The sequence below is a fragment of the Nyctibius grandis genome, chromosome 3 (assembly GCF_013368605.1).
Source record: "Nyctibius grandis isolate bNycGra1 chromosome 3, bNycGra1.pri, whole genome shotgun sequence".
Classification (NCBI taxonomy): domain Eukaryota; kingdom Metazoa; phylum Chordata; class Aves; order Nyctibiiformes; family Nyctibiidae; genus Nyctibius; species Nyctibius grandis.
Window position 1 is genome coordinate 48,293,685 of NC_090660.1, and position 144,179 is coordinate 48,437,863.

Here is a 144,179-nt window from a genome sequence, read left to right on the forward strand (position 1 = left end):
CTCAATCTCACTGCTTCTTTTGAAGCCCAAAAATTCAATTCCAATTCACCTTGTCCTTCCGCCTCTCTACCAGAAATGCTGATGATCTAGCCAAGGACTTCCTTCTACTTCTAAAACACATGGGGGAAAGGGGTATCATCTGTGGTGGGCTGACCTCTGCCCACAGCTCAGCTCCACACAGCTGCTCACTCACTCCCACTCAGTAGAGTGGGGGAGAGAATCAGAACGGCAAAAGCAAGAAAACTCATGGGTTGAGATAAAGACAGTTTAATAGGTAAAGCAAATCTGTGCATGCAAGCAAAGCAAAATAGGGCATTCATTCACTGATTCCCATCAGCAGGCAGATGTTTAGTCCTTTCCAGGAAAGCAGGGCTCCATCACGTAGAATGGCTATTTGGGAAGACAAATGCCATAACCCCAAATACCCTCCTTCCTCCCTCTTTCTGACAGCTTTTATTGCTGAGCATAATGTTACATGGCATGAGATATATGTATATAAAAATATATTCATATATAAACTTGTTAAACATATGAAGGCTTTTAAATTTCAACTCCAATTCCTGCATGCTGCTTAGATCTCAGGAAAACTTTGTTTCTAACAGAATGTATGTGTAGCTCCTTACAAGAATCTGGTACTACAGAATATCCAGATAACTTTCAACTCTTTGAAATAAAGTCTTAAGCTTTTCTTAAGAAGTCCTTTCTTTCAAAGCCACACTAAGGCAACACAGATATGAGGAAACAAATTCAGAGTAGCTGCAGCTGAGGTTTTCAAGCTCAGAGCATTGACCATTTTCTTCAGAGACAAACTGGGGAAATTAAAAATGTGTAATTTAAAAATTGACTGAACAGCTGACATTCCCCAAAATAATATTGTGATCAGACACTGCTGGGTTGTCCAAGCTCTCCTTTCATCCATTGTAGACACAGAAGTGCATTAGTAAATCAATATTTTCGTGACATCTTTACTTGCAGTAACTAGCGTAAGTAAATTTGCATCATGATGTAGCAAGATATAGTTTAATCTGTTCTAATCAGCTGTGGGAGAGTAGTATTTTCTTGTTTTTCTTTCTATAAACATTTAGGAAGCTCCAGATGGTAAATTCCTTGCTGTTCAGTCACCTAAGGAAGCTGTTCACGCCTCTGATTTCTACTGCCCTCTCTTTTTGTCTTGCTATATATTATCTGGATTGGTTTTTATTTGTCTGTTTGTTTTAATATTAAGGAGTGTTGGGGTGAGTTTGAATTGTGACATACTTGTACAGAAGATATTGTAAGCTGCATTGGAAGGAGGTTGAAATAGATGATCTTTGGAGGTCCCTTTCAACCCTAACCATTCTGTGATTCTGTGAAGCTTCTTGACTTTCATTAACTGTCAGTAAAATTAAGTTTGCGGATTCCTCAATCACTTTTCCAGGTGTTCTCTTCTTGCTGCTTATACCTACTGATGTGCCCTACTGCATAGTGCAGCACTGGAGAAAGACACACAGTCTCTAAAGGAATATCTCCGTTTTGTAACCATCTAGGCCTAAACAGAAGACCCTTCACACTTAGCAAGCTGATCCAACTGTACAATACTCCACACAAATGACATCTAACAATAAATGCAATCTAAGGATGTACAGATAATTTTTGGTAACTGTTGCAAGAAACACAGTAGAAAAAATATGACTGCATAGATTTATAACTTTTTGTTTCCCTCCTTGCTGTACACCTATGAGGTCCTGTATTAAGCACACATGCAGTGATATATATATAAAAATAGTGTTTTCCTGGACATCTGTCCTACTGATACAAGATAACTGGGTGACAGAGATATAGGATAAATACATGTGCATTACAGTTAGTTGTCAGTTGCTTAGGAAATTAAATAATTTTTTCTGGAATTTTGCTGTTACTCTGAACTTTGCCAGTCATATTGGTTAATGCTCACGTCTGATGTACTTAAAGCAAAGAGAAGCTTGACCTGGAGAAAAAAGAGTTTCCCTTTAAAAAAGTCAAACTGTGTGAGTTCTGTTACAGATGGAAAATTTCTTACACAGTTCTAATGACAGACTGCTACACTAACTCAAAGGAACACTGAAAAAACATTATTTTTTGCATTACAGCAAAAACAAAACATGGTGCATTTAAAAAATATATGGTAGTTCAATTTCGTTTATGTAGAACGACAGACACAATCAGGGATAAATATTTTATTTTTTTTTCTTGTTATCATTTTCTTTCCATTAGCTTCTCTTTTTCCTGCTGTGATTTAGCTTTCTAACAATAAGTCTTTAGATATAGACATGTGTGTTGGGAAATTGGTCTTTAACCATATGAATCTTTACCTACATGTTAGATTTAAATACAAAGAAACATCTGTGAGCTCCTACAAGTTAATACAAGCATAGGAAATGCTATGGTTCTTAGAAGAAAAGGCATTTATAGTTATCTTGAACAAAGAATAAAGCTATATTGTTACCACTCTCCCCATCTACTTTGCAGATTCATGTCTAAATTAAGGAATAATTAAAAATAATGAAAAATATAATCTCCTAAGTACAGCTAGGGTGACATTGGGCCAAATCACTTAAGCTATATATAGAATCTCTGGAAAAAAAAAATACATCGCTCAAGTCCTTTCCCTCTTGTTGGTATTCTACAGGGACAGACAGGTTAAGCTGTGTACTGTAACATCATCTGAAGTTAGAAATTTTAACGGATTTGGTAAAATGCACAGTTGTCTCATCTCATTGCTTTGTCTATTTATATCCAATAGCTTAGAGTGAAAATAGTCATTTAAATAACCACTTTAAATACTTAGTTGCCCTAATACTGCTTTTTGAAATACCTCATTGAAGTATTTGGGGAGGGGAAAAAGGGAAGAGCGATCATTAAAGCTTCGTTATGTTAAGTAGGTCTGTACAAACTAGCTAGAGAAGGTGAATAATTTTTCAGAATTTTTCAGTATTTTTCAGATAAATTGCTCAGAAAAACTTTGCAATAACCAAGTATTTTAGAATCATTTTACACTAACCTGTGTTGGCAGCTCTGAGTGTCTTTTTTTGATTTATTTTTAAAAGAAATTTATTTCCTGCTGCAAATAGATAAGAACCCATTCCAGAGAGAACTTCCTTTAACCTGGAAAATAGAAATGAGATGAGATATTGTTTCAATCACCATTTAAACTTGTTGTGGGGGTAGACACAGTGTGGTTATTGTCAGCTTGACCTGGAAATGTTGCTCAAGAAGATTGAAAACAAGTGCACTACTTAAAGCCATATGTTATACCAGGCAGCAGCAGCAACAAGGCTTACAGAGGTTCCCTTCAAACAGCCCTATATGGTGACAACAGCCCTGCTCCTTTCTTATCCAGCAGTGCTCATCTGAACCATCTCAGCTGGAGTCGTGGAAGTTATAATAGGATGATTTCAGAGAGGTAAAGCGTAGTGTGTGTAACAAGGGAGTCAATTTTTGTAGCTACCATTTTTCTTCTTATTAACAGAGCTTTACATTTTAATACTGTAAAGCTGTGATCCCACATAGACTGCTGCTCACCTCTCTATATGGCTGCCAAGTATATCTTCTCAGAGGAAATATATATCAAGCTTTCTTATTCTTCTTACTGTTCCCTTCTTAGTATGAAGGCAGAATTGAGCAATGAACACCAAGGTTTATACCTCAAGTTTGTAGTATTTAGTGTTTTCCTGAAGCCACGGTCACTGACGCTAGGTATAGCATAAAGAATCAACTGTGAAAAAATTTGTTGAGGAGTGTGTTTGCTGAGAGTGAGAGGTGGAGAGAAGGGCTCCCAGACCTTTACATGGAAAAAGTTTCCTCATGACACCGCATGAGGAGAGCCAATACACCCGGGAAAAACTACTAAAATCTATTTATTCACATTAATAAAATTTTTTGCAGTACTTGTTGTAGTTTTATTTTTGTATGAAAATTAATATACCTCAAATAAAGATGAGGTAGAAATCCAAAATGCTCTGGCCAGTGGGCTGAAGCCCACTGATAAAGTAAGACAGGGAGGAGTTTGCTCACTGAGGATGAGGAGGAAAGAGTGGCAGTGCGAAGGGTGAAGAAAGAAAGAGAAAAATCAATGTCCAAGTATTTGAAAAACTGAACTGAAGTCCTCCAAATTGGACAAGTGAGGTAGAGGGCACCCCAACCATGTAAGACCAGGGCTATCTGTAGCTTTCCTTGCTGAGGTTGCTCACAGATTTAGAGCCCACACTCTTCAATGTCCCCAGGCCTCATGACGTTCTCAAGGGTCTAGACAAACAAATCCTGCTAACTAAAATCAAAACAAAGCCTCGGCAAGGCAAAAAGAGCAAGTAGCCTGCAGAAGACATGAAAAAGCCAAAAACACATCAGTTATGTGAGAACCTGAAGGCACCCATGTGTTTTCTCAGACTCAGCCACTGCGTTCACAGTCAGCTGATTCAAGCAGTAACAAATCATGACTGTGGCACAACTGTCTTATTACAAAGGAAAGCTGTTAGTCATACATACTAAGCTCCAACTCTTGCTTGAAGTTTTTGTTGTTGCTGTTCTCTTACTTTCATATCCAGGCTCTACATATAAGTAAATGTACATAGATGTGCAGAGCAGAGAAAGAAAAATAGCTGAAGAAAAGGAGAAAGTGTCAGCTCTACCAAGATGTAATTATTTTTTCATATTCCAGTCAGTAAGACATGCCTACAATAGAAATTATATTTCAAATAAATTAAACTTTATAGATAATAACACCTGTAGATAAAAGATGACTTAAGAAAATTCTATTACAATTAAGATCACAATAAAATACTATTCAAGAGTTCTTTTTTCGCCCTTCAGTAGATCCATGTTTTATGACATTCTAGTAACAATGATATATCCCAGCCAAAAAAGTAAAATTTCATCAACCTTTCTGTTTAAGAACTGAAATTTTAGTAAGTTTACCTATTCAATTTTGTTCACTCATTAAAGGGCAAAAATAGGATATTTAAAAATAGCTTTCTTTTGTCAAGAACTCTGTAACGGTAATTTCTTACACAAGCACCACAGAAAGGCTCGGTCTGTTGCATTGTGTGATGGCTGTTTTCACTAACAGGTTTATCATCTGTACAACTTCTTTAATGAGTGAAGGATGTAGCCAGCTACATTTATGAAATGAGATTTTGGCCAGACTTCAGTGTTGTATGGAAAATACTAATATCAACAAAAGGACGATCCTAATACTGATTGGGAATTAACAAACAATTACAAAAAAAAAATCGTTCTGCCGGGAATTTTTGTGGTTGTGACTTTTTTACTTCATGGTCTTGTACTTCTTGGAGAGAATATGGTCATAGAATCACAGTGCAGTGGAAGTTACCCAGGAACTTTGAGTTACTCAGCTGGTTCAATGTGCTTGTCAAGAAAACCAAAATACTGTTAAAGGGTCTCCTTCATACCTATCTGATAAGGTTTCCAAGTAGTTTATTACTCTACTTAGAAGGAAAAAGCAAATGTTTAGGGTTTACACAAGAAAGGAATTTTGTTTATTTTTTCCAACTATATCAGTTGTCTAATTAAATATCTTACCTCTGTCTATAAGTTTTTTCTCTCATATCCTTAAAAGTAAAGTGGCTAAATCACAGGAAACAAAAATACTGCTTTTAGTCTTGTCCTGGTTTGGACTAGGACAGACTTTTCAGTTAAGCTTCTTTTAAGTGAATTTACTTTCTAAATATGACTACTTGCACTTGTTGCCATGGAAACCAGGGTCCCTGTTGGGTCTCCTTGTGCCACAAATGAAAGGACCGTAAAAGTGTCACACCTGTAGGGAGGGATGGACAGGTGACCCATAAATGACCAACAGGGTATTCCATCCCACCCATGTGATACTCAGTTTAAAGCTGAGGGACCGTGAGGGTCGTGCTCCCTTCCCCTATGGCTGGCATCCAGGCAGGACTCTGACCATGCTCCTGCCTTCACTCCTGAATCCAGTTACCACCTGCTGCCATGTCTGGTTCAGATTTCCCCAGCACCTTCCCTGCAGCGTCAGCAGTGACACGATTGTTATCAGGGGGGAGATCAGCAGTGGTTTTGTATATAGCTCGTTATTTATTATACTCTTTTTCACTGTTATTGTTTATTAAAACTGTTTTAACTTTCCAACCCATAAGTCTCTCTCCCTTTTCTCTTTTCCTTTTCCTCTTTGGGGAAGGAAAGGGTTAATAGAGAGCATCTGTCATCCGCTTAACACAAAATTATTTATCTCTGATGGCTATAAGTTTGATATACTTCAAGAAACAGAGTTTGCAGGTGTAATTTGCAACTATCCTAGGAAGTTATCAAGAAGGTATCTTAATTAGTCAAATAAATGTATCTTTTTCTAAAACAGCGTAGCATATTTCACAAAGCAAAACATAGTCACAATAACCTGAAAGTTTTGCTTTTTCCTGTAATAGAGCAGCACAGTTCTCTGGACCTACAAAATCCTTCAGATGTCCCTGCCCTGACCTCCTACAGCTACTCAGGTGGATGGATACTTCACCCTACTTGTATAGATATTGAGAGAGCAGCTGTTTCATTCTCCAGCTTGCTATTGAGTCAGTCTCCAGCAACACTAAGGGACTTTAACCTCTCTGAGAGTACAGCAGATGAGCACGCAGCAAGCAAGTATGGGCTACAAGGCTGAATGAACCACAGCAAAGCAGCTGCTGACAGCAATGTAGATGTTGATATCCTCAGAAAGGGAGTTGTGATTTCTTGTCCTGCAAGATGATTTCCAAGTTCTGAGACCTGAAATGGCCAGCACTGATGATGATAACCTGTATGAACTGCTTATCAAGGTATTCGAGGCCATGGATTAATGCAGTACTCTTGTTAATTTTAATAAATGCCAGCTCTTTAGGGGGACACTGAACGAGGATATGTGACCCAAAGGTGTCTCTGGTAAAACTGAGCATACTATGTATCCACATTTAGGAGGGGGGAAAAAAAAAGACATTGCAGATAGCGATGGGAGAAAGACCAGACGCTGCGTAGGCTTGCAGGCCTCAGTTACTCACAGTGAAAACCGTAGTGGATGTTCTGACCTACTTTGCAGCATATCTGTAACCTAGACAGCTTCAAAAGGATAGTGACCCACTGGACAGGAAGTGGAGTACAGAAACAGGCGACTGTCACCTTAGCACCAGTGCCAATGCAAGAGCATGAAGGCAGAAAAGGAGTATCTTTCAATTAGAAGACCGTTATTGATTACTCTGCTACAAACCTACAGCTACAGAGAGTAATTATCTCATTAGCAGTAGGCTCCAGCAGCTCAGCTATACTTATGTGTATCAAGGATATCTAAGATGCAGCTGACACTGGCACCAGGTGAACCAAAGTCCAGGCATACAACTGTTACTGTAGAACCACAGCACTATCATCCCAGGTATTTCCCGCACCCGTTGATATACTTTTGGTAAATTAGACACTAACAGGAGTGAAGCCAAAGGGAAATGGGCATAGGGTTATCCTCCAGGTAAAGATGACTTCATGGTGTACTACAGAACATTGTGATTCTTCTGTCATTTCTGTTGATTGAGACATTAAGAATGATCGATAATGTCTGACAAGTAGCAGAGTGTTTATCCTTATACATGGTATGATAAACCCTGTGAAAAGACACCGACCGGCATGTGGAGAGCAGAGGAGGATCGACATGACATTGAAAAAGCAGTGTGGATTGTGAACTCACAGAGGGCAGGAAAGGAAAGTGCTATAAAACTGTAGTTAGATTGAAGGAAGAAGTGCCAGTCTTTTGTCCGTGCACAATGGTACCGTCATTATGCCATTGCTTATCCAGCTGTACAGAGGAGATAAAGAACTCACTTATGCTTTGAGAAATTTGCAGAATCTAGTGAAATATTTGGAGAATACCTTGAGATGGCTTACAGTGGGATGAGTGTACCCCAAATATACAGTAGCTGTACTGTTCAGCAAGAATTTCAGGGTTGTTTTACACTAAAAGGTGGTCCTGGAGCATAAGGCAAATTACAATATTTTTCAAGATAAGCAATAATAAGTATTTATTTTTACCAGCTGTTCACTGTAGTCCACAATATTGCACTTATTGTTTTGATATATTACAATATTTCTTTTCAAATGCATCAAGTATTGTCTTTTAATAAGAGAGATTATGTAGGGTAATGACAAGATGTAAATATATTGAAAGTGAGGTTAACTTTAAATTTGTTAGGTTGAATAAAATAAGACTTAAAATTACAATGCCAATGTTGACTGCAACATTGACGCAATAGTGTCAAAATACATGCAAAGCACACAACTAAATAATGTTGAAGTTGTAAGACTGATTTTGAATTAATTGATTTATAAACAGATTGAAATACATTTATAACAGATCGCTCAAAACTATATTGCCAATAATATGTATCAATCTGGCATTTTGCTCTAAAATGGCTAAGTGTTGTTTTTCAAGCTTTGAATGAATTGGGCTCAGTGGAGCAATTAGTCAGAAAATAACCTTTTTGATAACGAAGTGAAATCAGAAAATAAGCAATAACTTAGCGTTCAAGTAAATTAAAAAAAGTTCCCTAAGTACAGACACTTGCAAAATTGCGCCTGTCCAGCAGAATAATATCTAATTTAACACAGTTACTAAAGATAAATTATTTTTCCTGATCAAATTATATCAGGATGAATAATTTTATACTATATAATTGGTGAGCTGGATAATTCAATAAGCCCATTTGCTATGGTTGACTTCCTTTCACAAGTAGAAATTCTGTAATGAGGAAGGCAGTTTTGTCAAAACAGCTGCCAAATGGCGGTAGCATAATAAAAAAAAAGCCCATTAATCAGAAAATTAATTAAACATTCTGTATATGTAAAACCTGCTGCATACTGAGAAAATGTGAATGGCCTGACAACAGCATTTGTAACAATTTATTCATTGGAGAATTGTAGGAAACAACCAATGTGTTACAACAATATACAAATGCAGCTATTCTACAGGAAGAAAAGGTCGCCATTTCTAAAGTCAATTGGCTAGGAAAATAATAGAAATAAATTAAACCTTTCTATTCCTTTTCTTTCTAATCTCTATAAATACTGTAGGGTAACATTCCTCTTGTCTTGCGTAAAGTGAAGAGTACTCTTAGCAAAGAAGACCAGAGTAAAACGCAGTTGTAACATGGGTGGTGGCTATTTGGCCACTGACATCTATCAGAACCGAGCATTATTGTGGGATGAGCTGGGACCAAGTTATTCTGCATCGTTTGATACTGAATGAGCTACACAATAGTTTTGGATGCTTTTGAAAACAGTTTCCAAAGTTTCTTCGCATTTGTTAAAACCATTGACCTACTCTTGATATTTAAGCTGGATAATACTCATTGAAGGCTCCATTTTGAAAGCAATATTGTTACCTTTCTTCAAGCTGGGTAATGCTTTAAAGCTCAAGCTGGCATGGTGGGCTGTTATGGTATTAAGAATCTGGATAAAGAAACATTTTATAAACCTATGATGGTAGACACTAAGATAAACATTGGTCTCTGTACACTGATCTGAAAAAAAAAAAAAGAAGTAGGGTAATAGTCTTAAATCTAATATGGATCAAACACAGAGCTGGGCATGTGGTCAGTGTCAAATATATGTATGTTATATAACTTAGTATTGAACAGTAGAATTTTCTCCCTAACAGGAACATCACATTATTTTGGGAATTAATGCGGAATTTTGAGGTGTTTGTTCCTTTGCTTTACATAGAATAAATCTTCAATGCATGTATTGCACATCTATTTTTTATTGTAATAAAATGTGCCCTAACTTTCTGACTGTATAATCACAGAAGATTACAAACGAGAGTTCCAAAAGCTTCTAATGAATTTAGACCCCTTCACTCCTTTGAATATCAATGAGAATAAAACAGGTAATGGCCTTAAGCACTTTCCTCATATCTGCATAATAGAGTTTAAAATAAACAAAAGAAGGAAACTTTGTGGCCTCATGTGCAGTGCCTGCTACTTTTAAATAACATTCAGCATAATTACTTCTTTTTATTTCACTTTCTTTGTTTCTTCTTTTGGGGCAGCACTGAGCAAGGACAGGATGATACGTCTGGGAGAAACCCCAGGTCCATGGTCCTTATCAACTGGAAATGCACACTGACTTTAGGAAAGCACTGATTATTTCTGATAGAGTACATTTGAAATGCCCTTTCTTTTCAGCACCAGATGTTCTTTTCTATACCATGTATTTGATTTGCAGTAACACAAAAATTTCTGTTTATAGTGCTATGTCTGCTTGGATGGACAGAATGCTTAAATTATTTTCTGTGCTGCAGAGCTAATAGTGAAGTGATCCAGCTATTTCCACAGTACTATCTATAGAAAAGATAAAATCAAAGTTACATGGAGCAGGTTAAATTTCATATCTGAATTATTTTTTTCCCTCCACATTTCATTAAGGGAAATTATTTATTCATAGGAAGTTAGTGTTTGAAGAGTCCATATATATTTCCTCCATGGAGGTCAAGATCATGCTGAAATAAAATGAAGTCACCTCTTAGTTTCTATGGTGCATTTTATTATTACTGCACCATGAGAACAATAGGAAATTGAAAACAAACAGGTTATGGAAAAAAAGCCATTATGGAGACAACACAGCAAACAAATCACATTAATGAGCAATAGCTTTGGTGAATGTGCTCCCTTTGCTATATTTTAAAACTGTGTCTCCAGCTGCAGAAATAGAGTGTTGAACTGAAGCCATGAAAACCACTGAATCATTCATTAGCTTGCAGGAGGTAGAGGGTGGTTAGATGGCACAGTGGGTTAATGCACAAGCTTTTTAAGCTGTAGGCAAGTTATGTCTACATTTACGTCACAAGTGCGACACATTCAGTGATATCAGCTTGCATTCTATGGATAATTTGTCACCTGCACAGGTGTATTTTATGATTGGGAATCTGTTCCAACACGAAAAAAGACAGACATAGCGAGAATATTGCAATCGGGATTGAGAGGCTGTGTAGACAAGGATTCAAAGTCACTGCTGACATGATGACTAGCTCTTTCCAAAACTATTGCTTCATTCATATTCTTTAAAAAATGACATAAAATATGGTCTTCCTCACAAAACGTAGAAACATTTAAATGTTTGGTTTTAAAATAACACTAAAATCAGAATAAAAAGTATAGAAATTATTGCATAGAAGCACAATTTTATGTAAAGCAGGTAAATGAATCTCCAAATTTTATATCTTTTGTGGTAATCAAAATAGGCATTTAGGTTCTAAAATACTGACAGCACCCAACTGAATACATAAATATACATGTACAGCATAAGAAATTATCTATACAGACTGAGATATGATTAGGAAATCTCTGCTGTTGCCATCTAGGAGATGACTGATCTGAGTAGATAAAGCACAGACTTTTTGCTACACAGGTCTTCTTTGCTTCAAGGCTAGAATAAACAAAGTTGTGCTGCTGGAAAGCCAGTGAAATGAAACTCATGCTGCTTTCAGTTGTTGCCATAGGCTAGAAGGTGACCGGGTGGCATCTGTGTGTGTGCTCAGGGTGTGCATGGTGTGGTGCACGTGCACAGGAAAAGGACATAGGCAGATGGAGCTGCGAACATAGAAAACTAATGACCATCAAGAATATTGTATCCCTCTTGTCGCTCAAATGTTGGTCTTCTATCTTTTCCATCTTCTCATTCCTTGAGGAAGTCAAGATAGTTACGCAGAAGTGAGAAGGACTACTTTGATGTATCATTTGTAGACTGCAGCATAAGATATGATTTCATGACATCAGCTTCAGAAACAAGGAGTTTGAAGTCTAGGTTAACTAAATGAATCATTTGCTTCCAGGACGCTTAATAAATACATAACAGTGATATGTTGTTCCAAAAAGCCTGTGCTCTGAAAACAGAACCAGTAGAATCATCATGAAGCAGTCTGTAGGCTACACCAGAATGTATTGAAAAATTCCAGTTATTGTGCAGTATTATAAGCTTTTGGTTTTGTCAGATCTCTCAGGACAACACTTTGCAACTAACCTGTGTAAGGTTGTGATACTGTATTCAGAGGAATTTTTTGCTTCTATGTCATTATTATTCTTTAATTCACCGTAGAGGAGATTAGAAACTCTTAGGCTTTAATTTGCATCACTTCAATGTTTATTTATTCTGTATTCAAAGGCAAAACCCCTGCTTTGTAACACTCTTCTACTTATCTCCAACCATTTAAAAATCATCTTTGGATGGGATTGGGAGCTTTGAATGACATCTAGAGTAACACCAAGTTTTACAAATTAGAAGTTTTACAAATTAATTCCACAATTATAAATCTATGAGCCCAAGGCAAACTCAAGGAAATTTGCAATTGGATTAAACTGTTGGTTACAAGTTTGTGAAAGAAATATCCTTCTAGGTGTTATGCATGAAGTAGATATTTTTTAAAGAAACATATTGGCTTTTCTTTTTTTTTGAAGGAAAATGTTGTTTTTTACTTCACTTACAAGCTGCATCAACATAATATCTTACTAAGAAAAAATCAATATATAGAGCAAAAGTAAAGAATCCATGGGATAGTTCTTTTATGCCTCTCACTTATGTTTGAGACACCATTTCGGAGAATAAAATGAGCTCTCAGGGTCCTTAGCAAGTTCAAAGTGCAGGATAAAAGCAACATTTCCTTTTTAAATGCACCACAATGCACGTAATTCATATATTTCCATGTCCATCTATTTATTATCATGGTTACTCATACAATGAACTAGATATGAGCTTTGGTTTAGGCCACCTAAGTGGTCACTTGTGAGGAGTATATTCCTAAACTATCAATTCTGAATTGCTTTCTGAACAACTCATTGACACTGTTGGGAAAATAGATGTTTATTTAGGAAGTTAAAGCAAGTGCTCTAAATGAAGTAGATGAACACCTCTATTAGTACATAGAAGGTATGAAAGTTAGCAGATGAGCCATATGTACATTGTTTTTAAAAACAGGAAACCCTTTCTTTCCCTGCTATCTTCCACCTTTAAGTTGTTAACACTCTTCCAAATGGTGGAAGAGAAAGGAAAAACACCTCTCTGTTTTCAATTTCAAGACAACTCTTTCTTGATAGTGGGCTTATCTAAGGTGCCTCAATGGTTTAACAAAACTTAAATACGTTTTATGTTTTTCTTGGAAACCGGATTGCTTTGCTGTTCTAGGACTACTGAACTCTTGATTAAATGCATAATTAAACCACGATTTTGGAGTTTCATAAACTTTATCTGCCTATCTGGTATTGCGAAAAGTCTTATAACGTCATTCTACAACATTTATTAAAGTGTTTTGAAACATTTGGAGAAAATAAATGCTCCTGTAAGGAGTCAGCTTCTCGTATTATAACAGTGTTAGCAAGATGCAATGAAGTGAAATGTAAATAAAAATAGTTGTAAAGAATATGGAAAAATAATGTATTAAACATGCCTTGACTATCTTAATTTTGGAATCCCTTAACCTCTAATTACTTATCTCGACTACTTTACTGTTCCCATAGCAAAGAGATGATGAATAGAGTTTTGCAATGCAGTCAAATAATTGTAGATGAAGTAGAAGACTTTTGATACAGAATTTTTGTTAAGACATGCTTATAATATTATCTCCAAAAAATAGAAAAATATTCCCAATATACCATGTTTGTCTCTATCACACCTGCCATTCTGTCCTGACTGTATGCATGACTGTATTTCAAAATGCCAAATCTTTCATGCTAACCCAGAATGAGCATTAACTGGGAAAAAATAAGTCCTCTTCTCTCTGAGCTCCAGGTTAGAATCTCTGTTTGGAGAGCTGCTCACAGGGGCAACACATCACCCACAGCGGAACAAGTAGAGCAAGAAGATAGATCAACAATAGTCACACTTTTGGCCTGGAGCAACAGGCATCCATCAAGGCTGCAGATCAGCTCCAGAAGGCTTACAAAACAGACAAAACATTTTGCCTACGAGAAACTAAGCAAGTGTTTGAGAGAGGCTGGGGGAAGTATTCCTTTGCTTTTGAATTATTTCCATCACGCAATCGTCATCCCTTCCCCTCAAAACCATCATTCTCTCTGCTAAGCTACAGTGGCTAGAGGGCAGGCGCTTGCCTCTTAGCTGCACTGGGAAATGAAATGGGGGATGGCTGGGGTCCTATACCTTTGTGGGACTGCATTGTTTCTTCCAATATTTGCAGACAGCCTTCAGAAAAGGAGATGCTCTAGCAGCCAGTGGTCCCTCCTGCAGCAGCTCCAACCCATTTCTCTGCTTCTTCCACGTCTTAGCAAACCTCTTCTACAGGAAGGCATGAGGAGCATCCCTTCTGATATACCAAGACAATCTCCATCCTTCCTGCTGCAACTTAGTTTGCCTAAACCACAGCTGCTTCCACACCCACTATGGCCCAGCTCTGCTTCTTTTCTTTGGGATCCAAACTGCAGCATGCAGAGAAAACAACCTCCTGTGCTTTGAAGCCCTTCTACTTCAGGAGGTTTCCCACAGCAACAAGCACAACTTACACCACTATGGGGGAAAGGTGACATGGCAGGGCTTTTGATTGTGAGGTCTCTGCTAGCATGGCAACCTGTTTGGTCACCAGCAGTGGGGCAGCAGCCTTGTGAGGTTCATCCAGCACATCACTAAGCCAAACACTTTGTCAGCCATGGCTGGAAGCCCCCTGCCAGGGCTCAGGGTCCAGGATCCAAGCAGATTAGCAGGACCATGTGCAGAGACACAGTTCTGGTCATGGAGATAGCAGATTTTGGCTTCCTCGAGTATCTGGTGGTTGTATCCCACAAGAAACCATTCCCAAAGGAGTCACAGAAGGGGCCACATGCAGCTACTTCCCCTGCAATAACAACCTTCTAAAAAAGCAAGAACAAGCCATTCACATGCTCAGCATGGCCGATGCAAGTGGCAGAAGGCTCCCTGATGCAACAGGGAACTCCTCACCAAGCTCCAGAGCCAGAAGGAAGTCTTCTGAGGCTACTGAGTTGTACTGCATTTGCACGATAAGTGAACCTTGATTGGGAGGCATTTTGGCAGGAATAACATACAGCAAGAAGGAACTTGCCATTCCAGAAACCTTGCACAAAGCTGGGGACACCTATGTGCAGCTTGTATGTTTTGTGGGGATGACAGGGGGAAAAGGAGCATGGACCTGCAATGGTGTTCACAAGCCACATGACCCAGATCCAGGAGGTGTTTTGGGGGGTTCATTTTCTCATGAAGAGGGACCTTCAGGGAAGTATGTTAGGGAAGGTGACAACTAGCACAGAGCCAGAGACACCTGTGCTCAGCTTCCGCAGTCTGCTTAGCTGGCACTTGGTGAACGCAGCAAGACAAAGTGCAGCAAATGGGGCTCTGATAGGCATGCAGCTGCTAACAAGGCAGCTCACTTGGCAGGGCATATGCAGGGGCCCAGTACTTTCTTTCATTGTGCCACTGTCTGCTGATGGTGCATATATCTTAGTTGGATACAGGCTGGGATTCACATGGTGGGGACAAGGTAGAGAATGAGGTCTCTGGATGCAACCCATAGGTTTGTTGTAGAGTTTGTCAAAAGGCTGACCCCTCGTACATCAGAGGGGTCAACCCCAGCAGAGCTCCTGAGGGGTGTTGAAGCCAGTGAGGTGAAGGGCTGCAGGTAGGGCCTGGTGCTCCTCCCTGGACTAAGCAGGATAAGGTTCTCACTTGTGGGATATGTGCCCTGATAGATCATAGAGCCAAGAGGTGCAGGAGCTGTGGGAAGAGCACAGAAGGTTCTTCTGTAACAGAAAGGGTGAGAAGGGAATTGATAGGATGTCAGCAGAGACCCTGTATGGACAAGGGTTGATGCTTCAGTGTGCTGACAAAATTGGATGACAAAAGGCATGGCTCAAAGAGGGGAAAGACAGTGACTGGCAGAACAAGGCATCGTGGAAACTCGTGCTCTGTGGCAGTAGGAAATCTGTTCTCCCCTCCTCTGGAAAAAATAGGATAAAAAACAGGCAGGGAGATCTGGTAGCAAATAGGAGAGATAAACAGTGTCCCCTGCAGGGGATAACTGGACCAGAAGCTCCTGCTCAACTGGTCACACCCATTAGGGAGAGGAAGTGGTGAGTTTCTGTAGCAGGGCACTCCTTTCTGTGGGAGACTGAGGCACCCACCTGCTGACCTGACATGCAGTCAGGGGAAGTTTGCTGCTTGCCTGAGTCAAAATCCAGCATATCATAGAGGAATTGCCAGAACTCCCCAAGCTCAGATGCTACTACTCTTCCTCTTCCTCCATGTGGATGCCAATGCTACTGTGAAGCGTGAGCCACAAAACATCAAGCAGAAATACAGAGCTCCAAGGGCTAAAGCAAAGGGGATAGGAGCTCAGGTTGTTTTCTGTCAATCCTGCCAATGCAAGGCAACGGTATAGGCAGGAGCAGGCATATCACACAATCAGCACCTGGCTACATGACTGGTATGGCAGGAAGGTCTTCGGCCTCCATGACCATGAGATACTCTTTGAAGACAATTCAAACATTCCTGTCAAGACATCTTTCCCAATCGGATGGCTAACTTAACAAGGTAGAGTTAAAAGCTGGTTTCATGGGGAACGCTCTCCGAAGCCAGGAAACAAGAGGGTACAGGGTGAAAGCATGTGAGAAGCAGAGCCATGGAGGATGCTCCCTCACTCCCTGTAGAGTCCAGAGGTACATGGCACATCATCTCAAATCTGTACAGCAATACTTACACTCTCAGGAGCAGACGAGAATAAATAGAATTACACATGCCATCCCACAGGTACAATGCTTTAGGAATTAAAGAAAATCAATGGGTTAGGTCATGTGATGAGACTCCTTCAACAGACACGTACAGGCTTCTCTGGAAAGACAGAAAGGGTAAAAAAAAAAAAGAGGAGGTCTTCCACTCTCTGTAGAAGAGCAGTCTGAGTGCATAGAGGTTAGCTGTGCTCTGCAGAGTACCTTTGGGTCCAAATGAGAGGAACTACCATCCAGTGAGACCTTGTGATAGGTGTCTACTACAGACTGCTGGATCAGGAAGAAGAGGTAGGTGAAGCCTTCTTCAGGCACCTCAAAGAGGCTTCAGACCTGCTGGCTCTGGTTCTCACAGTGACTTCAACCACCCTGATATTTTCTGGAAAGCAACACAGCAGTACACAAGCAATAAAGATTTCTGGAATGCACTGAGGACAGCTTCCAAAAAAAATCATTGTAAATGCTTATTAGGTAGAAGTGGTGCTCTTCTAGAACAGTTGTGTACAAGTAAGGAAGGTTTGTTTAGACACATAATCTATGGGACCTGACAAGATGCATCCCAGGGTCCTGAGGGAATTGGCTGATGTAGTTGCCAAGCAACTCTCCATGATATTTGAAAAGTCTTGGCAGTCAGGTGAAGTCCCTGTGACTGGAAAAAGGGAAACATGATACCCGTTTTTTAAATGGGTAGAAAGGAGAACACTGGGAACTACTGACCTTTCAGCTTCACTCCTGTGCCTGGGAAGATCATGGAACAGATCCTTCTAGAAGCTATGCTAAGGCACATGGAGAACAGAGAGGTGATTCCAGACAGCCAGCATGGCTTTACCAAGGGCAAGTCCTGCCTGACCAACCTAGTGGCCTGCTATGATGGAATGACTACATCAATGGACAAGGGAAGAGATATGAATGTCATCTATCTTGACTTCTGTAAGGCCTTTGACGCTGTCCCCCATAACACTCTTCTCTCTAAATTGGCGAGGTATATTTGATGGGTGGACTGTTCAGTGGATGAGGAATTGGTTGGATGGTCACATCCAGAGGGTAATGGTCAATTGCTCAATGTCCAGATGGAGATCAGTGACAAATAGTGGTCCCTCAGGGGTCCATATTGGGACCAGTACTATTTAATATCTTCATCAATGACATAGACAGTGGGATCAAGTGCACCCTCAGCAAGTTTGCAGGTGACACCAAGCTGAATGGTGTAATTGACATGCCTGAGGGACAGGATGCTATACAGAGGGACCTGGACAATCTTGAGAAGTGGGCCGTGTGAACATCATGAAGTTCAACAAGGCCAAGTTCAAGGTCCTGCACCTGAGTTGGGGCAACCCCCAGTACCAATACAGGCTGGATGACGAATGGATTGAGAGCAGTCCCGTGGAGAAGGACTTGGGGGTAATGGTTGAAGAGAAGCTCACCATGAGCCGGCAATGCACGCTTGCAGCCCAGAAGGCCAACCATATCCTGGGCTGCATCAAAAGAAGCATGGCCAGCAGGTCGAGGGAAGTGATTCTGCCCCTCTACTCCACTCTGGTGAGACCCCACCTGGAGTACTTCATCCAGCTCTGGAGTTCCCAGCAACTAAAAGAGGGTAGATGCAGACTAGGAATAAGGAAGAAATTTTTTACAATGAGGGTACCACCCAGAGAGGTGGTAGCTGCCCCATCCCTGGAAACTTTCAAGGTCAGGTTGGATGGGACTCTGAGAAACCTGATCTAGTTGAAGATGTGCGTGGTCACTACAGGGGTGTTGGACCTTTAAAAGTCCTTTCCAACACAAACCATTCTATGATTCGATGATTCTATGTGTATAAGTGGCAGCTTTGGCAATGTGGTGATCACAAGTTTGTGAAGGTTAAGATCCTAAGGGTGAAGAAGAGAAGGACTGAATAAAGACCTTGAGAAGAACAGATCTCAACTTGCTCACGGAATAGTGAGGAACGATCTCCTGGGAGTCTACCTTGGAGGGCAAATGGCCTTTGGGAGTGCAAGCAGATTTTCAGAGACAGCCTTCTTCAAGCCCAAGGGTAGTTCTTCCCCCTCAGTGTGAAAAGACTCATGCAGACATAAACCAGCCTGGGTAAACTGTGCACTACCAATGCAGAAAAAAAGCACCTGAGAAGTGGAAAAGAGTAGAGACTCTGAAGGGGTAACACAGAAATATCATGTGTCTGCAGCAGTGCAATGAGGAGAGCAGAAGCTCCACTGAAGCTCAGACTGGCAAGAGATATCAAGAATAGCATGAGTGTCATCTGTAGACATGTTAGTAGGAGGCAAAAATAGGTCTGCTATCAAATGGGGCTGGCAAGTTAGTCACAAACATCACAGCAGGGACCCAGAGAGTAATTGCCTCATCTACCTCAGTCTTCAGTCCCTGGTCTCTAACACTGAGGAACAGTAACAAGGGAAATGGTGAACTAGAAATGGTAGAGGAGGGCTGAGTTAGGAACCGTCTGTACAAAGCAGACATAGACAAATTCATAAGATCTGACAGAATGTATCCAAGGGTGCTGAGAGTGTTGGCTGTCATGATGACAAAATAATTCCTATCAATCATTTTTGAAATGCCACAAGGATCAGGAGAAGTCCAAGTAATCAAAAAAAGGGCAATTATTTTGCCCAACTACAAATATTGAGGAAACAAAAATTATCAGAGAAATTGCAGACTTTTACTTCATAAGGAAGAGGTCCTCAGGAAAGGACCTCCCAGAAACATGGACAAGAAGGTGACTGGGAGAAGCTGATACAGATTTACCGAGATTAAATTGTACTTGACCAACCTGGTTGCCTTCTCAGATGAAACAACTTGCTGAGTGGATGAGGGTAGAGTTGTGGATGTCATCTGCCTTGATTTCCGCAAGGCTTTTAACATGGTCTCCCAGTAAATCCCCATAGTCAAGATGTCAAGATCTCTGCTGGGCATATAGATGACTATTTGGGTAGAAACTGACCTAAACTACCAAGTTCAAAGAGAGGTGGTGGATGGTTCAAAATCCCACTGGCAGAAATCAGATGTGGAGTTCCCCAGGAGTTTCTCCTGGGTCATATGCTAGAGTGACCTGCTTAGTGGATGTGGCAAAGGCTGTGGAAGTTGTCTACCTGGACTTCAGTAAAGCCTTTGATACCATTTCCCACAACATTCTCCTGGAGAAACTGGCTGCTCATGGTTTGGATGGGCATACTCTTCACTTGGTAAAAAAACTGGCTGAATGGCCCAAAGGGTTGTGGTGAATGCAGTTAAATTCAGTTGGCAACAGGTCACAAGTGGTGTTCCCCAGGGCTCAGTATTGGGGCCAGTTCTCTTCAATATCTTTATCAATGATCTGGATGAGGGGATCAAGTGCAACCTCAGTAAGTTCACAGACAACACCAAGTTGGGCAGGAGTGTTCAAGTACCTGAAAGGAGGTTGTAGAGAGGTGGGTGTTGATTTCTTTTCCCAAGTAACAAGCGATAGGATGAGAGGAAATGGCCTCAAGTTGCACCAGGGGAGGTTTAGATTGGATATCGGGAAAAATTTCTTCACCAAAAGAGTTATCAGATATTGGAACAGGCTGCCCAGGGAAGTGGTGGAGTCACCATCCCTGGAGGTATTTAAAAGACATGTAGATGTGGTTCTTAGGGACATGGTTTAATGGTGGACTTGGCAGTGCTAGGTTAATGGTTGGACTTAATGATGTTAGTGGTCTTTTCAACCTAAAGAATTCTACCATTCTATGAGTGTCTTTGTAAATGATCTTGATGATGGGACTGAATTCACACTCACTGGATGTCAAGGTTTAAAGCTGGGCTGGCTATTAAACGGATGACAGATGCTCACTATTAACCCTTTCGTTCCTTCAGAAGGGGAAGGAAAATAGAAAAGGTAAAGAGACTTATGGGTTGGAACATTAAAACTATTTTAATAAACAATAAAAATGAAGAAAAGTATAATAATAATTATTAAAATAATTAAATATATACAAATATATACAAAACCAAGATTGAGCTTCCCCAGTGATGATCACATCACCACTGACACTGCAAGGTATGCTCTGGGAATTCCTGGAATGGACTCAGTGGCTAATGGGAACTGGATTCAGGAACACTTAGACTGGGATCAAAGGCAAGAGAAAACAGACAGAGTCCTCTTCGGATGCCAGCCATAGAAGAAGAGAGAGTGACCCTCATGATCCTACAGCTTAAAACTGAGTATGACATGTAGGGGATGGAATACTTTGTTGATCAAATTTGGGTCACCTGTCCTGTCCGCTCCTCCCCACAAGTATGACTCTTACAGCCTTTCACTTGTGGACCATAAGAAACTTCGCAGAGACCTTGGTTTCCATAAGAATAAGTACAAGCATGAGCCTTTCTGCATACCGTTCCTACCATTACCTTAGTAATAACTATAAACTTCAAGTGTTATCAATCTTAGAAGTGGACACTGTCTGAAAAACATGTAGTCATCTTCAGAAAGTGCAGTTACTTAGAAGAAACAACTGAAAGGAAAAATCACTGCAAGGAAAATTGATTCTGTCCTAGTCCAAACCAGGACATCATGTTGGTGGATGACACTGAAGTGGCAAGACAGGTAGATGTGGTGGAAGGAAGAGTCAGCATGCAGAGAGACTACAACAGGCTGGATAATTGCACCAATGAGAGTTGCATGAGGTATTAGAGGCACAAGCCCTGCACCCCTGGAACAGAATAATACCAAGCAGCAGCACAGGCTGGGATCTGGCTGAATAGGGTCTTTTATCACTTAACAACAATTATTTGATTCTCTTAGTGAGAAAGAGAAGTGGCTGCCATATTTCTGTATTGTGACTTTCACCTATCTAATCACCTTTCCAAGCCACTATTCTTGTAGTCTCCCTCACACCATTCAGGGCAAATGAAAAGACCAGAGAAGCTCTGGTGACCTGAAAGACCCTGCACTCATGACTATATGCAAGGTGAAAGTCTTCCATGTGTGCTGCTGTGCAGTTCTCTTTCTGGAGATGTCCTCTCCAATTCACTGAGCTCGGTCATACGCCCATCAGTGACTCGGGCATAAGCCCCAAGTCCCTAAGGCAGACGTACATCAACGGTTTTTCACCAGGAGAAGTGACATCAATTCCCTGTTGGAGACTATTGAGAGATACAAAGGGACAAAAGACACCAAGCTGTGATCTGTGAGAGACAAAGATGGTTATGTGTATCCTTGTCATGAAGGTGCTTTTAGACTGCCTTGTTTTAGACTCCTGCTGTCCTGGTTAGTGGGAGAAAAGAGCTAAGGGTGAGGAGTGAAAGGAGATCATCACAAAATAATGGTCAAGATGTCCTCATTCATAGGGAAAGGAGGGACAGGGAGATGAAGAGAGGGGACAGGACAAAAGGCATATAAAGAAAGGAAGAAGTTGAAAACGAAGAAAATCTGTAACAGTAATCTCTTGTTCATATACAGTTTTATATCAACTTTTTTCAAGTGGTCTCTCTCCATTGCCATAACCCATTATTGGTTCTGGAAAGAAAGGGAGGAGAGATATGTTGCTTTCGATGGCTTTTCATGTGCATAGTCAGGCCACAAAATAAGTATATCAGTTGCTTTTATTTAAAATGACACACTTAAAGATTTGCAAGAAGAAAAAACTAATTCCATGAAGAAACAGACTTCAGAAGTTCAAGATAGTTTTTAAGCCTTGACAAAGTAGGAGACTGAAATTCAGCAGAGATAACAGACCACTTCATCTCCCAAAGTTTTATTTTGTTTTCTAAGTTCCTTAGGAAAAAAGGAGGAAAAAAAAGACTCAATAAAAGAAAATTTGTTCAGCATATACAATGTGTTAAATTATAACTAATGCTGGTTGTACTAAGAATAGATACTTAGCATATGTCTGGAATACTGTCCAAACATGCTCCCTCATGGAAAAAGGCAAAGTGTTAAAACAGTTCACTTTAAAACACCTGGGTGGAAAAGCAGAACTGAAGAATTTTAAAGAATTATTTTCAAATAGCAAAGAAAAAAAATGAGGATGGAAAGAAAAAAACTGACAAAAACTTGTGCACTGGAAGCATATGCAGTTGCATATTAATGATGGCATCTGTTATGTACTGCCTCAAGTTCCCTTAACCACAGAACGTTACATAACCACTGTCAGGAGACTTAAAAGACTTCCATTAATTTGTGATGGCAGCAATTAGCAAGGAGGGTGTTAATACTTACTGGTGCTCAAGCTGTCAATTTCTGTCTATTTTTCATTTAGATTCTTTGTAAACTCTCACTGTTTTTTACACAAAGATATCACTACATCTAGGTAAAAAACAAAATTTCTCTTACTTGTATGAGATATTCACTAGAGAGCTGAAATTTGTAGTAGGGACAGCTAATGATATTTTGCTCAGAGTAAAATCAATACTATGTATAAATCAGTACATACAGGAGGTGCTTGTTTGATAAACTGCATTTCCGTCTGAGCCCATCTCAGTTACTGCATGTTACATGTTGACGTGTGTACTTTATGTAATTTGGCAATATAAATGGTACAAATTCTTTCTGTTTAGTAGATCTTGGTGAAATATATTTGCTTTAACATCTTGTCATAAGGAAAAGTCAATTAGAATTGAAAACTCTTTAACGAAAAGATGCTATTTTTTTACAAACAGCTTCTTTGACAAGGTTTCTCTGGTCAAAGACTTAAATTAGTGGTCAAGGAAATGCAGTGACTTGAATCTACAGGACTTGAATCACAGAATCACAGAATCAACTAGGTTGGAAGACACCTCTGGGATCATCAAGTCCAACCTTTGACCTAACACCACGGTGTCAACTAGACCATGGCACTGAGTGCCACATCTAGTCTTTTCTTAAACACCTCCAGGGATGGTGACTCCACCACCTCCCTGGGTAGCCCATTCCAATGCCTAATAACCCTTTCTGTGAAGAAATTTTGCCTAATGTCTAACCTGAACTTCCCCTGGTGCAGCTTGAGGCAATGCCCTCTAGTCCTGTTGTAGTTGCCTGGGAGAAGAGGCTGACCCCCACCCAGCTAGAACCTCCTTTCAGGTAGTTGTACAGAGCGATAAGGTCTCCCCTCAGCCTCCTTTTCTCCAGGCTAAACAATCCCAGATCGCCTAGCTGCTCCTCATAGGACATACCCTCCAGACCCTTCACCAGCTTTGTTGCCTTCCTCTGGACTCGCTCCAGCACCATAATGTCTTTCTTGAAGTGAGGGACTCAGAACTGGACATACTATGAGGTGTGGCCTCACGAGTGCTGAGTACAGGAGGACAATTACTTCCCTAGTCCTGCTGGCCACACTATTCCTGATACGAGCCAGGATACTGTTGGCCTTCTTGGCCACCTGGGCACACTGCTGGCTCATGTTCAGCCGTCTGTCCACCAATACCCCCAGGTTCTTTTCCACCGGGCCACTTTCTAACCACTCTTCCCCCAGCCTGTACGGGGTTGTTGTGGCCAAAGTGTAGGACCCGGCACTTGGACTTGTTGAACTTCATACCACTGATCTCAGCCCCTCTATCTAACCTGTCCAGATCCCTCTGCAGAGCCTTCCTACCCTCAGGCAGATCAACACTCCCACCCAACTTGGTGTCGTCGTGAATTTACTGAGGGTGCACTCGATACCCTCATCCAGATCATCAGTAAAGATATTAAACAGGACTGGGCCCAGTACTGAGCCCTGGGGGACACCACTAATGACCGGATACTAACTGGATGTGGTACCGTTCTCCACCACTTTCTGAGCCCAGCCATCCAGCCAGTTCTTAACCCAGCGAAGAGTGCACCTGTCCAAGCCATGGGCTGCCAGCTTATCCAGGAGAATGCTGTGGGAGGCAGTATCAAAGGCTTTGCTGAAGTCCAAGTATACTACATCCACAACCTTTCCCTCATCCACTAGGTGGGTTACCTGGTCATAAAAAGAGATCAGGTTGGTCAGGCTGGACCTGCCTTTCCTAAACCCATGCTGACTAGGCCTGATCGCCTGGTTGTCCTCTTTGTGCTGTGTAATCGTACTCAAGATGGTCTATTCCATGACCTTGCCAGGCACCGAGTTCAGGCTGACAGGCCTGTAGCTCCCGGGATCCTCCTTCTGGCCTTTCTTGTGGATGGGCGTCACATTGGCCAGACTACAGGCCATGAAGCTACAGGACATGCAATTTTTCTTTTCATACAAGAATAAAATTTAATAGCTGAGTTCACAACATTTCTACGTCCTGCTTTAGGGTTAGTTGTTCATCACATTCTAAAGAACATAGTGGAGACCAAGAAACAGTACGTAACATTACTATTACACAAGGTAACAATGAAGCAGCCTTGTTATTTTCCATTACAGGTGATGCTCTGGAGAGATAATATAGGCCTCAATCTCCTTAAAGTTCTGCTGGAGATGGCATCCAAGATTAGGGAGCTGCAGTTATGCCCAGCTAAATACCTGATCATTTCACTTACCAGATTCAGTCATCCTATTATGAAATGTCAGTTCAGACATTCAGTTCCACCCTCAGCAAATTTGCAGATGACACCAAGCTGGGTGGGAGTGTCGATCTGCTGGAGGGTAGGAAGGCCCTACAGAGGGATCTGGACAGGTTAGATAGATGGGCCAAGACCAACGGCATGAGGTTCAACAAGAACAAGTGCCGGGTCTTACACTTCGGCCACAACAACTCCATGCAGCGCTACAGGCTGGGGGGAAGAGTGGTTAGAAAGCGGCCTGGTGGAAAGAGACCTGGGGGTGCTGATCGACAGCCAGCTAAACATGAGCCAGCAGTGTGCCCAGGTGGCCAAGAAGGCCAATGGCATCCTGGCCTCTATTAGGAATAGTGTAGCCAGCCGGTTTAGGGAAGTGATCGTCCCTCTCTACTCGGCATTGGTGAGGCCGCATCTTGAGTACTGTGTTCAGTTCTGGGCCCCGCACTTCAAGAAAGATGTTGATGTGTTGGAGCTAGTCCAGAGGAGGGCGACCAAGCTGGTGAAGGGTCTGGAGAGTATGACCTATGAGAAACGGCTGAGGGATCTGGGGTTGTTTAGTCTGGAGAAGAGAAGGCTCCGAGGTGACCTTATTGCAGTCTACAACTACCTGAAGGGAGGTTGTAGTGAAGTGGGAGTTGGCCTCTTCTCCCAGGCAACTAGTGATAGGACAAGAGGACACAGCCTCAAGCTTCGCCAGGGGAGGTTCAGGTTGGACATTAGGAAGAATTTCTTTACACAACGGGTTATTAGACATTGGAATGGGCTGCCCAGGGAGGTGGTGGAGTCACCATCTCTGCATGTGTTTAAGAAAAGACTGGACATGGCACTTAGTGCCATGGTCTAGTTGACATGGTGGTGTCAGGGCAACGGTTGTACTCGATGATCCCTGAGGTCTCTTCCAACCTGGTTGATTCTGTGATTCTGTGATTCTGTGACTGTGGTTTTGAGATTACTACTGTTTTGAAAAAATTACGATATGATTCAGTATCCTGAATCACTGGTGGAATTTTGAAATCATTCACTAGTTCACACATCTATTATAAATACATTAGCCTATGTTTCAAATATTTTTGTGTCACAAAGATCTGCAAATCTTTTATGTACTGTAAACATATGGAACTGAAGAAGTACATACGCTCCTGGAATTAGAAGGCAGCAGCTGAGCTGTGTGAACTATGTTGCCTAATGTTAAAAGGAGAGAAAATTTTTCCAGGGAGAGCAGAGTAAATTCTGTCAGCTACAAAGAACAGCTATGGGATCTTTTTTATGACCACATAAAATAAAAAATCTTAGAGGTTTTATTTGAAAGACCCATAACACAGTAAACTGCATGCTATTCATTTTTTTCTGCCTCAGTTATATTGCCAGGTTAAACTGGCACTATCAGAAATTGAACCTTTGATTCCGTGGAACGTATTTCAAGCTTAGCATAAAAAATACAGTGATCTGTCCCAGTTAGATCTCCAGGCTGCACTGCTTGATACCGTTAGTTAAAACATACATGCTGAATGGAAAAGAGTCCCGTTCACCTGCAATAGATTTCACAATCTGTATTTAAACGTTTTGTGCCTACAGTATTCTAAGATAAGCAGAAATAATATTTCTTGGGTTTTGTGGGCTTTTTTTCCCTCACTGGTAGAATGTAATAACTTCCAATGCTCAGTTTTAACTATCACTACAAATGCCTTTTACTCCTCTGTGATCATCAGCTGCATAGCTAATGTCAGCAGGAAATTCTGGATAATAGTGGAGTAGGAGGACACCCAGGGACAGGCAGATAAATCAAACAAACATAATGAAATTGTGGATCTCATTTTCAATAGAAGTTGTGGAAAACAAAAGAATAAATGTGTTTTAAAAGACATTAAACAAACGGAGTATGGTATATCGGTTACTATAAAACATGATGCTTTGGACACATTGTCCAGTTCAGAAAATTCCTGAAGTACTTTTTGCTGATAAGGAAAAATACAGGAAGGTTTCAGATTAATCTCTGTTTATTAAAATTGTCCCTAATTACCTGCCTTTGGTCACCACCAGCAGCAGGATGGTAGGTGGCCAGAGAAGGACCTTTGGTCTACTGCACACTGTGAAAGTACTTATATTCATTCCCTGGACCAGGTTCTCTGAGGGAGAACAACCATACAACAGCAGCTGCTCTCTTGGCATGTACTGCTGTAATGGTCGGGAATGCATCTCTTCTTACACCTCTTTGCCTCCTTGTTTTCAGCTGCAGCCCAGAAAGGGGAAGGAGACAGTCCAGATCTGCACTGATGGGGAAGGTGATTCTCTGCTGTATCACAGAACATGGCAGAGACAAGCTCACAGACCTGCAGGATATTAGTACTATACTACGTAGTTCTGTAGCATATAGTATTATAGTATATGCAGTATTGAAATAGTATTTGAAGCAAGAGAGTCCTAAAGAACTGATGGTGCTGTGGTGGGATTGTGCCATTATTGCTGTGGGTGGCGAATGGGAATAGGAGTCTGAACATCCTTCTGCCTCCAGAGTGTAGTAGAAGAGGGTAAAGAGTAAAGAGCTGGGTGTCTCTCAGGGAACCATCTTTGTTAAAACAGTGCTTGGGGGATATTGACAAATGATATAAATTTATTAATGAAACCACAAGCCGTTCTTACACTGATGTCATGCAGGGATTTAAAATGGTTCATCCTGCACCTCAGAGCACAACACATGTAGACATATTTTAATCTTATAGCTTTGGATATCAATGTACTGAAGCTCAATATGGTAGGGGGCATGACCTTTGCGTAGCTAGAGTACATCTTGCTGTACCAGAAGCTGACCTGGGTGGACTAATATTAACTTGAGCAATCATATCTGAAAGAAACTGGACATCCTGGCTTGCAATGTAAACCTACCCAGAGATAGCTGGGGGCCCAAGGCAGGCAAAAATTGTCTATTAATCTTCACAAAAGCATTTTGAATGTAACATACGTTCTAGAGCACATTTGAATGTAACAACATTCTAGAGCACAAGTCTTATGAAGAGTGATTGAGGGAACTGGGGTTGTTTAGTCTGGAGAACAGGACACTCAGGGGACACCTTATCACTCTCTACAACTACCTGAAAGGACATTGTAGCGAGGCAGGTGTTGGTCTCTTCTCCCAAGTAACAAATGATGACAGCAAATGGTCTCAAGTTGTACCAGGGGAGGTTTAGATTGGATATCAGGAAAAAATTCTTCACCAAAAGGTCTATCAAACATCAGAATGGGCTGCCCAGGGAAGTGGTTGAGTCACCATCCCTGGAAGTATTTAAAAGACATGTAGATGTGGTGCTTAGGGACATGGTTTAGTGGTGGACTTGGCAGTGCTAGGTTAACGGTTGGACTTGATGGTCTTAAAGGTCCTTTCCAACCAAAACGATTTTATGATTCTATGATTCTATACCTAAAACCCCCATACAGATACTGTTTACATGCTTAATTAACTTAATTGACTTCATTATCCTAGTGTTTCTGTTGTGCAACAATATCTGAGAAGAAAAATGCTAAAGGAATATGTTGATACTCAGAGCCTAATCTAAGTCTATACAGAACTTTGTAGACCAACTGCATGAGACTCCAGTCCATGTGGTGTTCAGACCAACATGTGATCATAGCAGTTTTTTGGTTTCCAGGCTGTGAAGAATTACAGTTTGTGCTTCCCCTGGGGGATCTCCAGAATGGGGACAGGACACAGCAGGAGTACATCCCTAGCATCAAGAACTGCTCCTGAACACAATGGTATTCAGGACCCCAGTGCAAGAAAGACTTCAGCTAACAGGAATAAGTTCAGGAGAGAGCCACCAAGTCATTAGCAAGGCACAGGGGGAGTGGTGCTGTAGCACTTGTCCTGCAGGGAGAGTCTGAAGGACCAGGGTTGGTTCAGCCTGGAGAAGGATGTCTTCAGGGGCACCTTACAGCAGCCCCTCGGTGCCTGAGAAGAGGCTGTTAAGGAGGTGGAGATGTACTCTTGACACTGGTGCATCATGACAGGACAAGAAATAACTGCCATGAACTGGAATAAGAGAGGTTCTGACTGGATATAAGGAAAAGCTTTTTCTCCCTGAGGACAGCCCAGCACTGGGACAGGCTGCCCAGAGAGGCTGTGCAGTCTCCAGCTGTGGAGGTTCTCAAGACCCAGCTGGACAAAGCCTTGAGCAACCAGGCCAGACCTCAGAGCTGGCCCTGCTGTGAGCAGGAGGTTGGACTGGAGATTCCTGAGCTCCCTTGTAGCTGGATTTATCCTATGATCTTATGATCCTATAGGTGAGATTTGACCATTTCAAACTTGGTGGCATTCACATTCACAAATGAATTCATTCAAACTTTGTTCTTACGGAGATCAATCAGATTCTAATTTTATCTGACTTTTTCAACCTTTCTTTCTGTAAAGAATGAAAGGAAAAAAACATACTGAATTTGGTGTTGATGTGAGAATTTCAAGTAATGCTTCTACAATCCCACGTCCCTGAAAAGAAATCTTTGCCTTTGGTAGTTGCAAAAATGGTTTCAGGCCACAGGTAACTCCTGAATGACTCCTGTCCAGAGCACAAAAGTGTCTGGGAAATGTAAGGCAATTAGGTTTTGCTCACTGTAAGCATAGTTTTTTAAGTCAACTCTCAAGGTGCATATTCAGATATGTGTCCAGGACCTTGTAGCAAACCTAATATATCTGCTTTGTGCAAGGTCCTGGCCAGGATTACAGTCTCAGAAGCACTGCAAGTCACTGAGAATTTCAAAGCACTTGGTGATGTTTTGCATATCTACAAATATCTTTTTTTTTTTTTACGAATTCAGGGCAGGAAGAAACTTTCATACAAAAAAAAAACCCTCAACATCCAAAAAAGCCCCCAAAACAACAACAAAAAACCCTCAAAATGCTCTATTTAATAAGGTGTACACCTCACAGAGCCTGCAGAAATAAAACAAAAATTGAAAGTTGCATCTGCTACCAGATGTATTAAATTTTGAGTATAGAAAAAGATACTTTTTCAGATTAAAATGCTGATCACATTGACCAAGACTAGAATCATATCTAGATTGTTCACTCTATGTTGAAACATTGTATTTCTAAGTTTTGTCTACTACTCACAATTTCTTACTTCTTAAAATGTGTTTGTTTTTAAAGTTACTATTTCTTTGTTGCTCCCCCTATCCTATGCATTTGAAGATGTGCTCTTTAATATCCCAATATTAATGCTCATAGATGCCAATGAAGCTACTTTTTTGGAAAGTGTGCTCTCTCTATTTCCTGTTAGAGTGGCAAAGAAAAATTAATTCAGTAGGAAAGGTTTGTGACACGTTTATAAATTGACGTTATTTTATATATTAATAAAACCGGTGGAATGTAATTTTTTTCTTTATTATTATCTCCAATTTCAATTCTTTGTAATTTATTTTATTTAATTTACTCACACAGGCAATGTGCAAACCCATGGGCCCATTGCCACAATCTGGTTAATCAAATAACTGCTGCTTGCTTTTGAAAGTGTATTTGGATTTTAATTTTGATTTTATGTTATTTTTTCATGTTATCTGACAGAAATTTGCTTCAATTCTTATTGTTCATAGTTTTCAAAATGGTAAAGTTCGGCAGAAAACATGATATCCTTATCCATAGAATAGCCTTCTGATGCACAGGGAATAAGGAACTCAAGCAGTGTATCAACACTAGAAAATCTATTTCTATAAGAAAAAGTCTGCAGCCCAGGTTCTGGGGGAAGACCTTTTATTTAAAAGGACGGTGTTCCTGGAATACAGGCTGTGGTATGCCTATCCTTTGCCAAGACAATAATTCTTTTTGAAAAGTAAAGCACTTTTACTTAGCTAGCATTCAAATAAGAACACATACTCAGGAGAATGTCTGGAAAGGAAAGAGTACCATCCCTCTTGATTTTTCATGGTAAAGCTTCTACAACATATCAAGTGCAGCATTTCTATTTTTGTAATACATGTTTTCCTATGCTATTATTATTAATGCTATTATTGGTTTTAATCTACATTCTCAGTGTTTGCAGCATAATTGGATGACTGGAAATACAGTAAGAGTGATTCACAACATGTCATGGCCTTTCTGTGAAGCAGCAGGATATTTATATTATAATATCTATTTTATCTCCATTATTCTAAAATATATTTTTTACTTAAAGATGACAGCAATATCTGTTAGATGAACCTCATTCATCTCAATGTAATGTGTACTTCCACTGTAATGACATACTCAAACGTTATGATGGAAAAAACTTGGTATGGATGCTTTTACGTAAAGATACAAAATGCTAAGTTCATAAGTTGATACATTAAAATTTCTATTAATCTGATTATACACTTCTTTAAAAAGCATTATATGTCAAAACACATGTATATAAACAATCAATATGTTCATTATAGGCTGGTTTCCATTTCACACATTGTTCCTTTCTGAAAGTCTGAATTTCAAAATTTCTTTCATAATTGAATTTTAATCCTAACTTCACTAACTTGGTTATTAAAATCCCACCTTTGATCAAAGAACAATATTAGTTGTAGAATTCTAGGCATATATCCACTGCCTCAGCCAGGTTAACCAAGCATAGATGTCTTTTGGAGAAAAAGGACAAAAAAACCCTAAAAACCCACAAAACAAACCCATAAATTTGCATGTCTGAAACATCAATTAGAATGCACTGGTATTTTTCAAAATCTAATTAAATATAAAAAGGGTTACTTTCTATAATTCTAAAGGAAATTTTCACAAAAGCAAGATTTTTTTTTATCCCAAGGTGTACAGCAGATCAAAATGTTTTCAATTTCTAAAATTAACACCAAGAACAATTAGAATTGACATCCTCTTCAAGTTGCCTTCTGTCTTTATTACCACTAGGAGAATAATATAAAGGTAAAAAGCTCTTTTGATCCATACAAATCCTGATAAACATTTAGCTTTTCTTTAAAAAAAATTCTTCATAGCATCTAATAACACTTGCCCATTGCAGCTATACATCAAAATTCCATGCCATCAAAGGTAGTGCTTTTGTTATTGCTATTGTTCATTGGGTTGTCAACAAAAAAAGACACATAATTGACTAGAACCTACCTTTACTGGACTCAGTCCATCAAGGAATGCTTTTATTGCTGCTCTTTTATTTACTCTAAGTAACTGCTTCCTTACTTGTCATTTCCTTGATCCTCTCCTGGACTGTGTAAAACATCATAGAAGAAAAAGAATAAAAACTGTAGCAGTAGAACAAATAGAATAGCACTAAGCACTGCTATTGAGCTTCGGTATCTTTTCTGGGGTGGGATGTACCACCAGTGGGACATTTGCTGGTTTAGGGAGACAAAGTATGTAGATATAAATTGCAAAGAAGAAAAAGAGGGTTGAGATTCTAGGTATTCAGAAGGAAGAAGAGATGAAAGAAGGTAAAATAAAAGCAAAGCCCCAAGTAACTAGAAAGAGAAAACATTCTGAATGAATTTAATTTAAAAAAATTGTCCAAAAAAGAAGTCATAGTCCTGTCTGCAAGATAACTGCAGAGTTCACTGAAAACAGCTACTTAATTCTTAGCATGTTTTAGACTGATTCATTTGCATCTTATAATTTTACACAGTTCTTTTGTAGTTCAGTACTTTCTGTCTTTTGCTGTTCAAGCTGGTGCCGTGTATGACTGCTATAACACTGAACTGTGGGCATTCAGAAAGTGAATTGATACTTAAACTGTCTTGTTAGTGGCTGAAACATCTGGCATAACATATTTTTATGGGAAAATGAAAACTACTTTTATATTTGTTGGAACTATCATCCACCTTATTTAGTCAGCTTGGGATTTAGATTAGGCTCAGAGTACCATATTTTGTGAAGAACTATTAAACTACACATTTCAGAATGAAGAAAATTAATCTAGACCTGTGCTTAGAGAAGAAAAAAATAGAGATGCCAGCTATATTACGCTACCTAAGAACAGAACTGGAGGAAACTTCTGATACCACTTGTAGGCAACTGATGATTAATCTTAAATTCAAAAGGGGTCAGAAAATCTCTGTGCCACAAACTGCAAAACATCTCTGACACTCTTTGTGGTAGAAAATACTGAAAGAGACAAAATATGTTGTCTTACAAACCACAATAGGAAAATCACATGTTTTAAAATATTTTAGTTCCCTGTGACAGAAGAAACCTTGCTAGATGGTGTTCTTAGACAATAAACTGTGCTACCACAACTCTACCATTGAGTATATTATGCAAATAGGAAAACATCTTGTATTTCGCATTCTTCAAACACCCACCTAAGTTATTATTACACCTAGCTGCACGTTTCTGAGGGTTTGTCTTCTGGTTGTTGTTCTTTTACATGCGCGCGTGCACACACACACACACAAAAAAAAGGAAAACTTCCCTGCTTATACACAATTTTACCTGTGACCAAGGGTCTAGGAACTTCTGCCTGATATTGAGGCAAGTGCTGCCTATTCAGGGATCTTCAGTCATTTACTTCTGCTCAGTGGTTTCTTGCTCCCACTGAGCTTTTATGGCATCTGGCTGCCTTAGAAATTACAGAACTCTTCTGAGTTATCCAGACGTAACTTGCTCAGAAGGTAGACTGTTGCCCAGTGCAGGAATACAGGGAAAAGCTGGGACTCTCACTACGAGGCTGAAGACAGAAAGCAAAACTATGACAGAGTGGATAGTGTAAGTAGAGATCATGGGCTTGAGACTAAAGAGTAATGCAGTCAAAAGACACTGGAAATAGGATCTTTGATTGATAGGACAGAAACAGTGGGCATGGACCAAATATCCCTCCTGAAACATAATAAAGCATTTTTTAAAAGTCCAAAGAATTATGTATATCGAGATCATCACAACCTCTTCTACTCTTGGGTAAATAAAATATACAGTAACCAACCCTCCAGACAGATCTATTGAATTGATCATGGAAGAAGTCACCTTGGAAGGCCCAGAATTTAAGAGCTCCAGTTCCAGGTTTATCCAATAAAAAAAAGGGTACGAACCTTCAGTGTGTGTTATTCTGAGTCCCTGCATTAGATACCTACAGTTACATGGTGTAAATCTTTCTCCCACAGTATTTCTCTTTTCATGTTTCATCATTCCTGTAAATGGTTTTGTTATGAATTCTGTAGTCAGGCTTAGATTTTTTTTTTAATAACTCATTATTACAGTAGCAACTTGCCACTTAGTAAGACTATGACCCTGGCACTGTGGAGGAAAGCAGAGGTGTAGTCTCCTGGTTGTGATCAAGATGTATGAAAACAGGGGAAGCAAGGAAGCTCAAGTTAGCCTTATGCTACACCACCCTTACTCGCAATATGTTATGTAGATTTATTTAGATTTCTCAAAGTTGAGGTTAGAAAAGTAGAATTGCAGAATTTAGACAACAGTTTCTCACAGTTCAGTATTTTAAGAGCATTTTGTACTTCATGCCTAACACTGTTTACCTTCAATTACAGGCTCACACTGGTGAAAATTAAGGGTCATCACACAGCAGCTTAATTGTAGACAAGGTCCAAAGAGACTACTGTCACTTAGAAGAATAACAGAAGCAACAAAAATTAAACTCAGCTTGAAATTTAGCACCTATCCCAAGCAGGGGATGGAAATCAATTAGCTTGGATGGATTGTGCAAAGCACAATTTATCTGCATTTGTTATGTACTACTTCGGGCAACTTTTTGATAAATTCACATTTAAAGCTGTTAGTGCCTATTCATATTCTTACACTGCCCATGTGATTCACAGTTTTAAAGATTAAAGAAGCCTTAAATATCTTAAGGCTTTAACAATGGAAATAATTACTGTGTGTAGTAAGGGGAAAACCGGGGGAGGCGCGCTCACGGGTACTGGGGGACGGACCGGAGTAAACTACTTGATCTCAATGTGAGAATGGAAGCTTCTCCTTTATTAACAAAGAAAGCAGTGGTTATATAGACTATGCATATGTTAATCACGCGCCCCGATCGCACTTGTGATTGGTCCATAGGTTTACATATTCAGAGCCATGACCGCCCCCCGCTCCCCTCCCGGATGTAGTTTTGCTTCCCACGAAGCAGGCACCACGGGGTTCTTTGTTCTGCACCGTGCAAGGGGAGTCCAAGGTCGCTAGCTCTGGGCTTAACCCTTGCTCAAAGCCTGGGTTGCTCAGACTGCTCAGTGACTGACACAGGATCGTGCCCCTTCTCACTCAACCAAACCTCTACAATTCCCCCTTCTTGTTTGTGAGCAAGCCAGGCCTGATTCACAAGTTTCATTAACGCTTTCTGCAAACAAGAAAATAAACATGGTAACATTAACAAGATAACTGCAATCACAAGAACTCCTGTAAGAACCATTTTTACCAGTTCCATCACCCATCCGATTTCTCGGGGAGGTGTGGTTTTACTGATCGGCTCGGCACCCAAAGTGGTCCCTGGTCAGTGGCCACGCACATATATCCCCGGCCACTAAGGATCACTGGCACCGGTCCTTTCCACTCCCCTGTAGCAGGTTCCCGATAAATCACCTGTAACTGAGGTATAATGGTGTTGTTATTAAATTTCAACTGCTGGTGATGTACTACAACCGGTGGTTCTTCTCGGTCCCCTGTTAAACACAGAAAATTCAAAGTAAACAACACTTTATGCAACCGCGATGTTGGATCAGTATCTACCTCCTTCTGTCTCCTTAAATATTCCTTTATGGTTCTATGGGTGCGTTCGATGATCCCTTGACCTGTCGGGGAGTGTGGTATACCAGTAACATGTTTCACTCCCCAGCGTGTTAAAAATACACGAAACTTTTGGCTGGTGTATGCTGGCCCATTATCTGTTTTGACCTGTTCTGGCACCCCCATAATGGCAAAACATGCCAACAAATGTTTACAAACCTGTTGCGCCTTTTCTCCGGACATTGCAGATGCCCAGATTAACCTCAAGAAAGTATCTACTGTGACATGTACATATTTTTGTCTCCCAAACTCTGGAATATGTGTTACATCCATCTGCCATAGCTCAAGTGCTGCCAAGCCCTTCGGGTTTACACCAATACCAATGCCTGGTCCCTGAGCCCCACACCTCGGACATGCCTGAACAATAGATTTTGCTCCATTTTCTGTTATTCCAAATTGTCTCTGTATTCCTTTTGCATTTTGATGGAAATGCTCATGACTTTGTCTAGCTTGTTGAAATTTGTCTAAAGGAGGAATATGGCAAGCAGGGCTAACCAGAGAGTCTGCCACCTGATTGCCCTTCCCCAGACCAAGATCCCATTGATGACTCCGCACATGTATTATGCAACAAGGCGCACTGCGTTGTCGCATAATAGACCGTAATTGCAAGAATAACTGCTCAAGGCGGGGATTTTGTGTGTTTCGGAGCAATGCCTCCTCCAATCGTGGGATGACACCTGCTACGTACATAGAATCTGTGACTATATTTATAGCCCCATCCAGCCAATTTGTTAAGGCCCAGCCTACGGCAGATAGTTCCAGAGTCTGTAAGGCATCATCGGTCTGACCATACAGCATGTGGTGTACCCAATTCCCTTTTTCCTGCCACACACACACCGCTTTGTGCTGTTTCTTTCCCGCATCTGTATAGACCGTTAACCCTTCCACTATTGGTGTTTTCTGTACTTTAGATTTTTCTATCCATTGATTTTTCTGTAATATCTGCCATAATTTACCTTTCGGTTGCTGTGAATGGACTCTTCCTTCGTACCCCGAAAACGCCTCCTGAATGGGTCGAGAATTACGGAACCACCATTCTAGGTCTACAGCATTAACAGGAATACTAATATCCGCTGGATCCAGTCCCGTTAATTCTACAATCCTAGATCTACCCTTTCTTACTAGTTCCCCTATGGCTTCTGGTCTAGTCTGTATGCTTGTCTTTGGTTGTACACTAAGAAATACCCATTCCAGCACCCAAAAAGCTTCATCTTTATCGTGGCATTTGTAGTGGCATTGGTTGTAGCCCTGGGGGAGTTCCCCCTTTTTGTTTTGCCACTGACAAATGACACCACAACCCATATTTTCACTGTTAATTACAAGCAGAGACACAGGTAGTTCACGAATGTGTCGCGACGACCATGCAGTTTGTAATTTGGCGATGATTGACCGCAACGCGCTTTGTTGAGTCTCAGACAGCTGTATGGTGTCAGCAGGGTGTGATCGTCGCAGCAGTTCGGTGAGGGGGGCAATCTCGGTGTTCGAGATACCGGCACAGTTACGGACCCACTGAATATCTCCGAGAAGTGTTTGTACATCCTTCAGGTTCTTCAAATCTGTATGTAGCTCCACCTTTTGAGGCCGGATTTGAGCATCCGAAATTGTTCATCCTAAGTATTTCCAGGGATCAGTTCGTTGAATCTTTTCTGGTGCAATCACGAGACCTTTCTCCGTCAACGTTGTTGTTAGTTTGTGGAGACTTTCTTCTGAAAAAGGATCGGTCTGACATAACAAAATATCGTCCATATAATGATAGATGATAGTCTGTGGCCATAGCTGGTGCAATGGTTTCAGTGCCCATGCCACATAAAGCTGACATAACGTAGGTGAATTTTTCATGCCCTGCGGTAGAACTACCCATTCATACCTTTGAGCTGGTTCCGCTTTGTTGATAACAGGAACAGAAAAGGCAAACCTCATGGTGTCCTGAGGATGTAAAGATATGGTGAAAAAACAGTCCTTCAGGTCTACAATCAATATATGCCATCCTGCTGGTAACATGTTAGGTGACGGAATACCTGGTTGCAATGCTCCCATTACTTGCATTTGCTCATTAATTTTCCGTAAATCATGTAATAATCTCCACTTTCCACTTTTCTTAGGGATGACAAAAATGGGTGTATTCCAAGGACTAACTGAGGGTTTGATATGTCCTGCTTTTAACTGTTCCTCCACCAGTCCCTTAGTAATCTGCAGTCGCTCTTCAGTCATAGGCCACTGGTCAACCCACACAGGCTCATCTGATAACCAAGTCAAGGGTGGATTGGGCGACTGCTCTCCAGCGGCCATTATCAAAAACGGGTGGTTGTAAGAACCGCACCAATCTGACTTAAAACATCTCGCCCTATGAGTGCTTGCAAAACCCCAGGCAAGGACAAGACATAAACTTTCAAAGTTACACGCTGTCCCTCTGGAAAGTGTAAGGTCACAGGGTGATGACTAACAGCTGTCATAGAATTCCCGCCAATGCCAGCAATGTGTGAATCAGGTGTTTCTAGTGTCCAATTACTTGGCCAGACGCATCGACTGACAATGGTGACGTCGGCACCTGTATCCAACAAGGCCTGTACCTTTATACGAGTGTTGTTCTGAGACATTGTGATTGACATATTTGGTCTGTTGTCCATTCTCGTGGTGAAACATACCGCTGGTCCTGTGGAGCCAAATCCACGATCTCCACGGTAGGTAGTCGTATTAACACCTTGTTGATAGGCAGAAAGGGGGATTATTTGTCCAACTCGACTACCTTTTGGCACAAACATAGGTGGATTAAGTGTATACATCATAATATATACGATCCCGGTATAGTCTGCATCTATGATTCCTGAAAGTATTATAAGTCCTTTTATACCAGCAGAAGATCGTCCTAACAGAAGTCCTCCCATGGGATCGAAATCCACGCTTAGCGGACCCTGTACATTAGTAGGGACCTTCTGTACTTCTTGACTTCGCAAGGTGACATCTACTGTAATTTCCACGTCGAACCCCAGGCTTCCTCGGGTTGCTGGTTGGTGATGTTGTAAAAAACCTTTGGTTCGTATGATGGGTTGACTTGTTTCCTCACGCGGCCCCTCTCCGCGCTCCTTTGGAAGTTTCCCTGACATGCCTTAGTTGTATGATTATTCCTCTGGCAGGTATCACACCAGACAGCAGCTCGGCAATCTTTTCTGACATGTCCGTTCTCTCCACATCGATAGCAATTTCCTTGAAAGGATTGTCCCGTTCGTGTTGGTCGTCGTGTGCCTCTTTGCTGTACCAGCGCTGCCAAAGGTTGAACCACTTCGTTAACAGCACTTTGTACAGCAGCAGCAACGGTATTGTTAGCTCTCTGCGTATCAGCACGTTCGACTCGCTTCACCATTTCTTCCACTCCTGCACCTTTAGGTAAGCTAGCGAGCAACTGTTTAGTTTGTCTGTTTGCGTTATCAAAAGCCAGGATCTTTAACATCTGCTGCCTGTTATCCTCATCAAGATCAGGATGATTCATTATGGCTTCCCATAGTCTATTAATAAAGTTCTCATATTTCTCCGTAGCTCCTTGAACCACCGATCGGAATGACGGGATCGCGGAGCCAGGCAAGGCTTGGAATGCTTCAAATGCAAGCTGTGCAGATTTTTGTAGTACTACTGCTGGTAACTGTAACTGTGCTTGCACCGTAGAATAAGCTCCTTGTCCTGTGAGAATGTCCATAGTAACTCCATGTAAAGGATCATTTGGATCGTTCATTCTCCGCGCAGCTTCATTGGCTGCTCGTTGTGCCCATTCTGAACCCCACAACAGGAACTGAGTAGGTGTCAGCAACAGTTTCATTAAATTCCGGGAGTCATGCGGGCATAAAAGATCCGCAGAAAAAATCCAGGAGACTATATTCCTTGTAGCGTCTGATTTTACTCCATACTGGGTAACTGCAACTTTCGCTTGTTGGAGAATTTTCCAATCATGTGGTTCCCAAGTAGCTACTCCATTCTGTTGTAGCACTGGAAAAGCTCCTACTCCTCCTAGATTTGCTGCTGCACTCCAGTGTCCTTCTAATATGGCATCACGAATCACCCCACTCCACATCGGTGCCCTAGGTGCAGGTGGAAGCGGAGCATCCCTGGAGTTGTCTTTGTTTTGTAATCCAGGAGCGGATGCTCTTAATTCGGGTCACTGTACCTTTAAATCCTGTAATTCCCGCAAAACCTGTTGCAGGAGACTCGTGACATCCGTTTCCAGGTTCCCACGGTCAGGTGGTGTAGATCTTGATTGACAGGGCGAGGGCGGAAGGGGCGGGTACTCCGGCGGCGCGGAGTGGATGAGCCCGCCCGCCTCTCCGCCGGCCAGCCACGCAGAGTCTGGAGGGGCTGACCACCCCTCCCCCTCCTGTTTCCGCTCCCTTTGCCACGCGGTCCTAGGAGCGCCACGTGGTTCTTTGTTCGCAACCTCCTCCTCTAAATTCTTACTGCGCCATTTCTCCCGGGAGCTCGCCGTTTCTACCGCCGTACGAACCTCAGCCACGGATGGCTTTATGTTTGCCGACATGCCCTTAACTGCTGGTAACCCGAAGAAACGAGCCAGAACCCCAGGTTTTTCTGTTTTAGCGGGGGGGGTAGGATCCGGCGGCGCCGGCCGCATCTCAGCAGCCGTGCGGGCGACCTCTCTTTCTGCCCTCATAGTTTTTAAAGTCTCTATCACGTTTTGCCAGAGTTCACGCACCTCCTTAATTTCTTTTTCCTCGAGGTCCCTCTCAACAGTCTTTTCCCACATAATGTCTCCCACTTCTCTCCATTCCTCCATAGAAAATACAAGCGCTGTGTCTTTAAAATGTCCCCAGTGCTGGCCCAACTTTATCAGCTTAATTAGCTGTTTCTCCGCTGTCTCGCTCCCTCTCTTAGAGAGAATATCTGCAAGCAGCACGGCTGCAGCCTTTATCTCCATGGCTGCCCCTTTTCCAGTGTCTGCTCTGTCCTTAATTGAACCTGAACAGCACCTGAACTCTGGGAGCTGAGTGGCCAACTCTTCCAGTGTCTGCTCTGCCATTTATTGAACCCGAACAGCACCGCTCCCAGCCGTCTTTTTCCCAACACCTCCTTTTCGCTGCTTACCGCAGTCTCGGAGAGAGCACGCCGAAGGGAACCATCCTCTGCTACCAGTTGAAGTAAGGGGAAGAACGGGGGAGGCGCGCTCGCAGGTGCTGGGGGACGGACCGGAGTAAACTACTTGATCTCAATGTGAGAATGGAAGCTTCTCCTTTATTAACAAAGAAAGCAGTGGTTATATAGAATATGCATATGTTAATCACGTGCCCCGATCGCACTTGTGATTGGTCCATAGGTTTACATATTCAGAGCCATGACCGCCCCCACCCCCTCCCGGATGTAGTTTTGCTTCCCACGAAGCAGGCACCACGGGGTTCTTTGTTCTGCACCGTGCAAGGGGAGTCCAAGGTCGCTAGCTCTGGGCTTAACCCTTGCTCAAAGCCTGGGTTGCTCAGACTGCTCAATGGCACAAGATCGTGCCCCTTCTCACTTAACCAAACCTCTACAACTGTGGGCAGATTGAAATTTATTCCAATGGTTAACGAATGGTTTCTGTATCACTCAATTCCTACTTAAATCTTAAAAATAATACGACATGTAGAAAACAGTGATGTATCTTCCAGTTTCCTGGTTACTCTGGCATTTGCATTCACAATATTCTATGAATTATTATTTAAAGATCATCACTGATTTCTGATATCTGAAGAATCAAGTGACAAAAGATGATAAAATTCTGCTCCTGGCAAACCCTGTGGTAGACTACAACTGAGTAAATGTGCTAAAGAGTAAGGGTGGCAAATTCAGATAAACAATTACATTTAAATATTTAAATAATAATGAAAAAGAGAACGAGGAGGAAAGCTCAAAAAAATCTAGTCTGCGAAGATAGTGAAAAATATCTACTTTATATAATGTGCTGCAGATAGTGATGTTACTCCTTGTCCTCCTCCCTCCAGTCTCCCGTGAGTCTCCCTCCTTTACCCAATTCCCTTTCTCAGCTGGGGAGGGGTCTTGGATGATAGAACAACTGGTTATTGCTGAGCCCTGGGTGTGGGCTAAACGGAGACACTATGCTAAGGCACATGGAAATCAAGGATGTGATTGGTGACAGCCAACATGATTTCACTAAGGGCAAATCATGCCTGACAAATTTAGTGGCCTTCTACAACAGGGTTGGCATTGGCAGATAAGAGCAGAGTGACTGACATCATCTACCTGGATTTGTGCAAAGCATTTGACATGGTCCCACATGACATCCTTGTCTCTAAATTGGAGAGACATGGACTTGATAGATGGACCACTCAGTGGATAAGGAATTGGCTGGATGGTCGCACTCAGAGAGTTACAGTTAGTGGCTCAATACCCAAGTGGAGGCCAGTGATGAGTAGCGTTCCTCAGGGGTCGGTATTGGGACCAGCACTGTTTAACATCTTTGTCAGCAACATGGACAGTGGGACTGAGTGTGCCCTCAGCATATTTGCTGATGACACCAAGCTGTGCTGTGTGGTTGACATGCTGGCGGGAAGGGATGCCATCCAGAGGGACCATGACAGGCTTGAGAGGTAGGCCTGTGAGAACCGCATGAAATTCAACAAGGTGAAGTGCAAGTCCTGCGCATGGGTTGGTGCAATCCCAAGCACAAATACAGGCTGGGCTGAGGATGGATTGAGAACAGCCCTGAGGAGAAGGACTTGGGAGTGATGGTTGATGAGAAGCTCAACATGAGCCGGCAATGTGCACTTGCAGCCCAGAAGGACAGCCGTATCCTGGGTTGCATCAAAAGAAGCGCGGCCAGCATGTCAAGGGAGGTGATTCTGCCCCTCTACTCTGCTCTTGTGAGACCCCACCTGGAGTACTGTGTTCAGCTATGGGAGCCCCAACATAAGAAGGACATGGAGCTGTTCGATCAATTCCAGAGGAGGGCCATGAAGACGATCAGAGGGCTGGAGCACCTCTCCTATGAAGACAGGCTGAGAGAGTTGAGCTAGTTCAGCCTGGAGAAGAGAAGGCTCCTGGGGGACCTTCTAGCAGCCTTCCAGTACCTGAAGGGCACCTACAGGAAAGATGGAGAGGGAGTTTTTACAAGTGACAGGATGTCTCTAGTGACAGGATGTGGGGTAATGGTTTTAAACTGAAAGAGAGTAGATATAGATTAGCTATTAGGAAGAAATTCTTGACTGTGAGGGTGGTGAGACACTGGAACAGGTTGCCCAGAGAAGCTGTGGATGTCCCCTCCCTGGCAGTGTTCAAGGCCAGATTGGATGGGGCTTTGAGCTATGTGGTCTAGTGGAAAGGTGTCCCTGCCCATGGCAGGGGGGTTGAAACTAGATGATCTTTAAGGTCCGTTCCAACCCAAACCATTCTATGATTCTATGGTTCTATGATTCTATGATTCTATTATTATTTCCATATTTTTATGAAACATATTCATTTGCAAAATGAAACATTTTCAAAAAACATGAAATATCAGGAGTTACTCATTTTGGATTCGTAGGCAGAAACGTTTTCAATAGCTCTTTAAAATCATTATGACAATTACCATCTCTGCACTACTAAATATTTGTATTGAATTGATCCTTTGCAAATTGAGACAGCAAAATTTTTTTCACAGTTGGCTAGAAGCAGAAGTGATTCAGAACCAGTTTGGAATCTGATATTCTGGTATGTTTTTAGACAAGACATTTTATGTGTTTACAGTTGTTTGTAGATACTCCAGTGACTCACCACCGCAGAAGCAGAATGATGAGTGTTGTGACAGTGCAAGCACATGATCTGTTCTCTGTACCTGAATGAAGTGTTTCTGGAGGGAGTTATTGGTGATAGCTCACCAGAGAACCTTTTAGACATTGAAATAATTGGTATTTGGTTCATATCAAACATATCTTTCACCTTGGAGAACTTAAGTATAACTATACAAGGTCTGTGGACTGATTCTTCATTGTTTAATTATACTGATTTCCCAGAAACCTTAAATTAATATTTAGAAGTCTTCTGTGTCTGATTTTCATTATATAACTTATAATTTATTGCTGACAGTATTTTAAGTAAGGATAAGGTTTTGATTCATTTTTGTTCTTGGTTTTATAATAGTTTACCTTTATAAATGGAAAGGACTGTCTTATTTTACTTCATATTTTACAAACAAACTATGGAACTATCAGTCAATTACTAAAGTTTAATTGCTTTCCAACACAATGTGCAAAACTCTATATTAAATTTTTATAAAGATCTTCATATTTCCCTCTGACAGTTACTTTTCATCCTCAGTGAAATATCCTATCTAACCAAGATCTTTTTTTTTTTGCATGCCACTACAGAAAACCAAATTTTAGTATCTGATCCTTCAAATATTTATGCAAAAATCCTGACACTAATCACAGGAAGAAGTAAAAAACTGGAATAAATATTTGCAACAAGTTCTAGTGAATATATTCATATTAAAGGAAGTTACAGACCTTAAACTAAGATACTTCTTTTCTTTATCCCTGAAAAAAAAAGAAATGAAACTCTGAGAAGTATGATGTTTCAGTGCTTGATCAATATTTTTGTTTTACCTCAAGTAGCTCAATCAGGCTAATGTCCTATTTCCATAATATAGGGAAAAAACATAATAAATATTCCATGAGGCACCATTGCATTGGTAGGTGTTGCCTAACCCTGAAAACTTACTCCTGCATGAGACACCTTTGTTGTTCTTGCTTAGAAATATAAAATCTGCAGAAGCTGATTCAGTCCTTGTACTATAATACCCTGTCTACTATAGTCTTTGGAAGATCTAAGTTCTCGACTGTAGACCTCCCAAGTGCAGCCACTTCTATTTGAATAGTATATTGTGAATTTCATTCCATACAAACCTCAAAGAGATGTCTGTGAATATAACATAATTAATATCCTTTTCGTGCTTTCAGACAGAGACAATATAAATGAAGTTTTAAAGTTCTTTGAAAACACATTTTTTTAATATTAAACTTTTTCCTCTTCCAAATATCTGATTTTTTTTTACTGTATATATTTTCCTTTGTCTAATGCCTTGACTATTTTATTCTGTAGGTTTTTTGATTTTTTGGTTCATTGATATCCTTGGCTTTTATTTTTTTAAATTCTAGAATCAACCACTCACTATATTTTTCTTAAGTCAGTCATTTTCTATATCACTGGTGAATTTGTATATATTTCCTTTGTCTTTATATCTTGTTCCATTGTTCTTATTTCTTATCTTATCCAATTGAAAAAGAAGAACAAAAAAAAGAAATTATATTTTTATTACATATTATATAATATCTTTCATTTTCAGGGACAGCATTTTATACAAAGTCACCACCAATGTTCATATCTTGATCCAGTGATCATAATCTCTAAATAGTTTTCTGTTTATAGAATATGAAATGTGGAATATGAACTTGAATTGCAGTCAAAGTTTGTCTAAATAGTCCACATGACTACACTGAATCTCACTGTGTAGTGTCCAGTTTAACAAATCAATTTAAAAAAATAAAAGTAAAAGATATCTTTAACTATTTCTCTTTTGTCTAGACTATCCATCCTATTCCTCTTTTGAAATGACAACCTGATTTCTAAAGCTGTGTCTTGTACCGACCATTTTGATAGAATAATATTTCCAATGTTTTTGATAGTTATATAGTCATTGATTTAGAGGCAAGGTAAAAATAGAATTATGTGACTTTTTAATTTTATAATATTTTTGCTGAATGCAACAGAGAAAATACTCCTATGAAGAGCTGTGTAATTTTTTTAAAACTGTAAATCCGAAAGTAAAGATTACCCCAGTTTTTACATTATCCCACACTGAATGATACTTAGCTTATCTGTCTCTGAATGGCTTTGTTTCACTCTGCTGAGATATGAGGTTCCAAAGAAGCTAGTTTAAGATCAGAAAGTGTTTTGACTATTATAATTCAGGAGGATGATTTCTGCAATCTGCAACATGTTACGTATGGTTGATACAGTTGTTGTTGCTTTGTTTGTTTGCTTTTAAATTAGAGTCCTAATTCTTCATTCAGGTGTTGAAATAAAGTTCGTGGGTTTTCAAAATATGTTAAGCACCTACATTTTATTTTTTTTTCTGAAAGACACTCTCCATTACTCTACCAATAAAGAAGAGGATGGGTTTTTTTTGCACAGGGCATGCTGAATAGTTCCTACCTAACTTTAAAACTCTGCTATTAAATACTGCAATAACTATCTAGCTTATTTTTAGTGAAGGTATATATTATCTTTCTCTGTTTGTTTCTTTTGACGTGTTTTTCCTTAGACATCTTGACTTTCACCACGGTCTTAGACCATGAAAAGGAGATTGTTGCTGCAGTACAATGTGAAGCCAAGATAAATGGAGAAGACACAGAGCAGATAGGTCTCTATATACTCAAATTCTACCTATCATTCTTCTCAAGATTTTCATACAATTCAAATGGTTAGCATTACACATTTAATACATGTGCATTTTCTTGATTCTAAGTGAACTAAAAACAAAAATAAAGAAATGGAATTAGACTCACAAAAAGAACACAAATATCATCACCCTCACAGGCTCTCGTCTGGCTGGCGGTCTTCAACCACCCTGACATCGGCTGGAAAAATAACACGGTGAGCTGTAAGCAATCCAAGAGACTCCTGGAACACATTGAGGATAACTTCTTAAACCAGGAGAAGGCTGAGGTACTGAACAACTTTTTTTCTTCAGTCTTCACTGGCAACCGCTCTTCCCACACTTCTTGAATTAATGGACTGCAAAGCAGGGACTGTGGGAGCAAAGTCCCTCCCATTGTAAAAGAAGATCAGGCTCGTGACCACCTGAGGAAAATGAATATATATAAGTCTATGGGACCTGATGAGATGCATCGCAGAGTCCTAAAGGAATTGGCTGAAGTAATTGCCAAGCCACTCTCCATGATATTTAAAAAGGCATGGCAGTCAGGTGAAGTCCCTGGTGAATGGAAAAAGAGAAACTTTGCACCTATTTTTAGAAAAGGTAAAAAGGAGAACACTGGGAACTACCCAGTGTCAGCCTCACCTCTGTGCCTGGGAAGATCACAGCATCACAGAATCAGCTAGGTTGGAAGACACCTCTGGGATCATCGAGTCCAACCTTTGACCTAACACCACTGTGCCAACTAGCCCATGGCACTGAGTGCCACATCCAGTCTTCTCTTAAACACCTCCAGGGATGGTGACTCTACCACCTCCCTGGGTAGCCCATTCCAATGCCTAATAACCCTTTCTGTGAAGAAATTTTGCCTAATGTCTAACCTGAACTTCCCCTGGTGCAGCTTGAGGCAATGCCCTCTAGTCCTGTTGTAGTTGCCTGGGAGAAGAGGTCAACACCCAGCCCGCTACAACCTCCTTTCAGGTAGTTGTACAGAGCAATAAGGTCTCCCCTCAGCCTCCTTTTCTCCAGGCTAAACAATCCCAGATCCCCCAGCCACTCCTCATAGGACATACCCTCCAGACCCTTCACCAGCTTTGTTGCCCTCCTCTGGACTCGCCCCAGCACCTCAATGTCTTTCTTGAAGTGAGGGACCCAGAACTGGACACAGTACTCATGGTATGGCCTCACGAGTGCTGAGTACAGGAGGACAATCACTTCCCTAGTCCTTCTGGCCACAGGATCATGGAACAGATCCTCCTAGAAACTATGCTAAGGCACATGGAGGACAGAGAGGTGATTCCAGACAGCCAGCATGGCTTCACCAAGGGCAAGTCCTAGTGGCCATCTATGATGCAGTGACTACATCAGTGGATGAGGGAAGAGATACAAATGTCTTCTATCTGGACTTCTGTAAGCCTTTGACATGGTCCCCCACAACATCCTTTTCTCTAAATCGGAGCGATACAGACTTGATGGGTGGACTGTTTGGTGGATGAGGAATTGGTTGGATAGTTCCATCCAGAGAGTAGCGGTCAACAGCTCAATGTCCAGATGGAGATCAGTGACAAGTAGTGGTCCCTCAGGGGTCCATATTGTGACCAGTACTGTTTAATATCTTCATCAATGACTTAGACAGTGGGATTGAGTGCATCCTCAGTAAGTTTGTAGGTGACACCAAGCTGAATGGTGTAATTGACACACCTGAGGGACAGGATGTCATCCAGAGGGACCTGGAAAATCTCAAGAAGTTGGCCCATGTAGACCTCATAAGATTTAACAAGGCCAAGTGCACCTGGGTCAGGGCAACCCCTAGTATCAGTACAGGCTGGGACATGAAGGGATTGAGAGCAGTCCTGAGGAGAAGGACTTGGGGGTACTAGTGCATGAAAAGCTGAACATGAGCCGGCAATGTGCACTTGCAGCCCAGAAGGCCAACCGTATCCTGGGCTACATCAAAAGAAGCATGGCCAGCAGCAGGTCAAGGGAAGTGATTCTGCCCCTCTGCTGCACTCTGGTGAGACCCTACCTGGAGTACTGTGTCCAACTCTGGAGTCCTCAGTACAGGAAAGACATGGACCTGTTGGAGCAGCTCCAGAAGACAGCCACAAAAATGATCAACGAGCTGGAACACCTCTCCTATGAAGAAAGGCTGAGAGAGTTGGGGTTGTTCAACTTGGAGAAGAGGAGGCTCTGGGAATGTCTGATTGCAGCCTTTCAGTACTTAAAGGGGGCCTATAAGATACATGGGGACAAACTTTTTAGTAGGATCTGTTGCAATAAGACAAGGGGTGATGATTTTAAACTAAAAGAGGGTAGATTTAGACTAGATATAAGGAAATTTTTTACAATGAGGCTGGTGAAACAGAGGAACAGGTTGCCCAGAGAGGTGGTAGATACAAGCAAGTTAGAGCTGATTCTTAGCTGAACCAGATGAAGTCTGATATCCAGTGCTGAAATCATCAAACCCTCTAGAGCTAAGTTTTCAGACTTACAAGATTTTATTTACCTTATCTAACAATGTATTTCTTAACACTAGATAAAGAGACTTCATGAAGCTAACCAGGCCACATTCTATTCTATGTATTTTCCAAGCAATTATTTTATGTCTTATTAATTTTTTTTTTTTCTTAGGGTTTGGTGGTTTTTTTTGGGAGGGGGAGTGTTTTGTTTGGGGGCATGCCTTTAACAAATGGCAAAATGCAGAACTAGCAATACAAAGCTCTTTATATATTCCACAAGCCCAAGTATTTCAGAGCCATTTTATTTTGGCCTGTAATGTTTGGGGGTACCACCAAAGTCCAATAACTTCTTGCTCCTATTTTCAGTGCCTGGTTAATATATAAAATTTGAGTGCTTGAGGGTTTTTTTTCCTCCTGTTCTGTTGTCTCCATGCACTGTTTTGTACAAGTACTTGTTTTTCCATCTGGTATGGTAAACATCACCACCATGCATATGTTAAAAAATGAGCAGTCTGCTCTTTCCACTTTTAAAACTCAGAGTAGCAGAAGCAGATTGGCATTGTTTTTTGACAAGCACAGCGTACATTACTGCAAGATGTCATATTTCCCCAAAGGGGTACTCAGAATGTCAAGAAACTTGGACCAGACACAACAAGATCATAAATATGCTACAGAGAACACACCAGGATATTTGTATAGGATTATCATCAGGTATCAGATGAATAATGTTTCATCACATGCTCTCTGTGGAATAGGATTTAATGGTTACATACTTGTGATAATACGAACTGTATCTCTATTTTAATACTACTGCTTTGCAATAAGGTTTCAAAAATAAGTGGTGCTTTTATTTTTTATATAGTTTAGACTTTTTAAAAACTTATTTAAGAAAAGATTGCAATGGCAAAGTTTTCCATGATCATAAACATAACTTGTTTATGCCTCATACTAGTAGTGTGGATATTCACATTGTGCTGGGAAGATTAAAAACACGGTCAGAGGCAGTCCCCATCTTAAAAACTCAAAATCTGAATTAATTTAATATGGAAAAATAGTAGTTTACATTTATAACCATGTGAAGAAAAAAGTATTCCCTTATAAATACCTTTTAAGTACAAATTTTACAACATGTCAACTTAAAAACACAGACAAAAAAAAAATCTCATTTTGTTTTGATCCAAATACTTTTTCCCCCAATAACTAGTAGAACAAAATGTAATGAAGAGTTTTACATTTTACTTAGGCCATAACCTCAGTAACTCCCCTGGGAACTATTTGCAATAACATACACAGTGCAAGTCATGATTCCTACTTTAATAGTTCTTATCTTGTGGACAACTTCCATACTAATAAATCTCTATCGAGGAAAACTCAGAAAAAGAAGAGAGAACCTGCTGTGAGACAAGGCTGCAATATTTTCATCACACAGCTGGTCTCCAACTACTGTGACCCATAAATGCAACCCTGAAAAAAAAGGATAAAATGAAATAATTTAGCACATATAAACCATTGATTTACCTTCTGCAGGTGGAACTTTTATCTTTCTGTATGCTTTCCAGTGTCACCATTGATAACACTAACTTAATGGGCCCCTATAGCCATGTGAAATAATCAAACCAACCCTGAACAAATTAAATCCTGATTTACCAGGAGATTCTTAACAATATATGTCTGTAAACAGCACTGTCATGAAAGGACACCCCTTTCCTGTAATAACTCTCTTCCTGTGAAAAGACAAGCTCTTGGTACTAGCACATACTGTTAGAAGAAAATCTGTACTGCAGTAGCTTTGCTCAGCTTAGTTTTCCTGTACTCTGCAGTTCTTGTCCTCTCTTACTTTATGTGTTCAGAGGCAGAGGGTACAGACGTTACATCCGGGCTTCTCACTGCAGGTTTTGCACTCCCCAGCCACATTGTACCCTTTTCTTCCCATATCCTATGTAGAAACCTCTAGTCAAGGAGCTGTGGTATCACAGATTGAACAATCACGTCCTGCAAGCTCTCAGTCTGACCCTAAAATAGAATTAAATACATTTCTCCATGCCTCAGATACCCACCTAAATGGTGCAGGAACTGAGTGCTTTATACTAGGACTAATCAGAAAAAAAAAAAAAAAAAAAAAACAAACAACAAGCCAAAATGCAAAAGTCTAACTGTGCCAGACAACCAACTCTCTAATTTTGCTCATTTCATAGCCTGAGCGAAATATCATGTGAGCTATATACAACATTCAGCTGTACATATTGTGCATCACTTTACAAAAAAATCCAGTCTCTAGAGTAAGCATACCCTTCAGTTCCTCTCTTAGCCCTGCCTTCCTGTTTATTGGTCCATTGATTGAGTTTTCCTTCAATATCTGCGATCAATATTTAAACAGACATTATGACCTATGTCTGACTATCTTGGACCTTCCCCGTAAGTAAGAAGGTCTTCCTGCAGTGGTGCTTGGCCTCAAACCTGAATTTCATTACTGAATTTGGTCAAAAGTATCTGCATCACATTGTGGGTCCTGGTATAATTATATTCCTCTGGCTGTTGCCTCCAGGGAGTAGAGACTGACAGTTGTTTATGGACTGGTTAGTAATATTATAATTCAGCAATATACTTTGCTTAGTAAGAAAGAGGCATACCTTATTTCTGACCGTGGGTACAGCTTTGCCATCCTCCAGCACTCTCAGATGTAGGAGAGACCTGTCTTATTCCTCAAGGTTCACCCATCCATCCCTCAGTTTACAAAGGCAGAAGGAAAGAGTTATGTGTTTTGGGAAAAAGTCCAGCCAGTCACCCTATTTGCCTTGCAAAGAGTGAGTTTATTTGTGAGATGGAAAGCGCTCCACCAGCTTTCACATGCCACAGCCAACCTTGCACTGCTCTTCATGCCATCTGACTTCCTGTGTGAAGCCCTTCCTCACACACAGCCATGTGCTCACTGCAAGGCAGAAAGCTTGGAGGCAAAGCAGAACCAGGGTGAAAATAATCTTCTTCTCCAGGGAGAGTACAGGGAAAACCTTTAAGTTGAGGGGAGAAAAACTCATCCTTAATGTCTGACCTTGGCCCTATTGCTAGCTGGCCATCCTCATTTCTCTTCCATGCCTTCCCCTGTGGTTATTATGTGACAATTTCAGCAACAATCATTCATAACCCTGATAACTGTGTGGGTTTTTTTGAGACATAGACCTCACAAAGCCACAGAGCTGCATGTGACCATACCACAGGGCTCTGCAAGCCTTTAGGGGATGCTTAAGCTGGGGAGAACAGGATGTACCTGTCCTCCCACTGTGCATGAGGTTCAAAGGCTTATCTTGGTCTCACTCATACCTGCTCAGTCATGTACTTTCTAAGCACCTGTCTTGCTGTCTTCAGAGGCTGGAGTCTTTAAAATAGATACTTACTTTCCTCTAGTTCTGACAAAGACCTTTGAGACTTTGATCAAATGGGAGCTGTACTCAGAATATTAGGCAACTGAAAAAAAAAATCATGTAGTTGATTTGAAATACTCGTGTCTATCAAGCAAAGGCAAGCATATACTTTTAATGATAAAGCACAGAGTAAATACAGGATGGACTACTGCCACCTCTTGACTATCTATATTTTAAAATATTTTTTTAAAAATAAGAATTGTTCATGTTAAACATTAAAAAAATAGCCTTTCCAAATATTTTTATGATTATATCAAAACATGAAATGGGTAGTATATCAGCAAAAAGAACAGATGTGTAACATGGTGAGACAGAATGCCAGTAGTGCTACTGAGCTGGCTGCACCATCTCAGTAAAAATCTCAGCTGAAGGAACCACATCTGAACTTTTACGCACATGAAACCAGAAACGTGAAAATTTACAAAATTTGATTTCATAAAGGTTTCTTCTTTTTTTGTCAGATTCCATTCTCAGTGTAGTTTACAACCATTTTTCAGAATGTCTGTTAGCGATTACAAGTGTTAGAAACCTAGCAGTCTAGATTTACAGCCACATTTTTATCCACAAAATATACAACTTTGTGTGCAAAATGGGCATTGAGCTACTCAGTATTTTATTCTTCTCCGATTAAGTCACAATTAAAACCATTACTATTCAATTTGAATGCACAACAAAATGCCTGACAAATGTAAGTTACATGCAAGCTATTAAAATGCAAGCTGAAGATTCTCAATTTTTCATGTACTCAGTAGGTCATCAGGGAATAGAAGTCTGCAGTATTTTCCATATATTACAACTTTACAGAGCAAGAAGAATAACAATTAAGTCACAAAATGCTGTATCAATATATTTATTGTACCTACAAAGGTACCAGAGATCTTTACTAGAAATAGATACATTTAAAATCATTTTACAATTAGTAATATTGCCTCTACAAGACTGATACCCAAACATTGATACTAGCATTGTTTAGGTTATGGCCTTTCGTCCCTCATCAAAACATTTCATAGAAATAGAACACTTCATCAAACCAGTTCTAACATTTTGTCACTTCAAAAAAAAAACCAACCTGAAAAACTATTCCAACTTCTGACAACTAAAAATGAAACTATTTTGGATGTGTAGGAAGCAATGCTTAAGGAAAAACTAGACATTTCCCTATGGCTGATGAAAATAATGACTTTACTGAGTTTTTCATTGTTGCTTTTTCAGCCAAAATCTGCAAAGGGAAAAAAAAAAAATAAAAGAGGAAACAGACATTTCTGGTAGAATTTCTATTTTGAAGAAAGCTTTTTTTTTAAAATTAGCACAAATTTTTCAATCATTTATAGGTACTTATGTCGCAATTCATAAAGAATTATAGGTCCAGAATTACAAGGGATCTAAGTAAATAACTTAATGTAGTCAGACATTGCTTGTTGTATCCTTTTCTAGAAAAACTTGAATGAACTAGTTTGATTCAAGAGCTAAGCTTCCAGCAAGATTCTCTTGTGAACAGGTGAGGGCTATTCTAAAATGAAGTAATTGTCATTGTTTTATGGTAAAATATAAGGACATTATCCCTTTAAATAGTTTAGATGCCTTGTAGTGGAAAATTCTGTTTACTATGAGGAACTGGCAGAACTTAATAGAATATCAGGGCATATCACAGAATCGTCTTGGTTGAAAAGGACCTTTAAGATCATTGAGTCCAACCATTAACCTAACACTACCAAGTCACTAAATAATATCGCTAAACAATATCCCTAAGTACTACATCTATTTGTCTTTTAAATACCTCCAGGGATGGTGACTCCACCACATCCCTGGGCAGCCTGTTCCACTGCTTGATAACCCTTTCCGTGAAGAAATTTTTCCTAATATCCAATCTAAACCTCCCCTGGTGCAACTTCAGGCCATTTCCTCTCATTCTATCGCTTGTTACCTGGGAGAAGAGACTAACACCCTCCTCGCTACAACCTCCTTTCAGGTACTTGTATACAGCAATAAGGTCTCCCCTCAGCCTCCTTTTCTCCAGGCTAAACAACCCCAGTTCCCTCAGTGGCTCCTCATAAGACATGTTCTCTAAACCCTTCACCAGCTTCATTGCCCTTCTTTGGACTCTCTCCAGCACCTCAATGTCTTTCTTGAAGTGAGGGACCCACTAGTGAGCCTGTAGCGCTGCATGAGGTTGTTGTGACTCAAGCGCAGGACCCAACACTTAGCATTGTTGAATCTCATACAGTTGGCCTCGGCCCATTGATCCAGCCTGTTGAGATCCCTCTGCAGACCCTTCCTACCCTCCAGGAGATCAACACTCTCGCCCAACTTAGAGTCATCTGCAAACTTACTGAGGGTGCACTCGATCCCCTCATCCAGATAATTGATAAAGATATTAAAGAGAACTGGCCCCAACACTGAGCCCTGGGGAACACCACTTGTGACCAGCCGCCAACTGGGTTTAACTCCATTCACCACAACTCTTTGGGCCCAGCCATCCAGCCAGTTTTTTAACCACCGAAGTGAACGCCCACCCAAGCCACAAGCAGCCAGTTTCTCCAGGAGAATGATGTGGGAGACTCTGTCACTCTGTACGTGTCTGTAAAGTTAACATGAATTTTGCGCCCAGAGGGATCTGTGTGAACTCCTCCTATTCAAATGGTACCAGAAGCTTCTCAGACTTTCAACTCCTTTGCATGCTGTGGGCATCCACAATGATGTCAAGTACACAAATTATTGTGAGTATATCATTCATTATGCTGTGGCTTGAACACCACAGTGATAAACTAATAAGCTAATGGCATACAACCCTTTCAAAGTTACCTTATGAGGTTGAGGGGGAAGAAGAGAAAAGAAAAAAAAAAGAGAGAGCAAGAGAGAAAGCAAAACAGAGAAAAGTAAAAACCTCCTCCAAGTGGCCAGCTTGGAAGAGAAGAAACAGCAGACTCTAGATTGGCATCCTTCCCAGTCCAGCAGGCAATTTCTCCCATATACTTTTTGCTTAGTAGCTATACATTGTTCACCAGGACCCCCTCAGACTGCCCACTGGGTCTACCTGTCTATGATGTTATTATTGGAGCATGCTTAACCAGATGCAGTTGCACTCTCATTGATTGTTAAGCTTTGTGCATGTTTGTTAGAGAGTAATATTTGTTGAATACGTAGATGACATTACTGCTAGGATCTGGAGTTGTAAACTAAAAGTTGTGATGGGAAAGTAAAGGCATCTTAGTATGGAGTTATAGACTGAAAACTACAGGTGAAGAAATGGAGACAGAGGAAGAACAAGACAATGTGAATAGCAAAGGCAATCCCTTTCCACAGAAAATCCAGCAAACCTGTGGTTCAGACTCCATGACTGCAAGACCACGGGGAGATAAGCTCTTGGGATGGGAGGCTAAAGGCACTTCCACAGCAGCCTCATGGTGGGTGAGCGAAAGGTTGTAGAGTTGCTTGTGAAGAGCAGACTACAGGATCACAGGAACAGTTTTGCAGGATGACTTCTCACATTGCAAGGCTCTATTGGGTTTACTTGGCAAGATTTTGGTAACAGAGAGACTGCAGGGTTAGCTTCTGTGCAAAGACACCAGAAGCTGTCCCCGTGTTGGACACAGTTATTTCTAGCTGGCTCCAAAACGGACCCATCGGTGATCAAAGCTGAGCCCATCAGCATTTTGGTAGTGCCTCTGTGATAACATATTTTAAAAGGGATAAAAAAAGCTCCTCAACAGTAGCTGGGAGACAGGATTGAGAAAATGTGAGAGAAACAGCCCTGCAGACATCAAAGTCAATGAAGAAGGAGGCAGGGGAGGTGCTGCAGGCACTGGAGTAGAGATTCCCCTCCAGCCAGTGGTGAAGACCATGGTGACACAGGTTGGCTCCCTGCAGCCTGTAAGGTCTATGGTGGAGGAGGTATCCGCATTGCAGCTCATGGAGGACCCCACATCAGAGCAGGTGGATGTGCCTAAAGGAGGCAATGACCCCATAGAGAGATGTCGCTGGAGCAGGCTCCTGGCAAGGACTGCAGCCCATGGAGAGGATTTCACACAGGAGCAGGTTTTCTGGAAGGACTTGTGACTCTGTGGGGGACTCATGCTGGAGAAGTCCACTTGTGAAGGACTGTACCCCATGGAAAAGACCCACACTGGAGCAATTCTTGAACTCCAGCCTGCGGCAAGGATCCATGTTGGAGAAGTTGGTGAAAGACTGAATCCCACAGGTGAGACCCCATGCTGGAGCAGGGGAACAGTATGAGGAGGAAGGAGTGGCAGAGAGGAGCTGTTATGGACTGACAGCAACTGTCATTCCCCATCCCCCGCACCGCTCAGGTGGAGGAGGTAGAAGAGCTGGGAGTGAAGTTGAGACTGGGAAGAAGGAATGGACAGGGGGAAGGTGTTTTAAAATTTGTTTTTATTGCTCTTTATCCTACTCTGATTAGTTGGAAATAAATTAAGTTAATTTCCCTAAGAAGAGTCTGTTTTACCAGTGATGGTAATTAGTAAGTGATCTCCCTTGTCCTTATCTCTACCTATGAGATTTTTGTCATATTTTCTCTCACTGCCCTGTTGAGAAAGGGGAGTGATAGAGCAACTTGGTGGGCACCTGGTGGCCAGACAAAGTTAACCCACCACAAAGGCAGAGGCACCAAGGCACTCTGCAACATAGAATCAGAATCATTTAGGTTGGAAAGGACCTTTAAGATTATCAAGTCCAACCATTAACCTAACACTGCCAACTTCACCACTAAACCATGTCCCTAAGATCCACATCTACACATCTTTTAAATACCTCCAGGGATGGTGACTCAGTCATTGCCCTTGGCATCCTGTTACAGTGCTTGATAACCCTTTTCCCGAAGAAATTTTTCCTAATATCCAATCTAAACCTCCCATGGCATAACTTGAGATCATTTCCTCTTGTCCTATTACGTGCTGCTTGGGAGAAGAGACTGACACCATAGTCCAGTCTCCCCCTTCCCTCCTTTCACAACTTGTTCATATATGTAAACTTATCACAAAGGTGTGATGGTAAAAAGAGCAATGGTGTCGTGACTGGAATGCCCACATTGTGAGGTGTGGACGTGCTCATGGGGAATGCTTACTTTCTGCTTACTCACTTTGGGTTGTTCTACTTCTGACTTAATGGTTTGTAGAAAAGTGACCATGGGAAACAAAATAATTTTTTGTTTTCTTGTCCATTTACTAACAAAGGAATCATTCTACCTGTCCATTTTCCATTTTACATTTACTATATTTCTTTAAATAGAATTGCCTGCATTTAGGGAGTATTTATGAATTATTATTTCTATTTTACAGATGGGAAGACTGAGGCTCGAGGACCTCTAGAAATGTTACAGAAGTTATGCAGTTGCAGAACTAGGAGTAAAATCAAGATTACCAGAGTCCCCATCCAGCACTCATCCCGTTTTAAGAAATGTTAAGTTAAGAGGTAATTTTATAGAAAATAGAGAAAAAAAGAGAGAGAAAAAGAAAAGGAGGGCGGTGAAGGTGGCAGTGAAGGAAGGTGGAGAAATATAAATTCTCCAGATCCTTTTGCAAATGTATTATTATAGGAAAGATATTCCAAAACAACTGCACAGTCCCTAAAGTCACGCTAGACAGATCATGGAATAAGGAGGCAAGGTTTTTAACATTATATGTAAAAAAGGGTAGTCCTTGAAACATCAGTGGGCAAATCTAGCTACAACCTCCAGGTATTAAACTGCTAATAGTATGCAACTCTACAACACATGCTTTATGCTCTTCAGCAAGATAATCTTAATTACCCGTTTCCTCCCTTTTTTTTTTTTGCCCTTCCAGAACCTGACACAGAAAGCTATTCTGTTTCTGCGTCACTGGTTTACAAAGAAAATTCCAGCAAAAAGAAAGTCTCTAACTCCATATTTTACAGATAGCATTATTTTCTATAAAATCCAAGGAAAATAGCATACAAATAAGATGGAACTTTGTTACAGTTCTTTTGACAGCTGAATTTTTGAATATTAGAATATAACACTATCATATAATATAATAAATATACAATATAATACATATACTTATTTTCTCTTTCCTGCAAAATGATGATCTTTCTTGCACCGCATATATGTGGTGAATCTCTCATTTTTACCTCACTACTCTGACTGTGTCACCTGAAATCTCTGGTCATCCCAACTTGCTTCTCACTTTAGTCAATACCACTTCAGTGCCATTATCAGCTTCAGGTATTTTCTTTCTTTTAATTTTCATGTATGTAGTGGTGTTACTTGAAAGTGTAGATGTGGATTCTTTTGGGCTGGCCTGAGGTGCCTCACTTCCAGGTAACATTGCGGTTTACCTTCTGTACTTGCTGGCTGCACTTGACTCCTTTCATTATTTTCTGTCTCTTGTTTCCTAGTGAGCAACAATGTGATGAACTTAAGAGACATTTGCTAAAAGAACCACACTAAAAGAGGTCCCTGAAGAAAGAATGCTGGAGAGCCAATCAAGCTCTAATTTCAGAATTGGAGACCAATTAAACAGAAGATAAAACATAAAAAGAAGAAAGTAATTAGAAAAAGGAGGAAAGCAAAGAGGAAGACCTTAAGCATTCAAACATTCAAATAAGGTTAAATATTGGGCATTCATTTAAATGAGTCCACATATAATGATTCTGTGTTTCCTTTCTTATTAGTGGACCTGTTCCATAAACTGACAAAACCGGTTCGCATTTGCACATTAAAACTGATCATTTAATAATGTTCTAGCTTTTAGAAAAGATTATTCACAATTAACTTACTTTATGTCTCTTTTATATATTCAAATATAGTATTACCTATTATTGTAAATCAGAAGTAGTTTTATGGGAAAGTATTCAAAAATTATATGTCATTCATTGTTCATGCTTTCTGGCAGACACCACTTGTTTACACATGAAATCTCAAGGGTCTTTTTTGCTTTTTAGTCTAACATGGCTCTAGTGACAAATAAGCTGAAATAAATTCTTATTCTGGTTTTAAGACCAGTTTTATGAGAAAGAAGCAAAAATTCCTTAAACTAGAAAGTAATAAGATTTTTATTATTTCAGAAGTGATAAAACAGGTCCATTATCATTCATTACTTTTTCATCATATTAAATAAAATTAAAATGTAATTAAAATGTTTGAATTGACCAAAATCTTATGTTTAATAATCAAAAAAGTATATTAAATTGATGTTTGCGAATATGAGCAGCAACAGATTTTCAGTATTTTTTTCATTTTAAGAAAGAAAACACTTTTAAGAAGTGCTGAGAAGCATTTGGTGGTAAGAATAAAGACTCTAGAAGCTATTTCTGAATTCCATTTCTCAATTTTTCCTCTGACTTTAAGTAAATAATTTTAAACTCTCAGAAGCAGCTAAACTTAATGCATGCAAGTACTGTAAGCCCCGTCACTTATTCATTTATGTTCATCCTCCCTTTTGGATAAGATAAATATTGTAACTGCATAAAAATTATGCATATATAACAAATAAAAAATAATTCCTATTAAACTTTGAGTCAAACAGAAAAAATATTGTGTATAAAATGAGTGAAATATATTGTTTTCTAGAATTCTTGCTTTGAACTTTAATCAAGTATTATTTGTGAAGAACTCTTGTGTAAGTACTTAAAGTTGCTACTTAAAAAATGATAATGTAGTGCTACAATCTGGATCACCATTAACTTTAGACATGAACAGAAAATTATTTTAGGAAGACAATGTAGTTTAAATGGCCATGTAATATCATATACTGTTAAAACAGGATTTTGACTAGCTAATAAAAGAGCAGTTCATGTATTTTAAGTTCAAGTAATTTAAGTAATCTGCCTCTTAAAAAAAATCTGACAGAACAAAATCTAAACAAGATAAAAATCCAGAATCACTCAAATCAGAAAGACAAAACCTTTAAAGATCTATTCTGACAAACTAGCAGCTGCAGTCATAAGGAGTATTTTCTATACTCATATAAGACATTTTTTCCCTGCTACTCATAAATATTAACACACTGGAATTCTAGGTTTAAAAGGCTAAGTACTTGAAAATATTGAATCACAGAATCACAGAATCACAGAATCACAGAATCACAGAATCACAGAATCACAGAATCACAGAATCACAGAATCACAGAATCACAGAATCACAGAATCACAGAATCACAGAATCACAGAATCACAGAATCACAGAATCACAGAATCACAGAATCACAGAATCACAGAATCACAGAATCACAGAATCACAGAATCACAGAATCACAGAATCACAGAATCACAGAATCACAGAATCACAGAATCACAGAATCACAGAATCACAGAATCACAGAATCACAGAATCACAGAATCACAGAATCACAGAATCACAGAATCACAGAATCACAGAATCACAGAATCACAGAATCACAGAATCACAGAATCACAGGGATTGGAAGGGACCTCGAAAGATCATCTAGTCCAATCCCCCTGCCGAAGCAGGATTACCTAGATCATATCACACAGGAACGCGTCCAGGCGGGTTTTGAATGTCTCCAGAGAAGGAGACTCCACAACCTCTCTGGGCAGCCTATTCCAGTGTTCGGTCACCCTCACCGTAAAGAAGGTTTTCCTCATATTTATGTGGAACCTCCTGTGTTCCAGCTTGCACCCATTGCCCCTTGTCCTGTCAAGGGATGTCACTGAGAAGAGCCTGGCTCCATCCTCATGACACTTGCCCTTTACATATTTATAAACATTAATGAGGTCACCCCTCAGTCTCCTCTTCTCTAAGCTAAAGAGACCCAGCTCCCTCAGCCTCTCCTTATAAGGGAGAAACTCACTAATACATAAGAGACTCACTAATACATAAAACTGTTATATTCTTTCCTATGCAATTATACATACTACACTTGATCCATGGATGAGCTGTTTATCTGTTGTGTCTTGATAAAATTCCAACATGTTTAACTGTAATTTGAAAAATAAATATCGGTACATCATTTTGAACTAAAAAAAGTCATTCTCCTTCTCTTGTGCTAAAGATATTTGTGATTTTCTATACTGTTTATCTCTATTTACTCCTAGAAGTAGATATATTTCACCAACAAATTAAATATTTTCCATTTATGTTACAGAATTGGCAAAAGCTGATTTAGGGAAAGAATTTTGAAATGAAAATGATAGCTAGACAGAAGATAGATAGGCAGATGATTAAAGAGAAGTGTTTTCCATGCTGAATGTAAAGTTTAAAGACTAACTTCAAAAACACTGAACTTAATAAAGTATGTAATATGGTTGTTATTGAACAGAAGATGCATTTGTTTAATAGTCAGAATTCTGCTCTTTCATACCTTGTAAATATATATTTGTTAATTTCCTTCACTTTGTGCAGTCACAGATTTTTGGTATGTAATACGTATTGATTTGGCAGTATGTAGAAATGTGTCCATATAGCATGAGAAGACAATTTCACCTCAATTTTTTATAGCAAGCATTTGTCCAAGGACTCACCTAGAGCTACACAAGAAAGCATAGGTTAAAACCTGTGATTTACCTGTGTGCTCCCTTTTGTACTCAATGAGTGCTTTCTGGAGTTTTATGCTTGCCTCTTACAAAGTGTCCTTACCTTTTTCTCCCTAAGACACCTTCGGATGAAGCTTTATAGTGTTTTCCTTTCCTGGGTTTGGAAGAAACCCTCACATTACAAGTGATGCCAATTCTAAAACAACCAATTGCAATTCACAAGATATTTAATACTGTACAGCTCTAAAAGCACCAGAATGTGTGCAAAAACTATAAATTTCTGCTTTCCACAAGTTTGTTTGCAGATACAGCCATACATAGTGCAGCAGCCTTGCTTATGAGGCATGACAGCACTAGTGAGAGCTCTAGCCTTTGTTAGCTAAAACACTCTAGTGATTCCATCAAACCTTAGCTAGTCTTGGTGCTATTGATGAATGAAGCTAAATATTAATCCTTCTCATTTCCAAGGATGTTCTGCCACCTACCAGCTGAAAATGCATGACCATGGCATCACTACTCACTGAATCCATTCAAAATATTGAGACTGATTGATAGTAGTAAAAGCAGATAAATACTTAGCTAAGATTGTTGTAAAATTAATCTTGACTGACATTAAAAATGGGTTGTTTGGAATTCTTGCTGCACTTCGGAATATACTGCTTTGGAAAAAAGAAAGATTTAATTTTAATAGGTATGATAGCAGCTGTTTGAACAGTATCTTCTAGCTGTTTTCCCCATCAGCTATTGCTTCCCTATTCTTTCCAAGGTATTGTCTATAAAGAACAAAATGCTACTGGCTAGTGTTAAAATAGAATTCTTAATTAATCACTTCCTTTACATTTGGGATGTGTGTGTAAAGAAACAGTACTGTGCCCTCATGTTAGCCTTCCATAACATTTTGTACTCCCTCAGCACAAATATAAATGGCTTTTTAAGGTGTATGTCAGAACAGGTGGCTGACCTGTGTGTTGAATATCCTCCTTTAAAAATATGAGTCTACTGAATTCATGCATACTATTTATGTACAGGATAGTGAATCAAGTTCTTCATTTGTTTATGGATTTTATTAGCTACAGTGTTAGCTATTTATTAGCTACAAAAAAATATTTTTTTAGCTATGACATAAGAAAAAATAAAGTTATTTTGAATAAGTGACCTTGCATTCTTTTAATATTTTCATTTGTTTAAATCAGTTGAGGCATAGTATAACTATGAACCAACACACACACCTTGTAAATTGCTAGTAAATAATCATCTTTTCAACAACTTCTACCAGAACTCATGCTCATGACCTAGCAAAACCCTGAGTCACCTGTTCACGAACACTGCTATTCAATGGGAGAGTGCATATTCAAGAACTTCTGTAGTAGCATTTGAAAATTTCATTAAACTGCCAAAAGGATATTCCAGCAGCTAAAATACTGTGGTCCTGCTGTGTGTCCTCCAGACTACAACTCCAGTGAGGGAAAATGTGGAGCAATATTAACAAGGGGAATAGCTGGCATCAGGTGCCACCCAAAGACACTGAAATGCAGACTCTTCCTCGGGAGAAGGTTGGTGATTTTAAAAAAGGAAATAACAAAACCCAAGCAAATTCACCTGCTTGATATCAGTCACTGAGAATAGGAATAAACCCCATACTGTTTAAATAAGAAGTGTCCCTGCTTGATTTTTACCTCTTTGCCCTCAGAGAGCCTGCACTACCTGCTCCCTTCCTGCCCTCTAAGGCACGCCACATGACAGGCATCTGATGGGCCAAAGAGCCTGACCAGCATCTAGCCTTTCATGAAACAAAAAATTTTCACTGACATTACTACCATTTGTACTATAACAAAACCCACAGGATTTACAGCTACATCTTCTGCTGAATTTACCATTTCTCAATAAACAGAGAAATAAATGGTCTGTGTTTTAATAAATCATCTGTGTTTATTCAATTCTTTTGCTGTTTTGACTAGCACAGTCCTCCTTAATAATCATCTCTGAAGAAAATATCAGGGGTTAATAGCTACAAAACTAAGACAACAGACCTACCCAAAATAGAAGCAATAAAAAAGGATTGTACTGAACAGAAATTGCTGCTTTTTTCCCTGTCAGATCTACCAAAAAGTAGGCCCCTACATTTCATATTTCCTTTGTCATTAACATAAATCAACTTGAGCTTAATGGGAAGGAGTCAAGAATCCTATTATTAAAATAGATCTAAATGAATAGCATATAGACAGTGGTAATAATATGAGACAGTTTTTCAGATGCATTTACTGACAGCATAACATCCCTCTGGGCATAAATTATTGGGAACTCATCTTTTACAGCACACTGAGGTTCAAAGAATGCATGCAGATGCTTATTGCTTAAGACTAAATTTAATCACCTCCTGCTTGTGACCATTTGGCAGCTTCAGGAAAGTTTTCTCCAGAACCAGCTCTCTGAAGCCAAACTAATAAAAGTACTAATTAAAGAAAGCACATGGAAGACATGAACACTAGGAGCCTGGAGTAATTGGCTACAAAAAAGACAGAGCTGAAACACGTCACTTTCTCTGCTGCTGCTGATTAGACTCTAATTCAAATACCAATATTTCACTGCACGTCAAGGTGCTTTGGGAAGGATCTCAGGCTTTCTCCACAGAGTAGAGGGTCTGCTACAAACAGTGACACAAATGCCTAAGGAAAAGAAATAAAATCTGTATTTAATCCTATGCTACCACCAGGATAAAATTTGTGGCAGTCTGGGCAGTGCACAGAAAGCTTTTCTTTTCATTCCACAATGATGAGTCAGATTAGACAGAAATGAAGGAAAACTACTATTAAAAAAATAAAAAAGAAAAAGGAAAAAAAATCTAAGCTCTGGAATAGAAATCATCTCCCAAGCCTATCACAACTGAGCAGTAATTAATCCAAGGAGCCTTTCATCTGCCTTGCAGGCAAACTGGAAAGAACACATACTGGCACTATCCTGAAGAAATGGGCAACACAGAAGTGAAAGTCACTTCCTTTATTTTGTTTGTGATGGTTTTTATTGTTGATTTCCTCTTGAGTATCATAAACTTAACTTTGGTTGTGTGAGCTGATATACAATTTCATTCTTGTTGCTGTTGCTGCTGTAGCTCAATATAATTTCCTGCTTTTCCTGAGAACAAATCCATTCTTTCATCTGTTTATATTATCACTATTTAATAGCCAGAAAAGACATTTTTGAGCTAAATTTATTCCATGTGTGAAACAGGAATTTACACAACTAACTGGGCAACTACTCACTTTATGATTCACTAGAGCTGATAATTTAAAGGAAAATTTTTTATATATCAATAACCATACTACATTCATACTTTAACACACTATCATGCTTATTCGTATACATGGTCATTCACTTAGGCATATGAATTTAACAAGATATGTTCCTCTGTTCAACAAAGCACTTAAACATATAATTAATCCCACATCTGCTCAAGAAACCTAGGTAAATATATGTATAATTTGAAGAGCATTCTCATGCTTCATAAGAGATGATAGAAATAAGGTAATTCCTAATTTTCTGAGTTAGGAAGCATCATTGTTTTTAAGGTTTTTTACTGAATTATTTTAAATAGAATAATACTGTAAATTAGGAAGATATCACAAGAAAACAAAACAAGCAGACTTGTAAGTTTATGTGAATTGTATTTCATTATGCTACATATAAATTGTACTTTTCTAGTTTAATAGTAAATAGTTTTTGACTAAATAATAGTCTTTTTTTTTAATTGGGAAATCTGAATCCAAACTGCATCTCAGAAAATATGCAAAACCTCCTCAGTCTGTCCATGCAACATCATAAATCATTAATCACGACCATTAAGAAAATGTTAACAAGAGAAGAGGGCTTTTGAATGCTTCTAGCAAGGCATTTGGTATAGTTTATTTTAATATTTTCTATGGTTACTTTATAGTAGTTCAAGTTTGATTTCAAAATCAAGTATTTCTCAAGTATTAATATCTTAATTATATTCCTTTCTCTGACAAAAAGAAAGAGTTAAAGCTATTAAAATATATGGAAAAACTCTTTAAAAATATATATTGACAGTTAATGAGTGGTAATTGCAAGTCCAAAAAATTTTCTTCAATTTTATGGTCTGAGAGTGTTACTTACGTTCATGTTTGTATTTAAATAAAGACAGGACCCTTAGAAGACAGTTTCCATATCAAAAGGTAAAAGCAGTCAAAAACACATATTCTGAACCCTACAAAATACCAACTTTGAGTGAACTCTAGTGGTTGCCATGACTCATCTAATGGAGTTGACTGATAATTAATTCAATCTTAAGGATAAACAAGAACAATTTCATGAATGTCACTCTTTACAAAACTATGCACAATTTCATAACTCTCACTAAGTAGTTTTGGATGAGGTGGGGAGACATGATTCATCATGATAGCATCCCCTGTAAGTATCTACTGAAGCATTCAGTAGATCTAAATGTATTTGGGCTTCATTGACCTGGGGTCTAATCCTTTCTTCTATTTCCTAATCCTTCTGTATTTTGTAAAAAATACATAAACATTAGTTGGTATTGCAGATCCAAAATGAGTTCCCTAAACTAGCATCCCAAGGAGCTTCTCACAATCTTATTCTTTAAGTACATTATACTTAAACAGTTCTTGACATTAAAATAGCTATTAATACTTCAATTGAGAGGTATTCCCCACTGTCCAGGTGATTACTCGTTGCTGTATAAAGCAAGTCTTTTGGCCTAGGACACTGGTTTGACGTCCCCTCACCACACTATATCTAGTCCAAATACAAAGCAGCTAATGGGAGTGTGTAATAAGAGAGGGGAGGAGAAAATGAGATTCTTGTCTTTCACTGTAGCTCTGTCTTAACTTGCTTAATGCAGGTGGTAAAGCCCCCATATATTAATCAGAAAGTAAGATTCTCCTGTGAGATTACATTAGGTTTAACAAGAGAGTTTGACAGATCCCACCCAAAAAGGCTGAATATCCTGATAGTGATGACACTCTTCTGGGAAGTGGGAAACATGAGTGTAAATTGCTTCAGGCAAAGGAGGGAATTGAATCTGGGTCTCAGACTGAGAAACAGTAACACAATACCTGTCTTTCAGTAATCCATTTTCTTGCCTTCTTCTGCAGATGTTTAAAATATAGCTTGACATTCAGTAAAATGCTGTATGAAGATTAGAAAGAAGTTTTCAATAGGAAGGAACCCCCATAACTGTAAGCAGAGTTTCAGTGAAACAATTGTTTCTCAACATTTCACTTTGGCAAAGGAGTAAAAAAACTATTGCTCTCTCAGCTTGAAGCATGAGTTAATATATTTGTAAAGTCTATTTTAGCCACACATCAAGTATTTTTCTTCAGAAAGATGACACAAAAAAAGGAGGGCAAATATAGTTTAAAACCTAGAAATAGGAGAGCAAAGTAGATTTTGATACACTGCAGCTGGTGAGGTGAATCACAATGAAAAGATTTTTTTTTCATCCACTCTGTGCTTACATTATATGTTTTAGGAACATATTTCCTACTCTTTACCAGACATACTTTATATGTTTGTAATGCTGACCTCGCAATTACCACAATACTTCAGCACTAAGAAGGAGGATGTGAGCAACTCTCAAGCACTATCCCCAATCGTGTAATGGCCTGTTTTGACGTTGGTCTCAAAATAAATTATTGCAGGAGTGTGAATAGATAATCATTACGTTATTCCTTTTATCAGGCCAAGGCTAGCACTTATCTTCACTTCTCTATAGTCATAATTAATGTTGGTTTTAAATCAAGTAGCCTTTTAAATTTTTCTCTGTAATTGTTTTGCCCTTCTGGCTCTTTGCGTAGCTACTGCTGAATCACAGCCACCCAGCCGCATTATAGCTACTTTAGAGGTTAGGTCAAGCTTCTTATTCCCTTGACATACAAAACTTTGTAATAGTTTACCTTTATAGGTTATAATAAGAAAGAGAAAATAAAGCCAAGATGAGAATAAGAAAGCTACCAGTATTCTTAATAATTATGTGAAGAGTATAATAAGGTCATGTTTACTGGGTTGCAGTAATCATTGTGTAAAGAGAGGGCAGTATTTTTTTCCCAAAAGAAAAATAAAGCTTCCCTCAACCTTATTTCACTGAAATTCCCGAAGAAAGGGTACTCTGCATATCCCTCTCTTTTCCCCTCCCTGAATTTACATGTGAAACATCAGGAAAAATTGGACAAAACACACGAGGCATAATTTTTCTCATCATAGTTAAGGTTATAAGTCCCATTGACTTTGGTTGGAGGAGTGGCACATTCATTAAAATCACATGGTATCTACAAAATTACTTTTTATTTCAAACCAAGACATTTACTAAAACCTGATCATTTAATGATATATTCACCTACAAAACAAAAAAAAAATCACCATGAACAGTAAAAATGATGCCTATCCATGTACTTGCAGACTGGATTTTAAAACTGTGCTATTATACACAAATGCATTTCTGGCATCACAGTCAAGGCTGCATACAGACTAGGTTTGGTAATTTATCCCATGTTATTTGTAGAACAAATATGAACAGTGGTTTTAGATTAGATCCAGAAAACATTCAGGTTTTAATATCTGGGATTTTTACTGTGTCTAAAATAAAGACAATAAAAATGTTGCTCAAAATATTTATGTGTGCAGCTATTTGAGTCAGCTATGTGAAATTTCTTGTCATTTTTGAAACTTTTAAATTGCTGTTTGATGCATGAATAATTTGTTTCAAACTAGTCATGAAGCAGTTTGGACATGCTATGCCATTCAACTTCACTACTTTGCTCCCTTCTCTTCTTTGACATCTTACTTTTAGTAATAATGATACAATTTAAACCTTTTTTTGTACATCATCCTCATTTCTTCTGCCATAAAATTCAACTGACTGCAGCAGAATTATACTTCAGATTACTTAACTCTGGTCTTTAATCCATTTCACAGAAGACATCCCCCATCACCCTTCATTTTTTTGTACATGCTAGAGTATGAATTATGCTCATAAGCTCCAGATTGTAGATGTGCCATGATCTTTTTTTGACCTATTTTCTGGACTACAGTTTTAGACAGACCTCCTTTTCATTTCAATAGTATATCTAGATGTGAAATGAAGTAATCATTTGGGTCAAGATGTTTAGTGCCAAAATTTTCTCTCAGATTTCTATAATGGTATTACACATAGAAGTTTAGAGAATCTGTGCTGTGACATGCATGTGAAAAACAGCTATTGTATGGCATAAATGTAATGTTGGTTCACAATACCAATGTTAGTCTGTAGTATGGATGCTAATGCCATACTCAATGGATTGCAAGATTCACAGTGGCTTTAAAGAGAGCATACATAGGAGCATGTATAGTTTTCATTAGGTTTAGTACTGATTTCAGTTGACATATAAGTAAAACATGTATCACTTTTAAGTAGAACTGAAACCTTACATATCATCAATAGTGCATTTTCAGATATAATTCTTATGTGGTACTGATAATAAGACATAATTCAATTACTATTAAAGTAATTATTTGTAGCCTCTTGGGCTTTGAGAATAAATTATTTCTCTACATGAGGATTGCCTGCAGTGCAGTTAAAGTGAAATATAATTGAAAAATATTATGCCACCTTTAATAATCAATTATCAGTCTCAAAGTGGAAAGAGAAATGTTTCTTTCCAGCAGCCAGAAGACAGGTGTTCCCTTCGCTAATCTTTCCAATGTTCAATTTCCCTGTTTTTCTTTCTGTTATTTCTTTACATCTGCTTTATTCCCCATTCTCTTTTTCTATTCCCTATATTCACAATGTAGTACTCATGCCTATACCCTTTGTGAAACTTCTGTTCCTCCCCAAATAGAGAATTTTGCCCAGTAGAGTGTGTAAAAAAAACTTTCACTTGTTTAATTCTCTAGAAGAGGACTACCATGTGATGGAAGATACAAAAGCACAGGCATTTGTAATTTCTGTTCTTTATAGAACTATCCAAATTGAAAGATCTGCAAAATGCAATGTTTTTCTATGTTTTTTATCAGTCTCCATCACAGGCAATCCACAATGGATGTGAAGCACCCTCCCCTGCATACAATACACCTCAATAATGTCTGTTTCTTTATTTTGCTTCTATGCAACGTCTAAGTTCACTTCTTGGAATATCCTTAATAAGAACAACCAGCAAATACTCCAACTTCTCAACAATTTCATGTTGCTAACCAGCATTCATGTGACATTGCCCTAGCAGCCCTTAAATGAACCAATTAAATTAGATATAATCACTGTAAATATCTGTAAAATATTATTGACACATACAGAGCAATTAAATCTCTTAGCAAATAAAAGACTTAACGAAGCATATGGAAATGCCATGACCAAACAGCAGAAGCAATTGAAGAATGTGCTTATGTGAATCAGACTGGAGAGATACTGAAGAAGAAATTAATGTTAGAGCCAGGTATATGCTTACTGGTGGCCAGGTTAAACAATTCCTTTGTCTCCTGAAGTTTTGCAAGGAAAAGGAGTTTATCTAGGTTTTAAAAGTAGAATTGGGTCTAAGGTATGAGAAAAGGTAGGAAAGCTAAGAAGTGGCTAGGGATAATTACAAGTGAATTATATTATCTAATTGCTCATTTAGACTTACTGGAGTGAGAAGCAAGTTCATAACAAAGGAATAGCAGAGAGCCACAGGAAGACCAAGCTGCAGCACTGCTACCAGGACAGGTGCTCCCTCATTTTAACCTAGTGGCAGCAGCAATGTCCTTCCTGTCCAGAAACCTCGTTACCTCCAACATCCAATGCCGAGCTCCTTCAGCCCTTCTAGAAATGTGTGTCCAGGTTTCCTCTGCAAGCAGCACTCATTCTGGTGAGACATACAGTTGCACAAGTCTCTGGCTTTCTATATGCAAGGAAAGACAGAATTTTATTTATTTTCTTTTTTCACAGAGGGAAGAAAAAAAGACAAAACACTGCTTTCACTGTATAAGAAGTCTTCACAAGGATTAGCCTTGAAGGGAAGGTCTGAACCAGAGAGTGTCATCCTCAGATATTGCAAGTAATTAGTTCATATAATTCTCTTAATAAAAGGTCATCCAAAACCATCTCAGTAGTGGATTACTTTCTTCCCTTCACCGTGCTATTTGGAAAATAATGCAAGAAGATCATCAGATGGATATTTAGAAACCATCCTGTAAATGTATTCATGACCAGTTGAGAGTAATATATTATAGGTCCAGCATAGTCCTTTAGTTTATATAACTCTTTCTTCTCTGATGTTTGTTCCCCTGAGGTATTTACAGGGAGCTTTCAGCTGAGTGAATTCAGTCAAATAATTCTAGTCGCTGCCAATAAGACTAATTCTTTATTGCCACGATCATCCTAGGAGCCTTTTTCTGCATTGTTTCCTGTATGAATTTATCTTTTTGGAGTATCAGATATACACTGTACACTGGTGTTTAGTAAAATGCCCTTAAAATACTTCCCTGCTTCTGTTGGAAGAAATTTGGTTAATATAGCCTAGGATTGCATTAGCTTGGAAATATCCAACTGCTGCTGTAGGAAACTATAGAAGAAATACTGGCATTAATTCATGTATTCATTATAAATGTACTGACCATAATGGAATATTTTAGTATTAATGCTGATATCCAGAGGATTGCTCTCTATTGAACCAAGTGCATTTGTTAAAGTATCCATGTAATGAAAAATCATTCCATCTGAAATTCAAGCATTCAGCCTCTCAAATGCTTCTCCAAATCCTAACTATAACCTTCATCCTCAGTTCTGCTCCCTGCTTATTTGGGATAGAGCATGTGATTTAGCTGCTCAACCCCTCTGATCTTCATAGGGCTGATTTCACAGTAATATATTGCTTAACATCAGTGTCAAGTCAAAGTCAGGCTTTCATATTGAAACAGAAGACAACATTTTCTACCAGTCTCTACAGGACTGAGTAACTTTTCTCTTTCTAATGTGTTCATACTGGAAGTGCTGACAAAATTAACAAATGAAAACAGCAAGCAATTGGGCAATACTCCAAGAACACTTGAAGCAGTGGCAGCTTTCGAGGCAGCATGGAGAACCTCTGTCTTTCTGTTCCCAAGACCAGGGCAGATTTTGGGGCAGTGTTAGCTCTCATTACAATTTGAAGCCTGGCATTTGCCAAGTGGAACAGTTTCTTATGGGCCTTATCAGAAATTGGCATGCAGCATGCTCCAGTGATGTCCAATCTGGCAAGGCAAATTATGAAGAGCCAGCTGTAACCTACGAGTAACCCGTAAAGAGAAACCTCTAGACACGCTAGAGTAGCTCTTTGTGCTCTTTTCTCTTAAGTAACCAAGTATCAGAACCAATATATCAACCAGAATGAGTTTCTATGAAAATTAAGCCTCTATTATATTCTGTCACTTCAGGTTCATTTCAAAATACATTGTCAGTAAAAAAAAAAAAAATAGAGACTTGATGTGCATGAAGGTCTCCTGGATCCTCAAGACAAATGTATTAAGCACATAATCCTTTGTGCCATTCTCAGCAAACAAGGGGGATTCCAGGCAAAGCTAGAAATAGAAGATTTAATATTCTAACACTTGCTAACCTTAGCAGTTGTAAGTCAGTGGCTAATTTGTACTGTAGTGATGAACCAGTAAAGTTGATGCAACAGGAATGCTCCCTGTGAAAGACATCCCATGCCTCCATTTCCAAGGAGCTCAGGTAACAGGAGTGTCCATACACTTTATTTCTGTGCTGAGACAGAATGTCTTAATTTCACTGACAAACAGCAAATCCCAATGAAGCAACCAATACCTATTTACTTCTGTAAAATACATGTACATGAATGCTATAGTTTTTGGTGTTTCAGCTTTACTTGAAGGCAGCATGCATACTCTCATAGCCACAGGCTAGTTAAGGAAACAGGTATGTACACAAATACATTTCTAGCTGAAGCTAGGTTGGACTGACTTCTCATTGTTCCTTTATTTGTGTGCTAATTTACAATACTGTTCAAAATTAATACAGAAAATCTGAGTGGTAAATTCACTGTCTACTTTTCACTTTCAGAAACAAAACACACAAGGAAATAATATCTGTCAGCACACAGGCTGGTTTAATGTATCCAGGATTATCTCATTCATGGTTCATTTAGAGTGATAACTTTCCAGGTTAATGAAGATGAAGTCACTGTAAAAGTGTTTTAGTTGTGGCAAAAGGAAAGTCCATTCAAGCGCCTCATTCTTCAGTGTGAAAGTACATGACAGCTGTGTTTCTATGTTATCTTTGATAAAGTTTGCCTAGTTACCTTTTTTTTAAGACTTGTAGGACAGTTATAGTATAATACATATGTCTTGAAATACATCCTTATTTACTTCCTACTTACCTGCAAAAATTTAAGGAGATTCTCTGTATTCTACTCTCAAGCAGTATTTTACCGGTGTTTCAGATCTTGTTTCCTGAATTGAAGCTTTACAAAATACTTATACATTTTACCTAAGAAAATGGAAAATATACAGAATTTTTACGATGTGGAATTTGATCATGTAGTACAGAAAACTGCTAAGAAAGCAAGTAAGCAAAATATTGTCACCTCTCAGAGGGATAGTCTTGGTACTATATCATGTAAAACTGCTGCAAAAAGATTAACAAAACACTTCTTCCTGTTTCCCCAAAACGGGTTGTTTCAAAAAAAAAAAAAAAAGAATTAATAATATTTGAGATACACTGAAAAAGAGGCAGTGACCTTTCTTTACAGATGAAAAACTGGACTGTAAAGGGAAGAATGCTGGCTCTGTGGCAGGTGGCCTTCTTTTAGGTCATCTACTGAGACTCCAAAGAATACAACAAGAAAATGACTAGAAAAGACTGAGAACAACTTGAGAAAGCCTTGAAAACAACAAGCCTCAGGTAAGAGAGTCAAAAAGTCAGGTTTAGACATCATCACTGATTTTTGATCTGGTAACTGGTAGCAGTTGCTATGGTAGCACATCTGTCTAGCAGTCCCTCTCCTCATCCATCCAGCCCCCCACCCCCCAAAAAAGAGGAAGAGCATAAGGTCAGGCAGATGATAACAAAAGAAAAGCACTCAAGAAGACAATTAAATTCTGTAAGTTTCAGTATACAAGGTTTTATGTAAAATAGATACTGCAGGATTTCTTTCACTTATTACTCCCTAAGGTAAAGGTCTAAATGCAGAATTTTGCAGTTGAGAGTATATTCCAGAATAACTACGACTTCCACTTTGTATAGATGCTTTGTATTGCTAAGGAAATGAAATTGTATTAGCAGGCTTCTGAAAAAATATGAAAAAGTCTTGCTTAATTTTCTTGGACTTCTACAAATTAGCCCACTTACTCCAACATTTTAAATACAGCTTTAAGAATTTGATGGCTATATTCTCATTAGTATAAATGGAATTCTTATGCCACAATTTAGAAAATGTAATCTCTACGTACTGTTTTCTTGGTTTCTAATACAGAATATAAGAAGATCTTACAGAAGAATAGATAGTTATTTTTTTATTTTAGAAAAGAAAAAAAATCAAAGGAAATCTGTAAAGGCATTAAGACATATATATTTTCTTTTGCCACTTAGGAAAGTAATTTTCCAAACACGAATCTAAAAAAAATTATTGGAATCTCAAGTCTAAGATATTCTGCAATATGACATCTCCTGGTTCATGTCCTGTAATAAAGCAATATATTCAGTTCCATATTGCTCTAACTTGCTTCATCTTTTTGCCTACATATTCACATACAGAAAAAAATCCCCACCATTAATTTTTTAACTTTCAATCCATATTTTTTTAAATATTTGGTGTAATAGACCATGTGTTGTTCAGCTGGAACTCTAGATTAATGACTGAATCATAATTTTAGTCAAGATGATAGATTTTTTTTCAAAAACATAATCAGTGTCATCTCATGCACTCCATTAACATGCTTAGACTTAGAGAAAATTATCTTGAAAATTTTTGCTTGTTTGTCTGGGCTGGATGCTTGACTAGCTTTTCCTCATGAAGGCCCAGATTTCCACTCTCATGTAGCCGAGACATTGCTCCTTGCAAAACCAACCCTGTAGAACAGGTGTCCCATAGACCCACCTAGCACAGGAAGATTTGCAGGGCAGCTCCTGCCCTGCTGCTACTACTGAGACACTTAGTTTTCCATTGGTTTAAGGATCTGGCCAAAGGAATACTTCATGGCAGCATTCAAGTGAAGAATTTGCCCCAGATTTGTAAAGGGAAACATTCTACAAGGAAAAGCCACCCCTTCTCTCCTTAGAGAATAAAGACTATTTGAAATGAAAGTAAAAGGAAATATCACACATATAATTTTTATAAGGTTTATCATCTGCCAGTGCAAATCTCTGATGAATCACCTTAGGTAACTATGTAGCAACTAAACAACTTCCAACAATAGATTGGCCTAATGTCTGTATAATATATAGTTTTCCCAAAAATCTTGTTGCTTGTCTCTGTTTAGCACACACCCAGGGCTAAAAAGTAACCAGTTGTTCTATCACCCAAGACTCCTCTCCAGCTGATAAAGGGAAATGGGAAAAGGAGGGAGACTCATAGGTTGGAATTTAAACAGATTTAATAAAAAAAAAAAAAACACAAAACAATATCAATGGTAATACAAAACACATAAAGTTATACTTACCCCCTAGAGTGGTAGCAAGTCCCTCCATGGATCACAACCATTAAGAAAGGGAGATGAGGGAAGAGAACAGAGCAAATAGCCCAGCCATTACCAGCAAGCTTTCCCATTTATAGTGAACATGACATTAATGTTATAGAATACACCTGTGGGCCAGCCTGGGTCAGCTGCCCTGGCTTTCACTACTAATGGCCTTGATCACCATACCATGGCTGGCCACAAACTGAAACAAAATGTAGCAGAAAATTAAATCTATAAATTTTATCTCTGCAAAACCAAGACATTGCTATACAAATATGAGTCTCTTTTTGATTTCTCTGAGTTGAGGGAATTCTAACCTACTCTATCTGGATAACAGGAGACAATAAATAATTCTGTCTTTACAACAGAGAAAGATCCATGTGGACATTTTTTCTTTAAAAGATATCTTGAAAATAAGCTAGTATTAGCTATTTCTATTAGCTAGAAAATAAGCTAGTTTTAATATCCTTAATCTTGATATTCTATCTTCTAAAATGGAAAACACAAAGCAAGTAATGTACTAACAAAATGAAGTTCAGATCCTTAAGCATTTTTAAATTTTATATTTTGAAAACATCCTGATTACTTTGGAAACAACAATTTTTTTAAAAAGAGAAATTTCTCAAAATGTTCAGCTGTTAACTCAAAAGTAATAAAGATACAGGAGACTCAAAGGGCATCTTTGTTTATGCTTCATAAGCCTCATGATCTTCTGATTTATTTTTTCCCAGAGACAGGAAAAAACATAGCATTTTTGAAACTGTAGATCCGAAATATATATCTAAAACCAATCACCATCTGAAGATAGTGAAGACTCTCAGTGAGCCCAAATATGTCAAACCAGAAATAGTTTAATTATGTCTATCTTGAAAACAAACAAAATGCTCTTTTTAGGGGGAGAAAAATGATTTTAATCAATTTCTCATACTTTTTGGAACTGCCAAAGTTTTGCATCTTTGTGGTTATGGTTCGATGTGCGTTTGGGTGAATGGCAAAACAAGCAGGGAACTGAAATTCATGTATCGCCTATGATTTGGGGATTTTGCCACCTTTAAGTCACTGCAAGTTCACGTTCACTTAAGAATAAAATTTAAACCTTTTAAAAATGTAACTTTAGAGCTGATAAGGCTTGCTGAAAAAAATCTACTAAGCAGCCTTTGGCGAATGTGATTGCTGGACGGGTAGCCATACCTAAACATAGCTGACAATGGGGTTTCACTGTTCACACCAGGCATACATTGACCTTGGCACTCAGAGATCTCTACTTCATACTGTGTCTTTGTCGATATTGTTTCTCAGATATCTACCTCTGAGAATACGTCTAGGCATGCTGTGGTTTCAACTCGGTCTGCCCTGGGATTTTCATTTCTTCGATGCAGCTGTGCTAAGGGAATTGCGATGGGCCCCTTTTGGTTCAGGGGACCAAGGATTCCATCAATATAATTCTCATGTTTGGACTGAGATTCTCAGCCTGAAAGCACCAGTTTGAAAGCCACATATGTTTTTCATGTTTTTGCTAATTGTCTGTATGGCACCGTTGAAAACGACAGAAGATGTCCTTTTGCCATTGTATGAAATCTTTACAAGCTACAAGCACTGTGTGTACTTTTATTCCTGGCATCTCAGGAAAGATACAGTAGAGCTAAAGAAAATATAGAAGGGCAAACATAATGATCAAAAATGTTGAAAAACACCCTTACCAGGAGAGAATAAAAGGAACATTTAAGTATCTTCCATCTGGAAAGAAGACTGAAGGGTCACCTGCTCAAGATTTGTAAAATCAGGAATGTGGTGAATAAGGTTTATGCAGAACTGACTTACACCAAAACTTGCAATACTGCTGTTAGAGCAAATACAACTAGTAGAGATTCAATTTCAAACAAATAAAATACAGTACTTTTGCATATAAGGGACAAGGAACTTCTGGAAATTCCTGGCACAGGGGTCACAGCGGTAGACAGTATCAGCAGGATAGTGAAAAGATGAGACAAATCATGGACAATAACGTCACACCTAGACAGTGAAAGAAGTAGAAAGTGATAGTCCTTTCAATGTCCCTAGTCAAATGATCAAAGATGCTGTGAAGCTTGAGTGTGGATGGAATGCAGAAAAGGACCAAGCTTGTACGCTTTTCCTAAACACCCTCTGCTATTGCCACTGTCAGTGACAGACTTGCAGTGTAGATGTTATACCGTTCTCTCATTTCTGGTCTTCTTGTACCCCACTCTGCAGAAGTCTTCAGTGAAATCAAGCGTCACAGTCCTAAGTAATATAAGAAAAAATGAGAGAAACTTTCTGATCCAAACTAGTGGAATAGGGGAACAGAGATTGCAGTTACAGATGAGGATTAAACATTAAGCCAATGGTAAAGCTAATAAAATAAGGTTCTGTTTCTCCTGGGCCCAGTGTTCCACTGACAACATCCTACTGTCTGTGCAAGTGAGGACACACAACTCTCGATGGCACAAAGTGCCACGGAGTAGCTTTTGGAGCCCTCAGGTAGAGCATGGAATGGGCACAGAAGGGGATTTTGTCTTTTGTGTGGTTTGAGGGGGTTTTTAGTTTCTTTATTTCCATAGAACTCTAACAAACTCTTCCTCTGCTTTTCCCTGCTTTTTCTTACTTTAATTTTTTTGTCATGAAACATTTTGGTACAATATTTGCTCAATCTTTAAAAAGCAAGGAAAAGCTATTTTCTTCTAATTTTCTTGTTGAAAAATGTCATTGAAATCAAAGTATAATAGTTCCAATTTTGGTATTATTCACTTCTGAATAAAAACAATATCAAAAGATAAAATGAGAAGGGGGAGGAAAACCGCAGGTGTACACAAAGATGTATCTCCCTAGTGATGCAGACAGGAAGAAGAGAGACAGGAAAACAGAGATGTGTGAGGAATAAATAACTGAGATATTACAGATATGGATGATGGTTTAAAGTGGATAATTCTGACTTTATTAAATGGGATATTTCTCTACCTCTTGTACTAATGTAAGCCTAGGAATAGGTAGAAGAAATTATCAGAAACATGGAAAATAAACCCATGGAGAGACACCAGTAGGTGAGAAAAAAGAAAACAGATAAGAAATGGCATGACTGAACAGAACCATGACAAATGCACAAAGTTTCAGAGAACAGAAGCAAAAATTCTTCCTTTTGATATATGAGAACACTAAGGAACTGCAGTAAAACCAAGTAAAGACAAACTTAAATTTGACCAAGGAAAATCTTGTTTTCATAAAATACATAATGAAATCCATATCAGAATGTTTTCTTTTTACTGGAAATGTAGTTTTAAATTGTACTTCAACATTTATTCCCCCTCAGAAAAACCAACAAAAAACAAGCAGAAAAATTATAATAAAAAAATTCAGGTCCCCAAAATAGTCTTAAAAATAATCTAAACTGCAGGCAAGTTTTCAAAGAGACATTTACGGATTTAAAAAAATATTTAAAAAAATTTAACATTTTAGAGGTCCACTAAAAAAAGGTTACAGAAAAGATTTAAGCTTCATGCATAATAGACTGTCATTCATGATCTGCCACACTTCCTTTGTGAGAAGGCTGCTTCCCACTTATTCACCTTTAGTAATCTTGAAGCTTCCCCTGAAGAGTTTAGTACTGGTATTCACCTTTAGTATTCTTGCAGCTTTCCCTGAAGAGTTTAGGACTGGCAGAGGTAGGAGATTTGCCTAGACTGACAACCTGTATGATCATCTACCACAGTTTCTGTGATTTGAGACAGTCAGCATGGCTTCACCAAGAGTAAATTTTGCCTGACCAACTTACTGGCCTTCTACAATGGAGTGACTACATCAGTGGACAAGGGAAGAGCTATGGATGTCATCTATCTGGACTTCTGTAAGGCCTTTGACATGGTCCCCCACAACATCCTTCTATCTAAATAAGAGATATGGATATGATGGGTGGACTGTTTGGTGGATGAGGAATTGGCTGGATGGTCACATCCAGAGGGTGGTAGTCAACGGCTCAATGGCCAGATGGAGATCAGTGACAAGTGGTGTCCCTCGGGGGTCTGTATTGGGACCAGTCCTGTTTAATATCTTCATCAATGACATAGTGGAATCGAGTGCACCCTCAGCAAATTCGCGGACAACACCAAGCTGAGTGGTGCAGCTGACACGCTGGAGGGACAAGATGCCATCTGGAGGGACCTGGACAATCTCGAGAAGTGGGCCTTTGTGAACTTCATGAGGTTCAACAAGGCCAAATGCAAGGTCCTGCACCTGAGTTGGGGCAATCCCTGGTATCTATACAGGCTGGGGGATGAAGGGATTGAGAACAGCCCTGAGGAGAAGGACTTGGGGGTACAGGTGGATGAAAAGCTGAACATGAGCCAGCGATGTATGCCAGAGAAGGCTAACCATATCCTGGGCTGCATAAAAAGAAGGATGGCAAGCAGATCAAGGGAGGTGATTCTGCCCCTCTACTCCACTCTGGTGATATCCCACCTAGAGTACTGCACCCAGCTCTGGGGTCCTCAGCATAGGAAAGTCATGGACGTGTTGGAACAGGTCCAGAAGAGAGACACGAAAATGATCAGAGGGGTAGAACACCTCTCTTATAAAGAAAGGCTGAGAGAGTTGGGGTTGTTCAGCCTAGAGAAGGCTCTGGGGAGACCTTGTTGCAGCTTTTCAATATTTAAAGGGGGCCTAAAAGAAAGATGGGGACAAACATTTTAGCAGGACCTGTTGCAATAAGACAAAGGGTAATGGTTTTAAACTAAAAGAGGGTAGATTTAGACTAGATATAAGGAATTTTTTTACAGTGAGGGTGGTGAAACACTGGAACAGGTTGCCCAGAGAGGTGGTAGATGCCCCATCCCTGGATACATTCAAGATCAGGTTGGAATGGGCTCTGAGCAACCTGATCTAGTTGAAGATGTTCTTGCTCATTGCAGGGTTGGCCTAGATGACTTTTAAAGGTCCCTTCCAACCCAAACTATTCTATGATTCTATGATATTTTGTTTTATTTTGAACAAATATATTGCAAAGTCAGCATATCTTATCATACGTTTTTAGAGAAAGAAAAGGATCACCATAAATTCAGGTGTAATTCTCATTTGGAAAGGTCTGAGGCCAAGAGAAGAATTTTATGCTTTCAGACTGTTAAAAAAGTAGATGGGGATTTTTCCACACAAATTCTTCAGTGAATTGGCCAACTGTTCTATTAGAAAATAAAACAAGAGTTCTAAGAAAATCATAGCAAATGAAGACAAAAGAAACAAAAAACTCCCTGGAATCTTTCATCTGATATGATAACGAAATGTCATGCTACTTCAAATGCATCTTCTGCAGTTCTGCAAATTTCGAGCAGACAAATCCCAAACAGGCCAATTGAAGCCCTGAAAACTTGCTGAAAATCTTTATTAAATGAATCACATGACATATCCGTTGTTCATCTTAAACTGTAGAGAAAAAATGTACATATTTATACTCTACAGAAATGAACAAACTTTAACATCAATAGTTGTATCCTAGAAAGAAAAAAAAGTGTTCGAGAATTATAATTTTACAGCAAACTAAGGAACAAGATGTATTAAAACAGGAATTTTAAATATTATAATATTTTTTATTAACTACACTGATAGTTTCTTTAGTTATCCAAAATGTAATCAGTACATGTCCCTGAAATGTATGTTAGAGTTCCAAAACTGGAATGCAATGGTAGAGTCATTTTACAGGTTTAATGTAAGCAATGGATAAAGAGTTTTTTTAGCAGAAAGTATTTGAATTGCAAGTGCATTATTCTTAAAATAAAATATGTCTGTCTCAGGCAATGACATTTTAGATATTAACCAAAAACTTTCCATATCATGTGCTTGTACATGTTGTTAAACATACTGGTAAAATGCTACATTTTGTTTAGTTCATTTGGACAACTGCTAATTTTAATTATCTCTAAAGGCATGTGCACTTCAAAGCAAAATATTGGCAAAGCAGTAAATGAAGGTATGTTCATAATGTCGTATTTTTAAACTAAGGAAGATAAATTATATTACCATGAATGTATGTTGCAATTTTTTAAAATTTCATTCATTTACATATTATCAGACAAAAAATGTGTGAGCAGGGGGAAGAATTTCCTACATTTCAGAAAGACATAATTAAAAATTTATTCCTTATTAAGGAATGGTTGGCTTGTTATATATCCAGTTCTCTTTTTAATCTGCCTATTAACTTCACATGTTTTATTAATCATTTTTCAAAATGTAGTAAATGCAGCTGAAGCATAGTTGTAATATAAGTCATGATTGATTGCTATTTTTAAGATGACCAAGGAACAAAAACATCTCTTTAAAATTCTCAGATTTTCTTTGAAGTTTGTGTTAACTTTTCTCATAATTCTTGTCACACAAAATGCTGTTCTTCCTCACCCAGTTGTCTGGTTTTTGGGCAGCAATAATGGAATAACTGTCAAACACTTTGCAAACTGAAATACAAACAGTGTAAACTTTATTGTGTGTTTGGTTTGGTTTGTTTTAGTTGTTTTCACCTCTCTTTTCTACTACTTCCTGTACCACTGTGAAACTTAATAAAAAATACTTCATACATCTCCTTACAGAAAAGCTTTTCTCTGTGTCTATAATATTTTCTGATTAGAGATATGTGAAATGCAACCTGCTTTATCTTTCTCCCTTGGAACCAGTTTTACTAAGCAATTTAGAACTGGCCTACTTAATATGGAGACTTCACATTCTTAAAAAAGTTATACAGAAATGTTAGGATATTTTAACACAACTCAATACGTCAATTTTTACTGTAAAATAGAAAGAAACGTATTAACATATATTCATTGGCATATAAAGAAGGGTTGGTTGGCCCAAGAAAACATGCTAGTTTGAAGTAGTCAAGGGACAAGTCTTTAAATGTTAGCAGTTCCAGGTTTTTCTCAATTAACATACAAACAAAGCATTCTAAACTAGCAAGCCAAGGAAAAACTTGTTATTATTAAATGCAGAACTCTGTAAATACAGTATTTGAAAGCATTAACTTCAACTGCAACACTCAAGGTTGATACAAATGCAAGTGGGAAGAGAATCACCTTCATTGACTTCAGCAGAACTGTGACTGGGAACCTAACCCATATTTTTAGACAACTTTTGAAAAAACCCATATGTATTGCCCCATAAGCATCAGGAACTATTGCATTTTGTATGCAGGAAGCGATGAAGTCAACTTTGACTTAAGTCAGCGATACAAGGAAAATATAGAACTACAGTTCACAGTTATTTGGATTTTTTAATTTTGTGACCCATAAGGATGGCTTACCTATATGTGTAGTTCCATCTGCAACCTAAGTTAAGCACAAGTTAAGAATATACTTTTTAGGATTTGGAATTTCAACACCTTCTTTTTTGAACAATACCAAGGCACTGAAATTCTCTTTTCTTTAAAAGCCATCAGCAGGAATATCTGGCCCAAACTGACACCCTGGTACATTGTTATTATTTTTTTTGTCGGTAGTGTTCTTGTTACATTTGTTCATGGCACTTCTTTTAATCACCTCGTGGAAGACCTCGGGAGTACAAGTCTCTGTCATTAAAGGATTTACAATTTCAGCACCTGATGTTGTTTTGCATCATTAGAGCTCTTCTCTTAGAGGCTACAAAAATACGTTGCAATTCTTAATTAAGCTTTGCATTATACTCACAAAATGGTGCTATTCTTAATTTGTCGATGGAGAACTCAAGGTACTGAGAGGTTAAATGACGTCCTATGAAAGCCAGTCAAGGACAGCAGTGTTGCAGCACTGCCCACCCCTGGTAGTTTGGCAACCCACACCCCCGCCCCCAGAGACTGGTAGCCCAGTTTGTGCTGCCTGCTTCCTGGCCACTTCTGCAAAATGATCTTGATGAGACTAAGCACTTTTTAATACATTTCTAACATTACTTTTTTCTAACTTATTTGACAGAATGAGGTCAGGGAGCGAGGACACTGGGAGGGTAATGGGAAGTAGCTGCAGGGACAGCGGACAGTAACCCAGGGCCAGTCTGGAAGCAAGTGTGCCCACACTGAATCAAAGAAACTTTGCCTTCTCCTACTGCAGTGTGCTACTTGTGTGACCTCTGCACGGCTAATGTTGGATTGTTACTGCTACCGTAACTTTCCAGGTAATCCTGTATAGTGACTGCAGAGGAAGGGGTAAGTGTGTGTCTGTGTGTGCATATATATATATATACATATATCTCTCTATATATGTATATATAAAGAGATATAAAAATACAATTGTCATCTTAATGTTAATTAAAAAAAAAAAACCCAAACCTGAGTTCTGCTTTCACTATCCTTTTTTTTTTTCCCAAAAAATATCTTAAATTTTGTAAGTGGAATGAGCTACAATTGGTAGTGAATTGTGTATTTTGGTTTGTTTACATGTGATTTGCTTAATATTATTATTTACAGAACTGCTTACGTAAAAATATCTAGACATCTGAATAGCTAAGTAAAATACTTTTCCCATCAACTGATTCTTGAGTAAGTTTTTAAAAAGCAAACTCAATATGACAGCTGTGAAAACTGCAGTCATGTAAGTCTGCATAATTCAAGGCCCACATGCTTGCAAAAACTCGTAGTGAAAGGCAATAAAACTAGAAGCTGTATTTCTGAAGTAAATGAAAGCTTTATAGAATACAGATAATGTACTTTGATTCGTTACATGTATTGGAAAGACAAATGGAATACTACACTATTTGGAAAACAGTAATTGTAGGAATCGTATGGTTTTTCTATTTTGTGGTCTTTTCTGAGAAAAGAAGCTAACAGAAGCTGTCCAGACCATTGGAAAAGTTGTGTATTTTCCATCCTTGGAGATGGAAATAGCTCTAACTTCTGAGTTTGAGTAGCAACTTCCAGACAACCTCCTGGAGTTTCTTCCAACCTAAGTTGTTCTATAAATATTCACTTTATGACAATGTTAGTTGTAAGCCTGCACACAGAGGTTGAAATTTACAAATAAATACATTCTTACAAAAATGTATATATACTTTTCTTCATGTCCATTTCCCTTTTGCAATTTTTAGGACAGCGATCAAATCAAGATCAAACCAAGATGAGTATATTGACTACTTAGGTCAGAAACTTCCTCTAGAGACAAAGCACCCTTTACTGAGTAATGGATCTGATCTGTAGAGATTATTTCTATCCCTGTTCTGTCAAGTACCAGACTACTCAATATTTTTATATCACCTATGACAGATTTCTTTCTCTGACATTTCAGGATCCTCAAATATCTGTAGAATGCTATGGGAGCTGTGTTTTTATCATTGGAAATCACATTTTATGTAGCTGATAAATTTTAAGCTCTGTGTATTAGAATATAGAGTACTTTTCATGAATTAATGAGCAGTATGATTAATAGTATAATTAATGATAGCTTAGCATGGCAAAACATTAATTTGAATATCAAACAATGAAGCAGTAACTGTCTTTTTGCTGCCAGGAGCTGCCATTTGAACAAAACTGTCAGACTATCTTACTTGATGTCACGTGTCAGAGATCTTACTTGTCACGTTCACTGTGACAGCAAAAAGCCAGTCCTTCATGAAATAAAAATCTGGGTTACTATACAGCCCTTCAGATAATCTGATAATATAACATTAACTGGACTATACAGTTGTGATTTTTTTTTTCAGAAATTTCACAATCGGTATTATACACTCTTTTAGGGAATTCCTAGAGACTTTTTTTCTTGTCCTGTTTCCAGTGTCCTAGTAAATCCTAAACACTGAAGTAGCTCTTAACTACCAAATATGTTCACAGTGCAATGTGGTTGTATAATGTCTTCTTCCCCTTCCCAAAAGAAAAATCTAGAGATAAAGCAAGCACTGAAGAAAAAATATTAGTAGTAGTATTAGTACATAGATGACTGAACTATGATGAAATTGTTTTAGGGAGAGGACAGGAAGTAAATAATTGACCTGGTATTAGCAATTTTCAGTGATGAGAATACATACTTTAAAAGAGGACTGAAATTATTAATTAACTTTGTATAGGACTTAAGGACAAATTTTGCTTTGCAATAACTGGAAAATTTCTGACTAATTTTTAATTCTGGAAGGAAATGCTTATTCATCAAAAACAGAGACATTTGCTGGAGTTTCTCACTTTTCCTAGAAATTTGGCTCATTGAATTTTCAGTACATACATTTGAATGTGGAAACTGAAATTTTGTATATCAAAATTATGAAAACCAAGATGTTGATCTCAGATAACATTTTATTAATTCTTTTGTTTCTATTGGTGTCAATGTGACATTTCACCCAGATATATACTGAGAACTTTCTTAATTAAAAATTTGATGGAAAGGAGAATGAAATTTAATTTCATGATGATAATTTCAGCACTTAGGAGCGCATGCTTATGTTTCAGTGAAAAAAGATTGACCTAATGCTATTTCCTCCAGCTATCTATTCTCTTTCTTCTCTCCTAAAGAAATAAAAGAGCTAACTCTGTTGTAACTAGGCCTATCAAAAACATTAAGAAAATAGTCTAAACCAGACTGAATTAAAGAGACCTGATGGCTCATAAAATATATCTCTAGTTCATGAAGATTATGGCTAGTTTTAAATTAAACCAATATATCTTTCTGACATTTTGTCACTTTGCTGGGTCCCTCTAAAGATCCTTAACATCTACTCAAGCATCAGGTCTTCTAAATATTTTTGCATGATTTGACTAATTTTGCTACTTCATAGTTTGGCTGTAGTTGCAGATCACCGAAACAAATACAGAGCTTTTTGGTAGTGTGGATTAGGTAGGGGTCCAAAGCCCTGACAGTTTCTCAGGGTGAGCATCACAGTACACAGGATAAGCCTCTTGGCTAACCTGGCATTACCTTGTGAAGAAGAAACATTTCTCACCATCAGCAGGCTCTCCTGTTAATTGAACTGCCTGTTTTCACATATTTTATCACAGATTTAATGGTCCAGAGAATCTTTCCCTACATATGGTGCATCCCTTTCCCTCTCTGCTTTTGTAAGTCTGCTATAAGGAAAAGAGTAATCAAGAATGTCTGGAGAGACTGAACTGACCTAATGAACATACGTCTGAGTTAATGAACATTTCCATGAACTCTGTCAGTGCACTTCCTAAGGCAACTGTGGGCACTGAGTGGCTGTCATTTTCTGAGCTGCAAACTTGTTCAGCTCGCTTGCCTCAGCGGTAAGTCACTTCAGTTAGTGTTGCTATTAATAATTGCGTTTAAAGGAGCTCTAATTTTGCTAGGGATTTGAGCTTTTGTTAGGGGCAGAATGCTGCACTGATTGATTACTTAGATCCATAACTGCATGCTGCTAAGTGAGAGTGAGTGGTCTGATTTCTTTCATATTTCATTTATTTCCTTAAATCTCCTGAAGTCATTCAGCTAAATGGAGAGAAGCTGGAAGAATATATGTATCTTGGAGTGTTATGTTAGGACCAGGTTTGCCTGTATCAACAGACCGTCTGTCTCTTTTCTTCAATGTCTGGGTCAGCTCTTATTTCCATTCCAGGTTTGGCTATGCAGCCTCATAAAATATCTACCCACTTGCTCCCTTGAATAACATCACAAGGTTTTATTTTTGTGTTTGAGTACCAAAGAGGGTGCAAGGGTCCACCAAGGTGTCGGCAAGCATGTGTCTATTCTGGTAGTATCTGTGGTACTTTTGCAACATGTTGTGCTAGCTTTGCTATCCTCTACGTAAGCAAAAGGACAGCTTACCTCACTAACGTAGTCACAGTGGTATATTGTTATTTTAATTAAACTGTAGGTTATTTTAATTAAGTTCTAAGCTCTATGTCTTTCTCATGACAGCAGACTTCACTCATTCTTTGGGATTGTATGAACACAGCTAGACTGAAACTGCACACATAGAGTATTCACAAATCCCCAGACAATGGTCAACTCCACCATGCTCTGCTTCTTTGCTCACATAATGGCATGCTCTTTCACAACAGTGGTCTTTTTTGTTTGTTTTTTTCCTTTTAACTAAACTACAAAAGTAGAGCTACAATTTTTTCATCAACAAAAAAACAACAAATCATTTTACCAGCCAACTAATGTAATGTGACTGATTGACTAAGTGGTAAAAAGGCAATTGCAATTCAGTGGAGATAAATGTAGAATGATGCACTCAGGGAAAAACAAAATCCTAATTTTACATAAAACATGAATGGCTATAAACTGCCTGTTCCTACCCAGTGATGAGGTTACAACTAATAGTTCTGTGAAAATGGCAGCTTAGTGCTCTGTAGCAATCTAAGAAGCAAAAGGTGCTAAAAATTTTTAGGAAAAGAAGAGAGAACAAATCTGAAGATATCTTTACTTCTCTGTACAAATTGACAGTGCAGCTAGTCTTTCAACATTAAGTGTAGCTCTGGTTGCAACAGGAGTGTTTATAGAGGGTTGTCATGTCTCCTTCAAAAGGGATATAGGGGAGTTGTGAAAAGTACAGAAACAAGCAACATGAAGAGTTTCCATAGAAGAAATAATCAAAGTGAAGATTCTTCTTTAGAGAAAAGAGATTCTGAGAGTGGTATGACACAGGTCTATAAAACCGTAGGCATAGAGAAAGTAAGTAAGTAATGATTGTTTATCATCTTTCCTGTCACGCAAGTTAGAGACATCTTTTTAAACAAGTAGGTGTCATAGTTCATATAGGTTCAAAAAGCAATAGGACATGTATATAGAAGAAAAATCCACCCAAGACTAAAAAATACAAAATCACTCTATCTAGTCCTGGAAGTCCAGAAGCTGCGTATTTGGTGTCAGATATCCTGGGGAACTGCATGCCTGATTTATGCCTTTCTCTGGGTGTGCATTCCTGTCCACTGTCAGAAATACATTACTCGGCTACATGTACAGTTGGTCTAACCTGATGTAAGATTGCTGCAATGAAAATGAAAGGGATGCACATTTTTTCTGTAAAATATCTCATCCAATTTATGACTTTTACTTCTATTTTCTCTTTCTTCTGTTTAAGGAGATCTCACTGAATTAATTGCAATTAAGAATACGGACAACATATAATACATATGTAACCATCTCCCAAATAAACCTAAAGATAGACACATTTTTCTTGTAAATATTAGAGGCTGCATTCCTTCTGTCCCATATAGTTCTCCTGGTTGAACCTTTGAGAGAAAATTCCCCAGCAATCCACAGCTTGCATTATTTAGCCCCTCAACCACCATGAGGGACTGGAAAGACTGTTACTCTGCAATGCTATACTTGCAATGCACTCTCTCTAGTGGAGAAGTGCTGGTGATTCCTGATCCTTCTGTGTACTCTCTCCTGCGCTGGACTGACCCATACCCAAGAGCACCCCCATGTAGAACTGTTACAATGTCGGGCTATCTGCACAAGGGATTTTACGTAACCCCTACCTTCTCCTCACAAAGCCCACAAGATGCTTAGTAAGCACTCCTCTTCACATATTTGTCATGTTATGTCAGAAACCAGACAAAATATTCACTCTTTTAATGTACTGGATTGATCCACTTGACATACCAGCACTGAGGCACCAGAGAGAAAAGTGGTCCATTGCTGGTCAAAGGTACCAGGTGAGCACAGCTGTGTATCCATGCAAAACTGCCCACAAGTTGCCTATATTTACTATTTCTCGTTCTAAAGAAAAAGACAGAAATTGTCATTTTGTGCCCACGTCAGACCAGACTCCTTGCGCGACTCAAAAGAATAGTCATGATATTTTCACATAAGTTGACTACAAGAACTTCAGTTAGTTTTTAGTAAAGACGACAAAAATGAAACAAGCCTGCTTTTGCTTTCCCTTGTTTCTATGCTATAGAGTTGATTCATGAACATCAATCAGTACAGACAGAATCACAGAATCACAGAATCAATTAGGTTGGAAGAGACCGCAGGGATCATCAAGTCCAACCATTGCCCTGACACCACCATGTCAACTAAACCATGGCACTGAGTGCCATGTCCAGTCTTCTCTTAAACACATCCAGAGACGGTGACTCCACCACCTCCCTGGGCAGCCCATTCCAATGTCTAATGACCCTTTCTGAAAAGAAATTCTTCCCAATGTCTAACCTGAACCTCCCCTGGTGAAGCTTGAGGCTATGTCCTCTTGTCCTATCGCTAGTTGCCTGGGAGAAGAGGCCGACTCCCACTGCACTACAGCCTCCCTTCAGGTAGTTGTAGACTGCAATAAGGTCACCTCGGAGCCTCCTCTTCTCCAAGCTAAACAACCCCAGCTCCCTCAGCCGTTCCTCATAGGTCAGACCCTCCAGACCCTTCACCAGCTTGGTCGCCCTCCTCTGGACTCGCTCCAACACCTCATCATCTTTCTTGAAGTGCGGGGCCCAGAAATGGACATAGGATTCAAGGTGCGGCCTCACCAGTGCCGAGTACAGAGGGACGATCACTTCCCTAGACCGGCTGGCTACACTATTCCTAATAGAGGCCAGGATGCCATTGGCCTTCTTGGCCACCTGGGCACACTGCTGGCTCATGTTTAGCTGGCTGTCGATCAGCACCCCGAAGTCTCTTTCCGCCGGGCCGCTTTCTAACCACTCTTCCCCCAGCCTGTAGCGCTGCATGGAGTTGTTGTGGCCGAAGTGTAAGACCCGGCACTTGTTCTTGTTGAACCTCATGCCGTTGGTCTTGGCCCATCTATCTAACCTGTCCAGATCCCTCTGTAGGGCCTTCCTACCCTCCAGTAGATCGACATTCCCACCCAGCTTGGTGTCATCTGCAAATTTACTGAGGGTGCACTCAATCCCTACGTCTAGATCGTCTATAAAGATATTGAACAGCACCGGTCCCAGAACTGAGCCCTGGGGAACACCGCTAGTGACCGGCAGCCAGTTGAACTTTGTCCCATTCACCACCACTCTCTGGGCTCGGCCATCCAACCAGTTTTTAACCCATCGAAGAGTCCACCCGTTGAAGCCCCGGGCAGCCAGTTTGTCTAGGAGGATGCTGTGGGAGACAGTGTCAAATGCCTTACTGAAGTCTAGATAGACTACATTCACAGCCCTGCCCTCATCTACTAAGCAAGTCACTTGGTCATAGAAGGAGACCAGGTTGGTCAAGCAGGACCTGCCTTTCATGAATCCGTGTTGGCTGGCCCCGATGCCCCGATTGTCCTGCATGTGCCGTGTAATGGCACTCAGGATGATCTGTTCCATCACCTTGCCTGGCACCGAGGTCAGGCTGACAGGCCTATAGTTCCCTGGATCATCCTTCCGGCCCTTCTTGTAGATGTGCGTTACATTTGCTAATTTCCAGTCAGCTGGAACTTCTCCAGTTAACCAGGACTGCCGGTAGATAATAGAGAGTGGTTTGGCAAGTTCATTTGCCAGTTCCTTCATTACTCTGGGGTGAATCCCGTCCAGGCCCATAGCCTTGTGGGTGTCCAATAGGCACAGGCAAAATTTATCAGAGGATTTTGGATTAAGCGCAGAGAGAGGTCACAGGTGAAGACAATTTATTGCAATGTGCATTTAGCTCAGCTTGTTGTCTTCGCACAGACAACCAGCAGGCAAGCCTTCAGGTAGTAGGTGCAAAAAAGAAATTTATCATTATGTTCATGCTGACTGTAGTTCTTGCTGTTGCTCTGTCTCTTTGGAGGCCTGGAAATGTGATTTGTTTTCTGTTTGGTTTCAATACTGACCATTGCAGGGAGACATCTCCTTCACAAAAGCTACCCCTCAGCTGGCACTAATCACTCTCCTCATCAGCAAAGTCAGCACAAAGGTCAAGGAAATGAATGGAAATAGAGCCCCAACCTCTGTCTGGTCACTCCTGGTCAGGGCTGAGGCATATGGAAGGATTATAACCTCAGCTGCATGGTAGTTGTTCTGTGGATAAATTGAGAATTTCAGTCTTCTGGGCTGTCAATCCAAAAACTTTTATGGGCACTATATCCTTTAAAAAATAAAAGGAAGAAAGAAAGAAAGGAGAGAAAAAGAAAGAAAAAAATATTTATTAACTGTGTTTCTAGTAGCAGTAAAACCATTCTAGCTGTACATCTCTGTCATGATCTATTTGCTTTTAGCTATAAACGATAGAGTAGTGGAAATATCTGCAATGAAATATTGTAAATTGTTGCAATTTCAGCTTTGCATCTTCATCCTCTATGTAATTTTCTCCCAGTGTATCTGTCATTGAAGCTCAGTGTGAATACTTCTTGTTAAAGAAACGTGTTTTCGCTCACATTCAAAATAGCTGGGAAAATAAGCACAAATGCAAAAATGGTATGTACACCCATTTGAAATAAGGTATTTTAATGCATATATGAACTTCACATAAAATTACCACAAGTGAAAAAGAATACTGTAGTCCTCAGTATTCTTTTACACATGTCGTGAGAATTCACAATACAGTGTGGTTCTCAAGTGCAGACTTAAACACTATAAAGTTGCAAATTCTGTTTCAAAATAAAACGAAAACAAACCGGTCAATTAAGTGCTGAGAGAAATGTCATGGGAAGAGGAAACCACCTTCTTGTTCCCTGTAGACTTTCCAAATTTAAACGTTTTTTTTATTATATTAAAAAATACATGGAAAAAGTTTTCAGGTAAGGAAGCAGTTATTGGAATGCTGTGAGAATTACCCAATCTAAGGAAGTAAAAATAGATACTTATTTGGAATCCTGCACTGACCACTAGCAAAGTACCTAAATCATGAGTTCATGAACCAGAAAAGACAAACTCATGTTGACGGCAGTACTTAGGCCTAGCAGCACAGAGTTTTCTGCAGAAATAGACCTGGCAACAGTAAAATTATGAAGGCACGTGAAGAACTTCCATGAAACAAATGAACCACTTGAGAAGAAACAAAGTATAATTAAATGTTTAAAACAAAATATATTTTTAAACTTTTTTAACAAGCTCCGATATTTACTGTAATCAGCATGCCGAACAGACAGTTTCTATTGTCTCGCAGAGCCATATCCTGCTACTCATATTAGCAAACCTGTGTTTTTATGAGAAGTCACAAGGAATTCAGATAGAACACCATTTTGAAGGATATGTTCTATTTGACACTATCTTTCATAGACCTTATAGAAAATATTCATACTATCTGTTGAAGAACTTCAGCAGTAATAAAAAATAAGTTTATAATTGAGACTGTTCTATATGCTTCAGTTTTTGTCTCCCTGTAGCCTCATTTATGTTCTGATTTTCCAGCAGAAAAAGATGGAATCCTTCTTAGAGTCTGAATTGGGGTATTTTGGTGAAACATTTGTCTGCTCTGTATCAACAAGGTTTGGGAATACAGTCTTCTTCCTACTGCTCTACATTACAGGCTCTGTCTTCACTTCTCAAGACCTCTACTATCATACTAGGCCTGTCTTTCTCTGGGCTGCATCAGTGTGTTAGAGTTGTAAAACCGTGGTACTATTAAAGATGGACATTATGTTGGAAGAGACCTTTTGAGATCTAGTCCAACCTTCTGCTCAAGCAGGATCACCTAGAGCAGCTTGCCCAAGATGGTGTCCAGACTTGGATATCTCCAATGATGGAGACTCCACAACCTCTCTGTGCAACATACCAATGTTTTACCACCCTCACAGTAAAGTAGTGTTTTCTTGCGTTCAGATGGAATTTCTGGTGTTTTAATTTCTGTCCATTGCTTCTTGTCCTGCCCCCAGGCACTACTGAGAAGAGCCTGGCTCCCTGTCTTTCATACCCTCGCATAAGATATTTATGTACATTTTTAAGATCCCCTGAGCCTCCTCTGATCAAGGCCAAACAGTCCCAGCTCTCTCTGCTTCTCCTCTTATTAAAGATACTCCAGTGCCTTAATCATCTTTGCAACACCCACTCTGGATTCATTACAGTAAGTTCATATCTTTCCTGTATGGGAGAACCCAGAACTAGGCCCAGCCCTCCAGACATGGCTTCATCAGTGCTGAGCAGAGAGGAAGGATCACTTCACTTGACCTGCTCAAAGAACAGCAGGTCAACTCTCTAAATTATTTTAGTTGAATATTTATTCCTATGCTTTGTTTATCCAGGGGTGAAGCACAGCATTTACCTGAAACCTTCAGCTGGTGTAAATTAAGGTAGCTACACTGAAATCAGTGACTCATTTACTTCAATAAAGCTGTATTGTTAAATGTGAGGATTTACTAAAATATACGACTTTTTTCAGTCTTGCATAATAACAGAAAAGAAAAACATAATTCTCTCAAGATGTTTTGAGATTACTGATACCACCTAACTAAAGAGTAGAACACTTCTGAAACTTAAAATATGTCATTACTCTGTATTTCAGCAGTCTGACATTGCACAAAAAATCTTTATTGAAATGAACACAAAATTCTTAAGAGAAATTTTGAATTTTAGTTTTCAAACTTACTGTAGGAGTACTAGTTTAATGTGTATTGTGTGATACAATTCATTTTTGCTGTAATGAGAAACAATATAGGAACATTACAAATTCCCATTTGTATCTTTAAATTTATTGTTGAAATGATTTGGCATAGACTGATGATTTGGCATAGATTCATAGAATCATGGAATGGTTTCGGTCGGAAGGGACCTTAAAGATCATCTAGTTCCAACCCCCCTGCCACGGGCAGGGACGCCTTTCCACTAGACCACATTACTCAAAGCCTCATCCAACCCGGCCTTAAACACTGCCAGGGAGGAGGCATCCACAGCTTCTCTGGGTAACCTGTTCCAGTGTCTCACCACCCTCACAGTCAAGGATTTCTTCCTAATAGCTAATCTAAATCTACCCTCTTTCAGGTAAAAACCATTCCCCCTCATCCTATCACTACTTGCCCTTGTAAAAAGTCCCTCTCCAGCTTTCCTGTAGGCCCCCTTCAGGTACTGGAAGGCTGGTAGAAAGTCTCCCTGGAGCCTTCTCTTCTCCAGACTGAACAATGCCAACTCTCTCAGCTCGTCTTCATAGGAGAGGTGCTCCAGCCCTCTGATCATCTTCTTGGCCCTCCTCTGGACTTGTTCCAAAAGATCCATGTCCTTCTTTTGTTGGGGACCCCAGAGCTGAACGCAGTACTCCAGGTGGGGTCTCACGAGAGCAGAGCAGAGGGGAGAATCACCTCCCTCGACCTGCTGGCCACGCTGCTTTTGATGCAGCCCAGGATACAGTTGGATTTCTTGGCTGCAAGTGCACATTGCCGGCTCATGTTGAGCTTCTCATCAACCATCACCCCCAAGTCCTTCTCCTCAGGCCTGCTCTCAATACATCCTCTGCCCAGTCTGTATTTGTGCTTGCGATTGCCCCGACCCACATGCAGGACTTTGCACTTGGCTTTGTTGAACTTCATGTGGTTCACATGGGCCCAGCTCTCAAGCCTGTCAAGGTCCCTCTGGATGGCAACCCTTTCCTCCAGCGTGTCGACCGCACTACACAGCTTGGTGTTGTTAGCAAACTTGCTGAGGGCGCACTCAATTCCACTGTCCATGTTGTCGAGAAAGATGTTAAACAGGACCAGTCCCAATACTGACCCCTGAGGAACGCCACTCATCACTGGTGTCCAGTTGGACATTGAGCCGTTGACTGTAACTCTTTGAGTGCGACCATCCAGCCAATTCCTTATCCACTGAGTGATCCATCTGTCAAGTCCATGTCTCTTCAATTTAGAGACAAGGATGTCATGCAGGACCATGTCAAATGCTTTGCACAAATCCAGGTAGATGAGACACCAGTCACTCTTCCCCTATCCACCAGCACTGTAACCCCGTCGTAGAAGGCCACTAAATTTGTCAGTCATGATTTGTCCTTTGTGAAGCCATGTTGGCTGTCACCAATCACCTCCTTGATTTCCGTGTGCCTCAGTATATTTTCCAGAAGGATCTGCTCCATGATCTTGCCAGGCATAGAGGTGAGACTGACTGGCCTGTACTTCCCCACATCTTTCTTTTTTCCCTTCTTGAAAATAGGGATTATGTTTCCCCTTTACCAGTCAGTGGGAACTTCACCAGACTGCCACCACTTCTCAAAAATGTTGGATAGTGGCTTAGCAATTTCGTCCTCCAGTTCCCTCAGGACCCGTGGATGTACCTCATCAGGTGCCATGGACTTGTGCACCTTCAGGTTCCTTAGATGGTCTCGAACCTGATCTTCTCCTACAGCGGGTGGTTCTTCATCCTTCCAGTCCCTGCCTCTGCCTTCTGCAACTTGGGTGGTGAGGCTAGAGCACTTGTCGATGAAGACTAAGACAAAGAAGTCATTGAGTACCTCAGCCTTTTCCATATCCCAGGTAACGAGTTCTCCCGTTTCTTTCTGGAGAGTGCCCACTTTTTCCCTAGTCTTCCTTTTACCGCTGATGTACCTATAGAAGCATTTCTTGTTGCCTCTGACATCCCTGGCCAGATTTAATTCTATCAGGGCTTTAGCTTTCCAAATGTGCTCCCTGGCTGCTTGGACAATTTCCCTGTATTCCTCCCAGGCTACCTGCCCTTGCTTCCACCCTCTGTAGGCTTCCTTCTTGTGCCTAAGTTTATCCAGAAGCTCCTTGTTCAGCCATGCAGGCCTCCTGGCATTCTTGCCTGCCTTCCTCTTTGATGGGATGCATCGTTCCTGAGCTTGAAGGAGGTAGTCCTTGAATACTAACCAGCTTTCTTGGGCCCCTCTTCCCTCCAGGGCTTTATCCCAAGGGACTCTCCCAAGCAGGTCCCTGAAGAGGCCAAAGTCTGCTCTCCTGAAGTCCAGGGTGGTGAGCTGGCTGTGCACCCTCCTTGCTGCCCTATGGATCTTGAACTCCACCATTTCATCCCCCACCAGCCCTTTCTTGTTGGTGAGATCAAGGTCCAGCATGGCACCTCTCCTCATCAGCTCTTCTATCACTTGGCGAAGGAAGTTGTCATCCACGCATTCCAGGAACCTCCTGGATTGCTTGTGCCCAGCTGTGTTGTCCTTTCAACAGATATCGGGATGGTGGATGTCCCCCCATGAGGACCAGGGCCTGTGAACGTGAGGCTACATCTATCTGTCTGTAGAGGGCCTCATTCACTCGGTCTTCCTGGTCAGGTGGCCTGTAGCAGACCCCCACTATAATGTCTCCTGTCCCTGCCCTCCCTTTAATCCTGACCCATAAGCTCTTCATCAGCTCCTCCTCCATCCCCAGGCAGAGCTCCATGCACTCCAGCTGGTCATTGACATAAAGCACAACACCCCCTTCTCATCTCTCCTGCCTGTCCTTCCTAAAAAGCCTGTATCCCTCCATTCCAATGCTCCTGTCACCAGAGCCATCCCACCATGTCTCTGTGATGCCAATAAGGTCATAGCCTTGCAGGTATGCGCACGTCTCTGGCTCCTGTTGTTTTTTCCCCATGATCCGTGCGTTTGCATAGAGGCATTTCAGTTGGGCCCCCAACAAAGCCGACTTACTGCCTGAAATTCCTTTCGTCTGCTTTTCCAGCGCTCTCCTGCTGACCTGCCATCTTTCTCCAATCTCTGGGCACCTATTGCTGGCCCTGGCATCAGACTGGCTGAATTGGGATGGACTGAGGTTCACCTCTGCCAGCAAATCTATTGAAATGTCCTATCAGTTTTTAGACTGAAAGGAATTTTCTAGACCAAAAAATCTGAGTTGTAATGACTGAGTGTTTTGAACAAGGAGAAATGCAATCATTATTTATATATTACAACAATTATTATTTTCAACATTTCTGAGAAAGATGAAGATGAATCCAGGATAAGAGAAGAAAGAAATGTATCCAACTGCCTCATTAATAAGAAAAATTAATTATTTTTATCTTGTGATATATTACTGATTCTAAAATATATTAATAATTAATAAGGACAACTAATTATTTTTATCCTGTGATATATTACTGGTTCTAAAATATATATATTAATTACATTTAATGTTCAAACTGTATAAAGATTGAATCAGAACAGCAACACTTTAATTGTGTCCCATGACATGTTTTCTCAAATTATTCAAATTATTTCAGATCATATTCTAAATGGTTTTAAGGTACCGCAAGACCTTATGCAATACAAGACAATGTCATCTAGGAAAAGGAAAAACAAATTTCAGGTTGGCAATAGATTTACTGACTGGTACATCCATGGCTAATACTTCCATCAGTAGTACTTTACTATCAGCTAGTACTACTCTGAGTTTCCATGGAACACTGTCCTTAACAGTGCAAGAACTGAGAAGGAAGGATATGAATCTATGAATTTTGGCAACACAGGTGTGAAGTGTTAGCCACAAAACATTCCTGATCCCCTCTCCAGAGTATTGGCAGAATAGCAATAAATTCCACCAGTCAAAAAGTCAATTAAGCCATTTGCAATGAGAACCCTGGGAGAGCTTACGATTATACAAAATGAAATATTGGTGCTATATATAATAATATACTAATAATCCTCTTGTTTTTTGGGGGTTTTTTTGTGATTTAATAAAAGACTTCAGAATATCAGGGAACAGTTTTGAAGAAGACATGGAGAGTGGCTGAAGCAGCTATAAAAATACCTATTTATTTGTTTATTAATTTTTTTTAAAAAATAAAAGCTTGTCAAGAAATATTTTTCCTTTTAATTAACAGTCTTTCTGGAAGTTTTTAAAAATGTCCAATAAGTTGGTTTATTCAAGTAGTTCTGTTCTTGTTGAGCACTTAAAGAACTTTGCTTCTAGAGTTAGTACAAAAGACAAAAGAAATTACACTTAAAATTGGTTGTTGGCCTCCATGAGCTCTCATCTATTCCTCTGCTGTGTTGCAAAGATTCTCATTCCTCTACTTCCTTTCAAGAAAATCTTGAATGTGCACTTTGCAGCTGCTAATACTTCCATTACTTCTACCATGATAATGAAATCCTATTTTGCAACAGCCAGCTCAAGAAACCGAAACAGAGGAAACCAGCTTGATGAAATACAGCTTTTTTTTCTTTTCCCCAAACCTAATCTACAATTATTTATTTATACTTCTTTTATTTGAAGTAAATAGTAAGCTGAAATAACTTCTTCACACATATACGAGCCATTAAGAACATGCTGAAACACATGATAGCATGCTGTATTTTTCACTTGGTTCTAAAAGCAATTATACGCTTATTTCATTTATATATATGAGTAAGTCCATTTGCGAACAGTTTGATTCTGAATGCAGTTATACACTTATTTAATTAGAGGAACTACTTGAATATAAAACCAGGAAGAGAGTAAGTAGATAACCTTAAAATTTTGAATTCTGTTCTTAATTCTGTGAGATAAAATGCAATAATAACCTAGCATGCTAGATTAAATGGGTATTTTGTCCACTGGGTTCGCTAGACAAGGCACAGAACACATACAGGGAGATTGACAGAGCTATACACTTACTGTCTGCAGAATATTTCCCGGATTTTGTTATGTATTGTACAACACTTCTGAGGGATTAGAATTACTAGAATGGCATTAAAATGTAAAATTCAGTTCTGCACCTATGAATCTGACTTCATCCATGTGTTGTACTTTAAAGATGTACTTTTCTCATGTGCCTTTTCTCTTAATCAGAAGATTAAATTACTCTTTACATTTGCAAAGAAAAAAAATCATAACCTAGATTCATCCTTAATTTACATCTTTCTACTGTGTTACCTGAGTCTTTCAATGGTGTACACAACAAAGCACACAACAATAACAAGGCACAGTGAGATGATTTAGGAGCAGAATTTGGACTCATGTCTGAATTATTTTGGTTTTACGAGTTTAATTCTGCCTCTGTAGCCTTTGCAAACATTTTTGGGGTAGCTGCACTTCATGAATTTGTCAGATTCTGATTTCAATTGCAGTGCTATCACGTTGGCGTAATTTCCCAGATGTTACAAATGTTATTTCTGATTTACATTGATATTAGTTTAGTAAGAATTGGTGCCACAGTTATTCTGAAAGTCTAAAATGCCTCATGTCTGTCAGCTAATTATGTCTTTGAAGACTTTGTGGTGCATACTACAGCTGAAAACTGGTTTGTGAAAGATGTTGTCCCCACACAGAAGGCGGCACAACTGTTGTTCTGAGATAGTAATCCATGCACAAGACTGAGAAAATGGGAAAAATTCTTCTATAGCCATAACTTTTAACATTGCCAATGTACTAAAATTACCTCTGAAAATTTGGGTGATACCTCAGTTCTGTACAAAAATGTCTGGAACTTACAAATGTAGAAAAAATGTTGTAAGATTTCATTATTAAGATTCCCCAATTTACCAGAGAGGCTCACCAAAATGCTTTGGTCCTTTTTTAAAGTCCCTATGAATTGGCCATCATTCCATGGGCATTCTTCAGAAAGAATTGGCTAGATTTTTCTCAAGTTACTTCATTTTTTTTCTGAAACCTATGGTACAGAAGATATGGCAATTAATTAAAAGTTCATGGGAAGATATAACCAGTGACTGCATGTTTAGGTGACAATAGAAATTTAGTAGGATACAACCTGACCCTGCAACTAAGATCCCAAATTTCATATAGGGACTCACTGGCCTAAACAGTACTTCCAACAGACATCTTTTTCTCATGTGCCTTTTCTACAATTTATTTGCTTCCATATAAACAACTAAAAACTATGGCCTCTCTAGGTTCAGAACATTATACAGCTTTTCCAAAAAATGTATGCAAGCAGCTGAGGCCTTCTGTGCCTCCGTTTTTGCAAGCATCTATAGTATAGAAACAGCTCAGTTTCCATCTTATCATTTGTCCTGATATCTTCATTTGAAATAATTCCTGGCAGCTTGGCAACAATGGCAGGCCAGTCCTTGGCAACATTGGTTTTCATTTCCAGTCCCTTGAAACAGATTGAAATGTAAGTGCCACATATCCAATCATGTAGTCTTTAAGGGTTATTTAAATGAGCCCTTTGAGGTAAGAAGGTATTTGCAATTACTACATATTCATGTAGACACAGATGTAATCAGGGTCCTAAAAATACAGTTCACTTATCTATCTGAATCAAAAGGGTTGACCATGGAGATTTTTTTTTGTAACTACAGTAGTCTGAGCAATATTCCGAAATATTATTTTTCTGGAGAAAAAGAAATCTGTAAAAAGGTTTTGTTCAGAACTGTGTGAGTTCACAAACATTTCTTTCCTCCTTCTTGATTCCACCTACAAACAGGATAAAGAAAGGTTCTCGACAGTACTTCCAGAAGATGACTGGCTTATCAAATATCTCCTGCAGGCAAAAAGTAAAAAGCTTTGCATCATCATCATCATAAAAAAAAAAAAATTAAAAAAGAAAAAAAAGAAGAAAAATGGCAATATTCAAGAATAACAAACGCTGAAAGCTTTAAGAAAATCAATCTCATTTAAACTGAAAGGATGTTTTTATCCAGAAATCCATTCAAACTGGTTAAAGGTCCTATTTCTTACCATCTATTGCATTATTCATCAAATAATTATAGCATAACTTCATTTTGTACACATATCAAACAATGTAAATTCTTTTCTTTCAGCTTTACTTCAGCCTTTTTTGTTGGAATACCTGGTGCTGAAGAGTTTTTGACATGAGCAGGTATTTTTTGTAAATCTATCCATATCAAATTAACCTGAAGAAATGAAATTAGACAGATTAAATTGTAATATGGATTCATTTGAAGTATTTCTTACATATGTCAAAAACATACTCTGATTCTATTTAAAGGCAAGAAAAACTTATTGTTTAACATTTGAGAGCCACACTAGATTCTAAAACTCATGAGTACAACTATAACAACCATATAAAACACACAGTACACACCTAAGGAAAAGTACTGGTACAGTAGTATTCTTTTTTTGTGCTGTGAGAATGTGAATAATCAACTGAAGAATCTCATAGACTGCCACTTCTTCCTACAGATTAATGGAGTTTCATCTTTGGATCAGAATCATCAAAGCTCCAGGACAAAGCATCAGGGCTCCGGGAATGCTGTAATATGGAAGTTCAAGATCACAGCTTTTTAGAGATTCCATACTAAGGAAAGCATTTAAATCATTGATATGTTTTTCAAAACCTTGATCAGAATCTCTAAGGGATCAGTAGCAATGGGTTCTACTTTCTTTAATGGGTTCTACATTCAGCCTTAGGGGCTGACATTTGGAGATCTTTTCTTCTTACTCTGCCAGACTGTCCTTCAAGACCAATTTATATTACAGGGATTGTTTTCTGAGAGTGACACCTAGGCCTCTGATTTAGCTGAATGCTTAGATTTCTTTGTCTGCCGATGTGTTCAGTTTCAAGACAAATTCTCAAGGAACAGACATTCATCACAGCTGTTACTGTACTGTAGGTACCAGCTCTAAGGATATCTTAGTGCTCCCACTACACTATCTCTACAAGCAGTGCTGGCAAACAGCACATATATGGCATGGTGGCATTGATGCTCCCTGGCTCCTCAGCCCCACAATTCACATGTGATTAACGAGCCCTACTACCAAGTGCCCTCATGTGCCAGCACCAGTCTCAGAACTTGTGTTGGTCCTCTGGAGCATGATGACCCCACACTTCTGACTCCTCTGTCTATGGTCTGGTCATGTAGATCCAACAGCAGAACCACAGGTACCAGCTCAGAGCTTTTTCAATATTCAGCTTCTTCCAACACAAAATCATAAGTGACAATTTTATCACAGTCTTAGAGCAGAAAATATGTTTCGTCCACACAGACCTATGAACTGATTGTTCTCAATACACAGTGTGTGGGAGTTTCATCCTGTGCATCTGTCCAGAGAGCATCAGCAGAAAGTTTTAATAGGCTCTCTCTGTCACTAAGACAAATCTGTGTCAACCCTCCATGGAAATGCTTTGATGCCTACCTCTTAAACTAGCTGTCTTATTCTTTTGGGGTTTCCTCTGTGATCATTTTCCATAATTGTCTTTCTTATTAAATTTAAAATCAGTAGCCATTTATTTTGAGATACTGAGATATTTTGTGATTTCCCAGAAGTGATGCAAACAAGTGAGACATAGCTTTTACATTTATCACTAAATCCACAAATTAGAAAACATCTTTTACAATAGCCTTTCAACTTTTCTGTATGTTAGAAAACGAAAACAGTTTAAGAGTTTCATACAATTTCCTGACAGCTCCCTGAAGTTTCTTTGCCTTGATTAAGCAGTCTTCATAATCCACCTGTCAATCAGAAGGTGATTGCTTCTTTTTTTGCTTTCCAATGCAATGCCAGCGATTATAGATATGATCTGATCTTAGTAACATAAATAATTTCCACTTCTGGTGTGGCTTGATGACTCATTGGCCATTAGCAATTGTGCCATTCCTTAGCAGTGCAGTAACTTTGCTTGCAAGGATTATTTTGAGATGTTATGTTAGTCTTAGATACAGAGATTTCAAGTTTTGGGCTGTAACATTGTGCATCGCCTGTTCCTGGTACTTTCTCCTGTTTTCTTAATTGATTCATTGACATATTTAAATTAGACTCTATACATAGAAAGAATCACTTGCTGAAACATTTTTTCAACACCTTTTATCCCTAAATAAATTTTGTTATTGTTAACTAGGTTATCCAGATTTTCTTCAGCACTAAATACACTTTTCTGCATTTGCAAGCTATGGAAGTCTTCTCTTGACTGTTTGAATTTTCTTGAATTTCTTTTGAGTATTATTGAACAGAATCACAGAATCACAGAATCACAGAATGTTAGGGATTGGAAGGGACCTCGAAAGATCATCTAGTCCAATCCCCCTGCTGGAGCAGGATTGCCTAGACCATATCACACAGGAACGCGTCCAGGCGGGTTTTGAATGTCTCCAGAGAAGGAGACTCCACAACCTCTCTGGGCAGCCTGTTCCAGTGTTCAGTCACCCTTACAGTAAAGAAGTTTTTCCTCAAATTTAAGTGGAACCTCCTGTGCTCCAGCTTGCACCCATTGCCCCTTGTCCTGTCAAGGGATGTCACTGAGAAGAGCCTGGCTCCATACTCTTGACACTTGCCCTTTACATTTTTATAAACATTAATGAGGTCACCCCTCAGTCTCCTCTTCTCTAAGCTAAAGAGACCCAGCTCCCTCAGCCTCTCCTCATAAGGGAGATGTTCCACTCCCTTAATCATCTTCGTGGCTCTGCGCTGGACTCTCTCTAGCAGTTCCCTGTCCTTCTTGAACTGAGGGGCCCAGAACTGGACACAATACTCCAGATGCGGCCTCACCAGGGCAGAGTAGAGGGGGAGGAGAACCTCTCTCGACCTGCTGACCACACCCCGTCTAATACACCCCAGGATGCCATTGGCCTTCTTGGCCACAAGGGCACACTGCTGGCTCATGGTCATCCTGTTGTCCACTAGGACCCCCAGGTCCCTTTTCCCTACGCTGCTCTCCAACAGCTCTGTCCCCAACTTGTACTGGTACATGGGGTTGTTCTTGCCCAGATGCAGGACTCTACACTTGCCCTTGTTATATTTCATTAAATTTCTCCCCGCCCAACCCTCCAACCTGTCCAGGTCTCTCTGAATGGCTGCGCAGCCTTCCGGCATCTCAGCCACTCCTCCCAGTTTTGTGTCATCAGCGAACTTGCTGACAGCGCACTCTAATCCCTCATCCAAGTCATTAATGAATATATTGAATAGAACTGGTCCCAGAACCGACCCTTGCGGAACTCCGCTAGACACAGACCTCCAACTGGACTCTGTCCCGCTGACCACTACTCTCTGGCTTCTTTCCTTCAGCCAGTTTACAATCCACCTCACTACCCGATCATCCAGACCACACTTCCTCAGTTTAGCTGCGAGGATGCTGTGGGAGACCGTGTCAAATGCTTTACTGAAATCAAGATAGACCACATCCACAGCTTTACCATCATCTATCCACCGGGTAACATCCTCATAAAAGGCTATCAAGTTGGTTGAGCAAGACTTCCCGTTGGTGAAGCCATGCTGAGTGCCCCTAATGATCCCCCTATCCTTGATGTGCCTAGAGACAGCACCAAGAACAAGTTGTTCCATCACCTTTCCAGGGATGGAGGTGAGGCTGACTGGTCTATAGTTCCCCGGGTCCTCCTTCCTGCCCTTTTTGAAGACTGGAGTGACATTCGCTTTCCTCCAGTCCTCAGGCACCTCTCCCGTTGCCCACGACTTAGCAAAGATGATGGAGAGTTGCCTAGCAATGACTTCCGCCAGCTCCCTCAGCACCCGCGGGTGCATCCCATCAGGGCCCATGGATTTATGGACGTCCAGGTTGCTTAATTGGTCCCTGACCTAGCCCTCATCAACCAAGACAGATTCCTCCTCTATCCTGACTTCTTCTGAGGCCGCAGGGGTCCAGGGCTCCTCAGGACAGCCTCCAACAGTATAGACAGAGGCAAAGAAGGCATTCAGTAACTCCGCCTTCTTTATATCCTCTGTCTCCAGGGCCCCCACCTCATTCATCAGTGGGCCTACATTGCCTCTAGTGTTGGCTTTACCTGCAATGTATTTGAAGAAGCCCTTTCTGTTGTCCTTCACCTCTCTTGCAATGTTTAATTCCAAGGAGGCCTTAGCTTTCCTAGTTGCCTCCCTACATCCTCTGACAACAGACTTCTATTCCTCTCAAGTGGCCAGCCCCTCCTTCCACGATCTGTACACCTTCTTCTTCCACTTGAGTTTGCCCAGCAGTTCCCTGTTCAACCATGCAGGTCTCCTGGTACCCTTCCTTGACTTCCTACCTGTTGGGATGCTCTGATCTTGAGCTCGGAAGAAGCAGTCCTTGAACGCTAACCAACTATCTTGGGCCCCCTTACCTTCTAGTACCCTGTCCCATGGGATTTCCCCTAGCAATTGCTTGAAAAGGCCAAAGTTGGCCCTCCTGAAGTTCAAGGTTGTGATTCTGCTAGCTATTCTGTTCCTGCCACATGAGATCCTGAACTCTACCATCTCATGGTCACTACAACCAAGGCTGCCCTCAACCTTCACCTCTTCAACCAGACCCTCCTTGTTAGTGAGGATCAGATCCAGCAGCGCTCCTCTCCTAGTTGGCTCATCCACCATTTGCATCAGAAAGTTATCATCAATGCACTGGAGGAACCTCCTGGACTGGGGATGGCTGGCTGAGTAGGCCTCCCAGCAAATATCAGGGTAGTTGAAATCCCCCACAACAACCAGGCCCTGTAATTGTGAGACTGCTCTCAGCTGCCTGTAGAAGGCCTCATCACCCTCCTCATCCTGATCCGGTGGCCTGTAATAGACACCCACAACAGTATCACCCCTGCCAGCCTGCCCCTTAATTCGCACCCACAAACTCTCAACTCGCTCCTGATCTGCCTCTGGACAGAACTCAATACATTCTAGCTGCTCACTCACATAAAGAGCAACTCCACCACCTCTCCTTAGTGGCCTGTCTTTCCTGAACAGGACATAGCCATCCATGACCACATTCCAGTCATGCGAGGCGTCCCACCAAGTCTCTGTAATTGCCACTAGATCATAGCCCCCCGACCGAACACGGATTTCTAACTCCTCCTGCTTATTCCCCATGCTGCGTGCATTGGTGTACAGGCATTTCAGGGAGCAAGCTGGGCACACCTATTTCATCCCAGATTCACCCCCTGATTTCACCCCAGGGGGATGGGGGGCCTCCTGGTCTACCTCAACACTAGAGCATTGCCCCAGTGGTGCAAGCCCAGCTACCACCCCATCCCCCTTCGAATCTAGTTTAAAGCTCTCCGAATGATCCCTGCTAATTCCTGTCCCAGAACCCTTTTGCCCCTACGACATAAACCTTTCCCATGTATCACTGTCACGCCTGTTGTCTTATAAAACCAGCCATTATCAAAGAACCCAAAGCCCTGCCTGTAGCACCAGTCTCGTAGCCAGGCGTTAATAGAGAGAATCCTACTATTCCATCCCACGTCATCACCTGAAAATGGAAGGAGGGAGGAGAAAACAACTTGTGCCCCAGACTCTTTTACCAACCGTCCTAGGGCCTTGTAGTCTTTCTTCATCCCCCTCAGACTACGGGATGCAGCTTCTTCCCCACCTGTCTGGAAGATCAGCAGTGGGTAGTAGTCTGTGGCCTTCACCAGGTTGGGGAGTTGCCTGGTGATATCCCTGATTCGGGCTCCACCAGTCTATCTCCATTTCAGCCTCCCGAATGCTCCTAAGCCTTTCTACTTCGGCTTGAAGCCTTTCAACCTGGCTTTGCAGCTGTGCCTCTCGGCCGAGCAGATCATCTACTTGCTCACAGCGCACACAGCCCCCTGACACCACAGAGACGCTGTAGCATTCCCTGCAGCCCGCAACCTGCACCATCGCCTCCTTCCGTGGGAGCTCTGTCTGGGTTCCCACATCCATTTTGGTCTTCTTCCACCGGGTAGATACCATTGTTCTTTCACTGAACTGGGAAATACCTGTTGGTGGCACCCCTCGTTCACAGCTCCTTGGCACCTTCCTCGCCTTGTGCACTGGGAGGGAGTCAGTGCCCTCCCCAACGAGTTGCAAACAACTGCAGCCTCTCCTGCCCTGGGACACACCCAGTCACTGCAGATTCACACAGGCACTGCTGAGTCTCCCTCACCCTCTCCCGTCTGCACAGGGACTAGTCCCTGCCCTCCAGGAGGCTCTTTATCAACGATAACAGGGGGTGGAGTGTTTAAATCGCCCGCGGTGCCTCCGGCTACGCCCCCTCCTCTCCTGATTCGTTGCCGGGAACCTCCGGGTCCGGGTCCGGGGTCAGAGGGAAGCAGCTCGGGGCTGATGCTCGCGGGGGGCTCAGGGGGGTCCCAGAGTACGAAAAACCGCCCGGTTAAGCCCGATGTCGCCCTCGTCCCCGCACTAACCTCAAGTCGCTGCCGCCGCTTTCGCTGCTGCCGCCGCTTTTTGCTGCTGCCGCCGCTGTCCAATATGAACAATATGTTACTCTGTATGTTTTAATACTATTAAGCAAAGGAGAGTGTGGTTTCAACTAAAAATATTTTCTTTTAGATCTTGCACATCTTTTTAAGTTATCTGACTTCTATTCCTTCCTTAAATATTTCTTCTTTGTTTTCTAGTGTTGTTTTTGTCAATGATAGCTTTAGGTTTCATTGCTATAAGAACTATAACTTAAGTATCCTCTTGCACAGAAACTGATAATGTTTCTGAGGGAATAACTGGAACAAATTTACTGTGATTGCCATCACTCTTTAGGCAGCAGCTCATACCAGCTGGAAAGTCTCCAGGTCAGAGTTCTGTATTCAAATGGGAGCTTTTCAAACTTATCTCCTAGTTTAACACAGCTTTGAGAATTTAATATGGGATTTTGATATCCATCTGTTTTCTGATCAACTATTTGTGTTATTGTTTTTTTCTTTGTTTTTAAGTCTTAGAGCACCAGCTTCTGTTTTCACCTTAGTGATGTTTTCAGAAGCAAATAATGACTCAAATTTTGTATTAATTTAGTGATAAGTTGGTTTGCATATTGTCATTTACTTCTGTTTTCAGGTGGGAGCCATTATCACTGACCAAGATGCCTTGGTGTTAATGTTTTACAGGTAAGGAAAGTTTATATTAAATAAATTGTACTCAGTTTAATTACAGGGCCTGGAAACAAGGAAGCCTTAGGAGGGGGAAACTGAAATAACTATAGCTACCAAGCACTGAAAGAGGGAGTTATTGTGTACGTTTGGATAGTCCTCTGCGATATAGAACTTCCCTTCTTTTGTCTTAGTTCTAAAGAAGAAAAAAGAAATAGAAATCATAAATGTTAAAGAAGTTGTACTTAAGGGATCCAACAGATTGATACCAAGAAAGGAAGTAACTTGTAAATCAGAAATTCAGGGATTTAATAAAGAAACAATTACCCAGATGATAGAAAGGGTGAAATAATACTAAAATCAGTTGTACTGTGCTATTTACATACATTCTAAACAGTGAAACAAAAGGTTAATAAACAGTAAATAAGTTGTCTTGTCCCAGACAATCCAGAAGAGATTCATAAGATCCATATATTCACGAAACTAACATTTGTAATCCTATAGTTTCATTCTTGTCTTGAAAAGCTCCTTTTCAGAAACACTGATCATCTAATAACAGCTGGAGTTTCTATTTAGATTTTTCCATCATAGAGGTAAACTATTTTTTAAAGCCACGATTTTAAAAAGTAGGATTACATACAGATAGATATTAGTTGGGATTACTTTATGAGAAATGAGATTTGCCTGTGTATCTTACAATTACGTCCTCTGATTACAGCACACTGAACTTTTTTCTGCTAACAATCTGTTTAAAAGTCCTTGAATAGTAGACAAGATCACTTACTTGCCATTTCATATTTAGATCAAATGAAAACGGCTTGAGCTGTGCTTGAAACTTGTAATTTATTATTCAAAAATTTTGAGCTTTAATAGTCAAATAAACTTGCCCTTCTGTTGGCAGGGCTATAAAAGTAACAGGAATGCATATTTTCAGTATTTATTATATTTTGAATGATTAAAGATGAATTACAAATACAGAAATTTAATTGCAAGAGATAGCTACACTAACATAATACTATTCTTTCCTCTAGCATAATGGGCTGTTTAAGAAAATATGATGAGCAAATAGATTAAAAATATTGGGAAAAAATCTTCTTTCTCCCTCTTATCTAGAGATCTAGAGTTACATTTCTTTCTTTGTTTTGTAAATAAACAAATTCTCCTTTGGCATAGTCTCTTTTTACTAAAAAAAATGTAATCTCTCTGAGATCCAACTGAGGTCCACATAATCTATTCCTGTTGAAAGCAACAGGAGTTCTGCATTTTAAACTAACTGGTCTTGGTCCTCCTAAGGAGATAAAAGATGGAGAACCCCCGGTGAAACCACAGTTTATTGGAGATAGAGAGCTCTTGGGATTTTTTTTTTTTTTAATACATTTACTTTTTCTCCACCATCCGAGCCCGGCTTTAGGAATCTAAATTAGCAAAGCACAGCAATTCCGGACAGCCTGAAGTGCCAGACTACGAATGTTAGAGTAGGTAAGGACATGTGACTAATTGGGTAAAGACCTCCATTACATCTTATGTTGGATGAGCCATTCCAGTCTGGAAACTACAGAGTATTATTGGTCAACTCTGTGAACCTGGGCATTTAAATCAGAACATATGTCTATACGCAAGAATCACAGACAGTAGTTAAAATCCTTGCAATAAGGAGGGAGAATGCAAAATTAAATAAATGCTGTTTAATAATATACATGATGAGTGATAAACTCTCCTGAAAAAAATTCCTGATATTTGGAAACTGAGCATGATTTTTGGAGAGGGATTTGGTGAGCTGGAGGTATTTCAGCAAATATTTTTGTACATTTTTAGATTGAATCTTTGAGAGGGATTTCAGGCATGGATGAAAAATTAAAGATTGTGGGAGAGAGGAAGACTGAACCTAAGAATGTAGAAACCGTAAGCTATTTTAAAACAACACAGTAAATTTTAAAAAACTCTAAATAATTATTGTTTAATGTAAAAAGTAAGTCTATGACATGTTTTTTTCATATGAAAGGTGGAACACAGACTAAGAGGGACACCTTTATCTAACAGGAAAAATACATACACCATCTAGCAATAGAGCAAGTCTAACCCAAATGAAGTGAGTTTTAGGTTCTTTCCAGCTTATGCCAGATTCAACAAAAGATCTGCCTGTTTATTTCTAGGTATTATATTACTAATTTTGAGTTGTTTTTACTTCTTCAAATTTGGATAAGGGAGTAATTTCACTGTGAATACTTCAATTATGCCAAATAAATCTGAAGTTTGAGCTGTTTGGATCCTTTGTTCATAACGTGTTCATTATTAGTTAGGGTTCAAGTATAGTTTATTCAGCGGTATCCACAGATCAGAATCAGCCTCTAAATATCAGTGGACATTTTCAGAGTTCTTAGGTTTGAATCTCAGGTTTTGATCACCTATTTTGAACGAATTTTTAAATGAACAAACAGAAAAAGAGACTGAAAGAGAAGAATCTTTTACTCAAGTACCTCAAAATTTAAGCTGTTTTAGAAACAGCTCAAAATTTTCATTTTAGCTTATATTTAATTTCAACTGTAATTTTTTTTGCCTCATCTTATTTCTATTGAAGTTGAACTTAAAAAAACAATGATCTTGTAAAGAGGCAATATACATGAAAGGCATACATTATGTAGCCATGCTACCTTTTTAATAAGCTGATTTTTGAAGTGTAAGAACTGCACTGCACTAGAGAATAGGAATGAGAAAAGCTGAAGAAGTAATGGAAAGCAATTCATCTTCACAGTCTTGTGTCTTTACAATGCTTGGCTTCTTTTATTTTCTTTTGATTTGATTTTTTTTCTTTTAATTTTTCTGTCTGTGTACAGTGTGCCACATGCAAAAGAAGGCTCTTTACTATTTCACTCTAATCTGAAGAAAGTGAAGCATCACTCACATTACAATTCTCTGATAAATTTCTTTTAATCAAGTAAAGAGAAATTTCACCAACCCTACAGAAATACATATGCATATTATTCTATCCGCATATGGAAATGCTCTACTAAAATTCACTCCATCAACAATTTTTTCCTACAAAGAATGATGAACAAACACGCATTTTTCAGCCAGTACTGCTGCTCAATGAACAAAGAGAGAAATTTGTAACCTGAAGGATTAAGAACTAGGAACAGTCAGATTAAGATTCACTGCTTTGTAGAAATTTTCAGGAAAAAAATTTTCGTCATGAAGAATGCTTTTCTTTCTGATCATTTCTTTCTAATAAGCTTTATTTATTGCAAATAGGAATAGAAGACACATGCAGAAAGAAAGAAAAGCTTAAAACAGTGTTTCTACTTGCATGTGTACGGTTCTTAAAGCATGCCAAAAAATCATGAAGAATTTCAGGGCTTTCGTGGAAGTATTCAATGGGTGCTTAGAAATGTCCATGGATTGTTTTCAAAGCTGTGTACTACTGAGAACTCAAAAAGATCACAAAATCAGCTTGTGTCACACTCCTTCTAAAGCAATATTTGGAACCAAAAATGTCAGCATTTTCTGGAGGGCAGATTGTTGAAATGGTTATAGTCTTTAATTTTCATTACCTAAGTTTGTGATCTTTTAAGGAACTCCAACCCCCTTTATACTTTCTGTATGCTCTTCAGTGCCTTGTCATTTCTTACTCTTGATATTTCATAACACAATTTACTTTCATGAGAATGAAAGAACTGCCATGCTGCATTAAATAAAAGTTTCACCCAACTTAGTATCCCATGTCTGGCAGCATCAATTAGTGTATACTTAGGGAAAAGTACAGGAAATGAGGCAAGTGTAAAACGATTTTCCTCTGCCAAACCTTTACAATAGGATTATCTTTACTACAAGGAGATCAGTAACAATACTGCAGCACTCGTATTTCCAGTCCATCTCCCCTAGAAGATAAACAAGAGTTTTCTTATTCACTTCAGAAGAGCAGAAACTTTTAAAGTGAAACCAGAACCTCATTTAGAAAGAGTTATCTGTCATAAGTAATCTTTATTTTTCTTCTTTCATGTTTTACTATTCAAAAAACCTCTATTCAAGTAACATTATTTAGTCAATAAATCATATAAAGATGAAGCAGTTACCCCTGAAATTTAGCTAGAGAAAAACTGTTAAATGAAATACAATTAACCTAGCAACTTAAATCCTGATTCTGAAATGACTGTAAACCTTTAGCTATTCCAGCAGTGGTTAGCAGAATTAAATAACAGTTTACCCATTGGAAATATATGCAATACCTATTTCTCACTGATTAATCTGATCTACTTTCATTAACTGACACATAAGTAAACTCATATATAAACCAGACTTAAATTCAAATGCAATGTTGTTCTCTATTTCGAATGACTCTTTAATTTCTGTTCAGCTGTGAGTATTCCTAGATGCAGCAGTATGAAACTTGAGTTTCATTAGATGACAGAATTATTTTGTTCCATTTTGGAATGAAACCTCCAAATACTAAAGCTCTTAGAAGCAAATGCTAAAAACAAGTTATATTTCATATTGATTGAACACTGAATATAAACAATGTTGATTTTTTTTTCATTTTTGATGATTTTGTTATATTACAGAAAATCAAAGCAACAAATTTATATGCTTCAATCCAGTTGAAACAGAATATTTTCTTCTCCTTTTCTGTTTCTCATTGTCATTCTGATGACCTCTCTTTGTTTTTTTTCTCTCTCTGTTTCATTCCTATCTAAATACTACAAAGCCAGAGTTTGCTGTCCTTTACCACAGCACACAGAGCAAAGCATTACTTCAGTCAGTGGGAAAAGTGCCAGAACAGGGATGTGGAGGGTAAACAGTATGGCTATTTGAGTAAAGGTGGCAAGGGGTAACAGAGTTAGAAACTAAGGTTGCAGACTAAATGAATGAGAAGCTCAGTTAGAAAATAAGGCACAGAGAAGAGTTTCATCTCATTTTGCAAACTGTCCAATAAACTCTACACAAATACTTGGGGATTGTAAGTTTGTGTTTCAGTCAAAGTCGTCTTTCTCTTGCAGCAGCCAGTGATTGGCTACCATCTTGGGAATGATTTCCTGACTGCTTTGGAAAAGACTTTTCTGTGATTAGGCAATAGGTCATTGCAATGGACTTATTGAGCTTGAGAAAACTTGTATGCAAGGTTTAGACAATCTTAGGTGGAAATACTAAATTCCAGGAGATAAATGAAAACAGAAAAAATCACTGTGAGTTAAAAAAAGGCAGTTCATATTGATGTGTAAGTGGATATCTTTACCTGAATTAAAATCAGATATTCTAGGCAAAGGGAAAGCACTGAAACCAATAGTTACATTTGCCTTAAATCTGGCTAAAGAATTAAATATCTAATTAAGATTCTCAGTCAATGCTATCTTAATTGACTAATACATCATTCTGTTAACACTAATGGTAAATTAAATATGCTTGATCGATATTCAAACAATGAGTTGTGGTTAATTGACATTGATCTTAATGGGCATTATCTTAAAATATTAGCTGATGTACATCCACAGCTGTAGGGATTGCATATTACAATATTTCATTTCAGGATATCATTTGCAAGAACGCATTAGTAATAGTTAGTGATCTTCCTTTATATATGAAGAGGAATTGCAACCAGTCATCCTAGAAAAGAAAATTAAATTATACCCTTACAAATTATATATTATTTTTCTCATTACATTGTTTTTCCTTTTCTGTTGAAGTGACTCTGAACAATTAAAGACTTCTAAATCATAATTTACTAACTTTGTTGAATTATGATAACATGAAAAATGAATTAATTGATTTAATTAAGAAAAACAAGTGCAGTAAAATGCAAACAAGTACAGGAAAAAGAAAGCAGTTGACTAAGGAATTGAGATCAGACTTCTAATGCAGAAGACTCCTAATGTCCTGTGGAATGAATGAAAGATAGAGTCATTCAGCCTGGGATTTCCAAATGGGGCTAGCAGCAATTAATCTCTCTGTTTTCTAGCTGTTTGAGAAGAGTCAGCTTCAAGGGGAGCAATACTCAAAGGATGATCCATAACACTTTCTGAAATCCCCAGCACTAGTTATTTCCTCATTAGAAAAGGACAAAAAAATCATTGATCTCTGCTTTAAATTTTGGCCTTGTTTCATTGCAGGTGGCTATCAGAATTGTGGTCTGAGAAGTCATCTGACATTTATCTGTAATTTATTATCTAAATTACTGTAGCAGGTAAATTCTTAGAGTCCACCATTATTTTAATTAATCAAGTTTAACCTCTTACATTCATGTGTTTATGGATTCTTCTGTGTATATATGTACACATATAGATATGCTAGGACTGATTAACTTGGTGAACAGATCAGGTTGTGTGTTTCAGGGCATGTCTCAAAAAGCCTCACAAAATAAGTGATAGTCCCAATAAAAAGATCACTGGTACTGAAAATTAAAATTAAGAGCACTGTTCAATTTGCAAAGCATATCTTTCTACTAATAAATCAGTGAATAGAAAACAACAACTACACAAGCATTGCACCTAGAGTGGCTTAGTAAGGCCAAAATATTGGACTAAATTAACCCCACTTTATGAAGAGTAGGATAAATTAATCTTTTGGAATACGGTGAGGCACAACTGCTGAAATAAAGAGGTCTTGCTGGCATAACTGAAAGGAAACATTAGCAGAGCATCATTTGATATACTGAGAATTCAGTTGGCATTAGAGTTCACTGATTTTAATTCTCCCCTGAAACACTAAGACCTCAATTCACAGTCCACTGAAGTTAATGGAAGTCTTCACAGAAATCCCACATAGCAGCTCAGCAGTTTCAGCTCTGTCTTATGTGGCAAAGGACGTATTATCTTGATTTTTATTATTTTTCTTTCTGTCACCTATTGTTACAGAAACTTCAGCCCAGCAGTAAGTCACCAGGCAGTGAAATGCGAGACTAAGGTTTGACTTGCCATTTTGCCACAAATTTTAAATGTCACCTCTGGCAAGTAAATTTGGCTCATTTTAATTCAAATTCACCAAGTCATCTATGCACCAAACTTTCAGTTGACTGCAGTGAGAAACAGGCTTCTAAATATCTCTGTAGATCTGTCTTCAGTATTGCTGTTATGCCTCTACTCTATGCAACTCAAGTCTGAACTCACACCAAAGTCTTTCTAATATTCACACCACATTTGCTCTGGCTTGCAACTGTAGACTCCATCAGCTGGCCTTAGAACCAAATAAAAACTTGAGCTCTAAAGAAGTTTTAGAGAGGTGTGACATTGAGTCTTATCTCTGTAGTTCATAGGAATAGGGGTGAGGTCTGTGCACCTAAAGTGGGTTCATCTCTGTTCCTTCAAATAATATCCTGTCAGTCTGATACAGATGTTACATACATTCTCTCTTCTACTTGCACAGGATTTTATGCCCTACTTTGCTGTTAAGCCCTATTAATTTGAGTTCATTTTATTTTGAAGTTTCTTGAGGAAGTAGAATTGATGATATATTGACACTATCTCATTGAAATAAATTTCTAGATAGCCTACTAATAAGCTTAAATTCTACCTGCATGAAAACTCTTATATTGTCAGTGATGTTCTTGGCACCTGACATCCAGGAAAAGACAACCTGGGAGCACCATGTTGTTTTTTTAACATAATCTTAAACAGATGATCTATGGAGACTGGGAAGGAGAGCCATGTTTCATGGATGCATAGATGTAATTTTTTAGCACAGGTCATCAACAGCATCTCTTGATATATGAAGCTCTGAACCCATTGTTATTCCTCATATATTTAGAAGAGTATAAGTACACGTCAGTTATGTTAGTTTGACTGAACACATAGCTAGGTGCAGATCTGCATCTATGTTAGAAGAGCAGTTGATATTTTCATTGATATAAATGATGCAAGACAAGGATTATGCAAGGTCTATAAGGTGGGCACCACTGTCTTGAGGTGTCTGGCTCAGAAACCCGAACCTCAGCTCAAGCAAAGCTACTAAAGGATGCACAAACTGTTAGGGAGAGTTTGGAACACAGAGAAGTAGGCACACATATGCACACCCACACACATGCGTGCACACACATACAGTCTATCTTGCTGGGCACGTAAGGAGAAAAGATTACTGAAATAATGGGAATTACAAGTACCTAAGACGGTATCTCAGGACAGCTAAAGCAACGATTAAAAGAAATGTAACGGAGCATCAGCTCTAGATACACTTTGCAAAGTAAAGAATGCTGTTGTAGAGCTGTAGTTAATTAAAAGGGATTCCAAACCAGCAGTATCTTGCTTTGTACCTTGCAGTATGCTAAATATGGACACTGGCAGACCACTTGAAGCAGTGAATTACAATAGTAAAGGATCTCAAGTCAACTCTTTATAGGGAAATTGCACTAACATACAAAACAAAAAATAAACTAGTATGCACCATATGCATATAATAAAAAAAGATAAAGGTAGCAAAAGCCATTCTAAGACAACCCTTTTCTGTGCTTTTATTTTTTGGATAAAAACATTATTTGGATTTTTTGGATGAAAACATGCAATATTGCAAAGTGCACATGTAAAATATAGTGAAGAAAAACATCTTGTTTCAACCATTCATGGCCGATTTGATCTGAACTAGTCACAGATGAGCCTTGGTGTTAAGATTGCAAGGGCTGAAAACACTAAAGAATCCGGGACTCTGATTTCAGAGTCTCAAAATTACACATATTGAGAGAATTTGTACACTGGAATATTCCCAGCATTGGTCTTTCAGGCATATACGTTAAAGTATTGTGAAAGAAAAGTTCATGGAAGGAAGTGACAACCTAAAGTGCTTACATTCGTTCTTGGCAAATCTCAGTGAACTTTTCCATTGAACTGTTCATTGGATATCATAAGTATGATGTTCTTCAGAATAAAATATGACCTGAAATGCACCTACTCTTCTACACTGGCAAATTCACTTTGGCAGAAAAAAGTGATACATTGCTATTAAGACCTGAACCCTGCATCAAGAAGTGCCCTAGCAGGGAGTCTACCTATAAAAAAAAGTCATAAGTGATCAGACATTGGTATTACACATTAGCACATCATCCTCATTATTTTATGCAGAATTGCTGAAAAGAAAAAGCGAGTTGTATTCACTGTCATTCATTTCATGAATATGTTCAGTGCTCCCAAAACTCATAAAGGAAAGGTAGAAAAGAAATGTCAACATTTCTGTGCTTATCAATTACAGTAAATCTATGCCATATCATAGTGTAGAAAGGACCTGTCTTAGTTAAATTTCTGTTAATCAATGTTGTCTGACAATACAGAGGACAAGGGTATGACCTCTATACATCATGTTTTACTCAGAAATGTTGAATGAGAAGCCAACACAAGTCATTATATGACAACTTTGGACACCTGTCAGTTCTCCATTTTGCTGAGGAGATATTGCAGTAAGTATGATAATTTCTCTGTTTACCTATCTATCTGCAGTTTCTAATATTATCAACCTCCATAATCAAGGTATTTTATTTCTTTCAGTAAGATGATAAATATTGGCCTTACTATGTTCAGGCTGCTGTTCAGAGCTGCAAATAATGCTTGGGTTTGTTTTTTTTCTATATTATTCCCATCGCTGTAGAAAAAGCTAGTGAAGAAGTAAAGGAGAATGTGGACAGCAATACTAAGCATAGAAACTAGTTTTCTTTAGCTTGTCTATGAATCAAGGCTGAATTACAGCTGTATTCTGGAGAGAAAAAAAAAAAAGAAAGAAAGAAAAAAAAGAAGTTACTTAAACTTTTCCTACCTTTCATTGTTACATTGGTGGTATGCTAGCAGGGAAAGAGAAACAGGAGAGAAAGACAGTGGCCTGTACAGTGGGAAAAGTGCGACGAGAGTGGAAGGAATAGATATGTAGGAAGCTTTGTGATACACAAAGGATCTTTATTAAAGAAATCTTAAGGCATCAGAAGTTAGTGTTCCAGGTCCAGGAAAAGTGAAAGTGAAGAAAATCTACACGCTTAAATGTATTTAATTTTGCATATTCTTTCCATGGCAGACTCTTTCATTACATAATGCTGCACTATCTTTCAGAAGCTATCAATTCTCTTTTTTCAAATATAAATAAAAAGAATATGTCATATCCTGTATATTTTTATATATATTCTAGCACTGGGGTCTTTGTATAGATCCCATTATCTGTCACATTTTTATCTGAGCCACAGACCATTTGGTCTAGCTATTGTTTTCTGGATTTTCTAAAGCTGTATCTTCTGCAAGGTATATACAACAAACTGATTTAAACACACTTCTTTGTTTCCAGGAGTATTTTTGTTAACATCATATTAATTCAAACAAAAAGACCTTTACCATGCCACAAACCTAGCACAATTTGGCTTCTTTATCAAAATGACATCATAGCTGCTTTTCAGTTGCAGAATTTGAAGAAAAAAATAAGTCTACTGCTGACCTATTTATGACTTGGCATGGGCGTTAACTTCAACTTCTGAATTTTAGTCACCTCATCCAGGCTCGATATCTAGCTATATCTGTAGTCATAAGGGAAAAATAATAATGGTGTCTCCATTGGATATGATGATCTGTCTCTTGGACAGATCTATCTTTTTCTATTGAGTATAAAACAAGCTGAAATTAGTGGTGTAGTTAAGATAGGTAACTAAAGTTAAGAGGAGTGAATTTTGTGTTCGGCATCTTCTTTATTTCACATCAGACTGCATTTCTCCAGCTGCTGTTTAGGAGCAGTGCTTTCACACTGCAGTCAAGCCTTGGTCTATCCTACTTACAGTCAGCAACAGCATTCAGAGACAACAGAGAGATTCAAGGGGAACGATTTTTCTTAACCTTTGCTTAGTCAAGGGTGTATGCAGATTTTAATCTAATTATTTATTCAAGAAAAGTTTTTAAAACTGAAATAATCATACTGAACTGGACACAGAATTTCCCCTGCATCTCCGATTTACTGTTCCAGCAGTTAACACATGGTGTAATATACTTTCATTAAGCATCATAATATCTGCTTCATAATGGTAGAAGAAAAATAAGAGGAAAAGTGTTCTTATTCTTAAAAGCAGCCTTTTTTCCCCATTACTTTTTATGATTAATGGTTTTATGGTTTAAAAATTAGAATATTGACCTGTTAAGAACCCTGAAGTCCCAATAACTTTGAGCCGAACAGAAGAGGTGATCCTCACAGACCAAGAACACAACACAGAACTTTTTTTTCCTGCTTCTGTTTTACTGACTATGATACAGTATAAAGTATTTAACTTGCTCCTACTGCAGAAGTTATTCTGTTGGGAATTGGATTACATCCTCCACTAAAGTAGTGCCTGTACATTGTTTTGCAAATGTGAAGTGTTTGTCATACTGAAAATCAAACTTAAAGAAAAATACAAACAGGATCCGTTCCTCAAAATTGTATCAAAGGAGGGAAAGTACAAACAACAAGCAAAGTCCAAGACAATTCAAAACTGCTTAAACTCAAAACCAATGTCTAATTCACTCATTGCCCTTTCTTATTTGGGATGGAATTAAATGAAGAAAAAACATTCAGAAGGCTGAAAAAAATTATTGATAGTATTATGGGCAATAATAGTTTTTTCCCGCTATTAACAGAGCTGGACTTACAGAACTGCACTTGAAACAGAGAGAGTGCCAGAGACAGGATGCTTGCCTGACGTGGTAAAGCCTGGGGGTTTAACTCTGCGTGTAGTTGCAGTTTGGTAATTCTGAAGTAGCCCCACTAAGTTTCTGAGTTTATACTGAGTTTCTTAAAATGTACGTTGGGAGCAGATTCAGGTGTCCTGGTGTATTAGCACTCAATTTTGCATTTTTCTGAGATACAAAAGATCAGCAGCAGATCTCTCTGCCACTGCTTCATATATACATATAATTCTTTTCTAACACACAACTTCTGTATTATACTGCCTCAAGATCACCTAAAAAGCGAAGAATTTCTGTCCATCATTCCTCACATAATGACTGGAATATTCTTTTAATCAGTTAGTCACATCACATGGTTGATATTTTTCATGATACAAATGCAAATTATAATCTCTCCTGTTTTAAGGATATAAACCATAAAAGGAATTAAAATGCCTTTAGAGAAACATCAGAATGCTATAAGACCATTTGCCTCTTCTGCAACTGCTGCATATAGCTAATTTCCTTTCTCAAAACAAAAGAGACATGGCATAGGATGTTAAGGGTATGCTTTCTCCAATGGACTCTGGGGCCAGGGATGCCTCCCCCCGGCCTGAAGGTCTCTGTCCCAAGATGATGGATGCATCTGGTGCTTTCCCTGTTGAACCTGTTTGCGGGTTCAGACAGCAGCAAAGTTGAACATTTAACCCAGAGACACACACAGAGGACACAGACATGACCAGCTGCTCAGATGGCCACAGACAAGGTGCTGCCTTCAACAGCACCCACATGTAACATCACTAGGACTCACATAAAATATAGACACGTATAGATGTATAGTCAGACAAGTTCCCTTCCTCTCCTTCAGCTGGTCAGGATTGAAGGTCACTAGTTCAGACACACACACCGCTCTCTAGGTTCCCAAGTAAATGCACATTTGCCTGTCCCCCAAGTACCACCATGGCCTTTCTGTCTGCCTAGTATCCCTACCTGGATCCCAGGTGCTCTTACCCATGATTTTGCTCATGCATCTCCTACTCACTGGCTGGTCCAGCTTGAAGGTTGCTGGTGAATTACACACACTCACTCCCATACACACCAGATTTGGGGAAGATGCAAGGACTCCAGCAACCCCCAGCAGCCAGCACCAGGCACACGGGCTGTGACCTACAGTCCTGCTCCAGCTGCTGTTGCTGAGCCTGTCATTTGCTTTGCTCATGCCAGTCCCCCTGTGATGCCCACGAGTCCCATTCCAGCGGCTGGAGCTGAGACCTCCATTTGCTCCATTAGTTGACACCACAGGCCACAAGGCACCTATACCCCTGGTCTGACTCCAATCACTGGCACCAAATCCACTCACACAGTTATCACCAGTAGCTGACACTCAGTCCTTACAGCAATCACAGAGGAGACAGAGAGTGAGATTACACACAGATAGTTAAGAAAGGAGTTAATGAGAAGATAGGACAGACTGCAGTGATTAGATTGGTCAGGCAAGTGTACTGACCAGCCTCAGTTTACATGGGTCCAGCCTCTTTTATACGCCTTTCTGTTTAATTTCCTCTTTGTTCCTCCCCATCCCCTCCTCTTAAATGTTCATTCAGAAGTTTTACATGGTCCCACAGGCTGCTCTTCAACACCCCAAATCCTCATGTTCTTCTTGTTTGCCCCTTCATATCAGTACAAGATCCAGATTGGCCCTCTTCAAAGCTGTGCCTGGAGTTTCTTTATGGCTCAGCAATTAACAACTCAAGCTTCTGGTCCTTGGCATTGTTGTCTGTTATCCTTTGTCTACCAGGTTTGTCTCTCTGTGTGTTCTTGTTTATCACTTCCCCCTTTACTTTTAATCCCCTTTTGCATTGAAAAGTTCCTTGAATGAATCAGCTTAATGATGCAGATGTTCTCGCCTTCCACTTACCCTTACAAGGTGGGGTAAGCCTCGCCAAGCAGCTAGTCCCCATGTCTAGCCCACGCAATTTCAAGGGCCAGCTAGCGCTTCTAAAGACATCAAGAAAGCAAGACATTGAGAATATCAAAGTTTCCATTCCTTTGTCTCAACTGCCATGAAAAGGAAGTAGAATATTTATTACACTGAAGAAGGGGCAAGTTTCTTTATGACACAAGAAACTTCTGGAGAATTCTCCAAGGACAGTTTTCTTATCAGCCAGGAACTCCCTGGTAAAGCATAAGGACGACATATAGTGCTGAAATAAGACCATTATTCTGACATATTTGATACAGTTCTAAATTTTTGTGGTGCTGTTCTTGTTTTTAAAGTGGATAAATGCCCTATGGTATGCAGTAATACATGATTGATAAGCATATGTGAATCATCGTAGCAGAAACAAGTGGACGCTTCACTACAGAGCACTTTTTGTCCATATCCTATGAGGTAAAGAAATATTAAAACTCCCTGTATGAATCACTTTCTAAAAATAGCTTCATACTTAAAAGAAGAGCAGCTGAAGCAGTACAAACTTTAACTTAAGGGCCATATCAAAATTAATTTACGTCAGAAAGCAAAATTCTCTTTTTTTAAAAAAAAATCTTATTTAAATATTTTCCTGTGCTACTTGTAATGTACATACAACGATAAGGGAACAGCACAGGAAAAAAAAAAAAATTAAACAAAACTAATCCCATAGACAAGATCCTTGAACACAACAATCTATTTATTAAATCACAGAAAATGTTCAATTCAGTATTGAGTCTAAAATCTTGCTACTAATATAAATGGAAATTAGATATAAATGTGATTAGGGTTTCCTACTGTTTATTCTTCAATTTTTATTTCATTACATACTAGCAATTATTTTTAAGAAGTGTTATTAAATTTCTGATAAGAGTTCATGGTTGCCCCAAATCAACCTCATAAAATGTCTTCACTTTTATGTGTGCAAGACTCAGATGTCCATGCACGTCTCAGGCCTGGATTTACAGTTAATAAAATTTTTTAGCAGAAAGGATATTCAGACACAGGTAGAACTTCTCAGAAATAGCTACAAGATAGGACAAGTGCAACAACAGCAGGTGGTGTGTTGTTTAATAAATGTTATAAAAATGGATGTTTTGACTAATCTGTCTACTGTAACTTGTTTCTTTTATTATCCCTTGGCTTCTACAACTTCCCCAGGCTTGATTAGGCTGAGGCCAGCCCATTGAAGCAGGCAGCAACCACGCTGACAGGTCATCAGTTCAGAGACAGCCCTGGAACCACAGAAGATGTTGCAAAGTAAAAAGGATCCTGCATTTGAGGAAGGAGGGATGCAGGGCAGCCTGAGCATGCTATGTCCCTGGAACACCAGAAGACAAACATGGAGATTTTTTGTAGATCAGAGAAAAGGTTGATATCAGGATGAGCTGGGACCATGGGCAATCAGCTTGTCATCAAAAGTGAAAAGAAAGCACACAAGCAAGAAGGAAATTACACTATAGTTTGGGCAGAGGTTACTAGCTTCTCTATTGAGTTCTTATAATCTACTCCAATAAATAGAAAGATAGTTGAGTTTTAGAACTATGGTCTGCAGCAGAATATCTTCTTGCGGTGGCTTGAGTGAAAGGAAAATAGTCCTGTCAGGCTGCTTTCAGCATACGAGATGACATGTGCCTGAATGTTTTGTCTATAAAGAGAATAAGGTGGTGAGGGAAGTTGAACAGAAAATGCTGAAGGTGGAAAGGTCTGTCCAATGGAGCACTGACAGAGCCAGGTACACATGGCAATATATAAGCCTGAAGCAGGGCATTTAGACTTATATCCCAAGTGCCATTGGCTGAATACTCTGAGACATCATCTCCTGTAGGCCTCAGAGTGTGGGCATAGCACAAAGCAAGCTGTAACGATGCCACCCGTTTGACATAGAGGAAACTTTACTAAAACCCAGTCTGTTCACAGAAATCTGAGTCTTGCTGCCTGGACAGCACATCCTGGCAGTAAGGCCAATTTGAAATTTGGTGATATACAATGTGAATTAGCATGATTAAGAACGTTCTTGGTGAACTAAGAGGGCCTACTGTGGTCTGTAGCAAAGCCATGCAGGATACCTAAGTACCCTGGGCCTTATACGGCTGGAAGATCACGGAAACCAGGGAGACCTGGAGATGAGCTACAGCTTAATCTGCAGACACTCAAAAAGCCAGCTTGGGGCAATGATTATTAGAGACCCAACAAATTCAGTCTCAGAGTTTCCAACAGGTACTCTGATAAAACTGTGATCCTGTGAAACAAATACTATATGACCATCCAAGGAGAGAATGCGAGAAAGTACCTACACAAGAATTAATTTAGGGTTATATTGGCAACCCCAAATCTGGCATTTCCTAACTGAAGCTCAACCTAAATAATAATGTTTATTATAGGCACCCAGTAGTTTCTCTTACCCTTGTCAGTAATTCTTACCCAAGGATTTTCATAAGAATAGGAAACAGATTTGAGGGTAGAGGAAAGTGTCTCATGAAATTCCTTGTTCCATAGATTCCATAGACTCCACAGACTTTGGATGTCTACGAAGTGAAAGAAAACAAATAATACACTGGGACCTGGTGCAGCATAGTCAGTCTTTCTTTTAACTCACATGCTTTAGACAGATTATGTGTAGCTGAGCTTGCTTGACCTCAGTGAAATATCTGCTGCTTACACTTTGGAAATATCCTTAAGCTAGCCTTGACTTCCAGCACTGGTGCCACATTTCAGCAGGACATCAGCATTTTCACTGAAGATCACAAGTGAGGAAAACGGTCATTTCTAAAATTTTTCAACTGAGTTAAATCTATGCACTATTTCTTAGGACAAAAGAACAGCTCTACTGTGGGTAGCCAGAGTCATACTACAAAGAAAGAGACGCTGCTTGTCATACGAAAAAGTTAAGTGAATCCTTTAGGCTGGAAAACAAGAGACAATCTTGTTACAGAGGTCTATACCAACTTCCTTACAATGAAGAAAAGGAAGTTATAAAAGGAGATGAAAAAACACCTGTAGACAAATGATCCAAAGTTTCATTATCTAAAATCTAAGCAAAACACTTCACATTTATCTTATAATAATTATTTTTCATACTGCTATATTTTCTGCTGGGTGGAACTGAAGTGCCAGGCTGCCCTGAAGTTATTTTTAGACTAACCAGCACTAGCGGGAACAGCAGCACTGAAAACTTCACAAAGAAACAGGTTTTCATTTGTTCTACAGCCCGGTTTGACAGGTTTAAATGCGAAGACAGTCATTCATGAGTTAGCATTTTGGGGGTATGTCTTTCTGATGCAGCCAGCGCTGAACAAAACTAATAACCAGGGCATGTACAGTCATGAGATAGAGCAAATATGAGCCTGGGAATTGTGCCATGTTAACATTTGTCCACAGCCCCAACACTGGATTTGGGCTTTTTCCAACTATTTTACTGCACTGTGTATGTCACATACACGAACTGGCTCATCAGTCACATGAAAATTTAGTGTGAACCTCATTCGGTAATTTTTCCATAGCTTGTTGCTGTTGTTTGGTGCTTTTCCTCCTATTCCCCAATCCTGGAGTTGGATAATTTCATGATAATGTCAGTTTTCACTTCGTGAAAGAGCAATTATTGAACACCCTGTTTGCCCAAGAAGGTCGCACAGAGGCAAATATAGAGAAGTTAAAATCATTTTTTGTTTTAAGAAAATCTAATGATTTTAAGTTGATCTCATAATTTTCAAGAAGGCATTTAAAACATTTAAATGTCTAGGTAGATTTAGCAGTATTGTTCATAGCCAGGTTATCAGACTAATTCTGTGTTTCGAAGTCAGTTTCCTATGTTAATATATACGTATTTTTTGATGTTGTTGTTGCTGAAATTGGCTTAGTTTTCATAAATCCTGGAGTCATATTGTTATCTATACAGCTAAATCTGTAGCAAAATCTTAAGAGCTGATATTAACAAAGTTTATAATGAACCTAATGGTATAGAAGGTCATTCTAGTCATTCTGATCATGAAGTTCTGAATTATGCCCTCAGAGCACCCCTAGAGAATATGGATAGTTACTGGGAAAAGTCACAAAGAATAAATCAAAGAGAAGCAAAAGTAAAAACCTGAAGTTAAGGAAGCACGGAAAGGCTAAGCCTAGAGACAAATGAAAAAGGATGGGGTGGGGGTTGGAGGAGGCATGCAACCAGAAATGAAGATGTAGAGAAAAAAGTAGTATGACATATTGCTAGAATAGAGCACAAAGTGTAGCATGAGTCTTGTCTTTCAGAAGACTCCTTTGTACTGTCTTGAAGCTTATGGTGAGACCTTTTAGAGCTTCTCGGTTATGGAAGCATCAGTTTGTTCATTTACAGGTAAAGATGTATCCCATTTTGCACTTCAGTCAAGAAATCAGCCTCCTTGTTAAAGAATTTACCATACCATCTACATACTAAGAGCATGTAGACTTTGAAAGGAACTAAATTTTCTTCTATGTGAACTAAGAGGTGTGAAAAAACAGGATTGAGAAAGAAATCAACACTCCAATAGTAATTTACCATGTAAAATAAAGAGGTTTTTTGAATGTGCTTTTATGGAATTAAACTTTCCTTGATGTTACTTAAACTTTTGCTTTGAAATTTCATCTTTGCTCTAAATTTAACTGTAAGTTTCCTCTAAACTTTAAATTATCTGGATTTGTGACTATTGCCATTGGGGTAGCAACATTTATAATAGTGATACCAGTGATAGTAGCAAGTAGTAGTAATATAATGGTAATAATAATATCTAAATATTTTTACAATTGAGATTCAAAACCAAACCCAATTTTTAACATCTTTCAGTCTCCAAAAGTTAGTAGAATACCCAAATTTAATGAAGTGAAGATAGTTAGCAGTCATTTAAGGAGTTCATACCACTGTCTTCCCTTTTGTCAGAAGCTAGAGCTAGTTATCTTTTCCAGTTTGGCATCATGAAGAATAAAACATACAGTTTAATAACACCACCAAACCTAAGCACTGAAAAAAAAAAACAAACCTAAGTCCTAACACTGACTTAAACTGATGGGGCAACTAGATTTATTTTTGCATTCCTCTTATTTTTTTATGTTTCTGTTCAAGCCTTGTCACATTTGCACCACACAGAAAGACTGCACAGTCTTTCTTCTTCATTACTGAAGAGACACGAAATTGTCATCACAGAGTTCTTGTGGATGGAAAGTTGTAGAAAAAAATCAAAATTACTGAGAAAATTGACAATATAGCATGTTGAACCAGTTAATCTTTTGGATAGCTAGAAACATTCAGAGTTTTGTAGCTATAATCTAAAGCTAATTGTCTGTTGGAGGACCACGAGGGAAGGGCTGACACATGGGCTCGGAGATATCACAGTGCTCTCACCTCATCCAAGAACCTGGAGCTGACTGCAGCTTCTGCTTCCTGCAGCCTTTGTACCTATCAAGTGCACTTCAAAGGTTGGAGGCCAAATCGTAATGACCTCCCTGCCCTGCTTTCAGAGCTGTGGGAGTAAGTGTTGCTCTGGGATTCGAGCATTTAATTTCTTTGGTGTTTTTCACTGGCTGAACCATATTAGCCTGAGCAAAGAAGACCAGTGCAGATTAGCCTATTCTTGTCAGATAAACTGAGGCCTTTCTTCAACTTGCTCTGTGCTCCGGTATGCTGTCACACAGACCTGCTTCTGGATCCTTTCTGACTGACGGCAGCTCTTCTGCTGAACTGTCACAGTTGGGAGTTTCTGCCTTTTTTTCTGCCTCCCTTCTCCTGAGCCATCTGTCCACTCGTGCCTTGCCCATATGCCACATCATGCAGAGCTGTGATACTCCTGTGCTGCAGTACCAGTATCTTGTCTTGTTCCGGAACTGCTTCTGTTCTGTTGTTTCTATTCTTTAACTAATTTCCAGGAAAGCTGAGCCATCTGATTTTTGCCTTTTTTTTTTTTTTTTTACCTTGTTTAATCCATTCCGTGTCAATACAGAGAAGAGGTGTAATGTCAGCAAACATATGCAGTACAGGTAAGTCATGCTAGATCTAAATGTAGCTGTTTGTAATACTCAGAAACAAATGATCTGAGTGGTTTTTGTGATAAGTGTGTGTTCCTCTGCATTGTTCTGCCTGGTAGCTGCAAGAAGCAGCAGTGCTCCCTATCATAGTGTCTCATATGTAATCCCCGGACAGCAACAAGCTGTAAAGTTAAAAAGGCAAATTTCTTTCCTTACCGGTAACATGGACTAAGTCTTTAGGCTTTTGCATTTAATTTGTTCCTTATAAACTAGTGTTCGAGTATATTTGTATCCTTTAGAGGGAGATTAGTCTGGAAGCTGGACTCATCAGCAGGACCACAGAACTAGTTTACATGCCCAAAGCTAGGAAGCCTGGAAGGCAGGTAAGTGAAATCAGTGATGCATGGGAACCAAAGATCCTGGTTATGTCATTGCGAAGCCTGATTGACAAGGAGATTCAAAAGATGAACTTTCAACTGATAGACAGTCACATTGATGTACATCACTACATTGATATCTCATAATAAGATAAAGGTAAATCCTAGGAGGTCTCACATCATTGGAACCCCATGCTGAAATTAGTAAAGAAAAAAAGACTTCTGATGCCTTCAGTTGCAGACTTAGGCACTGGCCCTAAAAAGTCTCTGTCATTGTAATGGTTGCTTCTAAGGGGGGAAATGATTAAAAAAAGAAAAAAAAATGAAGGGGGTATGATACTGTCCAAAAGAAATAAAGCAAAAAACCTCAACCTGAACATCTGAATAATATCTGGAGTTCTAGAAAGGTTTCAATGTAGGACCAGGAAAAAGATTTGGAGTTGGAAATCTTTTTTTATATCTGCTGTCATTGACTCAATTAATAGCTAGGATGGAAAATGGAGTCTCAAGGGACCACCATGAAAATGTGGATAAAATGTCTTATTGATCTGGCAATGCTTCTCATCAAGAACATTTGAATGCATTGATATACCCATAAGAAAAGAATATTGTATTTTATAAGCCTGCATTGCACCTGATGGGATGACACTTTAAGAAACAGATAGCAGCAATGATTAACATCTCTCTAAGCCACTTTTCACTATGTATCCTCCACATGAAATTGTGTGAATGAAATAGATTTTTATGAACTGTATAAAAATGTACAGAACTGTACATCTAATCTAATCACCATGTGCTCGATAGATGGCAATTCCCATCTCAAGCACTCTCTTCTATTTCTTGTTTCAATTATTTTTCAAGAAGAGAGAGGATGCAGGGGAATCAGTGAAGGTGGTATTTCTACTTATACTCACATACTTCTGTTTCTAAAAGAGACACTAGACCAACAGAGACCTGAAAGCCATATTTAAGTCAAGGGAGAATAAAATACCTCCTTTTTCTTTATTTCTTCTGAAGATAATTTCTTTGGAAGTAAAGATGGGGCTGTTAAACTTAATTCTTTCATGCTGTAGAATAACAGCTTTCCCATCAGTACTTATATCCTGCTTAATTTTACTTTTACTATTAAATCTGGAGGGTTGCAGATTTACTTCTCAAATGGTATACAAGATTAATATAAAAGACATTTTTCTATGCTAACAGTCAAGTAGCATTCAGTGGCAAGTCGATTTCTGTGCAGAGAGATGAGTGGTGTCAAAACAGAGAACTGTACAGTTGGACCAAATTTACATAATGTTGGGTTTCATACTCTATTTAGATGAGCACTGCTAGCCCCTCATGAAGCACACTTACCTGTACCTAAAGTGGAGAATATTCTTGTTGAATATGCATTTGCTTGCATTTGCAATTGGATACAAAAGTCACACTGAATCCCAAAGGTCAGACACTTTTTTCACTGTATCATATAAGTGCACATTAGAACTACTGAACAGGGCTGGGCTGGGCTGCTCCCAGGTTCTCGGAACTGCTTCTGCTCTCTACATGAACAAAGGATGCATCAGTCTCTTCATCTGTTTGGTCACTGGTTGCAGAGAGACTGTGTTATGATGAGATGCCTGAAATGTAGATGCATAGCTCCGAAATGCAGACTGCAGTGCAGTAATCTTTGGTAACTGTGGCTGATGGACTGAGGAAGGTGGGCAATGGGGAGAACATAAAGAAGATTCCTGGCCCTTATATTTCCTGCAGAAGAGCAAAGCCTAAATGCAATCCCTGTGCAAATGAAACCTTGAGGTTATTAGTATCTATAGTGAGATAATGCAATTAAGAAAAACAGATTAAGAGGTAAGGCTCTACCTTCCCAGTACACACGAAGAAAGGGGTGTGCAGTACGAACCTGCTCATACTGAGGTTTGAAGGTTTCTGCACAGAGTTCCTCATTCAGTACTTGTTCTTTGAGCTGACAATGCACAGTCTGGCCCACAATGTAAATGTTTCTGGTATGCAGGGCAGTGAAAAAGAGTTTTCAGTGAGTTTTTAGTGAGTGTAAAACTGTTGTTTAGAAAACACTCTTTGAAGAAATTTCTAAACAAAAATACGCATCATGCATTTGGAAAACTACCTTAAAGTGCTTCTCTATCCCAGTTCGTTCTTGTAAACAAAAGCACTCACACAACACAGAGTTAGTTTTTAAAAGTTTCAGTGTCATTTTCATTTTATATGCGACACTTCTCATGGGGACATCTTTAAAAAACACTCTATCAATCTCTGTCAGTTTCTCAGAGCAGTCATTAGTGAAATGTCACCTCCTAAGTTCCTCACACTGGGATTTTAGACAGCTTCAGCTTTTGAAGATAAAAACTTAAGATAACATAATTAGTACACTTAGTTAAATTCACTTAAAGGTAGAATCATTGCAGAGGAGAGACAAATAAGTATGTTAAATTACTGTAACTATGGGGGGGAAAAAAGTGCTTTGGTTTCTCTGAACAAAGTCAATATTTGACTATTTCACTTTCCTTGTGACCGCCTTTAAACTTCTGGTGAATTTCAAGTAAATAGTCCCAGATTCTGTAGTGTCTGAAGTATCTGTTCTCCCTGCAAGGCATATTTATGTAATTAGCCAAGACATTCTGGTGTAAAGCTGTTATGAAAGAGAACAGACCTCAGAGAGAAAGATTTTCCAGTGAAAACATAATGAGGAGTTTTTGAGTGAGAAGATGTCTAAGGGAAAACATCACCAAGATAGATTCTGGATTTTCAGCTAACAGCTGGTAAAAATACCTAGATAACTCTGAGGCACAGAGCCTGGGGACCAGGATTAAATGGATATTCTAACCAATTAGAGATGCTTAACTGATTTCCACACTGCCTTACAGCCCTTGAATGCTGTAGTCATCCATACAAAAGATGGAAATTATTCCCAGCTCACCTAGCATAGAGTCAGATGGCTAAGGAATGCTTCTGACAGTGAAACCACTCTGTTGTGAATTTCTGTAGCTGGAGAAGCGCCTGCAATGTCCTGAATTAACTTTCTAACATGTACCTGATGTGTTCTTTATCATACAAAAAGCATAAATACTACCTCAACGTTACTTTTCTCTAAGGAGAAAGAAAACCAACACAAAAGTATTTCTTCATATAGCTGGGGAACAAAGGCATGTTAGCATGTTAGATAGGTGCTTAATACACTTAGTAGCTTGAGGTCATCAAAGCACTTGGGCACAGCTCTGTTGTATCACTGGAACGGTAAAGGGCACAGCTTGGAGGCAAATGCTTGGGCAAGAACAGCTATATAAGTGTATGCATGTATATTGCAGATGTTTAGAGCAAAGGGGATATGCCTGCCATGAGAAGCTAATTCCAGGATTAACAGTCCTGGGGGACTGGTCTTTCAGGTTACAGCTTTATAATTAAGAATGTAATGCTCATTCTTGCTATATGCCTATATGCTTTTGTGAATCTGACTGACATAATATGCACTAATGGGAGATATCAGATGAAAATTAAAAGAAGGCACCTCTGTTATTCAAGAGGAAAATCTGTCCTGAAGTTAATGAAACAAGAGTTTTAGTTTTCAACTTCCAAGTCTCTGATTTTATAGAATACTTTATCTTCTGTGTAACTGAGCTTTCAGGGATTAACTTCTCCCATTTCACAGCATCTTATATTTTTTATCATTTTGTTTCTTTTTAAACTGAAATTTTGAGGAAGCTCATTAAGTCTTCAACTTTGTCTGCTAGGTACTGGGAAGATCTATTGTACAGGAATTAATAATAGATATGATGACACCTAGTGGTGCTGGAAAATACTTATTCTTAAAATAAAGGCAAAGTGCAATGCAGCTTAAATCCCCCCATTTAAAGCAACTGAAAAGATTGTCTAATTGCAGTTATTCTTCACTCATTTCAATACACAGAAATGCAGCAGTTTGAAATTTTCTTTCTGCATTTTCATTTTATTGGGGAGAAAACACTAAAGAAAATATTGTTCTGTACAGAAAAAAAAAACACCTTTTTTCTGAGATTCCTGTTTGGCACCAGGTCACAGTGACCTCTCAGTGTTGTACAGAAAAACAGTTATCACCATATGTAACTTTATCTCACTGATGAGATATCAAGGCTTAACTGTGTCTTTCCTAGGGAAGTTAGTTGACTGTGATAAACAAAGATTACAGAATTTCCTCTTTTCTTATAAGTTACACTATAGGAGACAAAAAAGGCTTAGCAAGTGAATCCAAAGTTCTTTTTATTTTTGCAACTTTGATTTCTGTAATATTATCCTTGAATATGATCAGACTATTTGTTACTTACAGTGACTGCATGAATGGGTATCTAGTATTCAACTTCCCCTGTTTGTCAAGGAAGTAATTAATAGATTATAAAAAAAAAAATCTGATATCACTTTTATTAGCTAATGTTCTAAAATGTAGAAGCAATTATCAAATGAATCAACACTTAAACATTTAGTATTTATAGATATCTCTGTACCAGCTGTTAACATAAAACACATGTAACTCCATGAAGCAAGTAGCAGCTGGATCATGCAAGAAAATATAAATTACCTTAGCATTTCTACCTCTGTTGCCTAAGGGCTCTGCCAACTTTATGTTCTTGTTTTTCCAAGAGTCTCTTGCAAATGAAAATTACCAAAAAAAGAAAGCCTCCCTTCCTCACTGTTCTACCATTTGATGGTAACACCTCTGTTCTCAGAAGGTGTCTTAGATACCTTGCTTTGCTAATTCCTACTTTCTCTTCCCGTGTGCCGTACACAGTGCTTTAGTCTCAAAGGTGTCTGTCATTTGTCAAGAGTAATAACAACAAAAAAAAAAGGAAAATCAAAGTATTCAGGCAGAAGGCGAGAGGCTGCTAATCAAACAATTGAATAAAGAACTTGCTATAAAGTAGATAAAGGAGAGATGAATAGTTCCTATTTATGGAGATTTGTTGGATTTTATGTAATCAAAAGGTGAGTATGCATATAGAAATAAATAATAACCCCCCTCTTTGCACACTGTATTTTTCAATAGGCAGTGGATAATAAATTTGAGTTCATCTCCATCCTAAAACCTGTAGAAAAGAAATTTTCTAAATAAAAAGTATGGAGGAAGGTACTACATAATAATATCTTAGAGTACCAGTTCTGAGGTGGATTTTGGGGCATGACAAGAAATACACCACGCTATTCACAGGATAGTGCCACAGGCTCACACAGCCCAGGGAAAAGGTGATGCTACTCTGCATTGCAATCATCTTGCCTTTTGTTGTTTACAGAGCACAAATCATTAACTGCAATTTTCTCCAGTAGACAAAGATACTTTTAAGTTTCTTGAATTTCCCATGCATACCCATGATACAAAAGAGAGAAACAAAGTCATAAAAAGACACATTAATGACATTAAAATTTGCAGACACAAAAAGTGACACTGTCAAAAAAAGGCAGAATTTGGCTCCTTTTTCCTCTAAGTTTACATGACAATTATCTTTCCACCAAGAAGAAATGTAACAATTTTAGACATTCAGAAAAAGAATTACAAGAACATTTTTATTTTTAAAAGCTGTATATTTGCTCTTTAAAACTCTTTCTGTTTATTTGAATTATGGGTGCACTCCAGTATAGAGACACTTATCAATGAAGTGTTATGAATAATTATAAATTGAAGTAATTTAATAATTCTTTTTTTCCATGATAAGTCTTTTACCCAGTAGTAAAGACAAAATCAAACTCATTTCCTCTAGTCTCTGACAGTGAATTGATCATACAGAGATAGTGTATTTATGGAACAATGTCTTTCTGTACCGTGAAAACTGCAAAAATAGCAAAAGTTATCTGTTTAAAACAATGATACCAAGAGTTAAGAGTTTAAAACACAGCACCATATGGACTGCTATGAAGAAAAGTAACTCTGCCCTGACCAGACCCAGTACAATGTTAGCAATAGGGTGTTGCTTCAGGAATATAGCAGAAAACATCAGGAGCACTGTGAATGGACTGGCAGTCCATTGCGCCAGGAACATGCATAATGCAGCATAAGAGAATAGCTCCTTCCAGAAAGCATTAACAATCTAAGCCTTAATCAGAAGTCATAAATCCTAACATGGTGAACGTGTCTCAGAGTTACAAAGGAAAATGAGGTAACCTTCATATTGTCAGGGAACAATATGTTCTTAGAAGCCTGACAACAGGAACCACTTGTTTATATATTAATACCTCATCTAGGTTTTCATATGAGATAAGTGTGTGCAGCTACACAAAATTAAACTCCTTACAATGATTATCGTTAAATGAAAATAAGCACTTACACTATACCAGTGCCTGTATTTTGAGAGTGCAGAGGTGTCATACTCTGTAAGTGTCAAGAGGCAGCATACTTCATAGATTTAGGAAAAAGAAAGCACAAAGTCCTGAACAGACATTTTAGTGGATGCAACATGATCTAGTTTCTGTGGCCAACAAGCTGGGGAAAAGAAGGTTAAATCTTTTATGCATGTCTATCTATAGACATTGATATAAATATGGATATGGGTGTAGATATAGTTAGGCAGATATTGACATTGATTATTTAATAATAAAAGAAACAAACCATTTTTTCAGCCCTATCATCCGACAACGTCTCCAAAAAAAAGAGACAGAAGACCTCTCACTTCTAATTCTTTTAATGAACTGCGGAGAGTACTGACAGGCTGGCCTTTTTCCACTGGCACAAAGGACAGACTGAACTGATAGATGCTTTTGATATTTAACTTCCATAATTCATCATGTGGAAGGACAGGATGCAAAAGAATGCAAGAGTATAAAAATTAAAGCCAAAAACTTTAGATTTACAAGAAGAAACCCAGTAGACTGACTGGAATTTAGCTATCAAAGCTCCAGGTTGAGAACGTAAAGACTATGTGTTTAACTATAAATATTTGGATCTCTCCATTGAATTAAGTTGGTCGCATGTTTATTTTGCTTAATTAAACCTGGCATGGTATAGTAAACTTGGAGCAGTAAGATATCTTAAAATTAAGTGTTTTGGCACTTAACATACAAAACCCAAAGTATTTATCATGTTACTAACATATCTGTTATTATCAGATCAGTGAATGACATTGCAAACAGGAGATACTCAGGTAAATTTCTTCATTATTATAACTAATTTCCCAAGGCGTCAATTAGGTAAGTTGTAGTTACAGATGGTTTCAGAGTTTTAAGTTGCAGCTTAATAAATAATACTGGTAAGACCTATTGATGATGTTGCAAGCGATAGGAGAAATAAAACCATTTAATACTTAATGAGAGTAGATTTCATAGAATCATAGAATCATAGAATGGTTTCAGTTGGAAGGGACCTTAAAGATCATCTAGTTCCAACCCCCTTGCCACGGGCAGGGACACCTTTCCACTAGACCAGGTTGCTCAAAGCCTCATCCAACCGGGCCTTAAACACTGCCAGGGAGGGGACTGCCACAGCTTCTCTGGGCAACCTGTTTCAGTGTCTCACCACCCTCACAGGAAAGAATTTCTTCCTAATATCTAATCTAAATCTACCCTCTTTCAGTTTAAAACCTTTCCCAATTGTCCTGTCACTACTTGCCCTTGTAGGGCAATTTCACTTCAAAATATTAAACTGCAGACAACCATACTGTTTTTAAATCAATTAATATTAATAATTGTAATCTATAAATTACATTGCCTTTTGGACTGTTAACTCCATATTCCAAGTGTATTTATTTCACTGAAGGAAACAGAGGCAGGCTTCTCAAAAACATTAATTTAGGAACACAAAACATTGAGTTGGAATCTCGTTTGTTTACACTTTCAGGTGCCAGTTTTTTCCCATTAACAAGTTGAAAACTTTTCAGTTTATTTTTATTGGAAATTTCATTAATGCTTGTAATCAAATCACATTTACAAGCGAGCAGGATATGTGAAAGTGAGCCTGTGCCCACCCTGCATTTTCCATTCCTCCCAGTCCATTCCTATCTATTTGTAGCACTACCCATTCTCTTGAACTTAGGTTAATCCCTTGTACGAACACGTACTCCACTCACAGAATAGCTCCCAGAGGGCATTTTGACATCTTGATTCATATTTCAGAGGTTTTCATGTCTCATTTCTGCAAAACAATATTACAGTGTGATGGAAGTCTTTGAACGGGCCCCAGCCAAACAGAAATCCCAAAGATACAAAGAATCAACTTAGAAACTACCATTTGTCACTCATCGCATCTCAAAAGAACCATGTGCTTCAAAAAAGCAGTATTTCTTCAATAGGCTAGATTGAAATTGAAAGAAGAAAATGAAGAAGATTCCTCATAGTATATCACTAGAGTAAAATCAAAGTCAGGATCTTGGAAATAAATAGCTCAGGAAACAATTGGGGTTTTTTTGTAGCAGAAGCAGTAAATTCAGCAAAGTACATGTGAAGTAGTTCTAAGAACTGTTCTGCATCCATTGATACAAATAATGGCACTTTTCCTCCTGTCACTGTCAGTAAGGGTACATTATGGAAATTTAGAGTTGTGTAGGAGATAGATTTGTGGTAATTATCATCTCTGGTGATATTTGGAAACAATGATTTTTTATGTTTAATTGACATTTGTTGGAAAGATAGCAAAACCAGGACACATATTTCACAGCACTTGCTATCTTTTAACAGATCAATCAGCTTCTTATGTTTCATTTTTTTATTACAACAGTGAGCCATAGGATGAATAGAACTTCTCTGAAATGATCCAGGGAAGCTTTTTGTCTTTTTTTTTTCCCTAAAGCATACACACAGTTCGAATACGAGTTAGTCTATTCAGATACTTCTTATATAAAATTGAAACGGGATGTGGACTAAGGTTTTACCTCAGAAGCATGAGTTTCACTCTTATTGTATACAAAATCAGTGTTTCATATGTGTCACACTAGAAAGTCTGATTGCCTTCTTTAAGGAGACATTAGTAATTGGGACACAAACAATTCTGCCTCCAAGTTTCTCAACCTATTTTTTATTTCTGGAGCACACTGCACAGAGTTGAGACAATCAGCAGTAAGTGAACACAAGTCCTTAATTTTCATCAATAAGACAACAAAAGCAATGCACAAATGACACCTACTGAAACCACCTAGGCTGTTGCTGTTATATGACATGACTTCCTTACCCGCAAATAAGGAATGTCCAGTATAGTACACCACCACAAACATTTGTGCTGCACAAAACTATTTTGTCTCTTTTTGCACACTTCCTCCCATTCATAGATTCCAATATCCTTTGCTATAGTTACGGGAACTCAGTGAACAATAGCTTTTAGTAAGCCTAGTGGTATACATATGCCACATATGACAAACAGCGTATAATAATTCAGTCTTATATCTAAAACTTTGTTTTTAACCTATAGTCCTCAGGCCTAAAGCATTGGCAGGCTGGTTTTGAGTAGTCTATAAGGAACTAAGAAAAATAAGCCTATGCTTAAATTTAACAGGCATATATTCGAGCTTTCACTGGGAAGTGTTTCCATGTTCACAGATTAAATGAAAGATTGACAATGAGTGGTCTGCTCAGGTTAAAAACACCAACACAAAATCACTAGTGTAAAACACAAACAGGGTTGTAAAAAGGGATATAAAATGCTGCTCGTATTACAAATGACAAATTCAAGGGTCAGATGCTTGATATTTACATGTACTTTTCGTATAGTACCAGCTAGACTGCCTCATAATTAGAGACAAGTCCCCCGAGGTAGGAAGTAATTGCTCATTTGTAGGTGAGGTACTTCTGGATCAAGAAGTGATTAAAATATTTATATTGCACAGCTTGTTCAATTCACTCATATTATCAGATTAATTTACTTTAATTCACCATGCATCAACATTTACATGGTTTTCCTCCAAAAATGGTACTTGAAATAGAATAACTTTTTATTACCTATTTTGCAGCTTAATAATGTCAGTATGTAGGGTGGATAGATAGCTACTGCCTCATTAGCATTTTTTATTTAGTCTGTAAGCATTATGTTGTGTACTGGACATGAAAAATTTATAGGTACTTATGATGAAATAAAATTCAGTCTGGAATCTCCAGAAAATATGGTTTAAATTAATAAAGATTTACTAGTAACAAGTATATATAATTTTCTGAGTCATGAGAAAAAAAAAAAGGTAAGATTTTTTTTTTTCTTCATCAAATCAGAGTGTTTGTGTCTGAAGGTTTCATAAAACCTAATATTCTACGGTGATCTTTATTTATAAACTTAAATCTCTACACTGCTGTGATTTGTGTTTTCTCTCCGAAAAGACTTAAGATGGTAAATTAACCAGGGTACAAATCTAAAAACCTACTGGGTGTCTGAAAGTCCTCTCAACCTAAACCCTTATATATGTGTATAAGCACAAACCCATGGAAATAGGATGTAATGTATTTGTCAGTGTCCGGACTGGTACATTATGATACTAAGTCCCCAGAATCCCAAGGTGGGACTTTCATAAGTGTCATTAAAGTGTCTGACAAAAACAGCAGTGAACACATCTCTTCTGCAGATTGAACAGATGTGCCTGAAGCTTAACTGTTTGGAATTCAGAGCAAGCTTTACAGCCTGCCCAAGAAGATTAGTAATGGCTCAGATTTTAACTAACTACTTTAAGCTAACTCTGACATTTATCCAGCTTGTTGTTACAGCAAGGTAGACATAACCCCTATAAATGTACTATCTAACAGTGGCAGTACTGAGTAACTCTACCAGCTCTGGGAACTTTGCATCATTAACTACCTTTCCCATATTACGTTCCACATGGACATATATGGAAAGACAGCGAAAAAAAGGCATTCTAGGCACACAGAAGGCCCTCTGTATTCTGATATACCCTATCCTTGTTCCTGTGGGAGAAAGCACTGTCAATACATAAATCACGGAAGAGCAGAGTATTTAGGCTGTGGTTATAGGACAGACCAGTATATCAAGGTTTAGACTTCCTGCAGACTCAATAAGCTGATTAAAAAAAAAAAAAAAGCAGCTCTGACTTTAAGACTGACAAGATAATATCCAAAAACCACTATTGATCCAGCAGATTATATTGAAACTAAATGCCTCCAGTTAGAACTTAATTTTGTTGATCTCCAAGCAACTACTATGAAACTATTACAGGAAGTCAAAAAATACTTAATAAAGATAAAAAAAAGGAATTGCTAGAATCAAAACAATTACTTTCTACCAAAAATCTAGCCTTTTACCTTATTTACCATGTTTACCTTCAATGTGATCAATAGGGATGGAATAGCTGACAAAAAATATGACTCCAGAACAAATCAAAACATATGTTTTATGGTTTATTGTATCTATTTTACATACCAATTTCTTTGGGATTTCCTGACATATTTTTGATTTAATTATATTAAAACCTCATTTATAATTCTGATTAACTACATAATCACTAACATTTCCACGGAAGTCACTTCAGATGATTACAATAATTATATTATTACTGGAACTTAACTTCTCACATGGCTACTAGCACCTCTAAAAAGGAGCTCAAATGGGCTAAGCTAATGAAAGTGGCATGTCTCTTATCACTTTTTGATCCTCGCACTATAACATTTCAGGGCATGATTATACTTAAAATTCAATACAGTTATGTCAATATAAATTTTTAAGACAAACTTTGTATGCTATACACTTCTGCAAGATAAAGAAATCCTCAAGAATGTGATCATACTAATAAATCATTATTATTTCAACTTCCATTTTCAGAAATCTCTTTGCTGGTTTAGCAGTTTCACAAGCATGTTGCCAAAAGATCTGACTCACTAGTCAATGATTGCAACCTGCACAAAACCTGTGAACATGTCAGTCTATAGTTTGCATATAAAATGGTCCATGAACTGACTAACCCACTTTCAACTAAACCAAGACTGAGAAAGAGAGCAAATATACCTGGGATTAATTAGAATGTGGGTGAAAGAGAAGCACACCATTTTTTTTTCTGTACTCAATAGAAAATGTGATAGACAAGAGTTTGGAACTCTTGGTTTTAGAGATACCTTGTCTGCACTTCAGAAAAACAAACCTCAAAGCAAGAATAGTTCTGCAAAGAGATTTTAAAATAAATGTTAAATGAAATCTCTGAGTTATAGTATTTATTTGCCTTCTATTTCAGTGCAATGTTCAGTGGACAATGTTCAGTGGACAGTTTAGGGCAGGGGATCTGCAATGAGCCTTGTTGCCCTCAGGAAAGGAAGAAAATATGGATAAGAGCTGTCAGAACTCTGTACGTTCTGTTCTGTCAGACACAGGCTGCCTGCTGTATCTGACAGCATAAAAGAAAGCAAAACAGATACTTGTCCCAGATATCAGACCCAATGGTATCTCCTAAGAGCACATAAACAAATATGATGAGACCTCAGTGAGGAGCAATCTCTCTCTGGAAATAATTGTAAGGGATTTTAAAACTACAGAACAGAAGAGAGACTAAAGACATTATTTCACTATGAAGAAAGAAAAAAAGGTTTTTTATTGTTATGCATTATAACAATTAATGCTGAAGTCAGTTCTCTTAAGTTTTAGCCATACTAGCATTCTTTTCTTGGAATTTTTGCTTAGTTATAGTTAACTGTACCTTTGATCCTTAGTGTTGTTACCTCCTGCTTCTGTTCCTTAAGAAAAATAACAGCAGAAACTTGTCCACAGCAGAGCAGCCAGAAGCTGATTTCTTGTTTTTCATACTTCAGAATGAAATATAAACAAACAAAAAGATCTATTCATAAATGTCTTTAGCAGATTGTGCTCTTTATTGGAGATACATTTTTTCCTGCAAAGCTGAAAAAGGAAGTTTTTCAAGGTTTCATTCTCAATCCTTGTGTATCTTACTGGACAAAATCACACACAAACATGGCTTTCACATTTATTTATAGCATCTGTATTATTCTGGTTAGTAAACAGGATTTTCATAGAGTCGCAGGCTGGAAGGGAGTTCAGGAGGTCTTCAGTCCAACCTCCTGCTCACAGGAGGGTCAGGTCTGAGGTCAGACCTGATTGCTCAGGCCTTTGTCCCATAGGGTGTCGAAAATCTCCAAGGATGAAAACTGCACAGGCTCTCTGGGAAGCCTGTCTCACTGCTGGACTGTCCTCAGGGTGAAGAAATTTCTCCTCATATCCAGTATGAACATCTCTTGTCTCAATTTACGCCCATTGTCCCTCTTCCTCCCACCACACATAGTTGTGAAGGGCCACACTCCATCTCCTTGATAACCTCCCTGCAGGCATTAGGGAGCTGCTGTTAGGTGCTTCCAAAGCCATCCCTGCTCCAGGCTGAAACAACTCCCATCTCTAATCCTCTTCCCACAGGGCAAGTGCTCCCACTACCTCTGTCCTGAAGTCTCTCTGCTGAATACACTCCAATTTGTTGATGTCTTTCTCATATCAAGGGTCTAAAACTAGACAAAGTATTGTGGATGTGGCCTAATGAGTGTTGAGTAGAAGAGAATAAACACTCCCTGTAGCTGCTGGCCATGCTCCTGTTCATATAGATCAGGGAGCTGTCAGCCACCTTTGCTGGCTCAGTCTCAGCTAGCTGCTCATCAGGACCCGTGGACTTTCCCACATGGATGCTCCCATGGACCTGCTCCCAGCCTGTCTATCTGCAACCTGTTGCCATTGTAGGAGCTCTTCTGTCCCAGGAGCAGCACTTGGCACTTATCCTTGCTCAGTTTCACAAGGTTCCTATCTGCCCATTCCTCTAGCTTGTCCAGGTCTCTCTGGATGGGACCCTACACCCAAGCATATCAACTGGTCTCCCCCGAGTTTGGTTTCATCTACCCACTTGATGAGTGTGTTCTCCATTACCTCCTCCAACTCATTGTTAAAAAGTCAACCAAGACAGGTCCCAGTACAGCCTTCTGCAATTCTGCACTTGTTACTGACCTCCAGATAGACCACGGCCTTCTGGATGTGACTATCCAACCACCTTTTTACCATCTAGATGTCTAGCCATCTAGATCATAATGTCCCAACCTGAATATAAAAATATTGCAGGAGACAGTGTCAAAAGCCTTGCTAAAGTTGAGGTAAATGGCATCCATCATTCTCCTTTAACCCCAAATCTAGTTATTTTCTCATAGGGGGCAGTAAGTTCATTCAGGCATTATTTACCCTTGGTAAATCCTTCCTGACCTTTCCTAATCACTTTCTTCTCCTGCATGTGCCCACAAACTTGTTCCAAGAGGACTCAGTATCTGACTTTACCATGAACCAAAGTAGGGCTGACCTGTGTGTAGTTCCTTGAATCATCTTTTGGGCATTTTTTTGAAGATGAGAAGATGAGTGCAACTTTTGCTTTTCTTCAGTTGCTGAGTACCTCTCCTGGTCTCAACCATTATTATGACATCGGGCAGCTCTCTCAGCACCCTCAATGCAGCTTTTAATTTATGTGCATCAAAATCTTTCCAGTAATTCCTGTCTAGATCCTTATTCATTGCTGGTCTTTCTCCTCCTTGAGCCCTGTCTCTAATCACAGATGCCTGGGAGACCTTGTCAGCAAAAGCTCAAAGTAGTCAATGAGTACTTTAACCTCGTTTGTGGCAGCTGTCACTAAAATAACCGCCCTCTATAAACAGGTATTCATTTTTCTTGTTCAATCTTTTCCTTCTGGTGTAGCAGTAGAAGCTCTTCTTGTTGCTTTTGACATCCTTTGCAAACGTCAACTCCAAATGATTTTGATAACTTTTGTTACAAATGGAGAGACTCCTGTTGTTATGATGAGATACAAAATCAACTTAAGCCCTTAAAGTCCACATAGCCTTCATGTTATACTCCGGGTTTCTCAAGTTATAAGCACAAAATTTCTTGTCTCAGTTTGATGGGAATTTTATGTATTTGCTTGTTATTATTCCTTGGCATAAGTACTAAATAGACTGCCCCTCCATTTTTGTGGTCAGCAACCTCTGCTTGTGCACAGACCATTGTAAATGTATTCAGCATCTGTGCATTTATGCATATATTAATGGATAGGAATTACATTGTGATAAGGTTTTGTCCCACAATTTCCCCTGTGGCTGCATGTTTAATATATCCCATTTCCATGAAAATCACAGAATCATAGAATGGTTTGCGTTGGAGGGGACCTTAAAGATCATCTAGTTATAAGGGGACACCTTTCCACTAGACCATGTTGCTCAAAGCCTCATCCAACCGGGCCTTAAACACTGCCAGGGAGGGGGCATCCACAACTTCCCTGGACAACTTGTTCCAGTGTCTCACCACCCTCACAGTCAAGAATTTCTTCCTAATAGCTAATCTAAATCTACCCTCTTTCAGTTTGAAATCATTACCCCCATCCTATCACTAAATGCCCTTGTAAAAAGTGACTCTCCAGCTTTCCTGTAGGCGCCCTTCAGGTACTGGAAGGCTGCTAGAAGGTCCCCCCAGAGCCTTCTTTTCTCCAGGCTGAACAACCCCAACTCTCTCAGCCTGTCTTCACAGGAGAGCTGCTCCAGCCCTCTGATCATCTTCATGGCCATCCTCTGGACTTGTTCCAACAGTTCCATGTCCTTCTTATGTTGGGTCCCCAGCGCTGAACACAGTACTCTAGGTGGGGTCTCACGAGAGCAGAGTAGAGAAGGAGAATCACCTCCCTTGACCTGCTAGCTGCATTGCTTTTGATGCAGCCCAGTATATGGTCGTCTTTCTGGGCTGCAAGTGCACTTTGCCAGCTCATGTTGAGCTTCTCATCAACCATCACCCCCAAGTCTTTCTCCTCAGGGCTGTTCTCAATCCATCCTCTGCCCAGACTGTATTTGTGCTTGGGATTGCCCCAATCCACCTGCAGGAGCTTGCTCTTGGCCTTGTTGAACTTCACACAGTTCGCACAGGCCAGGCTCTCAAGCCTGTCATGGCCCCTCTCGGTGGCATCCTTTCCCTCCAGTGTGTTGACTGTACCACACAGCTTGGTGTCACCCACAAACTTGCTGAGGGTGCACTCAATCCCACTGTCCATGTTGCTGACAAAGATGTCAAACAGTGCCAGTCCCAATACAGACCCCTGAGGAATGCCACTCATCACTGGTCTCTACTTGGATATTGAGTCGTTGACAGCAACTCTTTGAGTGTGACCATCTAGCCAATTCCTTATCCACTGAGTGGTCCATGTATCAAGTCCATGTCTCTCCAATTTAGAGACAAGGATATCGTGTGTGACAGTGTCAAATGCTTTGCACAAGTCCAGGTAGATGACGTCAGTTACTCTTCCTTTATCCACTGACACTGTAGCTCTGTAGTTCCCCGGGTCTTCCTTTTTTCCCTTTTTAAAAATGAGCATTATGTTTCTCCTTTTCCAGTCAGTGGAATGTATGGATACACTCCTTTCCTTGATATTTCTTTTTCCCCAAGACTGCATTCCATACATATACCTCTTTGCATATGCATATCTCAACAGAAATCAATACAGATCTAGAGTTTAATCTTGTTCCTCAACTCTCAGATCAACTCCAGTTCATCAATGAGCTGGAAATAGTACCTATATTCCTAATCTAGAGAAGACCAGTTTTTCTTAATTTATTAGTGAAGACTGAAAGCTTGGAGAGAAAACACTTCCCACAGACATAGGTTGTTGATTCCAGGAGGAAAAAAAATTTTTTAAACTCAGAAGACAAGTAT